At 32.2% G+C, this 143,281-nt stretch overlaps 13 protein-coding genes across 25 annotated transcripts in view; 6 read left to right on the forward strand and 7 right to left on the reverse strand.

The window, feature by feature from the left end:
* Window positions 1-10,249: 10,249 nt before the first annotated feature.
* Window positions 10,250-11,918, forward strand: LOC123226823 (phospholipase A1-II 6-like). The gene is made up of 3 exons (XM_044651337.1): window positions 10,250-10,381; window positions 10,416-10,808; window positions 11,787-11,918. Exons 1-3 carry the CDS (start codon window positions 10,250-10,252, stop codon window positions 11,916-11,918), a joined length of 657 nt encoding a protein of 218 aa, XP_044507272.1.
* Window positions 11,919-16,104: 4,186 nt separating this feature from the next.
* LOC123228215 (C-type lectin receptor-like tyrosine-protein kinase At1g52310) lies at window positions 16,105-19,931 on the forward strand. Of its 2 annotated transcripts, none has more exons than XM_044653526.1 (6): window positions 16,105-16,254; window positions 16,691-16,780; window positions 16,869-16,944; window positions 17,625-18,050; window positions 18,259-18,829; window positions 19,205-19,931. In XM_044653526.1, the coding sequence occupies exons 2-6, from the start codon at window positions 16,700-16,702 to the stop codon at window positions 19,728-19,730; spliced, it is 1,680 nt and encodes a 559-aa protein (XP_044509461.1). In that variant the 5' UTR covers window positions 16,105-16,254; window positions 16,691-16,699; the 3' UTR covers window positions 19,731-19,931. The 2 variants fall into 2 exon arrangements, with proteins under 2 accessions (XP_044509461.1, XP_044509462.1); XM_044653527.1 differs by having other exon boundaries at window positions 16,887-16,944.
* A 6,921-nt stretch (window positions 19,932-26,852) lies between these two features.
* Window positions 26,853-31,849, reverse strand: LOC123228136 (choline-phosphate cytidylyltransferase 2-like). 2 transcript variants are annotated; one of them, XM_044653386.1, is made up of 8 exons: window positions 31,614-31,849; window positions 30,118-30,231; window positions 29,794-29,889; window positions 29,157-29,199; window positions 28,304-28,459; window positions 28,112-28,192; window positions 27,248-27,358; window positions 26,853-27,124 (listed from the first exon to the last, which is right to left on the reverse strand). In XM_044653386.1, the coding sequence occupies exons 1-8, from the start codon at window positions 31,751-31,753 to the stop codon at window positions 26,999-27,001; spliced, it is 867 nt and encodes a 288-aa protein (XP_044509321.1). In that variant the 5' UTR covers window positions 31,754-31,849; the 3' UTR covers window positions 26,853-26,998. The 2 variants fall into 2 exon arrangements, with proteins under 2 accessions (XP_044509321.1, XP_044509322.1); XM_044653387.1 differs by having other exon boundaries at window positions 28,124-28,192; window positions 31,614-31,848.
* A 2,776-nt stretch (window positions 31,850-34,625) lies between these two features.
* On the reverse strand, window positions 34,626-38,341 carry LOC123226984 (RNA-binding protein 3). The gene is made up of 4 exons (XM_044651581.1): window positions 38,065-38,341; window positions 35,738-35,806; window positions 35,506-35,612; window positions 34,626-34,971 (listed from the first exon to the last, which is right to left on the reverse strand). The coding sequence occupies exons 1-4, from the start codon at window positions 38,198-38,200 to the stop codon at window positions 34,834-34,836; spliced, it is 450 nt and encodes a 149-aa protein (XP_044507516.1). The 5' UTR covers window positions 38,201-38,341; the 3' UTR covers window positions 34,626-34,833.
* A 2,203-nt stretch (window positions 38,342-40,544) lies between these two features.
* On the reverse strand, window positions 40,545-46,702 carry LOC123227917 (copper-transporting ATPase RAN1-like). The gene is made up of 9 exons (XM_044653054.1): window positions 46,291-46,702; window positions 44,890-45,504; window positions 43,952-44,381; window positions 43,396-43,721; window positions 43,019-43,077; window positions 42,251-42,593; window positions 41,797-41,997; window positions 41,429-41,686; window positions 40,545-41,243 (listed from the first exon to the last, which is right to left on the reverse strand). Exons 1-9 carry the CDS (start codon window positions 46,579-46,581, stop codon window positions 40,761-40,763), a joined length of 3,006 nt encoding a protein of 1,001 aa, XP_044508989.1. The 5' UTR covers window positions 46,582-46,702; the 3' UTR covers window positions 40,545-40,760.
* A 4,986-nt stretch (window positions 46,703-51,688) lies between these two features.
* LOC123227053 lies at window positions 51,689-64,161 on the forward strand. Of its 5 annotated transcripts, XR_006504431.1 has the most exons (10): window positions 52,931-53,055; window positions 53,175-53,867; window positions 60,553-60,618; window positions 60,719-60,769; window positions 60,929-61,008; window positions 61,360-61,452; window positions 61,590-61,633; window positions 62,163-62,366; window positions 63,179-63,283; window positions 63,856-64,161. XR_006504431.1 is itself a non-coding variant. In XM_044651676.1 (2 exons), exons 1-2 carry the CDS (start codon window positions 51,763-51,765, stop codon window positions 53,356-53,358), a joined length of 420 nt encoding a protein of 139 aa, XP_044507611.1. In that variant the 5' UTR covers window positions 51,705-51,762; the 3' UTR covers window positions 53,359-53,619. The 5 variants fall into 5 exon arrangements, 1 of the variants encoding a protein (XP_044507611.1); XR_006504429.1 differs by lacking the exons at window positions 52,931-53,055; window positions 60,553-60,618; window positions 60,719-60,769; ... (4 more) ...; window positions 63,179-63,283; window positions 63,856-64,161 and adding exons at window positions 51,689-51,998; window positions 54,473-54,538; window positions 54,846-55,549; ... (2 more) ...; window positions 56,973-57,199; window positions 57,784-58,128; XR_006504428.1 differs by lacking the exons at window positions 52,931-53,055; window positions 60,553-60,618; window positions 60,719-60,769; ... (4 more) ...; window positions 63,179-63,283; window positions 63,856-64,161 and adding exons at window positions 51,689-51,998; window positions 54,473-54,538; window positions 54,846-55,549; window positions 56,078-56,281; window positions 56,806-57,303.
* A 6,442-nt stretch (window positions 64,162-70,603) lies between these two features.
* On the reverse strand, window positions 70,604-72,998 carry LOC123227382 (protein RGF1 INDUCIBLE TRANSCRIPTION FACTOR 1-like). Its single transcript, XM_044652161.1, has 4 exons — window positions 72,490-72,998; window positions 71,510-71,584; window positions 71,282-71,422; window positions 70,604-71,179 (listed from the first exon to the last, which is right to left on the reverse strand). The coding sequence occupies exons 1-4, from the start codon at window positions 72,700-72,702 to the stop codon at window positions 70,853-70,855; spliced, it is 756 nt and encodes a 251-aa protein (XP_044508096.1). The 5' UTR covers window positions 72,703-72,998; the 3' UTR covers window positions 70,604-70,852.
* Window positions 72,999-80,888: 7,890 nt separating this feature from the next.
* On the forward strand, window positions 80,889-85,654 carry LOC123227661 (bifunctional purine biosynthesis protein PurH-like). Its single transcript, XM_044652757.1, has 11 exons — window positions 80,889-81,215; window positions 81,455-81,530; window positions 81,920-82,016; window positions 82,306-82,408; window positions 82,542-82,675; window positions 82,828-83,005; window positions 83,302-83,456; window positions 84,028-84,237; window positions 84,494-84,841; window positions 84,930-85,056; window positions 85,253-85,654. Exons 1-11 carry the CDS (start codon window positions 80,975-80,977, stop codon window positions 85,402-85,404), a joined length of 1,821 nt encoding a protein of 606 aa, XP_044508692.1. The 5' UTR covers window positions 80,889-80,974; the 3' UTR covers window positions 85,405-85,654.
* A 357-nt stretch (window positions 85,655-86,011) lies between these two features.
* Window positions 86,012-88,449, reverse strand: LOC123227662 (50S ribosomal protein L7/L12-like). The gene is made up of 2 exons (XM_044652758.1): window positions 88,276-88,449; window positions 86,012-87,192 (listed from the first exon to the last, which is right to left on the reverse strand). The coding sequence occupies exon 2, from the start codon at window positions 87,085-87,087 to the stop codon at window positions 86,437-86,439; it is 651 nt and encodes a 216-aa protein (XP_044508693.1). The 5' UTR covers window positions 87,088-87,192; window positions 88,276-88,449; the 3' UTR covers window positions 86,012-86,436.
* A 6,484-nt stretch (window positions 88,450-94,933) lies between these two features.
* LOC123228068 (protein CHROMATIN REMODELING 4-like) lies at window positions 94,934-111,478 on the reverse strand. 3 transcript variants are annotated; one of them, XM_044653270.1, is made up of 11 exons: window positions 110,722-111,478; window positions 108,927-109,270; window positions 107,392-107,493; window positions 106,463-107,251; window positions 105,852-105,947; window positions 102,508-105,255; window positions 100,246-100,403; window positions 99,629-99,743; window positions 98,701-98,783; window positions 97,303-97,960; window positions 94,934-97,210 (listed from the first exon to the last, which is right to left on the reverse strand). In XM_044653270.1, the coding sequence occupies exons 2-11, from the start codon at window positions 109,140-109,142 to the stop codon at window positions 95,147-95,149; spliced, it is 7,029 nt and encodes a 2,342-aa protein (XP_044509205.1). In that variant the 5' UTR covers window positions 109,143-109,270; window positions 110,722-111,478; the 3' UTR covers window positions 94,934-95,146. The 3 variants fall into 3 exon arrangements, with proteins under 3 accessions (XP_044509205.1, XP_044509203.1, XP_044509204.1); XM_044653268.1 differs by having other exon boundaries at window positions 105,852-105,956; XM_044653269.1 differs by having other exon boundaries at window positions 105,852-105,956; window positions 108,927-109,275.
* A 3,120-nt stretch (window positions 111,479-114,598) lies between these two features.
* On the forward strand, window positions 114,599-122,201 carry LOC123227211. Its single transcript, XM_044651914.1, has 9 exons — window positions 114,599-114,859; window positions 115,451-118,627; window positions 118,721-118,801; window positions 119,685-119,837; window positions 120,118-120,281; window positions 120,640-120,787; window positions 120,935-121,057; window positions 121,465-121,552; window positions 121,750-122,201. The coding sequence occupies exons 2-9, from the start codon at window positions 115,613-115,615 to the stop codon at window positions 121,941-121,943; spliced, it is 3,966 nt and encodes a 1,321-aa protein (XP_044507849.1). The 5' UTR covers window positions 114,599-114,859; window positions 115,451-115,612; the 3' UTR covers window positions 121,944-122,201.
* A 757-nt stretch (window positions 122,202-122,958) lies between these two features.
* Window positions 122,959-129,794, reverse strand: LOC123228011 (potassium transporter 11-like). 5 transcript variants are annotated; one of them, XM_044653195.1, is made up of 10 exons: window positions 129,645-129,790; window positions 129,467-129,560; window positions 128,840-129,383; window positions 128,208-128,433; window positions 126,746-126,991; window positions 125,667-125,717; window positions 125,265-125,525; window positions 124,917-125,084; window positions 124,426-124,680; window positions 122,959-124,051 (listed from the first exon to the last, which is right to left on the reverse strand). In XM_044653195.1, the coding sequence occupies exons 3-10, from the start codon at window positions 128,966-128,968 to the stop codon at window positions 123,003-123,005; spliced, it is 2,385 nt and encodes a 794-aa protein (XP_044509130.1). In that variant the 5' UTR covers window positions 128,969-129,383; window positions 129,467-129,560; window positions 129,645-129,790; the 3' UTR covers window positions 122,959-123,002. The 5 variants fall into 5 exon arrangements, with proteins under 5 accessions (XP_044509130.1, XP_044509128.1, XP_044509129.1 ...); XM_044653193.1 differs by having other exon boundaries at window positions 129,467-129,792; XM_044653194.1 differs by having other exon boundaries at window positions 128,840-129,560.
* A 10,125-nt stretch (window positions 129,795-139,919) lies between these two features.
* Window positions 139,920-143,281, forward strand: part of LOC123226867 (coatomer subunit delta-like) — a 4,469-nt gene continuing 1,107 nt past the window's right edge. The window contains exons 1-8 of the mRNA XM_044651407.1: window positions 139,920-140,090; window positions 140,340-140,380; window positions 140,916-140,955; window positions 141,293-141,516; window positions 141,833-142,075; window positions 142,174-142,354; window positions 142,627-142,931; window positions 143,132-143,281. The exon at window positions 143,132-143,281 is cut by the window's right edge and continues 49 nt beyond it. Coding sequence (XP_044507342.1) covers window positions 140,378-140,380; window positions 140,916-140,955; window positions 141,293-141,516; window positions 141,833-142,075; window positions 142,174-142,354; window positions 142,627-142,931; window positions 143,132-143,281 — 1,146 coding nt within the window. The 5' untranslated portion in view covers window positions 139,920-140,090; window positions 140,340-140,377. The remainder of the gene's footprint in view (window positions 140,091-140,339; window positions 140,381-140,915; window positions 140,956-141,292; window positions 141,517-141,832; window positions 142,076-142,173; window positions 142,355-142,626; window positions 142,932-143,131) is intronic.

The following is a 143,281-nucleotide window of genomic DNA, read 5'->3' on the forward strand; positions in this document are numbered from 1 at the left end:
AATAAAAAATAATATGAGCAATTGCAATTATATGAAAAATGCAACTATATATAATTTATAAAGATTTTAACTGTTGTTGATATTATCTTTCAACATTTCTATAATTTATCCTTAATGAATTATATTAAAGTAACATTTCTTTAAAATCGATTCAAGTCTATCGGGTTATTTTTATGTAAACTCTTATACTATCCAATTTAATCTTGAGTCATATCAAATTGACTCGAAATAAATTTTTTGTCCCAAAAAACTTAACCTTAACACAATTTTTTTCGTGTCAAGTTAACGAGTCGTGTTAAAAATTGTCAGTTCTATATATAATTTTGCAAGTCGGATCATTAAGGGCTCGCAAAGGCACATTCCAAGGAGCTCTAGGTCTTGTCGCAAGCCTTGACATATTAGTGGATTGGCCCAACCGTAGGTACGATACACTGTCATATCTATATAGCAGACTGTACCTCGGCCTTCATGGTCAGACTACAACGAACATGATCTGCACACCTTAAAGGTAGGGTTGGACTCGAGCCGAGCCAGCTCGAGCTCGAGCTCGGCTCAGCTCGGTTCGAGCCCGAAACGAGTAGGGCTCTGCTCGGTTCGATCGAGCTCGAGTTGGCTCGGTAGATTTTTTTTTTAAATTTTTTATACAAAACAATGGCGTTTTGATATGAAAAATGAGTCGAGTCATAAACGAGCCGAGCTGAAAACGAGTCAAACTCGAGCTGAGCCGAGTTTGACTTGAGTCGAGCTCGAGCTGAGCCGAGTTCGGCTTGAGTCGAGCTCAAGCCAAACTCAAACCGGCCATAAATAAACCGAGTCGAGCCTGAGCTGGCTACAAGCCGAGCTCGGCTCGGCTCGAATCCAACCCTACTTAAAGGGTGTGGATTTGTGTCAAATCTGAATAATAATTAACTCAAGTTTAATTTAAATATATAATGGTTAGCTCAAATTTGAATTAAACTCGCTCGAATTAGTCATTTAAATATGTTAGAAAAGGAAAGAAGTCATAAAAAAAAAAAAAAATCATCATGGGAGAACAAAAAGAATTACCCAGAAAGTAGAACAATCGCCGAAAAATCAAGTGAAATTCACTAATACAAGTAATTAATGGATGAGAATTTGATTTGGTAGAACTTCATGGATGAAAGTTTGGGATTACATCAAACCTTGGGTGGGAAATAGTGTTTTGGCATCCTAAACATTTTTATTGGTTGCTGAAAACTTCAAAGTTCGTGGGACACCTTGCATTATGAAGGCTTGACCATAATAAATTGACTTAAATATAGTCTCAAAAATACCCACAAATATTTTCTACCATAAATGAGACACTTTAACGATAACAGCACTTAATATCTTAATTAGACGTAGGCCCTTATGTCATTTCAATCTAATAAGCGAATTTAATGATATTAAGAATGTCAAATTTTATTATAATTAAATTGGACTAGAAAAAAGTAATGAGAGAGTGTAAATGAATAGAAAAGAAAAGGCTATGTATAATTAACATGTGTGTAAGGATGGATTCAATTCATCTAAACTTGATTTAAATCTTAAAAGATTAATTTTAATTTGAGTTTGAACTAGTTAAATAATAATTAAAAAAGAATCATGTTAAAGAAAAGAATTATAAAAAAATATGAGTGATGGTAAAAACATGTCAACTAATTTTTAAGTTCAAACCAATTTGTTAAATTAAAGATTTAGTTTGTGGTCAATTTGACTATAGTAGATTAATCAAATGATGGAAACATTTGAGTGAAGAAATTAATAGCTTTTCAGTATCAGAAATCTAAACTACTCACATGCTCTTTAACTACAAAACCAACCTCTATTATTATAAAAAAAATAAAATAAAAATAAAAAATTAGTTGCTCAGAAATCAAAGTCTACATTTTTTTTTTTTTAGCTCACCTCACATATGAAGCTTCAAAGTGGACAACCAATCTCTAAGGGAAGAATGTAGACATCAATACAAAATTGTTGTCCTTGCTTTTTCCAAGTGAAGGCCTCACTCATCAAGTTGCACTTTAATTCTTGTCCATTGGCTACTCTCACCTTTGTTCCTTCTATGGATTTAAGTCTACGTCCTAGTTTAGAGGTTGTTCTTACACTCAAAATATTGTGAGTGCTCCCAAAGTCAATCAATATAAAGATGGGTTTCCTTCCAAATATCCCTTGCAATCATATGATTCTAGGACTTATTGAACCATTGAGGGCATTTAGCGACAGGTGCAAAAGGTTTAACTTATCCTCCACTACCTCTTTTTCATCATCCATCACTGGATCTCCAACATCCCTTGTATCTACCTGTTGCAATGGTAAATTGTACAATTGCTTTTTCTTACACTTATGCCCAAATGCATATTTCTCATTACACCAAATGAAAGACATGAATACGTGTTTATATCTATGCATAAACATAAATATGCAAGATAGAAACGAATATAAAATTAGAGGAATATAAATATGCTTGAAGCAGTTACCAAGAAGAAGAAATTCACATCCTTCCACTTGGTCTATAACCTATGAATCCACGTACTAAAGTAAAGAAATAAAATACACGAATCATGACGATAAGTCCTCTAAGAATGAGTATTACCTTTCATGTATCACGATGCATCTATTTCTTAGTTACTTAATGAATAAACTTTATGTTTATTCTAGGTCCAAAATTGATTGTTATTCTCAACAAAATTGTGCACATGAAAATGAGAAAAACAAATCAACTGAATATTGAATAAAAATTTTATCATTCATAAAATGTATTTACATCATTCATATGATGGGACCAATTCTTATCACATTTACAAACATGAGACCAACTCTTATCACATTTACAAACATGAGACCAACTCTCATTCGCTCTACATGATCTTTAAATCTTTTTGATGGCATACCTTTTGCTAAAGGATCAGTAATCATCAATTCAGTGCTGACATGTTCAATGATCACTTTATTCTCTTTTACACGCTCCTTAATGGTTAAATACTTAATATCGATGTGTTTACTTCGACTACTACTTTTATTATTTTTAACCAAGAAAATAGTAGATGAATTGTCACAATAAATTTTTGTTGGCTTAGAAATAGAATCCACAATCTTAAACCTAGATTTGAAACTTTTTAGCCATACATCATGTGATGTAGCCTCAAAACAAGAAACGAACTCAGCCTCCATGGTAAACGTGGCAATCAATGATTGTTTGACATTCCTCCAATATATGGTTTCACTAGCAAACATGAAAATATGAATCAAAGTAACCAATCACCTCTAAATTATCAATTTGTCTATATATAAGCATGTACTCTTTGGTCCCTTGAAGATATCGCATCACTTTCTTTATAGCTCTTTAGTGGTCCATACTTGAGTTACTTTGACATCTTCCTAACATCCCAACAATAAATGCAATGTCAGGCCTTATGCAGACCTAAGCATACATCAGGCTTCCAATAGTTGAAGCATAAGGAATATTATGCATTTGTTCCTTTTCATGTTCATTTTTAGGGTATTGGTTCAAATTGAACTTATCACCCTTCACAATGGGTGCTATACTTAGTGAACAATTTTTTATTTGAAATCTCCCTAAAATTTTGTTGAAATAGGTTTCTTGAGACAGACCTAGAATATCAGTGAACAATCTTTCATCTGAAATCTCTCTAAAATTTTATTGATATAGGTTTCTTGAGACAGACCGAGAATACCTTGAGGTCTATTCCTATGAATCTTAATGCCAATGACATAACATGTTTCACCTATATCTTTCATATTAAAATTTTTAGAGAGAAATTGTTTCACCTCATAAAGCAACCCTTTATCATTGGTTGTAAGTAGAATATTATTCACATATAGAACAATGAAACAAATCTTACTCTCGTTAACTTTTTGGTATATGCATCGATTCATGATATTCTCTACAAACCCAAATAAAAAGATGACCTCATGGAATTTCAAATACCATTGACGAAAGGCTTGTTTCATCCATATATGGATTTCTTGAGCTTGCATACCAAATGCTTACCATTACTAGAAGAGAATCCTTTAGGTAGTTTCATATAAACTTCTTCCTCTATATCCTCATTAAGGAATGTCATTTTCACATCCATGTGATATAATTCTGAATCAAAATGGCCACCAATGTCATAATTATTCGGAAATAATCTTTCTTATATATAAGAAAAAAAATCTTTGTGCAATCAATTCTCTCCTTTTGAGTGAAACCCTTAGCAACGAGTCTCGCTTTATATCTCTCAATGTTACCTAATGAGTCTTTTTTTATTTTAAAGACCTATTTACATCCAATGGCCTTAGCGCCATTAGGTAACTCAATAAGATCCCAGACTCTATTACTCTTCATAGATTTCATCTCATCTTTCATGGCATTGTATCATAAAATAGATTTACTGCAATCCATTACTTGTGAAAACGTGATAGGATCATCTTCGGCTTCTAAATTATGGTCAACATCTTGTAAATACACTATATAATCACTAGAAATAACTGATTTTCTTATTCTAGTTGATCTTCTTAATGTTGTAACACTATCCTCTTGTGGAGTAGATTGTACAACTTGTGGTTCAACAGTATCTAAAAATTGTTGAACAATTTGATCTACTAGACTATTATCAGCAATTTGTGGAATTTCAATTATTGGTTGTTCAACATCCATTTGGACTTAAGGGGTGTTATGAATAACAAGCAATCTATTACTTGAAACAAGTAATTGAGCATTTGAACGATCTTTCTTAAAAACGAAGTCTTGAGATTGATCGCTTCCACTAATCAAGTCATTCTCAAGCAATTTTACATTTCGAGATTCTACAATTCTAGTGCTATATGATGGACAGTAAAATCTATAACCTTTAGACTTTTCGGCATATTTAATGAAATACCCACTAATGGTCTTTCGGTCTAATTTCTTCTCATGTGGATTATAAACTCTTACTTCAGACAGACATCCCTAAATGCATATATGTCGCTAACTCGGTTTTTAACCTTTAAATAACTCAAATGGTGTTTTAGAAACAGTTTTGGTTAGAACTCAGTTTAATATATACACTGTCATTTTAAGAGCTTCAGCCTACAATGATTTAGGAAGTTTGGAGCTACTAAGCATACTCTGCACCATGTCTAATAAAGATCAATTTCTTCTTTCTGTTACACCATTTTGGTCTGGAGAACTAGACATAGTGTATTAGGCAACAATCTCATTTTCTTCAAGAAACCTTACAAATGGACCAAGTGTTTATCCATCTTGAGTGTATCTACCATAATATTCTCCACCTCTATCTGATCTCATGATTTTAATTTATTTTCCAAATTGTTTTTATACTTTTGTCTTAAAACTTTAAAGGCATCTAATGCTTTGTTTTTGTTATGAAGCATGTAAAGTTACATGTATAATGAATAATCATCAATAAATGAGATGAAGTATTTTTTACCATAAGCGTCCATATCTAGACAACAAATATCTGTATGTATGATTTCTAATATGTCAAAACTCCTTTTGACATTCTTCTTTGACATTCTTCTTGGGCTTGTTGGTTTGTTTTCCCTTTATACAATCCACACAAATATTAAAGTCAGTAAAATCTAGAGTATTTAGTACCTCATCATTCACTAACTTTTTAATTCTTTCTATGGAGATATAACATAATCTTCGATGCCACAACATAGAAGAATTTTCATTCATAACACTTTTTTAATACCAACATTATTTTGAACATGCATCAAATTAAATGAAACATTGTTTTGTAAGTGAATTCGAAACAAACCTATAGGCATGTTTGAGGTTATTTTTGTCATTTGGCTCATATGCGTGTTTATTGTGTTGAATTATAATATTTTTTTATTTTTCAGGGTTACACAGCCATACGCCTTGTATCTAATGGCAAGGGCAATTTAGTCTTTTCTTGTTTGATATGTGTGTTTTGGCTAAGTCTGGTTGACATACATGCCCATGTATATTGGTATACACATTCATGTATGGTCAATGTGTTTTAATATTAGATATGAATGTGTTTCATGATGATTTTAGAAATTGTCATTAGTGTATAACGATTTACCCATGTATAATGGTATTTCTAGAAAATAAAAAGAATCGTAAACGCATTTGGTTGAGGTCTATTCACACTTTTTAGAGTTCATTTGAGAAAATTGAGAGAGTTGCGTGCCCTTAGAGCTTAAAAGTACAAGGGATCGTTGTTGAAGTCATCTTGCCACAAAAAGATCAATTGCTACACCAGAGGGAAAGTAAGTAGCATGAAAAATCCTTTTGTTTTCTATTTAAATGGTATGATACTTCAAATCACGTGATGATTTATGAATGGTAGTGATATATGGATCGCTATTAGAATTAGTCATATTGCTTTGTTGATGTGTTATGCTTATATGAATGTTTATGCATGGAAAACCCATTGAAGTATGATCTTATGTTGAGAATATGGTCAGTATTAATTTAAATTATTGTTAGATGCACATCACTAGAGTCTGTAAAGTGAGATTGGGTAATATAATTTGATTAGTGATGAACTATTTTCATAGGGTGTTTAGAAAGTTATTGTATAGTTGGAGATCGAGGGATTTGGTATAACCATTATATATAATCTAGTAGTTATACTATTATTAACAAGTCATGGCATGTGATAAAGACAAGAGACTTAGTAGGCATGATCAGATAAGAGTAGGTTGTGGTAGAAAAGCCAGAAAATGATGCAGAAATCAAAAACCGAAATTTTAAAGAAAGATGCTACACACCCATGTATGTCTGCATACATGGTCACGTATATTTAGGGGAAATTCTCCTTGTATTAGGTTTAATCCATGGGAGTGTTGATTTAGGAATGGGTACATGCATAAGCCAAGTAATGTGTATTATTACAGTGTTTAATATGTTCTTTGATCATAGGAGAACCATAAATTGATCTTGAAAAATATGTGTTGTGGGTCTTGTGTGTGTGAATCTATAACAAGTTGTTAGTATTTTAATTGGTGGACCAAATTGAGCTTGCAAATGTATAACATGAATTGGTTCGGCTAGTTGAGGATTATTGGTTTATCAATGAGATAAAGACTGTTTGTTTTACTAATGAAATAGTAAGTATAAAATTGAATGATTTGGGATAAAGTTGGTAGTCGAGATATGTAAATATGGGTTAATCGAAATTCTGGAAATTGAAGCTATACGTACATGTACCTCTCAACAGACGATCGTGAACTTTTATGGAAGAGTAGTCCCCGTGTTAGATGAAGGCCACGAGTGTGTTAAATTGGAATATATACACGCCTATGTGGTATGGGACATATAGTTATGTATCCTACCCAATTTGCATGCTCATGTATGTGTGACATTTATATCGTGTAGGTTTAATAGTACACCCTCATGTGTGAAAGGTATATCCTTGTGTATAATTAAGAACAATGAGAATAAATAGACGTCAGTGAGTAATGTTTTTGTATGATTATGGAAATGTTTAACTTACCCCTATAAGGAATGGATGAGAGAAAATGAAATAAAGCCTTAATAAACACTGGATTAGACGGAAATTAATATTGGGGTGTCCGACTATGTGAATGATGGCACAGACCCGAATCAAAGTGATTTCAAGTCGAAAACACCAATGATGTATTATGTGATTCTCACTACTAGGCTTTGTGCAGTGTGGTTGTTCTATTAGCTTAGTGTAACATGGATTTGTCGCCAAGATATGTGCAATGTGACTTGTCATCGAGTTGTGTGCAATGTGACATATCACCATGTTATGTGCAATGTGATCGTGCCATCAAGCTATGTGCAATATGGTTGTAAAAGCATTAGGGTTTAATCTATGTGACCTCAACCAGAAGTTCGATCGGCATGCATATGGAGTACACCATATAGATGACATCAGGAATGTCGTATACTTTCACTAGACGTCTAAGACAGTGCTATACATCATTTGGTATGAGTTATCAAGGATGACGTTGTATATAGTGATTAGGCACTAGGTATCGAGATAAACATATAGGCATCTGGGATGCTCAGAGAAACATCCAAATATCACAATATGATAGTACACGAACTATTGGAAATTATAATTTATTATTTTGGTATGTGTTTACCTAGTTACTAAGTGTATCTCATTCACCATGTTTCTTTGTGATTTGGCAGGTAGGATTGTTGAGTAGTAAGACGATGGCAGAGGTAACGGGTCAGCTCAAGATGTCATATGAGGTGAGAGGCATTTTTGTCATTTGTACTATGAATTTTTGTTGCTATTTATTTTATGTATTGACTTTTGAGATTTGGTTATTATGTACTTGAGTTTTCTAAAATTGATTTTCAGACACTTGGTTTGAATTGAATTAATTGTTGAGTTTTTATTAATGCACTTTTAAGATATTATGGCTTTTATTTATTATTGTATCATGCATTTAATTTTATTGTTACATGTATTGATGGGATTTGAGGATAACACCTCTTTTTGGTTACATATTTCAAGTATGGGTATGTATCTGGAGAAGGGTGTTACAAGTCATAAAAGCAACAAAGCTAGTCTGTGTGACCATAATACTTTTGGACAATTATGCACTAACATTGGATGCCTTAGCATTTGAGATGTTTGTGCACGCATCGATATTGGATGTCTTAACATCTGGGATGTTTGTGTGATTTTGGGAAAGGCCCAACATCTTGTTCCTTTGCAATATAGTATTCGTAGCCCGAAGCCTTGTCAATATGTGTATAGGTTACACTTCATGATTGATATATGGGATATATCATGCTTTTACCAAGCGTCTGGAATGTAGACATACATCATTTAGCACTAGTCATCCAAAATGACACCGTCATTGAGGAAAAGGTGTTGGGCACCAAGATACTTAGATGGGCATTTAAGATATTGAGAAAATATCCAAAATACCACAACATGATTGGATATGGAACACTTGGAAATTTCTATTTATTATATTGTTATGTATGTACCTACTTATTTAATGTGTTTCACTCATCATGTTCCTTTATGATTTTGCATAAGGGCAAAATCAGCCCGTGGCAATGCATGAGAGCAAGGACATTTTTGTAATTTTACATTATTGGTCATATTTGTGTAATTGGGTTTATTTATTTATGCTCTTGTATGCATGATTTTCATTGTGGTTAGATTTCAAACTTCTACATTTTGATTTATGAAATGAATAAATACACTTTGGAGTGATGAGATTTATCATCAAGCATGGTTGCTTTATATGTTCTATGTAAGGGAATTCTAAGCTAACACGCCTCTTCGGGTGTATATTTCGTGTAAGAGTATATATCTAGAGAAAAGTGTTACAACTTATCTCAAATAGTGGATTTGATATGAGTTGCTCAAGCTTGAATCATTCTTTAGCCTAGTTGAAACCCTTTTGCATTGTCAGCGTGGCCACTCTAGAGTTCACTTTTACACGATTTATTCTTCTGAATTTAATATCATTGATTTTACATGGCTAAGTTTTGTTTTTCTCAAAATCTTGTTGAACAAGTTTTAATTCAATCAATTATGGACGGAGAAGAGTTTGAATATTCTTTCCCACATCTTCATCAATTGGCCCAATTCCAACTTCAACGACTTTTTGTTTAGAAAATTTTGATGACATTTTTTTGGTGGAATTTTTTATATTGGTTTTATTATGTATTATTTGTAATGTCAGTTAGAGATGGATTCAAGGCTCACTTCGGATCGAATCCAAAAAATCTAGTTTGAATTTACAATAAATTTTTCAAACAAATCATGAAGAATAAGAATAGTTAAAAATGAAAAAGAGATAATGTCTGATGATAGATCTATCAACACCTTTGTTGTTAGTTTGGATGAACGAGCTTTATTTGATTCCGCATTTCTTTGAAAACATGCTCCAAGAAATCTCGTGTTTCAATTCAAACATAGCAATTTGGAAAAGCTACAATCTAACAAACCGGTCCCTCTAGTGTTCTCAAACGAATCTCATCAGTCATGGAAGAGAACAATATAGAGATTTTTTTTTTTTCACAAAGAGATTGAATTTTCAACTTTTTATTTTTTTGGGATAGACTAAACTCTTAGTTTTTTTATTAAATATATTAATCAAAATTTGAAACTTTGGTTCATTCAATTAAAAAAAGGTTGATTCCTTCTATTAAAAAAAATAGTTAGATTTTTTTAATAGACTAAATATAATAGTTCAATACTGACACCAAAAGGTTGCCCAAGTCTCTTCCAGGCATCCTTTGTTCTATAAATGGCATGCAGAAGTACGAATGTCTCCCAACAGCAAAATAAAGCAAAACGAAGAGAAGAGTGATGGCGAACTGGTAGAAGCTCAGTGGCGAGAAGAATCGGGAGGGTCTGTTGAAGCCTCTGAACACCAATCTGGGAAACTACTTGAAACTGTACGGTGAAAGAGTTCAAGTTGTTTATGAGTAGGTTAACTCAGAAGATGAAACACGTCCAGCTCATGCTAAGGAAGATTTATTTTCTGAAGCTGCCATGGAAACAGACAGATTTGGGAAATTATACACTGTGATTAACTATATTTTTGCAAACTCAGACGTTGCTTCCTGGATCGACTGGATGGTGGAGGACCACTCTGCCTGGTTTGGGTATGTTGCCGTGGCCACAGATGAAGGAAAGACAGTGTTGGGAAGAAAAGACATTTTGGTTTGCTGGAGAGGAACTCTTTCACTGGCTGAGTGGTTCAAGAATTCTCGATTCCATCAAGTGTCAGCTTCTGAGATTTTTGGGAATAGCCATATGATCCACAAGCGCACAGAGGATTTCTCTCAGTCTACACATCGCCAAATACAGAACCCTCCTCCAGTAAATTGAGTGCCAGAAATCAGGTAAGAACGCAAGACAAATTTGCATGAAAAAAAAAAAAAAGAATCCAATTCGCTGGATATTGGTATAGTTTATAAAAGACCAATGCTATGTGCACCTATTCAGTATCCAGGTGATAGGTCATTATATAATTGAATATTATTTTATTTTTATTTCAAAATCACCTAATGACTATCATTTGGGATCACCTGATCATTTAAATAAGCAGGTGGCATATCATCTTATAATAGAGTATTATTTTATCTTTAATTTAAAATCATCCAATTATATATCTTTGGCTATCTAATAAAGTACTCACGGCTGGATGCACACGGTTTTTGTAGTTTTGTTGGTTATAAAAATATTGAATTTAATTAGTTTAAGGTTACAGGAAAACTTATATGTCATGCTTCTTAATTCGTAGATTTCCTAGACCTAACAGTGACATGTCTTCCTATCTTGAAATTGTGACCTGCTTTCTGAATCGATGATTCACAACAACCTTGTCTTTCTCTCATAAAACCTCCTTGATCTGTCATGTTTTGTGAATCCATAGATATCCTTAAATTCACAGTGGCATGCCTTCCTCTCTTGAAACCTTCATGATGAATTGTGTTTTTCCAAACTCTTAGATTTCCTAAAGTTCTCGGTGACTTGTCTTCCTCCTATAAAACCTTCCTGTCATGCTATCTGAATCTATAGATTTCCTAAAATTCATCATAACATGTCTTACTCTCTTAAAACTTTTATGAATGATGACTTCTAATAGATAAAACTGTTGTATTATGGTTTTGGAAGGGGAATCAAGTTAAAGGTCAAATAAACATGTTGTCTATCAAGATCATAACTTATGAAGTGTACACTAAATCATTTATAAACTTTCATGGAATTGTTCAATTTTCCTGTCAAAATTATATACTGATTTCTTTTATTTCTTTTTTCTCAATAGTTATTTTTATTATGGTTATATTTACGTAGGTTCTGAATGCTATTAAGAAACTGGTGAACAAGCCTGAGTACAGTAAAGAAGAAATCAGTATAACAATAACTGGTCACAGTCTGGGTGCAGCTCTTGCAACATTGAACGCAACTTATATAGTTGTCAATTAATACAATAAGCACACAGATTTGAAGAAAGCATGCATGGTCACGGCCTTTGTCTTCGCCAGCCCCAATGTTGGAAACGAAGGATTCAGGAAAGTGTTCAATGCTCACCAATCTTCATCTACTGCGTATTGAAAACAGATTGGACATTGTTACTGATCTTCCTCCTTTCCCTATTTCCTACAAAAAAGTGGGCATGAAGTTAAAAGTCAAGAGTCATAAGTCGGCATTGTTGAATTTAACAGACGGGCTTCAGCTTCATGACTTAATACCTGAGTCGCACAGTTTGAAGGAGTATCTCCAAGGAGTCACAACCAGGCAGTCACAGTCCGGGAAGCTACAGAGGAAACGGTAAAAAATAAGACGGCTAATTTGCCTTGCTCTTTAGTTGATGCTTTATATATTGATTTGTTTCAGATGGAATAAGTTAACGTATGAAGCAATCTTCATATTTGAATTAGAGTCAATTAAATTGTGTAGGTCTTATTCAGATTCAATTCACGTTGATTCCAGTCTGATGTACGGGTTTGATGTATTTGTAATCCAGTATTATCAATAAAGATGTTTACACTTCACAATTGAAATTACAAAATTTATGTTTATGAGTGAAACAATGAAAAAGAAAAAAGAAAATTGGACAGAAGTGATGTGATTTGTAAAATTAAACTAAACAAATTCCAAATTAACTTTTGCTTCTGTGGCATTAGTCATTAGACATGGCAGGAGCCAAGCTGGCCCGCGGCGTGAACCTGGTCCCTCATTTTCTGCACGGCCCATGGGGCACGACTCACAGGCCTTGCAGGTTGTATTTGGGACTTAGGGTAAAGTCTATGGCCGATATGATATGGCTGGATAAAAATAATAATCATATTTGAAAAAAATTATAAAAACATATTTTTTGGGGTCAGCCCGCTAAAGGCTTGTGAAGGCACGTAATGTTAGTTGTTAGTTGTTTATGGCTGATTTTCCTTGCTGATGAATGTGCCAATGAGGCTGAATTGTCATTGCGATATGCTTGAATGTTGGTAGATTGGTTTAATGGCTTACATGTGCTATGCCATCCATGCATGCGGAATTCCTTGGTTTGTACAGTTTGCATGTGTTGATGTGTTAATGTGATAATGTGTTTTTTTTTTTTTGTAAACTGGAAACCGATTGAGAGAAGGCTGAAATTCTCCAATGTATGTGCTGCGAAACTATGGCATGTATATTGTGATGTTGGTTGGGTGACAAGCCATGTTTTGGCCGGAAAATCCACCTTCCGAGGACCCTGATGAGCTTCTAAAATGTACCCCGTAAAAGTTTCGCACACACTCTTGAATGTGATGTGTTTAGGTTGCGAGTTTGGATTGATTTTTTGATCAAGAAAGTAGGCCGCAAGTTGCCGAGAATCAGCCATAAAGTGAAAATTAGTATACAATTTGTTCATGCAGGTTAGACAACAAGCTATAATTTGGCCAGAAAATCTGCCTTCCGGGGAAGCCAATAAGCTTCCAAAAGGTACCTTGTGAAAGTGCCGCATACACTCTTGAATGTGATATGTTTGGGTTGCAAGTACGAATTGGTTTTCTAGTCGAAAAATTAGGCCGTCATTTGCTCAAGAATCAACTTATAAAGAGAAATTAGTATATTATATGATGATGTTGGCTGGACAACAAGCCATCTTTGGGCTTGAAAATAACCTGCCAAGGATGCTGACAAGCTGTCGAGAAGTTCCCTGTGAAAATGTCGCTCAAGCTTTTGAATGTGATATATTCAAGTTATGAGTTCGGGTTGTATTTCGAGTTGAAAATTAGGTTGCAAGTCACCTTGAGAATCACCCTAAAAATTATTTTTGCAGTCACTAATTTTAATTTCAAGAAATTCTTTTTTTGCTATTACAAATAGATTTTGAAATAAAGTTCTGCATGCAATAAGGAAAAATGCATTGAACTTTAATCAATTTTGGTGATGTGCGCATGGATTACAACTAAGGATAATCATAGGTTAACCTACGATTCATACGCTCGAATATGATTGAAGATATATCATACTTCAAAGGAAAACGAAATATGTTGATATACGTTGATTACGATGGGTTGAACACTATTTAAAAATTATTAAAATTGTAGTATGATTAAGATAGAGGGCCCATTTTGGTGTCGAAAGATACTCAAAGCAAGGATTTAATACGAAAGATTCTTGAGGGGTTAGATACTCAAGGAAAAGATTTAATACGAATATAAAAGATACCTAAGGGAAAGGTTCGATATGAACATGAGATAGATTCTTGAGGGCTAAGATTGATGCTAGGAGTACCCGAGGGGAAGATTTGATGTGAATATGAGAGATTCTCAATGGTTAGTTACCCAAAGAAAAATTTGATATGAATATGAGAAAGATGCCCAAGGGAGAGAAAAGATGTGACTAAAGGGAGAGAAAAGATGTGGTTAAAGAGAGCGAAAATCCCATGTAAAGAATATATTGGACTCGAGATAAGTCCGAAAGTGTTCCAAGAGATTGGGTATCGATTAGGACCGAATACCCCACTAAGATTTGAGATTATTCGATACCTATAAGACATCGAGCTTAAGATTATTAGGCTAGTAAGAGAGTACCCATAACCTAGACATACCCGTAGTTAGGGTAAAGTTTGACAATTTGTATCATTAGATTGAGAGATACATCATTGTCAAGACTATCAATCTATTGAGTGGCTAAGACTTCACAACATGTAGATAGTCCTTTTATTGGGGGTTCGAGACTTACTAAGATGTAGATAGTTGTTGATTAGGGGTCTATCGATTGATTTAGCCAGGATTGTAAGTCTGTCGAATAGCAATAAGTGATTGGACAACTGAGACTAGAGAAAAAGTGGTCACTAGAATGGGTACAGTGATTCCTTAAAATTCAAGTTAGATACCGACAACCTAAGATCGAGATCAAGATAACATGGTAGTAAAGGAAAATGATAAATTGAGGTTTGAGATTGTATGATAAATCATCCTCACTTATTGAGTTTTATACTCATTTCTGTTTTTGGCAATTTGCAAGTGACAAGATTAGAGGTGACGATGGCATTGAGACAACAATTCAAAGATAGAGTGCATGGGAGAGATAAACTTATAGACGTAAATAGCCATGATTAAAATATGATATAAATATGATGAATTTGATTTATATTCTAGTATATGAATTATGATTTTAGAGATATTATTATTATTATAATTCAGGATTATTTCGTACTTATTAGACTAATAGTATTTATTATTCTATTAATAAAGACTTAAGAAATTTTTCAAATTAGATAAGATATCATGCATGTTTGACTTGAGATATATTGATTTTAAATTAAAACATTATTCATGTATAATAGATTTTAGTAACATTTTACCTTGAAAGATAGGATATTCGAGATAGAGCATTACAATAATTCACTATTAAAACTAGATAATGGGTGAGAATTTAAACTTTTGAAGCTTAACGGATGAAAATATCATTTCATCAAACTTGGGTAGAAAAGTCTTTTGGCCTCCTAAATGTATCTGTTGGTTGTTGAAAACTTCAAAGTTTGTGGGACACCATGCCATTACGAAGACTTTACCATAATAAATCGACTTAAAATAGTCTAAAAAATACTCACAAATAATTTCTTCCATTAATGAGACATTTTAGTGATCATAGTACTTAATATCACACTTAATTACTCTTAGAACCTTACATAAAAAAATCAAATTTAATAGTATTAACAATGTCAATTTTTATTGTAATTGAACTAGAAAAAGAGTAACAAGCGATTGTGATTAAATAAAAAAGAAAACATATATATATATATATATATATATATATATTTAAAGGGTGGTTTCTATGTTCGAACTTGACTCATCTATCAAATATTAATTTTAGTTTGAGTTTGAATAAGTTAAATAGTAAAAAAATTAATGTAAAAAAAAGAATTATCAAATAATAAGAGTCTAGAAAAAAAATCATGAACAAACTTTTAAATTTAAACCAAATTCTTTGACATATGAGGAGAAAAAAAATCAATGTCAGAAAAAAAAATTCGATAACTAGTGAAAAATTTTAATTTAAATTTGGTTCCATGGAACATAGATTAATCAAATAATGGAAATAAAAGAGTGAAGAAGAAAAAAAAAAAAAAAGGGAAGAAATGACTTTTCAGGGCTAGAAATCTAAACTACCCACTTTATCTCAACGACAAAACCAGTCACTATTATTTAAAAAAACAAAAATAGAAGATTCACTGCTCAGAAATCAAAGTCTTCATTTTTCTTCGGAAGCTTCAAGGTTGACACTTTCTGCAGAAAAAATGAAACTTGGTTGAAATCCATTTCGTTTTACGGTAATTCAAAATACCACACTAGTTACTTCTTTATTTTCTGCTTACTTTCGGTTTGTTTACTGAGAAACAATGGGAAAAGTAAAGGTGCTTTCTCCCTTTTTTTTATAATTTTTAATGGTCGTGAGAGTTGTAATCTGTTTTTTGTTTCTCTGTTTTCTGAGTATCCAGATGGAGGGTTGAGGTTTCATTTTCATCTTTATTTGTGCTTTATACTTATATTATATTAGCTTTATGTGTTTTCAGGGTTTAGGGTTTGAGTTTGCTTGTAATCACAGCTTATTTATTGTTAGTTTTGTTGAATGGGCATAATTTGACCCGTAATAGAAATATTCCATCGCGAATTGGAGTTTAATTATTGTTTATGGTCTGGTATTTGTAGGGCTTTTACTCATGAATTGTTTTCGTGTTTATCTTGGGTTTTTTTTTTTTTTTAAAGATTGTTTTGATGGAAGGGAAGCTGGTCTCTGTGCGGTTTATTCTGCTTTTGACTGGCTATGTTCTGCTTCAGCTTGTGGCTTCAGATACAGTAAGATTATTGCTTTCCTTCTTTCTTTCTTTCTTTTTTGGAAACTGGAGGGCTTACATTTATTAGCGTGCCAACTTATATTCTGAAGTTTCATTTCGTTTCTCAGATTGCGAATCAGTCAAGTGTTGTAGAATCAGCAGCTTCCAAGAATGGCAATCCTAAAGGTACAATTTTAGTATGAATGTGCTTTGAAAGAACTAAAAATCTTACTGCACCTTTATAATTTTGAATGGTGATGCTATTGGCCCCCTGCTTTTAACTTTTTGCACTTATGTTTTTAGAGTGTGAAGTATGAGAAGCTAAAAGTGGAGAGCCGATTGCATTACCAATTCGAAAAATATAACATATAAAGAATACTCCTAATAAATGGAGGCATAGCAATCACAAACCCTTTTGTCCTATTGTTGTTTATTTGTTGAACCTGTTGTATCTTAGGCCTTTCAGAGCTAGCATGTGATAGCAAACTAAGGTAGAAACATCAAGTCTACTTTCTCTCTCTCTAGGATGTTACCCATGCTAATAATTGGAATAATCTATGATTATTCCAATAGGTCTTTGAGTATAGTGGTGAAAGTGCTGCTATTATTGTTCAGCTCAGCTTTGATGCTATGTTAAGTACTTGCTAAATCTGAAGAGTTTAAATCAAAATGTAAAGGTGCAACAACAATATTTTAACACTCTTGGATTAAGCTAAATGATATTCTTGAATTGCACTGTTCCTCATAGTACTTGTAAATTTCGTCAGTGTTGTTGTGATTATTAAAGAAATATGGCTTTATTGCTCTCAATTCTTTGTATCTGTGCTACCATTTGAGCTAAACTTTTTCATTTTTGTGTTGGACAGCATCATGTCCTTCTGGTTGGGTTATTAGTCCAGATAAGAGCAAGTGCTTTCAACATATAGGAGGCAACCAGTCATGGGATCAGTGGGAGACCCAATGTAAACAACTTGGTGGACACTTGGCTGCTGTGACATCATATGAAGAACTAAACTTCACTCAGAATTTATGTAGTGAAACTATCAATGGCTGCTGGACTGGAGGAAGAGGCATTAACACTACTGTTGGTTTGAATTGGAAGTGGTCTGATAATGTGACACAATGGAATGAATCAATCTCAACAACAAGATCTTTTTACTCCAGTTGCACCAATTTTTCTTGCCATGTTAATGCTTCAGTAGAATTGTGTACATTGGTGACTGATGGATCTACATCCCTTGTGATTGATAGATGCAATGCGTCTCATGCTTCTATTTGCATGATCGATTCTGGTAAGACCTCCCTTACAAGACTGCATTCATCTCAATTTCTTATTCTCTCTCTCTGCATTTCCCATTTCGAATTATAAATAATTTGGTTTTTGTAGATGATATTTTTTTGGTTGTTAGGATGTCAGGATTTTGCCAATTGTTGGTATCATTTTAGCATCTTTTTCAGATTTATTTTTTCTTTTTTGACTTTTTCTTTTCTTGCCCGTAGACAACAAATGTTACTACTTGCACTGCCATCGGGAATACCTTATCATCCTTGGAGTTGTTAGTGGGCTGATCCTTATCACAACATTTGCTGTTGTGATTTGGCTTCTTGCATACAGGCGGAGCAAGAGGCGCAGAAAGTCTCGCAAACAATCAAATCCAGCAGCCTCCGCATTAGTTCCTCCATCCTGGAAGGTGTTCACCAGTGAGGAAATGAGAGCAATTACAAAGAATTTTAGTGAAGGAAATCGCCTTGTGGGAGATGCCAAAACAGGGAGCACATATAGTGGCATTCTACCTGATGGATCAAGGGTGGCGGTTAAGAGGTTAAAAAGGTCTAGTTTTAAAAGGAAGAAAGAGTTCTATTCTGAGATTGGAAGGGTTGCAAGGCTTCATCATCCAAATTTGGTGGCTGTCAAGGGATGTTGTTATGATCACGGGGACCGCTATATTGTTTATGAGTTTATTGTAAATGGCCCCTTAGATAGATGGCTACACCACAAACCAAGGGGAGGGCGAAGTTTGGATTGGGCAATGAGAATGAAAATTGCTACTACTCTTGCTCAAGGAATTGCGTAAGTATTAACCCTTTGCCTCCTACAACATTTAGTTATAGATTTTTATTCTTATATTGTACTTTTAAATGCAAACATTATATTTTGTTATAATTATCCTGTAACAGAATTACAAGGATGGGAAGTTGCATTATTTTTATTGATGTATAGCATGTGCCCTTTAGCCTGTTATGTCAGGTAGTTTTATGTATGTTGCATCAAAACTGATGTAGCTAACTCTTACCATAAGATAAGAGCATATTTCAATATTTTTGAAAATCTACAAGATTGGTCATGTCTGATTGAAGGACCTGTAGTTCATGTTTTATTTGATGCAGTCTTTTGTATTGATTTATTCTGTTGCTGGATGTCTCAATTTGTCACATTTTGAAACAGTTTCTTGCATGACAAGGTTAAGCCCCATGTTGTGCACCGGGATATCCGTGCCAGTAATGTATTGCTTGATGAAGAATTTGGAGCACATTTGATGGGGGTTGGTTTGTCAAAGTTTGTGCCATGGGAAGTGATGCAGGAGAGGACAGTAATGGCTGGTGGCACATATGGATACCTTGCTCCAGAATTCGTTTATAGAAATGAACTTACAACAAAAAGTGATGTGTACAGCTTCGGAGTTCTACTTTTGGAAATTGTAAGTGGGCGCAGGCCTGCTCAGGCGGTTGATTCGGTGGGCTGGCAGAGTTTATTTGAATGGGCCACACCTTTGGTGCAGTCACATCGCTACCTAGAGCTCTTGGACCCTCTCATATCTTCTTCATCGTCTGACATACCAGAAGCCGGAGTCGTCCAGAAGGTGGTGGACCTTGTATACGCTTGTACACAACACGTCCCTTCTATGCGCCCAAGAATGTCCCACATCGTTCATCAGCTGCAGCAGTTGACCCAGCCAACTGTTCCAAAGTAAGTCCTCTCATCTCAACCTCCGGAGGAATTTGCAATACTAAATATAAGAAACATGAAATTGGGATTTCACTAGCTGTTGAGACTTTATGTTAGTTTCTGCAGAAACATAAGTTAAGAAGCAATTGTTTAGAGCTTACTTAGCTTGACTCGCATGCCTTGATGTATTCTTATTTAATGTGACAAGTATGGCAGTCATTTTGTAGATCTTTTTTTTTTTTTTGGGGTAACAAAAAACCTTTGACTTGAGTCAAATCATTTGATCATATCAAATAAGTGAAATTTCAAATCTAATATTAGGTAAGTCAAGAGTATAATCTACACGTAATCAACATGTTTTAAACTCATGTCCTCTTTATTGTTTGGATATTTTCACTTTTTGTCAATCAAACTATTCCTTGTCAAAAATCATTTTCATTTTGCCATAGGAATTGTTCATACCGATATATTGGGTGAAATGCGTGAGCCTGAAAGTTTCAGAAATTGTTAGAAAGTGATTAATTTGGGATTTTAAATCAATAGCCCACAAAATTTGTGTGTGTGTGTGTGTGTGTGTGTGTAGCTTATAAGAAACCTCACCTAAGTTGGATTGCCTCTCTTTGAGGTTGGATCAACCAAACCAAGCAAGGCAAATCTCACAACTGAACTAGGTAAGTCAAAAATATGATCTTCATGTTGTTAAAAAAAATTTGAACTCATACTCCCTTGTACATAGAGCTTCTTTTTTGTTACTTAAGCTATTATTAGGAATAACATTTGTATATATTATTTAGCACAATCCTATTTATATATTTTAGAGAATGTTCCAACTTATCAAGTATTGAGAAATCCTAAACTGCCAAAACAGCGTAAACATGTCTACTGACATGTATGCAACATTCAAACCTTTCAAAATGAATACACGTGCACAAAATTAATGTCTTCAAAGTCAAATGGTACACCCTTAAAGACAAATTTTATATTGATAAAAAACGAGAGATTTGAGTATTTATAGGTATTTCACATTATTTTGGGATGCTCACAAAAGATCGGATAAATAACTCATATAATTTAAAATATGTTGTGAGTTATAAAAATTAAAAATAAAACTATAATAAATAGTGTTTTTAAAATACACAATATTCCAATAATAAATCTGGTTATTAAATCATGGATGTTATATGAACGTCCAACTTATAACATGTTCTATTCATGTTTTTATTATTTCTCAAAACTGTTGTTGTCCAATAACATTTTGTATTCATAGTTCTTTCCTTCTCCAAACTACTGTCATGATAGGTGATTCTTTTCTTATGTCTATGCACAAAGATTTAATAGGTCAACGTACGAATAATATGATTCTTAATACTAGAAAGCATGAATCATGTTGATATCAAAGTACCTGCAATCCTATGACCTCATTCAAAGGAAAAAAAAAAGTATTCTATGGCAAAGTTTATAAATGACTGAGATATGCAATTTTCATCCAACAGTCAACTAAATTATAGGGGAAGAGGCAATTCATGCCATTGAAAAATTATGATATTCAAGAAGAATTAATAATGTGTGAACATTTTCTATGGAGACATGGATTACAAAAACTTGGTGGGAACATTTTCTATGTAGGAATGAAAGAGAGACCAGAACTTAAATAATTGGAATCCAAAACTCACAGGATGTTCTGATCTTATAAGTGATTCTGGACATACAAACTCAAATGCTCTAACTCCTTAACACCATTTTGTAAGGAACCTAAAGAAAATAATGTTGTCAACAAGTGCCAACTCCTCCTGAGGCAAGTAAAGGTATCTTTTACACCTAATAGTTCATCGTGTCATTCGATCATGTTCGTATCATGTTAATTTAAGTTTTACATTGAAGGCCCTAAACCTTAACTAGATCCAAAATAGATACATATCAAAATTTATCAACCCTAAACAGAACTGAAAATTTTAAGATTGACCTGATTCAATCTAAATTAACTCAAACTATATAATAGGTAAAGTCATATCAAAACACAATAAGTAACGATATGATTTTTTCTATGAAAAAACACTTTTTTGTCAAATGTCAAGGAATAACACAATTTGTTATAAAATAACACACACACAAAAATATTTTGACATAAAACAATGTTTTGTCCAAACAAAATTATTATATTTCAAGTTAATACAAATAATTTGTTTATTGTTTATTTATATGATCAATTGTAGAGATAAAAAACATAATATCATAAATCAATTTCAAAATAATAGAATTGATAACCAATAAAATTAAAAACTATTTATCAAATATTTAAGAAATTTAATTTACAATCTATATGATGAATGTAATTGTTATAAATATTAAAATCATTAACAAGTATATAAATATGACACACTAAATATAATAAGTTCGAATCAGTAGTATTTATAACATATAAAAAAACGAACAAACTAAAAATAGTTTTTTACAAGTCTATTAAAAAAAAATTATTAAATTAATATAAATGTTTTTGGGTGATGCAAATGTAGTATTTGGTGATGCAATGTCAATTTTTTTATTGATTCAAATTATGAAATATGAATTTTATGGATTAAAACTCCTTCTGTCAAATGAAAAATAAAATATATTAAAGATTTCTTTCTGTTATGATATTATGCAATATTCTGATTAAAATTTTCTGGTTAGTTCGAATCAATTCAAGTCCACTTCAAGTCAGTTTGAACTCAATTAGATTTTTGAAGATCAATTTTAATCTGATCCGAACTACTTTTTATGTCAAAAATCATAACCCTAACCTAATTTTTTTTTTATTATGTCATATCGGGTTAATGGATTGTATCAAATTTTGTATCAAATTTTGTCAGGTCTAATATTATATTTCCTCCCTATACCAAATGACAACTGCTTCCCTTTTTTTTCCAATTCACACCCTCTTTTTGACCTTCAAATTCCAACCATCCAAACCCTCCATTATAATTTGCGAATGATTCTTGAGGTCTAGCTGAGATAGATTGGCCAATTAGATCGTAAGTCACAATGGTCCATCTACATAAAACTAATGTGATCTTACCCAAAATTAACTGAATAAAACTATATGTACAAATAAATTATACGAATTTATTTATACAAATTGATATGATAATTTGTAATTGAGTGATGTGATTATTACTTCGAAATTACCTTATAAAATATTACCATCTCAATTTATACAATTGGTTTATATATGTAGCATTACTCAATGGTTTCACATATCTATGTCTATTTGCAAACAACAAAATTATGCATACATATGCTTGAGTATACAAATGATGTCTCATCATTGATTAAGAAATTTTGAATTAAAGATAAAGTTATATACAATTATATAATAACACATAATTTATATACATAATTGTACACCCAAAATATATATACATAACATTACTAATTCGCAAAGGGTTTTAGGATTGAGTCCCAAAGCTGAGATAGGTTGGCCTATTTGATCGTTAGTTGAAAGAGAGCTAATTTGGCCTTAGCCAAGGTGAGCTAGCTAGTAAACTCTAGTTAAACCGGTTGAACAGACCAATTTGTTCGATCCAAGTTTCAAAACCATGGTTTTAAGTTCAACAAGTATCTTTGTTACTTCCCACAAATTTGGAAGAATGATTTACAGACAAATTTTGGTTGCTTGGATTAATCTTGTCCTTTATGTTGCACACAAAGTGCAAGTTTATAATATTGAGCCAAGATCGAGCTTGAGCATTGTTGGTTCGGTAAGCCTGCAAGCTCACAACTCAATTAGAGTAAAATATCAATAAACCATCCAATGTTTTAGATCTTATATTTACACCTCTAAAATTTTTTTTTAAAATATTTGGGGGTAATTGATAAATATCCAAATTATACAAATTAAATTAATAATTTAAAAAATTTAGGGTTTGAAACGTTATTTTTTAGCAAAGCTCAAGTTAGACAAACTCATCTCAAACTCAATCTTTCTCACTAGCTCAAAGAGCTTAAGCTCAAGCTACAACATCGGAGCATCATCCAAAAGTTTGATTGCTAGGTCAGGAGGTAACATTGCCCAACTTTGAAAACAATTCCTCAAATGTAACACTATGAACATTACAACAATTAATGCAATTAAACAAGTTGTGTCGCTCGTGCATAATTTATGGCTTGACTTATCTCAAAAGCCAATCACTCAAGCTTGAGTTGGTTGGTTTGATGACATTGTAAACTCATGTCTCGATTCGAGTAAAATATTAATGAATTTTTTATAATTTCAAATTTTACATTCACACTCCTAAAGTCTTGGTTTAAGTATTTGAATAAAAAAGATAATTGATAAATTATAATTAAAGAATATTTTGAAAATTAAAATGAATTAATATAATTTTTTGAATAGACTTGGAACTCTCCCCTAAGCTAATCAAGTTGAGTACTGCTCAACTCAACTCAACTCAACTTAATTATGGCCCTAGCAATGCCAATACAACATAGTTAGGGAACAAAAAGATCCAAAATATGAAGCAAAATGTCATACAAATACAAGCATTTACCATTGAACAACCGTCCATTGTTTTGCACTAAAAAAACAATGATCAGTACCAACATAAACTGATTTTCAAACCTAGTTTTCTATTCTATTCTTTAACATAAAGACACAATCTTAAACATAAAATTGATCAGTACCAACAATTGGCCACCTCATCTTGCTCGGGCACTTGCTGCTTCTTTGGGGTTCCAGAGGTTTTCTTTTTTTGAAGAAATTAAAGATTTTATAAAAAGAGAAGAAATAGTACAAAAATACGAGGGGCATACCCTAAACAGAGTCAATGAAGTCTCAAAACAAAAAACACAAAAAGCACATAGTCTCCCAAGAAAACAAAACAGAAAACCCTAAAAAAGGTAAAAACAATGAGACATGCTCAAATTAAAACAAACTAGCTAGACAAGTGTCAGATAACACGATATAACGGCGAAACCATGAAACTGATGTAGCTTAAAAGATTAGAGCATATTTCATAATTTTTGAAAATCTACTAGATTTGTTGACTGATTAGAAGGTCTGAAGTTGCTGGATGACAATTTGTCACATCTTGAAACAGGCTCTTGCATGACAAGGTGAAGCCCCATGTTGTGCACCGGGATATCCGTGCCAGTAATGTATTGCTTGATGAAGAATTTGGAGCACATTTGGTGGGGGTTGGTTTGTCAAAGTTTGTGCCATGTGAATTGATGCAGGAGAGGACAGTAATGGCTGGTGGCACACATGAATACCTTGCTCCAGAATTCGTGTATAGAAACGAGCTTACAACCAAAAGTGGTGTACAGCTTCGGAGTTCTACTTCTGGAAATTGTAAGTGGGCGCAGGCCTGCTCGGGCGGTCGATGCAGTGGGCTGGCAGAGTATATTGAATGGGCCACACTTTTAGTGCAGTCACATCGCTACCTAGAGCTCTTGGATCCTCTCATATCCTCTTCATCCTCCGATGTACCCGAAGCAATTGTCGTCCAGAAGGTGGTGGACCTTGTATACGCTCTTACACAACATGTCCCTTCTATGAGCCCAAGAATGTCCCACATCGTTCATCAGCTGCGGCAGTTGGCCCAACCAACCGTTCCGAAGTAAGTCGTCTCATCTCAACCTCCAGAGGAATTTGCAATACTAAAAGAAACATGAAATTGGGATTTTCACTAGTTGTTAAGACTTTATTTTAGTTTTTGCAGTATCATAAAGTTAAGAAACAATAGTTTAGAGCTTGCTTCGATTAACAGACTCGGCATGCCTTGATGTATTCTTATCTAATGGCTCAAGTATGGCAGTCATTTTGTAGATTATTATTTTTAACAAAGTATCTTTACTTGAATCAGGCTATTTGACCACATAAAACAGTTAAAACCCGAAACCATCCAACATTAGATAAGTAAAAAATTTGATTTTGATAAACAGTCTATAAATTTAAACTATCCTTTGTGATGGATTGTTTTCATCTTGCCATAGGAATTGTCATAGCATTAACTGAATCTAAACTTTATGCAATGGTACAAGTTAGTCAACCCAAAAGTTTCAGGTGTACTCAGCGGGCGTACATAATTTTTAGAGAATGTTTCAACTTATCCAGTACTGAGAAATCCGAAACTGCCGAACCAGCGCAAACATGTCTGTTTTATGCATTTGATGTGCATATTCGGCATTCTAACCTCTTCAAGTTGATATATATACACAGCATTAGCGTATTAAAAATTAGAATGTATATCCTCAAACAAATCTCACATCAACAAAACATAAAAAAAAATTGTTGGATATATATGAACTCACGTGGCTTAAGGATGCTTACAACAGATTAGTTAAATAGCATGTAAATTTTTAAACTATTAAGATACATTTAGCATTACAAAACCTAAAACATAACTGTGATGAATTATCTATCCAAAATAGATAACATCTTAAAATGAACCTAACATGTTACATGTATGTTCATCATGTTCGTTTAATAACATTTTCTACTCATGTTTTCTTTCTTTCTCCAACATTTTGTGTTCATGTTTCTTTCCTTCTCCAAACTACTATCAAGATACGTGCATGGATAAAATATGATTCCTAATACACGAAAGCTGAATCATTTGATGCAACTTTGAAGTATTTTATAGCATGAACTTTTGAGTCTTTCTTTAATATCAAAGTATCTGAAATTCCATAACCACACTAGAAGGGAAAAAAGAATTTTTAGGCAAAGTTTATAAACCGCTGAGAAATGAAATTGTCATCCAACAAATAACTAAATTATTGAAACATGTGACATAGAAAGTGTCAATTCATGCCATTGAGAAATTTGATATTCAAGAACTTGTAAAAAGAAACGTGACACATGGCATGCAGTAGAGGCCAACTGAGACATAACTTTGCCCAACTTCGTGGAAACAATTTTTATGGAGAAATGAAAGAGGGACCAGAACTGATTCCAAACATACAAATTCAAATGCACTAACTCCTAAATTCCATTCTAACAAAGACAACCTACCTGTGAGGTCATGAATCTATGCCAATCCACACTTCCATCAGCCGGATGCCATGCATCAGTCCTATAGAATGTTTTCATGAGGAACCGAGTAACCACAATTCGGGGAAGAAGGGTATAGGAAGGATATGGAGAGTTAAGGTTTGATGCACACGAGAGTTATGATAAACAAACTAGATTAGCTTACAGCATGTTTTGTTACATTTTCTGTTGAAACATTTTACTTTCTGTATAATACACATTGCTAACAAACCATTAGCACTGCATGTATAAATATTACTAAAGGCTTCACCTTGGTCACCATATTATTCTTCTTCATCATCAGTGTCATCATAGTAGTACGCATCATCTTCATCTTCTCTGTCACATATGAACCCAATTAACTGCTGCCCTCTTAATCGCTCTTGGATCCGATCTCTAATAGCTGTTCCCTAAGTAAAAAGAGCACACCGTATTTAGGCAGTATAAAGGAGAATCATTTATCAATTTTAGATGCAGGCTGAGGTTGAAAAATGGTAAAGATGGTTAAGCCAAGAGGCAAGATAGAGATTAACCATTTTATGGAAACGTTCTTCAAACATCTCAAGAAATCCAGCAACCAATCGATCAGCATTCTCCACCCATTCATTGCGATGCATTCCAGCTATTTTCACCACAACTTGAATCTGCAATAGAAGTCAGACTAAACTACTACTCATACTAGTGATACGCAAGCTGCTCAAAAGAGGAATCACCTTCTGAATGACAATATTTATCATCACAAATAACAAAATTTAGGAGCACTTTTGTTTCTAAGATATTTACGTAAACAACTTTGTCATAATACAGTTTAAAATGTTGCTATCCTAAATAAGTCAGCCTGTGTAATCTAACCTAAGAACTTACCTGCTTGCTTAAAAAAGTAGAATAGTTTTGAGAAAAAGGAAATTTTTCCAATACACAAAACTGAGCCAAAAGGACTGTCAACACTTCAATCAATCCAGGTCACCTCAAAAAGTATATATATTAGCAATGTTCTGCTGCACTCATTCTTTGAAACAACTTCTGCATTTACTTCTTCTTAATTTTTAAATTAATTTGATTATCGGCACTTAATTAAAGGTTATAGGCCAGATTCTTAGAAGGCATGGCCCTCATGGCCTCAAACCTGAACTCCTGTACTCTTCATTTCTTGTCTAACCGAAATTTGATCCCAAGGACATTTATGCAACCAAAGTAGATCTTGTCAACTAAACTAGTTAATAGAATACAATTTCATAATCTGAATATTGCAGATATCTCCTAATAAGAAGAACTAAGCAAGGAAGAACATGTTTAATAGAGGCATTAAAAGTCAATATGTCTCTCAATCTTTCAAGTGTTCACAGTCCTTAATAAACATCAAGCAAGTTTATAATCAAATAGCATAGCTTACACACCTTCTCTCCTACCTTTTCTTGCTGTTTCTTAACTTTCTCATGCAACTTTTTAAGCCCCCTATTCATTCTCAGCCGCTTTTCCTAATTAAAAGGTAGAGGAAGTAAAGAGATCAGCTTCTCTTACACGAGCAGAATGTAATAAGGCAAAACTTCAAAGAAGTAAACCAGTGTAGAATAATAAACAGCTCAAACCTTAACGTAGCTAACACCTAAATCCTTTCTCGTATATCCCCGGTCCAAATTACGCATCACATACTGGTTGTAGTTTTTAACAATCCTCATTATAATGTCTGATGTAGAGATCCCCTCAGTCCGTTTTGTTTCCTTAAATTTCCCAATGGACTTTACCTGTACAGGAAATTATCATGTTACAAAGAGAACTAAATTGAGACCACCCACAAAATTATAGCTATTACAGACTGTTTTGTTGATTAAGTTTATGAGTTGTATAAGAATTTTAGTGTTTTCCTTTTCTATTTCTAGTTTGTTATTGTTAAGATTCCGTTCAGATTCATATGAATCTAAGTTGATATCAGGGTCTTTTGGACTTATTCTTTTGAATTCTAATTTGAAAAGTTACAAATTCAGTTTGTTCTAGAATTCCTATCCACAGCAGGACATATAAGCAACAAATCTAAATGCAGGTCTATATACTTCTCAAGATATTTTACTTGACTAATGAGAATCTGACAATAGTTTGTGACTCGTCAAATGTGATTTGTTCTGTCAGTTCTTTATTGATCTTTCTTTTCTACCATACTATGTTCAAATAAAGTATAAAAAGTTGAGATTCTTCAGAGTTTAATAAGGGAATGATTTAATACAAGGCCCTCTAGGAAAACCCAGTTTCCATTTTCCCTTTTATTTACTTGTTTTTGAAATAATCTGAGCCCATTCAAGAACCAAGGGTTGCAATGACCTAGTAATGTTACCAAAATGATCCCCCAACATCCCCCATAAACCACCACCACCACCATCATCAAAAACAACAATTGCGCATTGTACATAAAAGCAAATGATCACATGATTCATCTCTCAAACTTACAAATTCATAGACATCCTTCCCAGCACCACTTGCATCAGCATACCTACAATTTTTAGGTAAGAGTACCAATTAAAATATAATTGCTCATAATGATCTTAAATAAAAATAATAATAATGATACTGAATACAAAATTACGATAGGAAAGTGGAAAGCCACATAGTAGAGATGAGAAGATAAACGTAAGATGAGTAAATTGCAAAAACAACCAAAAAAAAAAGTAAGATGAGAAGGAAACTTGACATTTCAGAAAGGTTTTAAACAGTTAGTATTAGGAAGGAAACAAATACAAAGAAAAGAGAAGATAAACGTATTGCAGAAAATAGAAGAACAAACTGGATACTTTTTGGATGTCACTAACCAGTGGAGTTTAACATTTCAGCACTATTAACTCAATTTCAACATACCCATTATCAAGAAGAAATTATGATGAAAATGATAGATAAAGCTATGTCAAGAACAAGTTGGATAATTGTTTACTGAGGCTTCCAAAGCAAAGAGTTCACATGTCATCACAATCAACTGAAATTCAACATTTCAAGTATCCATATCAATCATAGAATTGCTTTGAATGTATGGGAACATTTAATATATCATGCTATGACAATTATATACACTACTAGGGCTGAGTAACCTTACGGAAGAGAGTCATGTGCCACATAGTCAATTTGATATTTGTCAAGAAACTCTTGTGTAACCACCCAGGGCGCATCGGGGATAACTTCATCAACCCACCTGCATCATGTACAATAGAAACTAGGCCTTCATGCAACATAATTTCAGATTTTCCCTCTAAGCACAATCATAGACTTTGGGTAGAAATCATATATTAGAAAAGTACATTCCATCTTTGGTGACTGAGTGTTACAAAAGGAAGAGGAAAGAAGGAATTTCATGACAAACTTCAAATGATAATTCAGCTGAGTTAAATTATGTCCCTAAAGCATGTAGGGAAACACCAACCTGCAGTGGCGAAGTGACTCATAGCGCTCCTTATCAGTCATGACAGTTTTCCCCTTGTAATTGTGAGTATCTTTGTCATTGTTGCACCCAACAAGCAAATAAGTATTTGGAAACCTACAGTTTAAGCCACAAACTATTAATGGAATGGATTAACTGACAAGCAGCTTTGATCCGCAACACAATGGATTTGATTCACACTCCAATTTTGTATAATTGCTTTAGTCAGTAACTAAATAAAAGCAAGCAAAAAAAATGATAAAATAAAATAAACACAGAAAACAAAGCAATTTGAACACACAAGTATTGAGGTCAGGCAAACTAGTCACAAGGCACATTAAATTACTATTTACTGAATTGATATCTTACTGTAGGGCAACATTAACCTAGCCTTACATACATTGGATCATAGTCTACGGATTGGTCATGGTCCCTCAACTATGATCCAGGGGCGGACAAAAGTAGGTGGGCACATATGACATAATTTTTGCCGGAGTATCGTATTAAAGCCCTACTTTTCAACTGAAAAAAATAGCCAACAAAATCTAATATCGCAACACAAATTCATATTAATAACACACAACACAGTAAGAAATATGTTTTCTAACACAACTTCACATAAAATAAAACATAGAACAAGATATCAATTTCAGCAATAAACATTGTCAAAATCCAAACCATAAAATGACCCATAATCAAAATCATTACCTCCTTAACTTGAATGACAACAAGAACAGCATTACAGCTTTAAAAAGAATTACACTTAAGCAAAATTACACAACAAAAGGACACACTAAGCTTTCTACATGAAGTAATAAATATAGTAATTTACAAGTTCATACCTGGGTTTTACTAACCACGCCAAAGGGTACAAAAAATAAAAAAATAAAACTTCCAGAAAAAGTATTAGTTTCTCAGGACACAAACATGAAAAAAAAATAATAATAAAAATTATGACAGTTACAGAATGAGTAATTAACAGGTTTTCCATTTGTTGGGCTTACTAACTGCATCAAAGGGTACAACAAAAACTAAAACTTCCCGGAGAAAGTGTAAGTGACCCATGAAACTAAGAAAAAGACATAAAAATTACAGCAATAGAAAGAATAATTTACAAGTTATTTCGATTCTGGATTTCACAAACTGCATCGAACGGAGACAAGAAATACAACTTTCCAGGAAAAGTCTTAAATTTCCCATGAAATAAACCAAAAAATAAGATTTAAAAAAATTACGGCTACACAAAGATAAACTTTCCAGCAATTTCATTTATCGGTTTTAGTAGGTGGATCAAAGTTTACAACAAAAAATAAAACCTGCGCAGAAAAAAGTGCTCATGAAACAAACAAGAAAATAATTTTTCTAAAAAGAATTACAATTTACCATAAATTTAGTTTCTGGGTTTTACTAACAGCACAAAAGGGTAGAGCAAAAACGAAAACTTTCCAGGAAAAAGTGTAAATTTGCTCGTGAACCAAACAAAAAAGAGACAATTTTACAGTTTTTTGGCTTGTTCAAGAGCACGAGCATGACCAAAGTGGAAGAGATCGTAGATGCCATCAGCATAAACTCGAACGGGGCGGTCCTTGGGAGGCTCCGTAGTGCCTGTGCTCAAAGTTACAACCTTTGGCTCCTCCATTGGCTCCCTCTCTGAGCTCAGCCGACTCTGCTACAGAGAAGCGAAGAACGTTCTGCCAAACGAATTTCTTTTAATGAATAATTCAACACTTGTACGGCCAGGTACATGTCTAAGCGGCTAGAGAATCAAAAGAAAAATCAAATAGAAAACAAAAATTAAAAATAGCACATGGTGCATTTACCAAAGTACCCAAATTATGAAATGAACAATATAAAAAATATTACGAACTTGATATTTCAACAAAATTCGCTGAACTCCAACGCAAGTTTGGAAGTAGGACACTAGTGTTGGATTCAACCAAATTAAATTTTAGTAAGGTTCAATTCAAGATTTCTCGACCATGAGATTTTGACTTAATGGTCTAATTGGTTGAAAGGTTTAAAGATTATTTTAATAATTTATTTATTATTATTTTTATTATCTTATTTAATTTATAAAATAATTAAAAAATTCAGTAATATAACAAATAATATAAAAAATAATTTGATTACCATATTTACCTTAAATATTAAAATATTATCATAATAATTTTAATTATTATTATTATTATTATTTTATTCTTATTTATTAAATTTTTAAAACAAAATTAACCTCAATTTTTAATTAAAATAATAAATAATATAAAAAATATTTTTTATTCCTATTAATCTTTCATATAAAAAATAAAATAATATATTAATATACTTTTATTACTTTTAATCAAATATGATAATTGTTTATATATACCAATTTTATCAAATATAACCAAACAAAGTAATAAATTTATATTCAGTAATCCTTACGAGCCGTTTGGTTCCAAGATTTAAATATTATCTTGGTAATCTATCTTTAATTACCTTATTTAGTTTATCAATAATAAAATATTATAATAATCTTCTATTAACAATATTGATGTGGGAAGTAATATAGATAGTAATCTGATTACAACCTTCACCTTAAGTATTAAAAGATTACTAAGGTAATATTAATTTTATTATAATTATATTATTATTTATTAACAAAAATAAATTTATTTTAATTAATATAAAAATATTTAAAAATAATTATATTCAAGGGCATTTAAGTAAAATGATTTATTAGTATTCTTTTATTACTTTTAACTAAACACAAGAACTATTTATACCTACCAAATTTTATCAAACATAGTAATAATTTATATCTCGTAATCTTCTACGTAATCTATGTTTAGGATAATTTTTCTATTTTGGTAACAAAATATTATCTAAACCAAACACCTCTTTAAAATAATCTTTTAATTTTGGTAATAAAATATTTCTCAAATCAAATACAACCTAAAAGCTATCTAAGTCATACATATCAATGTTTTAAAAGTTAAACTAAAATATTGACCAAATGGAAAGGTTAATTCAAGATTTTTTGGTTTAATCGATGAAATATTTAAATAAATATTAAAATAATATTTAAAACAATTTTGTATATTTAATCATTAAATATAAAATCTAAATTACACTTTGACAAAAACTAAATTTTGTTCGGTGATCATATATTTCCATCTAAACTTATGTAAGTATTTAAAATTTGTTGTAATAATTGTTAGTTTTGCAAACGGTATCCTTTGGATCCAATTGTAACAGAAATCAAGAGGTCAGGAGAGGGAGTATATTGCTTATGATAGTGATAAAGGGTATTTTCTTTTACCATCAAAATAATATTTAATTCAATAAAAAATAAATAATATAAACATTCAATAATAATAATATAATATGAAAACAAATTTAAAAAAAAAAAAAGGCAAATATCTTGATACTATCAAAGTTTCTGTTTAATTGATATTATTTTTACTATCATCCATAAAATATTTTTCATGCTAAATAAACGAAATATAATTTAATTATGGGTATTGCAACAAAAGTGTCCACCAAAATATAATATAGTTTTGACCCGTCATTTAAGACTTGGATGGGGTAGTTACCCGGTGAAGGGTTGCTCTAACTTTTTTCATGATCAAGCCGATCAATTATTTAAATAAATATAAAAAAATAATATTTAAATTTTGTTTTTTATTTAATTATTATATATAAAATCTTATTAATCACATATGTTTGTATTAATTTTAAAATAATTTTGAGGTTGAACACCAAAACCAAGACAGGTTGGCTGGTTGGATTGTAGGCCACAATGGTCCAACTTCAGAAAACTAATTTGGCCTAATGGTTAGGCATATCCATGTGCATTTGCAAGTGGTTTCTAGTTTAAGTCCCAGACAGGTTGGCTTGCAAAAAGTTGGTTGGTCTTACCCACAACAACCTGGCCAACAAACCCTAGTTAAATCAATTGAATTGATCGACCAATTCGGTTCAAGTTTCAAAACCACGGCTACATTCTTGCTTGCCATAAATTAGGAAGAATAATTTAAGGACGAATTTTGGTTGCTTTGGTTAATCTTGTCCTTTATGTTGAACGCAAAATTGTCCAAAAGTTCAATTGCTTGGTCAGGAGGTAATATTACCTTACCATGAAAACAGTACCTCGAATGTAACACTATGAGCATTATAACAATTAATGCAATATCAATTAGGGGTTTTTAACAAGCCGCTCATAAGCAACGCGTGGCTTGGCTTCTCTCAAAAGTGAGTCACTCTAACTTAAAGTTGGTTGGCTTAGTAAGATTGTGGGCTCATAACTCGATTCGAGTGAAATATCAATAAATTTTTAATAGGTTCAAATCTTGCTTTAAGTCTTCGAATATAAGAGATAATTAATAAATATATAAATTTAAAGTTTAAAAAATATTTTGAATATTAAGAAGTTTAAATATAATCATTTGAACTAGTTCGAACTCTCCCCCAAGGTAATCAAGACAAGTACTACTCAACTTGATTGTGCCCCAAGCAATACCAACACAATAAGATAAGAGTATGAAAAAAAGATCCAATAAATGAAGCAAAATGTATACAAACCCAGGCATTTACAATTTGGCGACCGTTCATTGCTTTGCACTGAAAAAAAACCTTCACGAGTAATTGTAAGTTGCAGATTCACAGTCATTTGCAAGCCCAGTTTTCTATTCTATTCTTTAACATAAAAATACGATCTTAAACAGAAAGTGAGGAAATTGATCAGTACCAACAATCGGCCACCTCATCTTGCTCAGGAACTTGCTGCTTCTTTGGGGGTCCAGAGGTTTTCGGGTATCCTCGAAATGCTTCTTTCCCAGGTTTTGCAATATCAACGTAAATCAGCCGGCCATCCAAAGACTGGTATCAGGAAAGGTTTTTTTCTTGGTAAATAAATATTTACAATGCACAAAAACACAAGCCTGAGGGTCAAACAACCTAAACTTGCCCTCAGGAAAAGAGTGCAGCAAAGCGTGGTATCGGAAAAGTTTACATGAGCCATTTTGGTTTAATTTAATCAGTCAATTAAGACAAATTCATTAGTGTCCATGCAGTTCGGCTAAATAGAGATAAGTAACACTATTTAGTCTATCTACATGGAAGTTTTTGATAAAATTTATACAGCACTTTTAGGGGAATTTTACGTGACAAGGACTATAGTATTTTTGCCAAACTTTATAGGAGATTGACCTATAGAAAATACAATAAAACTAAGTGTATTTATAATGAATAAAAATTCGGATATCATTAATTATGTGTCACTATGTAATTGGATGATTTTGAATTAAGAAGCAGATCATCATTAGTTTTCAAATTGGTACTCATTATGCATTCACATAGCATCACTCTAGAAAATATAGCCTGAAATGCAAAAGCTAGTTGGGATAAATGAACCTGGCGATCCATATTCTCTAGCGCAATCAAAGCATCATCTTGAGAGGTATATTGAATAAATGCATAGCCTTTGGATTTTTTTGTCAATTCATCCTTGACAAGCTTCACTGCCATACATCATATAAACTGTTAATAGAATCTGAAGCTTCCATTGGAACAAAATCACAAAAGAAGAGACATAAGATAACACTTAAATTCAAAGTTGAAGTGAAATGGACAGAAACAAAATTACCTTCTGCTATTTCTCCGAAGTTAGAGAATTCCTTCTGCAATCTACTTTCATGAGTGCTAAATGACAAATCTGCAATACAGAACACAATTAGAATCTAAAAGTTAAATACATTAAAGTAACATAGTCTTTAGTAAAGGGTCTGCTAAAGCAATTCAATGAATCTTTCCTTTTTCCAGCAATTGTTCAACATCTTTAGGATTTTTTTTTTTCATAAAATAATGATTATAAATGTTCTTGTGTTATACATATACACCATACAAGTAGTGCCATACGATCCAAGTCTATATCCCAAGTTTTGAGTCAAAAGTGATATGTCATTGTCTTAAAGGTATACATTATGAATCAATCAATATAATAGCCCATATGTACCCCTAATAAAATGCCACATTACTTAATATAAGATAGGAACTATGGTGCATTAGAAGAAACATAAGGGCTCAAGCATGAGAATTCTAGCTCATAATGAGGTGGCAAAATCAGGTACTGCAGCAAAAAGGGGCTCTATCTATCTATCTATTTGTCTATATGTGTATGTCTGTATGTATGTATTTGGAGTTGTGGTTATTTCAATCCAATTCTTGTTTAATTGTGTAAAAGTGTGGGAGAATTTGATAGACCTCCCATTTCCAAGGTTGACCAAAGAAGGGGCAACAAAGGAATTCATCACAAACTGAAGTATTGCCTTAAGTAAAGATAATGCGGATAATACCTGAATAAAGTGATAAAGATAAAGATGACAGCAAACAAGATAACAGCAGGGAGTCAAATAAACTCCACAAATAAATGAAGCTGAGAAATAGGAAGAGATTTGTGATTAATCATCAAGGAAAAACATAAAAACAGGGGGGCTTAGGCTTAGGGGAGGTTGAGAGGTTTTAGTCAGCATCCATTTGGTTTCAGTTACATTCTTTTCATTCAGTACAGTTCTTGTTTAGTTCATAATAAAATACAGCAGTATTCAGGAGTTGTAATTCTGCTCGTACTTAATCAATAAAAGCATCCTTTATTCCTTCAGTTCATTTTACAATTACAGTCTCATCCTTTTCCTTCCTACACTGTCACATTAAAACCTACATTCATATTACATAATTACAACCCTGTTCAGAGAAAATCTGTAGGCTTCTTTAAGTGAGACAGCATTTGCTTATTTCCAAACAACTTCATGATGTAAAATAAAAATCTCAAAACAAATGCTCTGGCAGTTTCAAAAACTATTATAAACCTTTCTAATGAAAAGAAGATCTTGAAAATACAAAAGAAGGTTCCTGATGATTTGGAAAACAGGGGTTTAATGAATTTGAAAATAATTTAGAAGAAACTTCTATGGCTTTATAAAACAAACATAGATCCAAATATTTCGAATTTATCTTCATAAAAAAGGTCAATCATATTTATCCTTAAAATTATTTTAAAGATTGAATCCACAACAAAAATAAAATCAAAACAGAAAAGAAAATATTATATGCGTACTACAAAGTCGTAAAGAGATCACAATCCACTACGCTTATATAATATGCGGCCCACTTATATCATGAACAATGTGTTGAACAATCAATGAGCAAACGAACTTTTATTTCACATTATTCCCAACATACAATCATGATGAATTTTCATACAAGCCCCAAGTAAAACCACCATTATAAACGGAAAGTAAACACTTAACATACTGCTTGTTACCCATCTATGAAGAATTCTCACAGGCATTACAAGCACATTCAACAAATTTGTCTATTAATTTATTGACACTATAATTATTTAAAACCCTATAATATGCACCCGAATCAAATAAAAACAATACATTTTGGCAAACAGAAAAAAAAAATGGTTATTGAACAATTCTTTTGTTAGCACAATTGACCCTTTTGACTCATAAATTTGAACCATAATAAATAGTGTAAATTCGAGCAGTTCTTCATTCATTCAACTAATCTTTTCATAAATTTATCTTCAACCATATAGTATAACTAGCATAATCTTAGCCACCACAATCTTAATAAACCAATCATCTACCACTAGCCGCCATGTCTCTACTAACAAACCACCTAATCCTCAATTCTCTGTCCTTCCCAAATCTATTAAACATTAACACCAAAATTACAAAATTTAACATTTTAATAGAATGTAAGCACAAGCACAACAAAAGATGCAATCAAACAAGTAGTTCAATTTATAACTAAACAACTCCATAAAACAACTAAATACCGAACCCAGCTAAACCCAGGTAGGAAAATTCATCAAAACAGAGATTATTGCTCTTAAAAACTGAAACCCAGATGAAAAATATCCAATCAAAACAACAGCTAGAAAAGGAAGAGACTTGACTGTACTTCTAACCATGATTCTGCTTGCAAGTGGATAATCAGAAAGTGATGCTCTCAGTTTCAAAGACGCACAGTGCGTACGATTTGACAGAGGCTTTACGAGGATGGTCTGCGAGGTGCAAGAGAACATTGATGCCCACATCGTTGTTCTTCAATAAAAATCTCTTTGTGAAAACTGAAGCTTTGCGGGCAATTATATTCTTATAGAGTTTGTTTTGTCAACAATCAAAATTGTGCGACACCAATTAATTTCATAAACTTTATCCTTGTGAGTTGTGAGATCAAATTATTTCACAAATGATATATACTGTTGATGCATAGGGTTGGCAACCCGGGGGCGGGGGTTTGGGGAATATCCCTATCCCTGTTACGGGAATAAAAATGATTCTTCATCCTCTCCCCGTAAAGAAAAGAAAAATCTCCCTCTCCTCTTTTCTCCATCCCTTTTTTATCCTTACAAAAAAAATCTCCTCTTCGTAACCACAAAAAAAAATTCTTTTTTTACTTTTTAAATACAATATAAATATATTAAATAATATAATTAAATTAAATTAAAATTAACCCACTATTTCAAATATAATATATTAACTACTTTAATATATACAACAAAAACCTAAATAAATTTAAAAAATATAAATAATTTAAAACTATAAAAAATATATTAGTATTTTAAATAACTATATTAATATAAAATGATGGGATGGGGGCAAGGAGGGGAAGGGGCGGGGTGAGGAGGGGACACATGTATCCCTATCCCCGGCCCGTCTTCGATTGTGGAAAATTTTTTCATCCTCATCCTCTTCTCCATTTCTATCAAAGAATTTTCTTTTCATTAGGGTCAAAGAACGTAAGAATCCCTAAAATTGGACTCAAATTGTTATCCCTATTGATGCAGATCCTAAGTCATCATGGAGACAAGTATTGGGTCCATATAAGTTCTCTATGGTGTGTTTTTTATTCGGATAAGGTTGTCATGTGTCGATTTGGGCTATTATCATCAACAATAGCCCACACATGATAGGCCCAATTGGTGATGTTTTATTCACCAATTTTTTTTTGTAACAAACAATTTTATCAAAATGGGACTGTCATTTAAACTCTGGATTTAATAATCGATCTTATAATTATTAAATCAAATAAATTAAGAATTTAATCTTAAAATATTATCAAAAAAAACTTGAATCAATATCTTCTTATAGAGATTATAAGTGTTTTTGGATAATGATTTTAATTTCTATAAGTGCTTCTGAACCAAAGTGGGAGAAAGGGGTATGTATCAAAATAGTTTATTTTAAATTCTATAAGTGCTTTTATATGGCAAATAACCTAGTAAGCGTTTGTAGTAAAGGTTTAACTTATTTAAAGAGCTTATTGAGAGAATTGTTAAATTCAATTTAAATCGACCTTAAACAAGACTGAGCTTAAAGCCGATAAGTTCATTTCCAAGGCCAAAACTCAAGTTGACAGGCCCCTTTTTGCTTTCAAAAGAAAAGGGTGTAGAGCTCGGAAAGCCTGTGAACCGTTGCACCAGGGACCTGAAATTGTTAGCGTTGGCAATCAGGAGAGTTGTGAGAGTCTTCTTGGAAGCTCTCGATTGTCCCCAAACGTTCATTGCACGCCCTTTTGGGGAGTCAGAAGTTGTTGAGCATAAGTTTTCAGGGCCTAAAATGTTTGTCGGGTGGTTGTGACCAAATTGGCATCACAAAATGGCACGGAATTCCCTTCCAGGTTTTGCTGATAAAAGTCATAAAATTGCAACTACTCACCAGAACTTGCCATGCTTCCGCTAAGTTTTTCCGAGTGATGAGGTTAGTCTTTTACAGTCTTAATTTAAGGATGATTTATGTTGCAGAAAGAATGAGCAAACGTTTGGCGGCTCCATGTCGTAAAAGTAAACATGCATACTATTGACAATTCCTGGTGAAAGTGAAAGATTCCAGGAGGCAACATAATCAAGTTAATTTCAATGGGATGATCATATCAGAGCATACCTCAGCTTTTCAGTCTTAGATGTGTTTATAATTAGGGATAGATTTTATCCAATGGAGACATTTAGGATTTTTATTAAGAATAAGAATCCTGGTAAGATACTAACCCAAAAAAAAGAAAGATCCTAATAAGATTTATCTTAAGAATAAATATTTTAAAAGGGTTTCTCTAAATTCTAATATATAAACACATTATATTTTGATACAACAATTCATTAACAATGTATGGTAAGTGAAGTAAAGATATATTAAAATAATATTGACTTCTTATAATGATATCCTAATTTAGGTGAACCATAACAAATCAAGCAAGTTTTGTTTTGCTTTATTGATTTCACACTCTCTAGTCATTCAGATTTATCATTCTTCATAATGGTTTTGTGCTCCATGTTACCAGTCTTTGTTCTTTTTAAAATAGAAATTTTTTTTTTCTACAATAAAAATGCAAAAATCTCCCAAACTTGCCCTGGACATTTTAGAGAAATGAGAGACATGATCTTAAGTGAGAAAAGGAGAATGATTAAGATACTATACAATTACCAACAATTTACATTTTATGGGGTGGTAAAATTAACCCCATCCCAATGAAAATGTCAAAGTAAAAAGGAAGAGAAAAATACAACAAAATTGAGACATTTAATTTCCAGCACTCCTTTTGACAGATATTAAGTTCATTCTGTGACTAGAGTGTTTTTTTTCCCCCTACTTTGACTTTTACTCTACAGTAATTTCTAGTATTGTTGTAAGTCTTGGTTTTTTGTATCTCCTAAGAAGCAATGAGGAGCATACAACACTTACAGAAGAGAGAGCCATACACGCACCAGCCACCCATGGTGGCAATTTGATTCCTAGAGAAGGAAAGAATGCGCCAGCAGCAACAGGGATTGCAACAACATTGTAGGCCATGGCAAAGACATAATTCAAGCGAATACGCGCAAAAGTTTTTCTGGAAAGGTCAATGGCTGTGATTACATCTTCTAAGTTATTCCGCATCAGTACGTAGTCTGCTGCTTCGATGGCGATATCTGTACCTGCCCCGATTGCCATACCAATGTCAGCAGCAGCTAGAGCAGGCGAATCGTTGATTCCATCCCCAACCATTGCTACTATGCTTCCATCTCTTTGAAATGAACAGACGGCATCAGCTTTTCCTGCTGGCATTACCTCTGCCATCACATGTTGATGTTGAATGCCAACCTGCCGAAAAACAAATAATTTTATTCATGCTTCAAACAAATTATAAGAATTTTGAATACAGGTTAGAAGTTAGATATCAATTCCTACCAATAATCAATTGATTACGACTGGAATGGAATATCATTGCAGTCAAAATTCGGAACATTGCATTTAAAGTTCCAACAAATAGAACAATATGCACAAACCTTTCTGGCAACAGCCATCGCTGTCCTCCAATTATCTCCTGTCACCATGACTGGTATAACACCCATTTTCATAAGGCCCTCAATGACCACAGCAGATTCTCTCTTTAGTGGATCTGAGACACCCAAAACACCAATTAAGTTATCATCCAATGCTACAAGTATGCCTGTCTGTGCACTTTCTTCCAATTCTACAAGAAAACTTTCTACATGGGTTGGAATAGTGATTCCACTTTCAGTCAGCAACTTCCGGTTACCCACCTGTTCAGGATACATATAGCCTTCAATAAGGAACCTCCCAAAAACAACAAATAAATTTTCTCAACCTCAAACTGCAGTGGGGAACAATCTTTTTAGATCCAAAAACTCACCAAAACCTGTTTTCCTTTTATTAAGCACTGTACACCTCTTCCAGGAAGAGCTGAAAAATCAGACACATCAAGAAGCCATCCAGAAACATTGAAAACTCTGCCTTGATTTTGAGTATTCTTGGTTGGCAAGGGATCTTCGAGAAAATGAAAATGGTGTGCGTACTCCAATATTGCTCTTGCCAATGGATGTTCACTGCTAAACTATTAAATGGAAGAAGAAATATTACTTTTTGTTGACACCCTTCTGTTGCCTACTATCTCAAAAAAGGTTTTCCTACTTCAGCACCAAAAAGTAAATTATATGTAAGTAAATATGTTTAATGAAAAACCAAAACAAAGACCTGGATCCCTTTTAGTACCAAATCAAACCATCCAACTTGCATGTTACACTAATTTATAGCAGACATGAGCTCTTTGGGAATGGGGGAGGAGACATGAAGTTAATGGAAGTTACCTCTGCAGAGGCCACAAGTGTAAGAAATTCACCAAGGTCCATTCCGGAGAAAACCTTTGCAGTTGTAACAGTGGCTTTTCCTTGGGTTAGAGTGCCTGTTTTATCAAATATCACATATTTAACCTTCTGAGCTCTTTCCAAAGCATCACCTCCTTTAATAAGTACACCATTGTTAGCCCCAACACCAGTTGCAACCATGACGGCAGTAGGTGTGGCCAAGCCAAGAGCACATGGACATGCAATCACCACTACTGATATAGAAAACATGAGGGCAAAAACAAAATAATTGCCATTTTCAGGCAGCCACGTTTCTGGGTATGCTACAGCAATTCCACCAATATACCTATAAACAATAACAAAAAATTGACAATTACAGGGAGGTATACACCATGGCAGTGATGTAAACATTATAAGTGGCATATCTACCATCAGAGAAGACATAGGAGGTAATGTAACATACAATCCCAAAAGCATACAATCATGTAAAAGGACGCAAACAGCAGTAATTAAATTTCCACTCACTCACTCCTTGTGTATATGCCTAAAATTTAACAGACTTGTCAAGCGAATTAATAAAATGCACATAGGTTCAAAGATATGGCCAAATTGCATTGTCTTACAATTCAGTTGGCTAGAGGAATATAAACACAGGAAATTCTGATCAGTATTACTTTGATACCAACATTGAGAAACTACTGATCCCAAAAGCTTTTCAAGTAAAAAGAAATAGCTCAGAAACATTATTTGAACTCTTTATATCGAACTTACCAGCCAAAAAAAGTCAACAATGACAAAGCTACCACCATAGGAACAAAAATGCTTGCAACCTGAAAGTAAAAAAGAAACCATGATGTAAGAAAAAAATCAAGTTCATTACAATTAGCGATCAATAATTTGACATTAAAAAGAACAAAAATATTTTTGACATATGGTTTCAGACTTCATTTAACATTGCAAGATCAATATTAACTTATCTTTCCAATACATCTACAATATCTAAGATTACATTCAAGACACTTAACCATTGACATTTGCAAACCAAAGATAAAGGGATTTGACGTATAACAATATCCAGATTGTGCCTACATGAAAGGCAAACCACTCCAAAAACTAACAATGTGAATTAGCAGAATAAGTAAACTTACCAAATCAGCAAACTTCTGAATGGGAGCTTTTGACATCTGGGCTGTCTCAACCAAACTAATAATCTGACTTAAAACTGCATCAGATCCTACTTTGGTGGCTTTAATGTGAAGGACACCACGTAAATTTATTGTACCCCCAACAACTGACGAATCAATCTCCTTTGGAACTGGTATAGCCTCACCAGTTACCATGCTCTCGTCAACATAACTTGTACCCCACTCCACAATACCATCAGCAGGAAGCTTTGCACCAGGAAGAACCTTTAATGTGTCACCAGGCTGAATTAGCAAAGCATCTATTTCTCTTTCCTCAATACACTTTCCTCCTAGAAAACCAGCAAATCAAATTACTCAGTTTTAGATTTCAAATTCTGTTTTGTTTTTTTGGCATCATATAGATCAAAATAAATCTATCTTGTGCTTGGATATCTATTTTAAATTCACTTAAAATATGACCATTTCAATATAACATAATGAAAGTCCAACAAAAGTCTAATCAGAGTTTTGAGGGAAGAAAAAAGACACACAAAGACAAAAAGAAATAAAAAGCATTTACCCTTGTCTTTGACAATTAACAGTGCTTTTGCAGGAGTAAGTTCAACTAATTTCTTGATAGCATCCGATGTTTTCCCCTTTGCAAGACTTTCCAAATACTTCCCCAATAATACAAAAGTTATAAGCATGGAGCTAGTTTCAAAGTACGTGGGAGACCAAAACCCTGTAAGTGCCCCATATAGAAGTGCACCAACAGAGTAGAAGTAAGAAGCTGAAGTTCCCAATGCAACCAAAACATCCATGTTAGTTGAACCATTTCTAAGAGCTCTGCCAGCAGCAATGTAGAAGCGCTTTCCAATCACAAATTGAACAATGCTCACCAATACCCATTTCAACCAATCACCCATTAGGAAGGGTCCACATCGCCGGAGCATTAAGGCATCCAACAATGGTATGTGAGGACAAATTACTTGAATTAGAAAGACAGGAATCTGGACCAGATTCAATAAGAGCTCAAAGTTAATATAGAAATAAAAAGTTAAAGATCTATTAAACCAACTACATATTGACAATCTATTTTTACTACAATATAAAGAGATTGTTTCAAAGCTAAATTCCTGCAAAGAATCAATGCCTTCTCTTACTGAACTTAATAAGATGAATGCTAAAATGTGGTTGTACATATGCTCTCCAAAGAAAATTTTTTTATGGGGCCCAGACAATTAAACATGTTTATGGAATACACGCTGCCGTTAATCTGGAGTATTAGATCGTAGGTGCAGTTTTTTATATGGAATATTGTTGTTTGAGTATGGCTAAAAAATTGTAAAAATTCCATTAGAGGGCTTTCCTAGCTCCCCAAAGAATACTAAAATATCAAAAGAAAGTGATTAAGACAAAACATATACTCCTATTAAAAAGGGGAAATGGAAGACAAAATAAAAACTGAGTTGTCTACCTATCCTGTATTTTGGGTCAGAGAAGAAAGAAATCACTCACACTGAGAAACAAGCTCGAAGTGAAAAGCTGAAAAATACTTGAGGCTTCTGAAACATCTCTAGAAGTCATTCTAGCATATGGGTTCATAACATGTAATTTAAACTTCCCAAGGCTTCCTGCCTCAATCCCCTCAACTATAGATCTTGAATTGACAAGTTCGGGATCAAAAAGAACTTCTAATTCTCCTGATATTCTATCAAAACGAAATTGTCGGATTCCTTTAAAATGGCTAAGTATGCCTTCTAAGATATGTACATCCAGCTCAATGAGTACCCCAGTAACCCCAAGTACTATTTTATCCTGTTCACTGCTCTGTACAAATGAACCTTCGAAACCAGCATCTTCAATTGCATTGACTATATCCTCTTTACTAATTACAGCAGGATCATACTCAACCTCCCCTATTGAAGTAGCCAAAGCAACTACTGCCTTTTTCACACCAGGCAGACTCCTTAAAATACCTTCAACAGAGTTCACACAGGCAGCACAAGTCATACCCCCTATCATGAACTGCCCCATCAGCGTTCCATGTGGCTTTTGACCAGATGTACTCGGTTCAGTTAGTATTTCTGCCTCAAATCCTGCATCTTCAATTGCATTCTTTATGTCTTCTTCCTAAAATATGAAGTCAAGAAATACATCAGTAAAGAAACCACGTTCGCCATGTTGGGATAATCGATGGTTAAAACAAAAGGATAGCATAATCAGATAGCCAGAAATTTTGAAACAAGGGAGCGAAAACGGAAACTACGGAAGTGTCTTCTCAAAAAAGTATAACATACGTGATCATTCTCACATCCCTAGCATGCAAGTGGAAATAGAAGATGGTCAGAGCATGTATTTAAATGTATTCAGGTTAGCCAGGCAGAATCTTAAATAGAGTAAGATAAGCCATATGCGGTTGTATGCCTGTAAAGTTTTCAACACTGATCCGAATGTCATGTTTTGAAATTTTGTACAAATCCTTAAAAACAACAACATCAAAACAACATTAACTTATCATCACAAGAAATAAAAATAAAAACTTTAACAACAACATCTAACTCCAATTTTCAAAAACTAGCACCAAGAACAATGAATCAAAACCATCAGTACCTTACTAAAAAAACTCCATTTTTTTCCAAAACACAAAAATATATCCGAATTAAGAAACATGAAAGCAACATAATTTACCATTGCTTAAAAGAAATTTAAAAAAAAAAAAAACCCACGAGCAAGTTTCAGAACCAAAAGTAGCAACTAGCAACCTTTTTACATCAACAACATAACGCCCCAAGTTTCCAAAACTAACCCTGGCCTGTCATCAAAATTCACCGAGCTTAATGAAATCAAACGCTACCAAACAACCTCAAATTTGTCACTTGTTTTTTTAAAACACCCGACCCATTTAAAAGACCTCACCTTAACCAAATCGGGGTTATAAACGACATCAGCTTTGTTCTGCAGCAAAGCAACAGAAGTTTTGACCACTCCATTGACCGCCCTGAGAGCTCCTTCAACGGAGTTCGAGCAGGCGGCACAGGTCATCCCCGTGACTCGAACGAGAATTCGGCTCATACCCTCTTCGATTCTCATCAAATTATCATCACGTTTGTCGCAATAATCCAAAAGCCGCACGTCTTCCATGTCTTCATCGGACGGGGTCGACCCGTTGACCTGTGTGAGCTGCAAGTCCCTGATGCTCGGCGCCATTTCAAAGCACGAAAACAACAACACCAAGCATACGAAGAGAAGGACTTTTAAGGGAGAGGGTTAGAGAGAGAGCAATACATTTAGAGAGATAAAAATGGAGGGATTTTCAGAAGAAATAAAGAGAAAATAATAAGAGAGAGAAGTTCCCGGGGAGCTGGTGAAGACGGCAAATTTTTACTGAAATTACTATTTTGCCCTTAAAATTTCGGTTTCTTCTTATGAGAATTTCCCTTTTTTTTTTAACCAACAAATTAAAAGAAAAAAATAAATTTTATTTATTTATTAATACTAATTAGAGGAATGATCTTATTTTCAGAACAAGCCCAGACTCAAACTAAGTTGGTTTAGGCTTGACTTAATAGTTTAATTCGAATTTATTTTAAACAAACTCAATCAAAATTTGAGTTAAGAACATCAATTCATTTTTTAAACTAAATCTAATTAAAACTAAAAGAAATTTAATTCAATTCAATTCGTGTATTAGGTGAATAGCTAGGTGATAATTGTTAAATGTTGCAACGTGATCGAATAATACTATGGAAGCCTTAGGTTCGAATAATTTATTACCCCAGTAATATTTTTTTTTTATTATTAACATTATCTTATTTAGTTTTATTAAATAATAAAATATTTTAATATTTTTCTATTAACAATAATGATATGTTAAATACTTTGATTACCAATTATGTATTAAAATACTATTAAATTAAATTTTCAATATGTTATTAATATAAAGAATATTTTAAAAAGGATATAAAATAAATATTTTAATATAATACATATAAGTGTAAACGAATACAATACTAATTTATATTGAGTAGTCTTTAAAAAATATTTAAGTAAAATAATATTTTAGAATTTTTTATTTCCATCAATCAAATATAATTATTATTTATATATCATTTTACTAAATATGATAATTTAATCTTAATAATTTTAAAAATAATTTATGTTAAAGTAATATTTTATTTTATAATAAAAAATTAAATGAACCAAATTCACCCTTTTTTATACTAATTAATGAGTAATAATAAATATTAAAAACTATCCTATTATCGTATTGTAAATAATATAAATATTTATTTTATTTTTAATTTAAAATAATATACACATATATTATATGTAAACTCATTGAGATTTAAAAAATTTGGGGTGATGATGTTAAACATAAAGTTTCATAAAAAAATTTTGATTCTATGTAATAAAATTATATTGAGAGGGTATTTTGGGAAAGGCAAAATTTTGTTGCCGGTTTTGAGAAAAAGAATAGCGTGTCGTGTGTCAGTTCTTCTGTTAATACGACAGCGGTTAGAGAATTAAAAACGTTGAAGGCATGCTGACGGGGACCGGCCACACGGCTAAAAGACATGCAAATCCAAATTGGGAAGTTGACTTCTTTATAATCCTTAGGAACCTCTAAAATATACTTAGATTACGCTAAAGGCGGTTTGATTTAGGTTTTTTTAAGATTATTTTGATAATTTATTTTTTATTTTTTTATTTAGTTTATCAATAATAAAATATTATAATAATATTTTATTATTAATACTGATATAACAGATAATATAAATGGTATCACCTTAAGTATTTAAAGATTACTGAGGTAATTTTAATTTTATTATAATTATATTATTATTTATTAATTTATTGAAATAAAAATAAATTTATTTTTAATTAATATGACAAATAATATAAAAAAATTTAAAAATAATTATATTCAAGAGCATTTAAGTAAAATAATTTACTAATAATATTTTATTACCTTTAACCAAATACAATAATTATTTATAGCTATCAAATTTTATCAAACATAATAATTATTTATACCCAGTAATCTTCTAAGTAATCTATCTTTAAAGTAATCTTTCTATTTTGGTAATAAAATATTACCCAAATCGAACACCTCTTAAAAGGGTATCTTCAAGGTTTAAATTCAACTCAAATCAATAAATAATTTGCATGTATAATCTAATTCTTTTTTTTTTTTTTCACTAAAGAGAACAAACAACAAATCAAACTAATTTTGCATCTACAAGCAAAATTTACTAAAAAGAAATCGTATAGTGTAAAGATGACACTTTCTCCACTAACCAATAAAAAACCAATTAATATTTCCACTAAGAAGAACTAGACAACTTATCATCATCTTCATCAATGAAAATGGGTATCCTTCGTGTTCCACCATTTCTGTAGGGAAAATGTGGGGATGATTTGGCACCCATATCTTCATTTTTTGGACCTTTGGACCACCCATGAATTGTAATTTAATCTTTCTTTATTTAGAGAAGGGGGACAATTCTTTATTTAGTCATTTCATAATGTTATTTGAATATGTTAGTTTCAAGTTTGATACAATGATATTAAGGTAAATGCTCAAACTCAAGATCATCAATTTATAAAGTATTTGACTTGAATTTAAGTTTGAAACAAAAATGATTGACTTAAATATAACTTAAAAATTTACGATTAAACTTATAACTTTAAATTTTTTTATTTAAATCTCGTAATTTATATATTTATTAATTACCTTCGTATTTAAAAATATAAAATAACAAGTTAAAGATTTTAATATAATATTGAATCTTTTAAAAGTTTATTAATATTTTACTAAATTTGATGTCGAAAGTTCATAAACTTACTGATCTGACAAAGTAAAATGGATAACGTGGAAAATAAGAATTAGGTGAACTCAAATTAATAAATTGGAAAAACAATAAAAAGAAGTCTCCTTTTTATACACCTAATCCATTATAAAAATGTTACAATCAATTGTTGGTGTTTAGTCATTTGAAGAAGAACGTCAATTTCAACAGTTGGGTTTATTGATTAGTCGTTGGTTAAGTTTTTGGTGCAAGGTAAGCGGTCAAATTATAAGTGTCATTATATGGGATATGTGATTGTTAATGATGGCTAGAATTGGATTCAAACCAAGTTTATTCGAGTTCTAATTTAAGTTTGGCTCAAACAAGTCTAAAATGAGTCAACTTTATACGAGTTTGATCGAGCTCAAGCTCGAGTTCGAGCTATTTGTCAAAATTTTTAATTAAAAATTTTGATACAAAACGATATCGTTTTGATTAATATGTATTAAAACGACGTCGTTTTAATAACGAAAAATGAATCAAACTGAATTCAAACCAAATTTGAACTTAGCTTTCACGAACTCAAACTCAAATTGGAGTTCAACTACATGTAAACTGAGCCGAGCTCGAACTTGGCTCAGTTAGAATCCGACCCTAATGATGGCCCAGATTTAACATACGTTAATCTCGTTCGTGAGGTATTTGTCTATTCATTTTGGTGTAATAAGTCGCACAAAGTTTTGTAATGAAAAGGTGTCTAAATAGAAAGAGGGTGACCAAGGGTTTTTCGGACTCACATAATCATTACGGGTGTGTATAATCTAGTTCAAATTATAAAATCAGAGCAAATTGTTTAAATATTACAGTTTAGTTTTGTTTAATTTAAATTGATACATTTTTTAAAAACAATTTTAAGTTTAGATTATGATTTGTGTGATTTTCAAATTAAATCAACCCATAAACCATTTTTTAAAAACATATCTATAAGGCCAAAAAACTTATTCTCACCCAAGGGTTAGTGTATTCCCAAATACATACCTACAAAATTTCAAAAACTCAAACACCTACCTATGAATCGACATCAGACAAATATTATGATGTCGATCCATCGATTGGATAAAAATGATTCGTCTAATGTCGATCCATCGATCAGACAAGGACAACAAATCATCTTCGTCTCTTTAAAGTTCGTCTTTGTCCAACAAAATTGCTATGGCGGGAAGGTTGACGGCAGTAGGAAAAGATGGTAGGAAAGCTTACTCTCGGTTGGAGCGATTTCAGTTGCCAAAGAAAGAAGAAAAAATTATAAAGGGAAAAGTTAATTTTCAAAACTTAATCATTGAGAAAAATTTGTTATTTTTCAAACTAATGAGAAAAAATAACACAAATTTTCATGATTTAGTAGTAAAATGATAATTGTTAACTAACAATTTTGATTAGGTTTAACAATTCATTGTTAGGTATTTGAGTTTTTTAAAACTTACGAATATGTATTTAGGAATAGGCTAAACCTTGGTTACGAATAAATCTTTTCGCCTATATATAAATATATTTGACAGAATTTCTCTATAAAACATTTGTTATACAATTTTTTTATAATTATTTTGTTATTTTCTTTATATGTATATTTTATATATTTATATTATATTTATAAAATTATAATTTTATTAAATAATATAATTTAGAAGTAAATATTTTTAATAAATTCAAAATTGTAATTCAAACTAAATTAAATTATATTTTTCAATTAATTTAAAATTTAAAATAATTTGATTTAATTTATATATTTTTCAAATATTTTTTAATTTAATTTGAAAACACTTTCAAATTATACCAAATTAAACCATGAGCACCATTACAACCGTCATAAGTAAGGGTTTTGAAGAGAATGAGCCATCTTGTAGAGATGACTTCTAAACTTTTCTATTGACCCTTAAATTTTATTTTTATTTTACCGGTGTTTTATATTTTATTTTTATTTTACTTTTTATAAGTTTTATTTTTAGGACTGTCAATGAGCTAAGTTGAAGTCTCCGACAAGCCCTTTGTGGTGAAGATCAGGTTTACTTGGTGAATTATTAAATTCAATTAACCCGCAAAGTAAGGGGAAATTACTAAACCTCGAGGGTGTGTTGGCGTTAGAAGAAATAAAAATTATTCTAATAATTTATCTTTTTTATTAATCTTATTTTATTTAATTTATAAAAAATAAAATATTTTGATAATATTTTGTTATTAATAATATAACAGATAATATAAGAGATAATTTGATTATTTCTTTTATCTTATATATTAAAATATTATTAAATTAATCTTGATTTTATTATAATATATTATTTTATTTATTATTTTAAAAATAAAAATAATCTTATTTTTAATTAATATAATAAATAATATAAAATTATTTTAAAATAATTATATTTATAAATACATTAAAATTATTTAATTATCTTTAATTAAATATAATAGTTATTTACATTTACTTTTATCTTTTACATTTCATTAAACATAACAATATTTTATACGTCAGCATGAACCCCACTGAAGTGAAGAAGACAAGACAGCATTGATATTGCTTTGCATCGCGGACGACAGAGAAATGATAGGAAATTCAGTTTTCAATGTGTTGCGAAGGTTTCTTCTTCAACGTCAAGTTTCATTTCTACGTTCTTCACAGTCTCAGCTGAAAAATACCCTATTTTTACCCTCAAAATCGTTCTCATCATCAGCATCTGTATTCCCAAATAACCCATTTACAATAATCATATTCCCATCTCCTCCGCTCAGAAGTCCCCATTCTTTCAGCCCGGAGAGGCCTCTGCTCATCCCCAGATGGTACCCGGTTTTTGGTTTTTGTTTTCGTTGTTGCCATTATTGTCAGTTACTTATTTTTCATCTGAAGAATATGCTAGTTTAGATTAGACAAACCAAGAATTTGAAGGGCTACATTACAAGTTTTACCTGTTTGTTTTTTTTTGTTATTGTTGCCATTGTTGTCAGTATTACTCTTTTGTTGGAAAATATGCAATTTTGTAGTAGGAGAAAACCAAGGAATTGAATGGCTGCCATGCGTGCTTTACTTGGTGCTTTATGTGGTATTTTAGTTTTCTGGTTACCATTTTTGCCAGTTAAAACATTTTTAATGGTTACTTTATATTGCCACTTAGGTGCTTTTTGTATATGTTGCGAGCCATTCGTTTCACTTGAATAATATGCAATAATAGTGTAGGAAAACCAAGGAATTGAATTGATGATTGCAATGCCTTTTTACTTGGATACCTTTTATCATCTCAATCAGGTTCTTTCAAAAAAGGCATGGTATTACTGACCCTTTTTCTTTTTAAATTTAGTTAAAATAATGTGGTTATTCAAATTTAAAGTTTTATCATAGAATAGAGATGGCAACAGGGCTAGAAAAAGACCCAATACCTTAATTTTCATCCTCGTCTTTGAAAGAAAAACCTTTCTTTGTCCCCACCTCATCTCTGATATGAGGACGATGGGGAATCCCCATCCCCTCCCCATGGGGAAAATTTCTCTCTACTTCCCTTCCCCATCCACATAGTGAAAATTCCTCACATTTTTCCCCCACCATCCCTACTAAAAAAATAATAAAATATTTACTAGAAATCAAACATATATGTAATAATTCTAAACTTTTACAGGTAATTTAATATGTAGGATTTAAGAAATATGTAGGGTCAGGGATATATTTATCTCTGTCTCTGCCTTGTCGCCAATTGCAAAGGTTTTAACCATTCCCGCCCCCATCTTTATCAGAAAATCCCCTCCTTGAATAGGGAGGGATTGGCCGAAGACACAATTTCGTGAGCCAAATTACCATCTTTATGACCGAACTTCCATACCTTGATTTTAGTAGCTGTTGAATAAAGTATAGTGATCCCATTTTATATGTCGTTGGTGATATTTTTAGATTGCTTTCCAGCGGATTATTTTTGGCATCGAATATATATGTGATGGGAATCTAATTACAAAAGTCTACCATGGCAGGCCCAAAGGGAAGAATCCAGAAGGCAGCCCAGGAGGTGAGGATATTAGCCCAGCTGGGAGCAAAAAGAAAGACCAAATGGGTGAGGGCAGATTGGACAGTTCACCAAAGCAGCTGAAATTAGTTGAAGTTTCCTTTCCAGAATCAAGAGAAGAATCCTTAGTGGTGGGGTCCATTTATGGTTAGAAGGCTGCGCATATATTGAGAAAAACGCATGGAATAGAAAGGCAGAAGATATTGCTCAGAGTATTGCTGCTGGTTGAGAGAAATTGATTGGAGAGGACTGGCTCTGGAAACCCAGCATATTTATTGCTCATTTCTATTGTTCTTGTTGTTGCCTTTTGTGGATTCTTGTTTTCTTTGTTTAACTCATTATTGCAGACTGGGCATATTACTGAAGTTATTGTTACATTATAGCCATGAAATGAAATATTAAATTCTGCTCAATTTAATCTCAATACAAAACTGTTCAAATGTATAATTGATGTCAGGCCAATGAGGGTGAACATATAACTCTGTTTGTTTCCTTTCTTTCCTTACCGTGAATGAAAGTTTGGGGGATGTTGATTGAGTTGTAGTTGGAAAGATACTGGGATATTGAATCTGTAGGAAGAAGCTGTGTCTGGAACCTGCTGGAGGAGCTGTTGAGAGCTGCTGGAACCATCAGCTAGGTGGATAATTGGCCATCCTTACAGGTTTGCAACAATATGATAGTACCCATAAATTGTCATATATTTTTCAGGCAAAGAGAATTCATTTGAGTTGTGTAATTATCTCATCAACTTGATATTGTTTGGGGTAAGAGGGATTAAATTTGAAATCAGTTGATTACATCTTTTTACAGTCATTAGAATTTACAGTTATAATAGATTGTTTGTGATTGATGTATGGACTCAAGGAAAAGAGAGTCAGAAGATACCAATGTTGAGTTTGGTTGATTGAGTAGCCAAAAGTAAATCACAAATCTCAAATGAATTTTTTAGAAAGTCAAGTTGATATTCTTTTAATTGTATCATTTCCAAAATGATTTTGAATTTTTGTTAGCTTGCTATAGTATCCGTGTCATTCCTAATATTCACGAGTTATTCAAATCTCCCTGATATTTTAAGTTGTAGATACCTATACCCCTATATTTTCTCTTTGTTGCGGTTTTCCATCCTCCATTATTTGGTATACACTTGTGCCAATATTTAAGCAATAACTAATAGAAAGTTTGGTGAAATATGAGTAAGTCATTGATATTTTGATGAATGATTATAATTACTGCCATGTCAATCATTTGCATTGGACATTGTTTCAGGTGCCTCCAATATATCCCTCACCAAGTCAGGAGAAGAGTTCAATAGTTCACTTAGCAAAGCTAAAGGTTCATCCCTTTTTCTCTATTTTGAAATTTTTTATTGCTCAACCATTAGAAACATTTGACATGTTGTTGCTCACACTCTCGTTATATTTCATTGTACTAGATAAATCTATACTAGCAATATTTTATTTCACTGCTGTATGGTGTGGGCTATGTAAGTTCTTAGCTTTTTTTTTTTTTAATTTTATTTGGTTGGAGTGATATGCTGTAAACTATGCTTTAACAATAATTTCTTTCAAGTTATTTAACTGTTTTTCAGTGGTCAAAATGGTCTTCTTGAACTTGTGTTAAAGTATATTTATCTGTGCAGGCAGGTTTATATCTCTTTTCGTAGAAGAGTTGAGTGCGAAATACCCTCATGCAAAGACATATAAGATTGACATGGATCAGGTAGGATCCATGTTAGTGCCATGTAATTTTTTATTCATTGGAAGGTACATATTGTATTTGCTGTACATTATATCTATCCAGGATATTTTTCTACTCAATGTTATAATATTTTTCTTCTTCCATTTCCTTTTCCCTTTTGTTGTGGAGATCATGAGTGTGTAGATTATCGAATTAGACATACTGTAAAAATATAGATTTTTTGTCATGTTGCTGCCTTTGAGTTATTTACGTAATCTGCAGCAAAGTATGTGAATCTTTTTTATTCCCCAGTAAAAATAGTTCTGTATAACCACTTACTAAACACAATACATTGATGGAAGTTCTATTGTGATGATTTTTTTAATCTGGCGGGGCTGAAATCTATGCTGCAATCTCCTTACATAAACCACCATTTTGGATAGTGCTGTTATGAATAATGTATGAGATGAAGTCTGGATTTGGAGGTTGGTTATTCTAGTTTCTATCTAGTTATCATTAGATGTAATGCCTGCCTATGAAGGAGATAAATTTATTTTGCTTGATGATAGTGTAACTGTCTTTAAAAAAGGTTGGTTGAACTAACATGGTCATTCTATTGCAGGAAGGCCTTGGAAGCACATTGGGCAAGCTAAATATCACTGCTGTGTTGAGTAACTTGTTTCTTTCTTTAACATTACTGTTTAAAAATTATTATGTCCATTTATAGACTCAGGAAGCAGACTGCTTGAGTATGTATTTACTTTTGTTGTTATCTCAATCTTTATACTGTTGCTACGTTGTATTTGTCCGTTGATTAACATATTTGGCTTAAAGGAGAAATATGCTTCAAGGCTCAGCCTTGTATTAGAGCAATTGAACATGTACATACTTTAAGTACACAAAATTGATACACAGATAATGTATCATTATATAATTGGGTATTATTTTATTCTTAATTTAGAATTACCTAATCACATAATGACATATCATCTATTTACCTCTTTTGTGTAACATTGTTTTATTGTAGGTAATAATATGATATCAACACTAGTGGAGAAAAAATTAACTTCTGAGCTAATTGACAAGAATTTTACAGTTCTACTCAATTTATATTTTTATTTGTATTATATCTTTTGTTTTATGATCATTTGAGTTCTTGATGGACAAAAATTTAATAGTACCTCATAATTACAGGTTTGAAGTAATGTGCATGCTGCTGAATGTTGGTTGGCAATTTCATTTTAGCCTAACTAGTCACACCATTTCTTTGTTGCTACTCTGCAACTTTTCTTTGTGCTGCAGCCAACACTTATTTTTCTTTAATAATGGGGAAAAGGCAGCTGAAATAATTGGTTCTGATGTTGCACACTTGAAGGGCACTATGGGAAAACTTTACAGGTAAAACGATAAAACATTACTTACCCACTTCTCATTCTGGAACCACAAGATTGATACATTTTTCTATTTGTGAATGCAATGCATATGTTCTTTTTCAACCGAGGGAGTAAGCATTAGGATTTTGATGTTGCAATTTGAGTCTTGATAATATATTATTAATGTTTCTAACCTCTAGAGTGAGCTTCAGCATTTTCTCAAAGTGTACATTAAAAAGAATTTATAATTTTATTTGGTTTAGCAAGCCCTTTAAAGGAGATCATTAGTGTTCACAGCAAACTCTAGGGTCCTCAATGGCTTGGTTGTATGTGCATACATTTCACAGAAAAATTTCCCTTGTTGAATAAAACTAATGTTTGCTTTTGTTGAGTCGTTTCTGCTGTTCTGGATTAGATACCAGAACTTATATCTAGGGGTGGATATCTGAGCTGATTTGTCTTAAGTTGGAGCTCTAGATAAAGTCATTTGTCCATTCAATGATATTATTTATCATGTAAGTTTGATGATACTGTTCACTTTGTTGACAGCCCTCTTATGAAACTTTGCATCAGCTCAAACGAACTCGAATTCGAATTAGACATTATGGATATGGTCTGATCTGAAACCAGTCTCAAGTTTGACTTGGTCTGAATTGAGTCCACCCTACTTATATCTTTAAGGCTAACACCTCTCCCTTTTATTGACCCTTATGCAGGACCGATGCATTACAATTTTTGGCTTGAGCGTTGCATCATATCCTAAATTAATCACACAATGTTTTTCTGGATGCTACGTAGAACCTTTCTTTTGAGCATTTCTTCATACTTTTCATTCCAGGAAGGACTAAATGAAGAGAGAAGTTCTGAGGAAGTATTTTTCGCAAGCATTTTCTGAATAGATTAGCTTGTAATGTTCTCTAGGCTGAAAGATTGAGGAAATACGGTAAGATGTTACTTATGTTCAGGCTGGCTTTCCCTTTTGACCATTTAAGTCATTATATACAGAATTGTTCTTAATCATCAATGAATAAATAAGAATTTATTTGAGCTTGGTATTTCTTTCGAAATCGACTCGATAAATATGGTCATATTAAATGAAAACAGAAAGCTTATTCTGTATTTTGTAATCTGAGATTTCAATCAGTATTATTTCTCTGAAATTACGTTTTGCAAATGAAAACAACTAAATGCATCCACTATATAGGTTTATGAGAGTAAAATTTTATGTTTCTGATTGTGCCTCAACTGTCATTTTTTCCTTCTCATTGGTTTATTAATGGAATCTTATTGATTCCTTGCAAAAATAATGACACTACTAAAACATATCAATATAAAATGAAAAATAAGAAATGTGGGTAATTAGGACTGAATTTGATCATATTTTTCATGTTTAAATAAAAAAAAATTAAATTTGAATTGATTTAAATATTTAAGTTTGAATTTCGTTGTATTGAATATAAGTTTAATTGTTTTCTAAGTGTTAATCATTGCATCTCAAACTAATTCTTCTGCATTCTTGGGCCTTAGAAACCATCTCCCTTAAAGCTTAAACTTCAAATTCAAGTGGCATATGCTGCAAGAGAAGGGGCATGGATCTAGTTGAGAGAAGAATGTCAGAATGATGGGAACAGAATAATTGACTGAATAGGGGAACAGCTAGGGCTATAAGTAGAGCTTCAGAAGCAGATGAATAAGGATAAGAGCAGGTAGTCCAGATGAATGGTCAAAAGATTGGGACAAGACAATCATAGAGCCAGTCTGAAAGCATCTGATTTTGTAACAGTTTTTCGGTCCATTTCCATCTCAAATTTATATATTTCCCCAATGACAATATCTACTTCATACATATTCATATTTAGCCATGGCGAAAAAAAAAGATTTTGGGTTGAACTATACATCAATCTGGTTTAATGGCTAAAATTATAGAGTCATCACCTGGAATCGTCACTGCTTGTAGGTTTCAATTAAATCAGCCGGTTTGATCCTAATTTTAAAATTTCTCATCGATCATGATAAGTTCTTGTCTTTTATAAGAATAATATTTTTGTGATATCACTAAATTGATTAAAAATTCAAAATAACATTTGAAGCCACAATGAGTATTAACTAATATTATCATGTCTGAAATTTCATCATTTTTGTGTAATATTATCAATTTTTGAAATAAAATATGTGATTTTCTTCTTTTAACACAAATTTTCTAGGGGCTTTGAGTAAACTTTTTGGAACTTACTACTTTATTTTTAAGTCAGCAAAATTACTGTGACCATTTGGAAGTTTTTTTTCATTGACCAATACAGTTGGGGCCCACATCCTGTTCTTGATTGGGTGAGGTAACCAGCATCATGACTCACGAGCCTGCACGAATCGGCCGTTCAATTTTATTATATATGATTTTTCAGATGGAGACAACGACTCTAATCAAATCAATCACATTATGACTGACTTCAACTTTTGAGATTTCCTCGAACTTCTTCATCCTTGAGATGCACGCAAGTGATCTTGTGCCCATGTTTAGGCCCATGGGCTCTGCATCCCTTTTTGCTTTTCTTTTTTATTAATTTTTTAATTTCTGTGTTAAGGTTACAGTACCAATTTTAGTGATTGGTAACATTTCGTACACTATCAATTAGTACAAATATTTAATGTGGATGTGATCAGAGTTGAATTGAATTTGAAAGTCTATTCAAACTCATTGAATCCATAATGCATAATTTGTTATGCATAATTTGTTTTATTCAAATAGGTGCATTGTATCATCAATCAGATGAATCATATCTTTAAAAAAATAGATAATATTATTAGATAGATAAATAAGTCAATTTTTAATCAATTTAATTAAATCAGAGCACTAATATAAGATCGATTTGTTTGAGCCCAACAAACTTAGATTGGATCTACCTCGACAAAATAAATAAAAATATTAATATTTTATTATGTAATTAGATAATTTTAAATTAAAAATAATATAACACTTAATCATATGATAATACATCAAAATTAAACTTTATTTTAATTTTAAAAAATTAAAAAGTTTACAGATAAATTCAAACGTTTTAAATATGACAATTTAACTTTTAAAATGTTTAAAGACTCACAAATCAATTATGAAATCTTTTAAAAACCTTAGTCATCGGTGTCGCTCCTTTGGAAATTATATTCACTCTTATATTTTGAAAATACTATTATAATCTCAATAATTTGTAATATAATATTTACAACCTTAATTTGTTATATTCTATTCAGTTTTGTAGAGATATATCTGTCATTTTTTAATTTGAATATTTAAATATCATTTTTTACTTGAAATTGAAAAGAGAGAAAGAAGAGGATGAGTGTTAAGTTCTTATATAATTTGAATATTTAAAAAGTTTATTTCAATTTTTTTTAATTTGGTTTATACGATAAATTTGAAAAATAATATATTAGAACAAAATTGTAATTTTATGTCCTAAAACTTGTGTCTAGACTCAAATCGAACATATTTAGTATCAAAAACTAGCTCAATTTGAATTTATTTCGTTCAAATTCAAGATGAAAATATTAGCTTATTTTTTAATCCAAATCAAACTTGAGTTAGAGGAAGTTTAGTTCGGTTTGACTTACAAGCTAGGGATAGTTTAATTCAGTTTACATTTGACTCACGAATCGATTTGTGTTATGTCAAATAATTATTAAAACGATATTGTTTTTTTCATTATTAGGTAAAACAACAAAATTTTGTCAATAAATTGTGAACTTGAATCATAAATCTGAATTATAAATTAAACCTATGAACTCTAACCAAACTTGAACTGGGTAAACTAAACAGTTTTTCATTTAAATCAAAGAAAAGTTATTTTTAATTTTGATTTGATAAATTTGAGTTAAACTCAAATCAATAAGTATTCAAATTTAATTTGATTCGATTTTAATTATTTACTACATCTATCATTGGAAAACTGTTTTAGAGGAAATATTAGGTGAAAAAATATACTTTTCTATTGAATAGTTGAATAGAATGTGACAAGCCATGTGAAAAATCTGACTCAACTTACCTAATAATATCACCTCCATTGCCATAAAGCTCCAAAAATGTACTTCAATTATAAGACTTTGTGGCGTTCCAATGAGGTGCATCACCCTATATTTTCTCTTTGTTGCGGTTTTCCATCCTCCATTATTTGGTATACACTTGTGCTAATATTTAAGCAATAACTAATAGAAAGTTTGGTGAAATATGAGTAAGTCATTGATATTTTGATGAATGATTATAATTACAGCCACGTCAATCATTTGCATTGCACATTGTTTCAGGTGCCTCCAATATAGCCCTCACCAAGTCAGGAGAAGAGTTCAATAGTTCACTTAGCAAAGCTAAAGGTTCATCCCTTTTTCTCTATTTTGAAATTTTTTATTGCTCAACCATTAGAAACATTTGACATGTTGTTGCTCACATTCTCGTTATATTTCATTGTACTAGATAAATCTATACCAGCTATATTTTATTTCACTGCTGTATGGTGTGGGCCATGTAAGTTCTTAGCTTTTTTTTTTTTTTTTAATTTTATTTGGTTGGAGTGATATGCTGTAAACTATGCTTTAACAATAATTTCTTTCAAGTTATTTAACTGTTTTTCAGTGGTAAAAATGGTCTTCTTGAACTTGTGTTAAAGTATATTTATCTGTGCAGGCAGGTTTATATCTCTTTTCGTAGAAGAGTTGAGTGCGAAATACCCTCATGCAAAGACATATAAGATTGACATGGATCAGGTAGGATCCATGTTAGTGCCATGTAATTTTTTATTTCATTGGAAGGTACATGTTGTATTCGCTGTACATTATATCTACCCAGGATATTTTTCTACTCAATGTTATAATATTTTTCTTTTTCCATTTCCTTTTCCCTTTTGTTGTGGAGATCATGAGTGTGTAGATTATCGAATTAGACATACTGTAAAAATATAGATTTTTTGTCATGTTGCTGCCTTTGAGTTATTTACGTAATCTGCAACAAAGTATGTGAATCTTTTTTATTCCCCAGTAAAAATAGTTCTGTATAACCACTTACTAAACACAATACATTGATGGAAGTTTTCTTGTGACGATTTTTTTAATCTGGAGGGGCTGAAATCTATGCTGCAATCTCCTTACGTAAACCACCATTTTGGATAGTGCCGTTATGAATAATGTATGAGATGAAGTCTGCATTTGGAGGTTGGTTATTCTAGTTTCTATCTAGTTATCATTAGATGTAATGCCTGCCTATGAAGGAGATAAATTTATTTTGCTTGATGATAGTGTAACTGTCTTTAAAAAAGGTTGGTTGAACTAACATGGTCATTCTATTGCAGGAAGGCCTTGGAAGCACATTGGGCAAGCTAAATATCACTGCTGTGTTGAGTAACTTGTTTCTTTCTTTAACATTACTGTTTAAATATTATTATGTCCATTTATAGACTCAGGAAGCAGACTGCTTGAGTATGTATTTATTTTTGTTGCTATCTCAATCTTTATACTGTTGTCTACGTTGTATTTGTCCATTGATTAACATATTTGGCTTAAAGGAGAAATATGCTTCAAGGCTCAGCCTTGTATTAGAGCAATGCAACATGTACATACTTTAAGTACACAAAATTGATACACAGATAATGTATCATTATATAATTAGATATTATTTTATTTTTAATTCATAATCACCTAATCATATAATGACACATCATCTATGTACCTCTTTTGTGTAACATTGTTTTATTGTAGGCAATAATATGATATCAACACTAGTGGAGAAAAAATTAACTTCTGAGCTAATTGACAGGAATTTTATAGTTTTACTCATTTTATATTTTTATTTGTATTATGTCTTTTGTTTTATGATCATTTGAGTTCTTGATGGACAAAAATTTAATAGTACCTCATAATTACAGGTTTGAAGTAATGTGCATGCTGCTGAATGTTGGTTGGCAATTTCATTTTAGCCTAACTAGTCACACCATTTCTTTGTTGCTACTCTGCAACTTTTCTTTGTGCTGCAGCCAACACTTATTTTTCTTTAATAATGGCGAAAAGGCAGCTGAAATAATTGGTTCTGATGTTGCACACTTGAAGGGCACTATGGAAAAACTTTACAGGTAAAACGATAAAACATTACTTACCCACTTCTCATTCTGGAACCACAAGATTGATACATTTTTCTATTTGTGAATGCAATGCATATGTTCTTTTTCGACCGAGGGAGTAAGCATTAGGATTTTGATGTTGCAATTTGAGTCTTGATAATATATTATTAATGTTTCTAACCTCTAGATTGAGCTTCAGCATTTTCTCAAAGTGTACATTAAAAAGAATTTATAATTTTATTTGGTTTAGCAAGCCCTTTAAAGGAGATCAGCACAGCAAACTCTAGGGTCCTCAATGGCTTGGTTGTATGTGCATACATTTCACAGAAAAATTTCCCTTGTTGAATAAAACTAATGTTTGCTTTTGTTGAGTCGTTTCTGCTGTTCTGGATTAGATACCAGAACTTATATCTAGGGGTGGATATCTGAGCTGATTTGTCTTAAGTTGGAGCTCTAGATAAACTCATTTGTCCATTCAATGATATTATTTATCATGTAAGTTTGATGATACTGTTCACTTTGTTGACAGCCCTCTTATGAAACTTTGCATCAGCTCAAACGAACTCGAATTCGAATTGGACATTATGGATATGATCTGATCTGAAACCAGTCTCAAGTTTAACTTGGTTTGAATTGAGTCCACCCCTACTTATATCTTTAAGGCTAACACCTCTCCCTTTTATTGACCCTTCTGCAGGACCTATGCATTACAATTGTTGGCTTGAGCGTTGCATCATATCCTAAATTAATCACACAATGTTTTTCTGGATGCTTCATAGGTTTTGACCTTTCTTTTGAGCATTTCTTTGTACTTTTCATTCCAGGAAGGACTAAATGAAGAGAGAAGTTCTGAGGAAGTATTTTTCGCAAGCATTTTCTGAATAGATTAGCTTGTAATGTTTTCTAGGCTGAAAGATTGAGGAAATACGGTAAGATGTTACTTATGTTCAGGCTGGCTTTCCCTTTTGACCATTTAAGTCATTATATACAGAATTGTTCTTAACCATCAATGAATAAATAAGAATTTATTTGAGCTTGGTATTTTTTTCGAAATCGACTCGATAAATATGGTCATATTAAATGAAAACAGAAAGCTTATTCTGTATTTTGTAATCTGAGATTTCAATCAGTATTATTTCTCTGAAATTACGTTTTGCAAATGAAAACAACTAAATGCATCCACTATATAGGTTTATGAGAGTAAAATTTTATGTTTCTGATTGTGCCTCAACTGTCATTTTTCCTTCTCATTGGTTTGATTAATGGAATCTTATTGATTCCTTGCAAAAATAATGACACTACTAAAACATATCAATATAAAATGAAAAATAAGAAATGTGAGTAATTAGGGCTGAATTTGATCCCATTTTTCGTGTTCAAATCAAATAAGTTAAATTTAAATTTATTTAAATATTTGAGTTTGAATTGTCTTAAGTTTAATTGTTTTCTTAGTGTTAATTCTTGGATCTCAAACTAATTCTTCTGCATTCTTGGGCCTTAGAAACCATCTCTCTTAAAGCTTAAACTTCAAATTCAAGTGGCATATGCTGCAAAGGAAGGAGCATGGATCTAGTTGAGAGAAGAATGTCAGAATGATGGGAGCAGAATAATTGACTGAATAGGGGAGCAGCTAGGGCTATAAGTAGAGCTTCAGAAGCAGATGAATAAGGATAAGAGCAGGTAGTCCAGATGAATGGTCAAAAGATTGAGACAAGACAATCATAGAGCCAGTCTGAAAACATCTGATTTTGAAACAGTTTTTGGGTCCATTTCCATCTCAAATTTTTATAAATACCCAATGACAACATCTACTTCATACATATTCATATTTAGGCATGGCAAAAAAAATAAAAAAAGACTTGGGGTTGAACTATAAATTGATGTGGTTTAATGGCTAAAATTATCGAGTCATCACTGCTTGTAGGTTTCAATTAAATCAGCCAGTTTAATCCTAATTTTAAAATTTCTCATCGATCATGATAAGTTCTTGTCTATTATAAGAAAAGTATTTTCGTAATATCCCTAAATCGACTTATTCTTTTATATTGAAAATCCAAAATAACATTTGAAGCCACAATGGGTCCTAACTAATATTATCATGTCTGACATTTCATCATTTTTGTGTAATATTTTCAATTTTTGAAATAAAATATGTGATTTTCTTCTTTTAACACAAATTTTCTAGGGGCTTTGAGTAAACTTTTTGGAACTTACTACTTTATTGGTCATTAAGCAAAATTACTGTGACCACTCGGAAGTTTTTTTCATCGACCAATACAGGTTGGGGCCCACATCCTGTTCTTGATTGGGTAAGGTAACCAGCATCATGACTCACGAGCCTGCACGAATTGGCCGTTCAATTTTATTATATATGATTTTTCAGATGGAGACAACGACTCTAATCAAATCAATCACATTATGACTGACTTCAACTTTTGAGATTTCCTCCAACTTCTTCATCCTTGAGATGCACGCAAGTAATCTTGTGCCCATGTTTAGGCCCATGGGCTCTGCATCCCTTTTTCCTTTTTTTTAATTTTTTAATTTCTGTGTTAAGGTTACAGTACCAATTTTAGTGATGGGTAATATTTCGTACACTATCAATTAGTACAAATATTTAAAGTAGATGTGACCAGAATTGAATCAGGTTGAAGTCTAGTCAAACTCGTTGAATCCATAATGCATAATTTGTAATCTAATTTGTTTAGCAAGATGGACAATGTTTAAAGCAACCCTAAACTATTTTTACATTTCCAAAAACCCTAAAATTTCATTCAAAAAATTTCAATTCATCATTTACACATATAATAATCATATGTTACCGACACTCCTACCTATACTTCTATTAGTATAATTACTATCATTACTTGTCATCATTTTTTACTTGAAATTGAAAAGAGAGAAAGAAGAGGGTGAGTGTTCAGTTTTTATATCATTTGAATATTTAAAAAATTTAATTTAATTTTTTTAATTTGGTTTATACGATAAATTTGAAAAATAATATAATAAAATAAAATTGTAATTTCTTGTCCTATAACTTGTGTTTAGACTCAAATCGAACATATTTAGTATCAAAAACCAGCTCAATTTGAATTTATTTAACTCAAATTCAAGCTGAAAATATTAGTTTATTTTTTAATCCAAATTAAACTTGAATTAAAGAAAGTTTAGCTCAGTTTAATTTATAAGTTGGGGATGATTTAATTCAGTTTGTATTTGACTCGAGAATCGATTTGTGTTATGTCAAACAATTATTAAAACGATATTGTTTTTTCTATTATTAAATAAAACAACAAAATTTTATCAATAAATCATGAATTTGAATCATAAATATGAATTATAAATTAAAGCTATAAACTCTAACCAAACTTAAATTGGACTGAACTAAACGGTTTTTCATTTAAATCAAAGAAAAGTTATTTTTAATTTTGATTCAATAAACTTGAGTTAAACTTAAATTAATAAGTATTTAAATTTGATTCGATTCGATTTTAATTATTTACTACATCTATCTTTGGAAAACTGTTTTAGGGGAAATATTAGGCGAAAAAATATAATTTTCTATTGAATAGTTGAATAGAATGTGACAAGCCATGTGAATAATCTGACTCAACTTACCTAATAATATCACCGCCATTCTCCATTGCCATAAAGCTCCAAAAATGTACTTCAATGATAAGACTTTGTGGCGTTCCAATAAGGTGCATCACCCTTGGGGACTTCACAGGTGTCCTTCCTCTATTCAGACCCCTCCTATTAAGTTTTTTAGCCTTTTTTGGGCAAAATGACTATTTCCCACCCAAGCTTTGATAAAATGACTTTCTACCCAGGTTTTACCCTATATATATATATTTTTTACATTTTCATCTCATCATAAATAAATTTAAAAATAAAAACCAGTTTTTGACTACCCCTAAATAAATTTAAAAATTAATTGTCGTCAATGATTGCACTGATATTTGGTGTAATTGCATCAAAATCACACTAAATTAGTTTAATTTTAGTTTTAAATTGGTTCAAATTTATTATTTAAATTCTTAGTTTAAATTTATGACTAGTTAAAAAAATAATATTAGTTTACTAAATAATAAACAAAATAATGTCTTATAAAAAATTGTTTAATATTATTTAAATTAAGTTACAAGCTAAACTTAAATTGAATTAAGTTATCACTTAGTTTATAAGTTAGATCGATCAAACTTTTTGCAACTCAAATCTTATTTGATTTTTTAATCAAATTGACTTTTTTCACTCCAATTTAACTTAAATGAATTTCAAACAAAATGAACTAATTTTAAAAATCAAATCAGTTTGATTTGAGTCTAACTATATAATAATAATGTCCCTAAAGTTTGTTGACTTGATAAACAGACTCTCTGAAAGGATAATCAAACTTGGTCAAGTGGGATTTCTGGTTAGAAAGAAATAAATTAGGATTATGTGGTGGTGAGTCAAGGCTGAGGGTGAGGGTGAGGCTCCTCAGCCTCGGGTTGATGACCATTGTCATCTCATGAAGCCTACAACACATGACTCTGTGAATTTCTCTGCCAAACCAGTGAGACAGATACAACTTTATTTCTTTCCTCCTCTCTTCATTTTCTCGATAACTAATACAACAAAGCAAGCACAAATTTCTAGGTGAAGAACTGGTGTCGTTGTATGAAGTTGGGGCAAGCAAACCGCTTGAATCTTCAATTTTGGGCACAATAGCGAACAATCAGAGGAACGATCTTAGAGTTCAATTGAACGGAATACCCATTCTATAGCAGGTTTAAATATGTATTATTCATTGATTTTATTGGAACGATTTTATCAAACGAAATACTTGTTCAATCGTGAATATAAATATATCTTTTTTGCTAATTTTATTAAGTTTTAAAAGAGATTTAAAAGGGTTATAAATTTTTATTATGGATATTCAAAAAAAGCTTTTAAGAAATATTTGATTTAGGTAATATTTTATTATCAAAATAGAAAAATTATCTTGAAAGTAGATTACTTAAAATATTATTAGGTATAAATGATTATTATATTTGATAAAATTTGATAAATATAAATAATTATCGTGTTTAATTAAAGGTAATAAAAAAATACTAATAAATTATTTTACTTAAATATTATTGAATATAATTATTTTTATTATTTGTTATATTAATTAAAAATAAATTTATTTTTGTCTCAAAAAATTAATAAATAATAATATAATTATAATAAAATCAAGATTATTTTAGTAATATTTTAATATTTAAAGTAAAAATAGTAATCAGATTATCACATATATTACTTGTCACATCATCATTGTTAATAAAATATTATCGTAATTTTTTATTATTGACAAACTAAACAAGATAATATAAGTAATAAAAGATAGATAAATTATCAAGATAATCTGTAAATTTTTGGAATCAAATGGCCTCTTAGTTTCTACCTGTAACAAGGTTATATTTAATTCAAGTGTATAGATACTATATTTTTATAGGAATCTATATATCCTTACATTTAATTTAGGTTAAGTGCGAGTGTAATTAAACTACCTTTTCCATCCCTCTGAGTAGCGCTAGACTCGAACCGAGCTGGTTTGAGTTCGATTCGAATAAATTTAAAACGAGTAAACCTTATACGAGCTCAAATTCGAGCTCGAGTTATTCGTCAAATTTTTTAATTAAAAATTTTGATATAAAAGGACATTGTTTTGACCAATATATATTAAAATAATATCATTTTAATAACAAAAAATGAGTCAAACTGAATTCAAACTTAGTTTTCATAAGCTTGAGTTTAGCTATAAGTAAGCTAAATCGAGTTTGAACTTAATTTGACTCGAATCTAACTCTATCTCTGAGTAAGTTTGACAAACCTATAAATACATATCTAAAATGGATATAAATTTAAAATTTTAAGAAATATACCTATTTTTAAACAAATCGCCCGTGGGTCTTATGGGTGACCCATTTGTTTTGCCCAGCTAAATCTCTAGATTTTTCTCTAGTTTTTTTTTTTTTTCCTCCATATATAAATATATATATATTAAAAAACGAAAAAAAATCTTCTAATGATTTTAAAGGATGTAAAATTATTTCTGACTATAATTGAATATGGTTATGACTTCAGAAATGGCACATGGGACCGTGAAGCTTCTGATGTAATTTATGGGGGGAAGACGGTGACAAGTAAAACAAAATGTACGGACGATATTTTTGTGCTACCTGTCAAATCTTTTTTCCCTTAACAAACTTTTGTACCAAATTTTACTGTGCTCTCCAAACTCACCACCACCACCACTTCCACCTCCACCATAAGGTTACATTCTATTGGAGATGTTAGAGTTTGGATTTCTAAAATTGAATCAAAGATTATATTTATTTTTATAAATAAATTATTTATAAAAAAATAATATAATTAAATATTATTTTATTAATAATTCAAACTTTCTTAATCATAAAATAACATATTAACATATGTATTTGATCATTATTATATTCATTATTAACATAAGAAGTATTATTAAAACAATAATAATCATGTAAGAACAAAAGATGCGAAAAATTTATTAAAAAAAAGCAACATCTTATGGGGTTTTTTATTTAAACTTCAATTTTCAGTAATTATCAATGATAATATCAATAATAGGGCACCCGAAAGTTTGATCTTTAGCCCCTCCGATAACTTGAGTGAAACATATAATGTATTCAAGTAAGAGAGTATAAATTTGAAATTTATAAAAAATATATTAAAATAAAATTGTCGATTTACATGATATAATAGTTATATATAAATCATTCACTGGATTAGAAAATATTTATATGTTTGATATGATCGATTTAAGTCTAAAAGAGTGGTGTGACTTAAATAGGGATATCTTGTAAGAATGACAATTTAACCTCGAAAATATGATTTTCACTTTGTCCAATTCTCCGAGATTAGTGGTGATAAAGATAATAATCCCCAAAAATGGGGATATTATGAATTTTCCATTTGGTAAAGGAATTTCTTAAATAAGAAAAACATGAAAGTGAAAACTTGCCAACATTGGATTCAATTTATCCCGTGAACCTTCCATCATTAATTTCAAGTTTAGATGATAATTGACCAACTAAGCTAATCTTTGAACAAAACTCTTGAATCATTTTGTTTTTTCTCAAAAGATGAAACCAAATTGGTTCATGTCTTTTCCTTTTTACATTTTTATCACACCCATGCATTCAATTTTAAACCCCAATTTATTTTGTTTAGACTAGCTCAAGATTTAGTAATTTTCTCATATTTTATATGTGGATGGAGTAAATTCATGTTAGGCACAATAAATCTTAAAAAGACTATCCAAAAAACCATTGTTAAGATCTCACATTTCAGTATGAACATATCAAAAGGTGTTAGTATATATACTCAAATTTATTTGTAAGAGTGTAAAGTTAAAATTAGATTTTTTAGCTCTAGGCTTGAGATTTTACAATTTAACTAACTAATCTACTTATCAAGTGCGTGTTTTACATAATTTATTTGTGTAATATATTTATATTTGATCGATTAGAATATCTTCGTTCTCGTTTTGAGATTTGAATGTTATGGAAGTGGAAGTCATTTAAAATGTAAATTGAACAATTTTGGTTTCAATAATGCAAGATTCAATGTTTTGCAAATTTACCTATGAAATATACTTATATCAAATTATACCATATATATAATCAGTGATACTAATATATATAAATAAACTAATACGTCATTAATCAAATAATAATATATCAATTTATTTGTACATATTAACATCAATGGTTTGTACATGAAGTATCATTGATTTATATATTATCATTCAAAATTTGTCGAAATTCGCTTTCAGGATTTAGACACAAAATTTAGCATATTTTACATGGAGAATATGTTTATATTTGATTGATTATTCAGAAATCCTTCAAACTTGCTTTGAGATTCAAACATTGAATCCATGAACCTAATAATTTTTATTTGTTCCTTGTGACGGAGAACCCCACCTTGTATAATACTATTATTAAATCAATAAATCGTGGAGAGACTAAGTTAGCAACCCATCACCAAAAATTTCCATTTCAATAAGTTAAAAAAGTAATATGTATTAGAAGTTGATACAAATATTAACGTATTATTACCTATGTGGGGATGTTGAAATAGATAATAAGTATAAACCACTCAATTATATAATAACACGTCGACTTTTACACTTATATTTATATATATAGTTTGTATATGAAATATTATTAAAACTAAAAATATAGAAATATTAAAATTATTATATATATACCTGCAAGTTCCATTACATGATCAAGTACAAAATTGGTGAAATCAAGAGACTTAGATAACAATTTGGAGCTCTAGACCCTCTAAATTCACCTAAGGTCAGTAATTGGAAATGCTCCGATCAAGTTCTAAAGGTGAAAATAAGAACAGAACATGAAATCCCCGTTCACGCAAAATATTAAATGTGAAGAATATATACTGATAGATAATTTTATTGTTAATCCGATCTAAGAAAGAGGAGCCCTCTGAGGAGCCCCCTTTCTCCTGTTGCTAAGGGAGAGAACGATTCCAGGTAGAAAACCCTTTTTCTTCTTTTTAACCATAACCGGTGCATGTGAAATCTCCGAACTGCCCATGTTGTCATTGGAACACGACGAATTTTTGTACTGCAATTGATCCTCAAGGATGGAGTTTGTAGTAATTTGACTATCATCGTCGATAATTTCTGAACCATCAACTCTCAATCCCTCGAATTGTGAAATTGCAAAATCAGATTCGCGAATCCTGAAGAGAATGCTTGAAAGATCTTGTCCATGGTACACCATGTGATCAACCTGTACACATATGTATGTACCAATGTATCACATTTCCGTGTTAAACTCAAACACATTAATTATATTTAATAATAAATTAAAGTTTTGAAAAAATAATTCAACCTTGCAAGAAAGAGAGCAGAAATGGAAAGAGTCCTGGAGAATCCTCTCACAAGTGAAGCACATATTGGCAGAGCCCTTACAGGACCTGGATTGAGCCCTCTGCTTCAGGAATATAACCTTGGCATGGTTAATTGTGTAGGGCTGTCGTCGCCACCAGACAAATTAGCCTCCGTTAGAATGTTATAATAGAGATGTTTGTACATATAATTTTATTCTGATAATTAATACCTGAATATAGGAGCAATCAATGAGCTTTTCGAGATCACCTAGTCGAACAACATCGTGGTAAACATAACGTCGCACCTGTGACATGACACCAAATTATTTGATGAAGTTAGGGGAAATTGGTATTGAAATTTAGGTGGAAAGTTAGGCAACCAACTGACCCATCTTCATGAGAACAAATAATAGCGAATTGAATTTGCCAGAAAGGGTGATAAGAATAGTAATTGAAGAAAATGAATGATGAAATGTTCAGTCAAAACTTCACTTTCTTTGAAAGCAACAGGTGAGGGAGGGTTTGCAGAGAAAATTGGGTAAAAAAAAAAGTTCCCAAATAGTCAATTTAGTGGTAAACACAGGTATCCAAATGAGTCAGTACGACACCAAAATTAAACTTTTATTTATTATTTAAAATTTTACTTATTTGGTAGAATAAATTTAAATTTTTATTATTTAATTTGGGTTTTTATTATCCAATGTAATTAATTTTTTTATAACGAAAAAAATCTCCTACTTTAAATTACTTCTAAATCATTCATAAAATTAAATTTTGAGGATAATTATTGCCCTATAACCAATATACATAATTTATTCTTTGATATTATGTCGGTGTAGATATTTCATCATAAAAAAATGGATGAAAAAAGAAATCTTCCAAATTTAGGAAAACACCATCTTTAAAAGACCCGAAAATTTAACATCCTTCAGGACTGGAATCAGAAAAATAAATAAATAATACTATAAAAAAGAAATACTGTAGCCAGATTCCTATCCTTTTAGCGTTGTTATTTTAGCATCTAGGACATAGATTTGGATGATTTTTAATGAGGGTACGATTTGATTGCTTTAAAAAGATCAAAAAATTTCTTCTTAAAAAAAAAAAAAATCAATTACAAGAGATTTGACTGAATTCCCACTTGGATTAGGGGGGTGAGATTGAGAAAGAGCAAAACTTTAACGAAGAAGAAGAGAGAGGTGAAGTGAACCTGAAGGAGAGGATGAGAGGAATGAGACGGGAGGCAGTGGGGGCAAATACTGAGACAACAAACAAGGCAAAACACGTTCTTCTCATTCTTCCTGTGGTTTTCATGGAAACCACAACCTCCAAAGAAAGTCTCGGCCATCAGACCTTGAAGCCATGCAGGCTTATTCATCCCACCACCGCCCCCATGACAGTCTGAGTACTCCTCTCCTCCCATTTAATGCAGGTTTCTGGAGCCAAAGAGATAGCCCTTTTAATTTCTCAGGTTTTTCTGATAAATTTACAACCACAAGCTCTAGCCTAAACCCAGGTGATTTTGAAAATCCTACTGGGAGAACAAGAGTTCTCTAAGTGTATATATGGAGAAAGATTTTATATATACATACATATATTGTGCAATTCTACCAAATTTATCCGGTGGATGGGTTTGACAGAATTCTTGTCGTTTCTGTAGAGAAAGACCAGGTTGAAGAGAGAGAGGGAGAGGACACAGGACAATGACTGTGTAATGTAATGTAACGAGTACCAATTTTGTTTTTAAAGCATACCAGAAACCACGCTTTTTGGGTTTTGGTTCTTTTAACGGGGTGTTTTTGTCAGTTTTGAAAGTTATAGGGTTTATCAAACTATTGTGTGTGGGTTTTATGAACGTCTAATGTCATGAGAATCTGGACTTTTCTAGCCCGGACAACATTAAATATGGAGGGCATTTGGGTTTGTAAATTGAGAAATATTATATAAAAAGAAGTATAAATAATTAATATATCAATATATAATTAAATAATATAATTATTTATTTTATTTTTAATTTATTATTAATAAATCGTATAATATTATTTAAGTTTATTCGTATATATTAATATTCAATTATTTAGAAATAGAAACGTAAATTAGTCATCTCTCTTTATATTTTTTAAGAAAAAATTTTTAGTCTTCAAACGATGGCTTGGGTGGTAAAAGGATTAGACTCTCAGATAAAAAGTTTTGATTTAAGTCTCTTGACGATACACTAAGATAATATTCTTGATTGTCTAATTTAATAATTGTAAGATCGGTTATTAGATCTAGAATTTTATCTATTTAATATAATTAGTTTGATTTTAAAAAAATAATCTAACTCAGATAAAGTTTTTCATTATCAAAAAAAATCTTTTATCAATAAATTCATGTGATATTTTGAAAGATTTGCATTCTTTAAAAATTATATCAATTTTTGAATACAATAAAAACTTTACTTATTACAGAGGATCTTTTCATGATATCAGAAGTTTTTTACTAAATATTGTAATTATGAGTCCCATAAGTTTTAAAACATTCTAGAAAATATTTTCAAATTTCATATAGAGGGTGTTTTTTTTATGTTCTAGAGTTCTAGGGCCTTTTTAGTTTAACTATTGAAGTTTACAGGTTATTTCCTTACATTAAGATTCGATTTGAATTGGCCCAATTTAAATCTAGCGAGTTGAATTCAAACTAAAAATTGAGTTTGTTTTTATAAAACGAACAAAATTTAAATTAATTCGAACACTTAAATTTGGGTTGGTCAAAATCAACTAAAAAATTAAATTATTTTCAAACTAAAATCAAATTTATTTTTTGTCGGTTTTAAATGATTTTTTTTAAATTTAAGTTAATTTTAAACTAAAATTTATTTAACGGATAAAACTTAGGAAGTAGAATTTTGGACAGTTCATATGGTAATTTCGTTCTCTACCTTTGGAGCATTATATTCTCTTATTCTTGCATTGAGCACCCGACTCTGTTCTTTCCCCTTGTCTATTTAATCTTTGTGATTAGGCCCCTAATCTCCTCTAATAAATTTGATTCACATCATTAAAAAATTAATGAAATCCAAAGGATTAGACCCTTTTACCCTTCTTTGCTTACTTAATTGAGTCACTAATTACTTTTTGGGCTTGCTTAAAGTTTGAATCAAATGGACCTGTTGATATGATATTTATATCAACGTAGATCTATACGTTAGTTTCTTAAGAAGGTTTACAGGGCAATTTACATGCTTGGATAGAAGGCATTATTACTATTATATCTTTGCACCATCTTAAAACCTTAATCGGACAGGTTTCTTCAACTAGTCTAATTGAAAATTGATGCAAAATTCAATCGAAGTCAAAGTTAAATCTCATTTCAGTTATTGAATCAAACTGATTTAGGGTTAATTTAGGTAAATAGTATCAAAAGTGATTTAACTATTAAGTTAGACTATTCCGGATGTCATGTTAACATTATCAATTAAACTAATCGACCTAAAGGTTAACCCTTTATTGAATCAACACTTAATCCGAATATGAAAACATTATATTATTGACCTATAATGCCTGTAAGATAAATTTATATATCATTCATTTACAAGTACAACTCTAATTAAAACATGTTTAATTTATCAAATTCAATAAAACTATGGTTGGATTCAAAGTGAATTTGTTCAAACTAAAAACGAACCGGAACACCAGTCTGAGTACAAACTAGAAAGTAAAACCAAAAATGAACCCAAACTTAAACCTGAACTAAAGTCATACTCGGCTCGCTTTTAACAAACAACATCGTTTTCAACCCTACCTAAAGATAGAGTTGAATTCAAAGCGAGCTTATTTAGACTTAAAATGAGCTTAGCTCGGACAAGCTTGAAACAACAAACACAACCTCGATCATGAACATGTGATTGAACAAGCTTGGTGAGTCTGAACCAAACCTGAGTCGAGCCCAGTCTAAAATGAGTCGTGCCCTATTCGGGCTATGCACCAATAATTATTATTAATTTGTGTATTAATGATGACATATTATTATATGATTAAATGATCTTGAATTAAAAATAAAATAACACATAATCACATGATAATATATTATCACTAGTACACAAATTAGAAATTATTATTAGTGCACATAACAATTTATTATTACACAAATTATTGTTTCTTACTTTTCAAAGATTGTATTTCAATAAGAGCTCCTCAACTTTGGATTTGCAAGATCGAACAAATTTTGGATTATCAAAGCAATAATATAGTAATTGAAATTTAAGATGAATGTTATTTATTTAACAAAATTTTATTAACTTTATACACATGAAATTACATTCTTGACCCTTATCATTAAGTTTCAAATATGTTTGATTAGGAATTAATATTAAATATACTCCTAAATTTTGATTTATTGTTGAAACTTGCGTTAGTCTTTGAATAAGATTGACTTTAAATTGAATTAGGTTAATAGTATTGAATCATATTTCAACCATTAAACTGGTCTATTTAAAATGTTAATTTTACATAATTAAAATTTATTAAAAAATTTTAATTATATAATATTAATATTACTGATAAGATAAATAGATCAAATCAATTAAATTGACAAACGTGCAAACCAACCCTTTAATTATGATAATCCCTATCTGGAACTAAAAACTTTTATTTTTGTTGCTAGATAGAATTAAACGATCTTTCCCAAAGATGACTCTCATAAGGGCCAAAATTAGGTACAATTTAATTGAAAAAAATGTGCTCTTTTGAATAGAAATAGTGCTATGGGTGTGATTATTTGTCTCCTTTTAAAGTACCTCCTCGATTTCAAAGCTTGCCTTATGAATAAAATGTCCTTTATTTTTTTTAATTAATTTGTAAATAATATTTTTTTTGGCCTGTCTCCCCTTTATTTTTATTTTTTAGTCAGAATATATACGTGGCCTTTCTCTTTTTATTTATTAAATTCCATCGATTTTCTAAATTTATAATTTTCTATTTATTGGATGACTCAAAACACCAAATTGTACCCTTCCTGTCTAAAATTTTGGGAAATGTGTCATTTTATATTTTTATTAATCTAATAACTTTAAAGGGTTAATAAGTAATTAATTAATTTTGTAAATTAAACATAATTAATTTATAATTAAAATCTAAAATATTAACAAGAAAAATTAATTTCTTAAAAAATTTATATTTTAAAACAGATCCGATGCCTAATTTATAATTTATAAAATAAATTAAAAATAATTTATAATTAATTTTGTATAAATATAAAATTAAAAAAAGGGAAATTGTCCTTGATTTATGACAGAATTTAGAGTTGAATTGCACATGGAAGGCCAACCATGTGCAACAAGCTTTCCAAAATATTCTCTTCAAAGTTTCTAATTTTATTATTTTACAATATTAATTTGTAAGCTTTCTAAAAGAATTTTTAATTATTATTATTTTTTGAATATGTAATTGTAGAGTTGGATTTGATCTAGGTTAAGGTCCGATAAATTCCAATTTAGTTTATTCAATCTGATCTCGAATTTCAGTTTGAAAAATTCGTACCAAATTTATCCTTATTTAATTGGGATAAAATTGGTAAGTATAATGAGAAATAGTAACTCTTGCAATTACTTTGGAAGTAGATGTGGCTAGCGCTGGATTCGGTTTATATATAGTTGAGCTCGAGCTCGTGAAAACTAAGCTTGAACTCTGTTTAAATTCGATTCGATTTATTTTTCGTTATTAAAATGACATCGTTTTAATATATATTGATCAAAATGACGTCGCTTTGTATCAAAATTTTTTAATTGAAAAGTTTGACAAGTAGTTTGAGCTCAAGCTCGAGCTCGTATAGGGCTCGAATGGGTTCTATTTGAGTCCAGTCCTAGATATGGCTAGGTTTTTCTTTTTTTTTAACTGGTGAAAGGTTGATATTAGTTATTTTATTGGCTTCTAAAAATTGGATTTATTCATTGAATTTCCAAAAATGTGAATATGAACACGGTTCAAACTATATAAAACAATTTTAATAATAATTACTTAGGAAGGAGATTTATTCATTGGATTTATTCTTTTTTTTTCTGCTATGTATTTTTTTATAATTATTTATATAATAAAACTATATATAACAATTTTAATTATCTAATCAAGTATTTAGATAATATCTTATCAGTAGATTGGGTGATATTAAAATTAATGATAAAATAATATTTTATTACATGATAATATATTATCTAAATATCTAATTAGATATTCAAACTGAATGCTCATAATATTGCTTCTATTTTTTTTTTTTCAAATTAAGAAATTTTCGAAGAGTTATCAAGTTAAATCTAATTTAGTCAAGAATTCTATTACCCAAAATATTCAAAAAAAAAATTGATTTATAATAATTATATTAACTATTACTTATTACACATCCCATTATTTACATAATTATGTTGGCCAATTTTTTATAGGACAAAAAATTATCAAATAATAGAAATAATCCAAACATGAGCTGGTTTAAGCTAGAGTCAAACCGTAATGGTCAATTTAAACTCAATTAAATTAGTCAGAGATGTTGTCTAATGATTGTTAATATAATGAAAAGTGTTATGGATGTAATAAACAGTTTCATTAAAGAAAAATTCAAATTAAATTCAAACCAAACTACCAAATGGAAACTTTAGCTTGAATCTAACTAAACATTAAAATGAGTTGAATTAGTTTAGTTCAAATCTAATCCTAAATAGAAATATATTGTAACCAAAGCGACTAGATGAATAAACTATTGAGAGATATGGGCCAACCACTTGGGCCCAAAAGTTTTTTAATCTTGAAAGCCCTGAAAGGCCCAATTGGCCATCTTGGTAAGGTCTATATTCTACTTCACAAAAACATTAATTCACATGGCAAGATGGACATTCTTTAAGATTTTATATATTTACATATGTATTATATTGGAGACTTATGTTCATAAAATATTTACATTTGAAAATATTATGTTATATTTGTGAATAACTTTAGACTTTTATTACAAATAATATGATATTTCAATTAATTATATTAGTTGTTTTCTATCCTATTTAAGATATTGGAAGAAATTAAATCTTCACTAAAAGTTTCTAATCTAATATTTGCAATTTTAGTAATATTTTTGGGAAAAAAAAAATAGCAAATTTGCAATCCATTGCCACAAAATGATGTTGATCGATCATCGATGTAAAAGAATTAAATTTTTATAAAATATATAAAAGCACCAAATACAATGTCAATTGTTTGTTATGTTGGATTGATCGTTTAACATTGTAAATGAGAAGAAATTGATTTGTTTGCAAAGTAATTTTATTAAATGAGAGTAAATTCAAATTGAGTTTAAACTAATCATTATTTGAGACTCAATTCGAATTCACCTTTACTCAATACCTCACAGGCTAAGACTATTTATCAAAAGCCAAAAGACTTATCCCCTCCCAAGATTTAACCCATTCTCAAATGTATAGCCATATGGTTTAAAAAACTCAAACACCCGCACATGTATTGTAAAACCCAACCAAAATGATTAGTTATAAGAGATAAATTCATCATTTTATTATTAAACTCTAAAAACTTAAAAACTTATATAATTTTTCCCCTTTAGTTTAAAAAACGAACATTTCCCTTTAAATTAAGTTTTAAAAAATTCATATTTTCTTATAGGGTTTTTTCTTCTTTCTCCGGTGACTGGGATGTGTTCTCACCATTTACCGACCTTCCCACAATCTTTCTCCTCCCACTATCAACCTTCCCATTGTTGCAGTTTTGTTAGATGAAGACAAACCGTTTTTTTCTTTGTTTGACAAAACTACAATGATGGGAAAGTTGATCGATGATGGGAACGAATTTAGGTTGTCAGAGAAAAAAAAACCGTAGAGAAAAAAGTAAATTTTTTAAAACTTAATTTTAAGAGAAAATATTAGTTTTTTAAACTATGAGAGAGAATAATATAAGTTTTTAGGGTTTGATGATAAAATAACGATTTTACCCTCTATAATTAACGATTTTTGTTAGGTTTAATAGTCTATATATAAGTGTATAAATTTTTAAAACTCCTTAGATATGTATTTGAGAATAAATTAAACCTTGGGTGAGAGTAAGTCTTTTGGCCTTTATCAAATATATTTGGCCATTTACAAAATTTATTAAACAGATTAAGTATATGTAGTTTTATTATTTAGAAAAACAACCCATATTGAAAGGGACAAAAAAGTTCAAGTTTCTTATTTTTTAACTTGGGAAATCTCATTAAAATAATAATAATAATAATAATTGCATTGCATCCACACTTCTACACTAGTCTAATGTAACTTGCCAAACATGATAATTGTTAAATTCCTTACTAAATTAAAATTTTGCTTAATTATATTAATTTATAGTTATATTCTCCTAATTACCATAATTATATTATTTCCATTTATGAAAAAATAACTAAAATATTTGAGATACATATGCTTAATAAGAGTTACAAGTTATAAATAATACATTTAAAATTATGTTTATGTAAATTTATTCTTTAATTAAATCATCATGAAAAAGTGATGAATTTTGATAATATATTCATTATGAATTTTGATGATATATTCATTTTTACATATTTAGGTTAGATTGGAACCAAATTAAATTTTGAATATGGATTGATTTAGTTTTTGTTTAAATTCTAAATATTAAGTTCGAGTTTGAATTTCAATTAGTTCGAATTGATTAGAGATGTTATTAAAGAGTGTCAACAAAATGAGTAATATTATCAACGAAATAAATAATATTATCATATAATAATTAACGTCAAATTTTAACTAAGTTACTAACTGAAAATTTAGTTTGAATTTTGTTTAAATTAAATCAAACGCTAACTTGGTTCGAACTAATTTAATTTAAATTTATTTTTAATTTAAGTTAGACGCGTCAATTGGGTTGAACCGACCCATGGTCTAGCTTGAAGTTAGAGAAAATGGTTCGGTCCGATACTATAACATATTTGGCTCAATACATGGGCCTTTCGAGCATGACCATAGGCCTAGACGTAAGCTCATGGGTCTGCCCGATACCATCGACATAATATTAAAAAAATAATAATTAAAGTCAAATTTTAGCTAAGTTACTAAATTGAAAATTTAGTTTGAATTTTGTTTAAATTAAATCAAACACTAACTTGATTCGAATTAATTTAATTTAAATTTATTTTTAATTTAAGTTAGAGGCATCAATTGGGTTGAACCAACCGATGGTCTAGCTTGAAGTTAGAGACAATGGTTCGGTCTGATACTATAATATATTTGGCCCAACACATGGGCCTTTCGAGCCTGACCATAGGTCTAGACATAAGCTCGTGGGTCTGCCTGATACCATCGACATAATATTAAAAAAAAATAATTATAATATTAAAATTTAATAGGTGAGCTTGGTCTTATATAAATTGGGTTGGGCTGGGCCAACTCTGACATGGCCCATCGGGCCCATGGCCAACCGACCGAAGACCCCCTTACTGCAGCAGCCTTAGGCCCGCCCGTGGACACCTTTAATTCAGGTTCAAGCCTGGTGAAAATGGACGGGGCTTGGGTTTGACGGTAACGTTACCCAACTAGAAGAGTAATAATCCCCGATATGAAAACGAAAGCTTCGCGTTGACACAGTATCTTACTTAAATCAGAGTCAGATAAACCAAGTGCGAGAAAGGCGCTTTTTAAATTTAGTTGTCCAACGCCGCTCGCTTGAACAGACATGTTTAACTTGTCTGCCGTTTCTTCCGCCTCCACCGCTGTTGTAAAAATTGCCCAACCGTCACTTTCCACCGTGCCCTCTGCTGTTTTCCGAAAACAAATAACATCCGTTTCTTCTACCTTCTGGGTTCAAGTCCAGCCTTCTTCCTCTTCAGTGCGTTTCAGGTTTTGTCCGGTTAAATCCATGTCTCACACTCAAACATTTTCTGTTCCAACCCATGAATCTCAATCTTCTGCTTCCGGTACCACTTTTATTTTGGATTCCCTTTCAAAGTTTTTGTTTTTACTTTTACTTTTATGTTTCATTTTTGTGTGTTTGAGTTGTGGTGTTGATTGAAAGTTCTTACTTCAATTGGTTTCTGACATGGTTTTGTTAATACTTTTTGTAGTTTTGTGGGTGTGAATTTTATTGTTGGTCGAAAGTTTTGATTTTTTTAAAAATTTTTTGTATATGACATGGTTTTGGTAATGTTTGTTGTAGGGAAGAAGCAAGCTTTGATATCTTTGTCAGATAAAAAGGACTTGGCTTTTCTTGGAACTGGGTTACAAGAACTGGGGTAGATTCTTTGATTATACTTTTTATATATATTTATTTATATTTAGATAACTTTAACAATTGTTATGATTTGGGGGGTTTGTTTGTTTTCTAATGCATGTACACAGTCCATTTGTTTTATAGAATGATACCTTTGATAATTTTGTGGGAGGTTTTTGACATTTCTGAATAATTATGAATCCAATAACCCTATTTTTAAGTAAAGGTCGGAGTCATATAGTTGCTTGTTTGCTATCTTTTTCTTGGTGTATGCCAGTAGATGGTTGATAAGATGTTTGAAATTTGTTACTAGGATGAATGTGTGAGATTTTCTTAATCTATTTGTTGTGTTTGGCAAATTTTTGTTTTATGGCTTTATTATGAAGCTGAGGCTTTTATTTTGATATGCAGATACACAATTGTTTCAACTGGAGGAACGGCTACTGCTTTAGAAAAGGCTGGTGTGTCAGTAACTAAAGTGGAACAGCTCACCTCGTTCCCGGAAATGGTAGAATTTTTTTTCTCCGACTGATTTTTATCCAAATCGCATTGTTTTTTCACTAATAAAATAATAATCACATATTAAATGATTGATTAAAAATTGATTTTTTTGAGTTAGATCAGTTATGGATGTACGTCTTTAACTTGTTCATTTAGGCCTTAAGCTTGTTTGCGAACCAGATTCAACTCATTTCTTGTTAAATCCTTCATTTCCATGAAATTTCCTTTTTCAGGGTACTATTTTTTTTTTACTTTTGCTGTAACACTAAAGTATTAATCTTAGTTTTGTATTGCAGCTTGATGGACGTGTAAAAACTTTACACCCCAACATACATGGGGGTATTCTTGCTAGAAGGGACCAAAAACATCATATGGAAGCTCTGAATGAACATGGAATTGGTGGGTATTAATTAATTGCATTTATAATACCTGCCTGATCATTGGCTTTTCATTTTCTTAATTTCATTTTTCCTTCTGACATTTTAAGGACATTGGGACATGGTTCCTACTTTTTGAAACCATCTATGTACAGGTACATTTGATATAGTTGTTGTGAACTTGTACCCATTTTATGATAAAGTTACTTCTGTTGGAGGGATTGCTTTTGAGGATGGAATTGAGAACATTGATATTGGTGGCCCTACCATGATCAGAGCTGCTGCAAAGGTTAATTCCGAATGACTACAAAAACTTTGAAGTTGATAATGTTCATTTTCTTGGCCTGAAGCCAGTTAAAAAAATGTCATATACAATATCCAAAACCAAATTTAACATTCTTTTATTATCTCGTAATCCATCTAATATTACATTATGAACAGAATCACAAGGATGTCTTGGTTGTAGTTGATTCTGAAGACTATCCTGCACTCTTAGAATTTCTGAAGGGAAACCAGGATGAAGAACAGTTTCGCAAAAAGCTTGCTTGGAAGGCTTTTCAGCATGTTGCTTCTTATGATTCTGCTGTGTCAGAGTGGCTGTGGAAACAGACTTCAGCGGGTATTGTTTTGTTCCCTGTATGTGTAGTTATTTGGAACACTGTTACTAATGGTTTGCTATGAGAAAGTGGTTCTATGTCATGTAATTTCAGTAACACAAAATTGTTTCATGGATTGAGATTAAATATATTGAATAGACTGATGATTTTGGATGTGCTTTTGAAATGCCATTCTCTGATAAACCAAAAGTTTAAAACATTTTAAAAGTTTCCTTAGGAAGTAAATTTCAGTGAATTGTTTGCTTTTGTTCCCTCTCATGGGGAAGCTTGTTGATTGAATTGTTTTTCTGTTGTTTAGATAAATTCCCTCCCAGCTTAACAGTGCCCCTCAGACTTAAAAGTTCTCTTCGTTATGGTGAAAATCCTCACCAGAAGGCTGCATTTTATGTTGACAAGAGTCTTTCGGAGTTTAATGCTGGTGGGATTGCGACAGCTATTCAGCATCATGGGAAAGTGAGTATATATCAGAGCTATTTGCCTTTTTTCAAACATGAGCATACTTTATCTCCATCAATAATGTCTGAAAAGTTTTTCATATGCTAAATTTGTTAGGGAAACCTGTACTTTTGTTTTATTTAATGATGTTGGAATTCATTGAATAGCTAAAGAAAATTGTAAAAAAGAAACCTACACTCATTTTCTGGTGCCTTACATTATTCTAGTAGGGTTATTAATCATATTGTAATGAAAACTTGGTTTTACAGTGGAAAGGTAGACCAATCTTTGTGTTTTAGGAATATCAGGAACTGGAAGCAATATAGATTAAGAACTTGAGTTATTATTAGTATATGTAGTGCAGGAGTCAATGATATCACGTTGTTCAGAATGGAAGTGGGTAGAATGGTGATATAAACACTTGTATGGGTCTTGTTTTTACTCATTTTGGTTTAGTGTGGCTTTTGTACTGTAGTTTGAGGATTTCGCAGGATATGTTGATTAGCAAAATTCATCATATTAGTTGATTTTTCTTGGCTTCTGAAATTATACAGTTTTTGTATTGCTTTTTGGTTTTTTCTTGGTGCAGGAGATGTCATATAATAATTATTTAGATGCTGATGCAGCTTGGAATTGTGTATCGGAATTTAAGAATCCTACTTGTGTAGTTGTAAAGCATACAAATCCCTGTGGAGTAGCATCACGTGATGACATCCTTGAAGCATATAGATTAGCTGTGAAAGCAGATCCGGTCAGTGCATTTGGTGGCATTGTGGCCTTCAACATTGAAGTTGATGAGGTAATTCAGTACTTACAGCTATTAGGTCCAGTGTTGAATTGATTCTTAGGACTATCACTTCAGGTATCAAATTGAATTTTGTCAAGTTATACAGTGGTTCTGCTGGTGTATATCTAAAACAGTGTGATTTCCTTGAAATCACTGTATTTTCACTGAGAATTAAACCTTAGCTGAGCTTTAATTCTTGATGATTGGGTTCCTGACTGGCGATATATATTGTTGAACCTTTACTTCATAATTCTGAGTATGTGTTTAGGCCCTTGCTAAGGAAATCCGGGAGTTTAGAAGTCCAACAGATGGAGAAACTCGAATGTTTTATGAGATTGTGGTTGCTCCCAAGTATACCAAGAAGGGTCTTGAGATTCTCCGGGGAAAATCAAAGACTCTTAGGATCCTAGAAGCAAACAAGAATGAGAAGGGAAAGCTTTCGCTCAGACAAGTTGGTGGTGGCTGGTTAGTACAGGAATCAGATGACTTGACTCCCCAAGATATCCAATTCAACGTTGTTTCTGATAAGACACCAACAGGAAATGAACTTAAGGATGCTGAATTTGCATGGCTTTGTGTCAAGCATGTCAAGAGCAACGCCATTGTAATAGCAAAGGTTGGTGCTTTTCTATTGCTTGCTCTATAATATTCTCCAGAAAATGTCTGGTGGACTCAGAAGAATCTGATCCTTTTTATTTTGGCAGAACAACTGTATGTTGGGTATGGGAAGTGGGCAGCCAAATCGTGTAGAGAGTTTGAGAATAGCAATGAGGAAGGCAGGAGATGAGGTTAAAGGAGCTGCTCTGGCTAGCGATGCATTCTTCCCATTTGGTAATCACTATATCTTAAATTGACTTGCTCTAGCTTTATCTGAATAATTACCCTAAAACAAAATGCACCTGTTAAATAGTTACTGCACAAATTCTTGTGAGATGGCTACCATCTATTCTTGAGTGTGTGCTCATGAAGTGGTCACATGAAGTTTAATACCGTGTATTAATCTGGATGCTGCTTGTTCTATAAACAGCCTGGAATGATGCCGTGGAAGAGGCATGTGAGAGCAGAATTGGCGTGATTGCAGAGCCTGGTGGCAGCATTAGGGATAAGGATGCCATTGACTGCTGTAACAAATATGGGGTTTCACTGCTCTTTACCAATGTGAGGCACTTCAGGCATTGAAGCTGACTGGCCTTTTCTTTTCCATTTTTGGACCAAGCCATGTGCTTGAATCTTAGCACAATGTGGGAGTGGTTTTTCCCTTAGATATTTAGGTTGCATAAGCTGGCAATCATGATCTGTCATAATAAATATTCAGGGAACCACAGATTTTGTTTTCTTAGTGAGTCTTTGAACCTGACCTTGACAATTGTCACAATGGAGCGTCTTTCTTCTCCTAGAAAAAAGAATAAAGAGAAAACTTGCATTGCCATATTGTGAATCAAGTACTATGAACCCTAGATACCAACTCCAACCCATTATACATACCTTTTCTGATATATAAAATGTTAATATCAAACTGAAGTGCACAAAAAGCAGTTGGCAGGCTAAGAATTTGTAGATAAAGTATGTTGTAATTATTTGCCATTGTATATTCTTCATATATTCATTATAACACACGTTAATTGAACTCTTATAAATGATAAATTCAATTTTAATAATAACTCAAGTGGTATGACCTTGTAGAGATGCCGTGTTTTTTTCCACCTGCCTATAAAATAGAACAAAGAGATGTACCAGCCACAGGGATATACCAGCCAAAAAAATTTATTGGGGCAAATATAAATAATTTAATAATAAAAAACCCTATAATTTCTTAAAGAAAATTCCATAACAAAGATTATAGTATTATAGAAACATTAAAATGTGTGGGCATTAGGCAACATAACCAGGCCTCAATCTAATTATTTTCCTTTTTTCTGTCCTATCATGTAAACTACATTAGAATGGAAGCAAAAGAAACCAAAGGATGCCATGAATAATTTCACATAACTTAGGGACTTTCCTCCCACTGAAATGTTGGCACTACTTGTGCCCTTTGCTGATCAAAATTACCGCCCAATAAAGCTCAAAAATCAGCACAGTGAAAGTGATATAGCATCCACCAGTAAAAATCCTCACCCTAAACTTGATGAAGATTCAAAAGTGTCTAAGAAAACAGTAACTAGATAAAAAAATTCCAATGGAAATAATTTACCCAGTATCAGCTCCCATTCATTCCATAACAACTTTTGCTCCAAGAGCTTTCATCTTCTCAATTATTTGCTCACCTTCTTCTTTCGACACACCTTTCTTCAATATTGATGGTGCCTTCTCTACCAAATCCTTTGCTTCCTTGAGACCTAAATCAGTAAAACTCCTGACCTCCTTTATAATTTTAATCTTTGCAGAAGCTTCATATGATTCCAGTTTCACCTCAAAAACAGTCTTCTCAGGTTTCTTCTCTTCCTTACTTGCGGCAGCTGTTGCCTTCATTGCCATTCCAGCCAAACCAGCAGCACCAGGCTTCATAACCCCCACAACTGGTGGTTCCTTCATTCCCCGTTTCTTCATTATAATGGAACCCAGTTCTGCAACTTCAGCTAGAGTGAGTCCAGCAATTTCATCTACAAGCCTGAAAACACGCTCAGTTGGAGGACTACGATGCTCAGTGGGATCAAATGTAGCTGGATCATAATCAGCTGGGAGTCTTCTTTGATCAATCTCTACTTCCTCCTCTTCCTCGTCCTCCATAGCAGTTTGACTAAAGCCCCGAGATACCATCCCATTGAAAGTAAAAAAATTTAGTGCCGCTAGAGGACAAACGTTGGGATTTTGGTAAAACCTGTTTGGTACATTACATCTTAACCTTGCTATGAAGCTCATTTCCAGTTGTCTTTTTTTTTAACCAGCTTCTCCAAAAGCTAGGGATGTATTAACTAATAAATACTCAATATCAAGCACTTTCAAGTTACAAGAAAATTTTCATTCCTGAAATAAAACAAAAAGAAATAGTACAATATAATTAGAGACGTAGACTTCAGATAATAGCAATTTCAGAAATTGTTTTAAATTTTATCAACAATATGATCTTCACCTCAAATCACCCTTCATTTCAGGGTCTATAACAAACTACAACAAGATTCAGGAACTAAAGCCATGCAATTTAGAACAAAAGATTTACACAATCTTTAGATTTTGTCTTCAGGTCACTGGAATTAAAGCAGCAAAGAAGGTAACTCGACCATCAAACACAGAAAAATTTAAAAGAAACAAAACAGCCTATGACTGATTGAAGTAGATAACAGAAACCAGTACATCTTATTGAGACTAAAAAATGAAACTGCTTCAGATTCAAAACCAATGATATAAAGTAACACACATTACGTAACTATATATACATTGTTATTTGTTAAGAAACTGTCTCTGAAATTCAAAGCTTAACATTTTACCAAGAAACAATTTGTCAACGAGATTTCTCATCATCAACTGAAGCATGTCATTCAAAGTCTTGTACAATATAGGTTATGGTAGTGGCACTGAGGATCCAATAATGGATCCTGATATTTTGCAACATAAGTGCAGAGATAAGTTGGACACGCTAATTCTTAACATGGTGGTTCGGCCTGTTGCTTGGGAGCCTCAGTCCACAGTTATAATATTCACCACTTCTTGAGAAGACCTCTGCAGGTAGGGAACTAGCGTACAACACAATCCAATGCTATAGAGTTGTTTTCATTTAGAGTTAATTTCTTTGCAGTAATTTGAAGCATAAAAAGAAGGTGAATCAACTATTAAACACGAAAAAAGGAATTAAAAAAAAAAAAAACTTGACTCACTGAAGCAAGTCAACAGAAACTAATCTCATAGTTTCGATATAAAGATTGCATTTTTAATCAGAATAACAAGCTATCCAAGACAAAAAAAAGTAACCCATTTCAGATTCAACCAGAATGATTTAAACAAACAAACGCAGACTTCATTAACTCTACTTTGACTCTCAGTGATGCGTCCACTTCCGAGTATGAAATCAATTTCAATAAGCACTTGAAAGAATGGAAAGAAAAAACCCACTTGTTTAACGCTGCTTCCCGGCTTAAATGATGGCCAGTTCCGGCTCCGATGGCCGACTTCGCGGCGGCTGCTTTGCGATGGTGGACCTGCTGTGGAGTGGGGGGCCAAAATGAGAAAGCAATTGCGCCTGCTTAGGCTTAGTCGAGGTTTGGGATCAATGTTTTTAAGCCCCCCTAATTGTTTGATCTTAAGACATAAGCGGGGTTAAAAAATATTGAGGCCAAAGACTTATTCCCACCTAGGGTATAGTGAACTTCCAAATTCCCACCCACCAACTTTTAAAAACTCAAACACCCACCCATAATCAAATTTCTGTTAAAAATTTCAATTAACGTTAGGGGTAAAATCGTTAATTAGCACAAAATTAAAGTTTTATCACATTTTCTCTCCCATATTTAAAAACTTACATTTTCCCCCAAACCCAAGGTTTGAAAAGTGACAAAAACCCCCCTAGGGTTTGTTTCTCTTCCTTCGGTGTCGATCTCTCCTTCCCTGGCCATCGGCTGTCCTCCCTTCCCCTCTTATCTCTCCTTCGGTCTCTCTCTATAACCTCTCTAGCCGTCTTTAACAGTTTAATTTTTTTGTTAACTAACGATTTTGCCCCTAACGTTGATTGAAATTTTTAACGGAAATTTGATTGTGGGTGGGTGTTTAGGTTTTTGAAAGTTGGTAGGTGGAAATTTGGGAATTCACCATACCTTGGGTGGGAATAAGTCTTTTGGCCAAATATTAAAGGTAAACTACATCTTCATTATACAACCAGTAAAACTATGCATATGCAATTTTAATACATAATTTAGATATATAGATAATATATTATTATATGATTGAATAATTTTAAATTAAATATAAAATATTATTCAATTATGTAATTACATATAATTTGTATACTTAAATTGTGTATAAAAGATATGTACATATTTATTACTCTTATACAACATGTGATGCTATAGGAGCAGCTTGGCTCATGTCAAGCCAAATTCGATTTTCAAGTCAAACTCCAATTTGAGGATGGTCGGTTTTAGTGAGCTCATGTTTCGATTAGAGTAAAATATTGATAAGTTTTTAAAAATTTTATATCATATGTCTACACATTTATTTATTTTTCATTGAAATATAAAGAGATAATTGATAAAGTTATAACTTATTGGGTTTAAAGAATAATTTAAAAATTAAGAATAAAACATGTTTTTTCAATTAAACTTAAGTTATACTAAGGTTAACCAATTGTGTCTTGAGCTTCAGTTCAAGCTAATAATGTCAGACCTATACATAAAATTAAAAAAATTTGAAGTTAAATAGAAGTAAAATACATAAATGCCGATGAAAAAACAATAAAATCTAAGGTTAAAAGATCCTATAAATAAATAGAAGTATAATCGTTCATTCTAAATATATATTATTTAATAAAAATAATTGAATTATAGTTTTTAAGAGGATAATATAAGCATGTAAAGGCTAAAGGACTTATTCCCACCAAATTTTTTTTTTTCTTAAATACTTATTCATTAACTTTAAAATTTTGTTTAAAAAGAATAATTTTTCCTCAGTTTTCCCTTTAATTTTAAAAAATAATAATTTATCCCCTAACTTAACTTTATAAAATTACATTTTCACCACCACCATCCAGAGTTTATAGGATTTCCATATTTTAGGGTTAACAATCACCGCCTCAAAGTTCAACACATTACACTTATACCTCTAAAAATTTATTTCCTCTTTTCAATGACCGTTCTTTTTGGTGAGTTACTTTGGCACGTTGTCCGACATCTTCTCTTCTTTCTCGGTGGTTTTTCAGAGTGAAAACCATAAAAAATATGACTAAAATGGTTGGATTTTTGTGTATGAATTTGTGCATCAACTAATGCACAGATTGACCTAAAGCCATCCATGTCTATGTGACACCATCTGACTAATTTGTGCATTGGCCAATGCACAGATTCGTGTGTGAAAATTTGATCATTTCAACCAAATTTTTGGTGTTTTTCATGTTGGAAAACCACTAAGAAATGAGATGAGATATTAAATGATGCTTTGGAGTGACTCACCAGAAAGAACAATCGTCAGAAGGAGGGAATAAATTTTTGGGGGTGTAAGTGTAATGTTTTGAAGTTTGAGGAGGTAGTTGTTAACTCTAAAATATGAAAACCCTACAAACCCTAGATGGTGGGGGTAAAAAGTAATTTTTTTAAAGTTAAGTTAGGAAAAAAAATTGTTAGTTTTTATAATTAAGGAGAAAATGAGGATAAATTATTCTTTCTTTAAATAAAATTTCAAAATGATGATTTTATCCTTAACAATAAGAACAAAAATTAACAGATAGGTGAATATTTGAGTTTTTTAAAGTTAATGGATGATAATTTAAGAAGAGAGTAATCTTTATGTAAGAATAAGTCTTTTGGCCACATACAAAATAAATATGAAATATATATAATATACTTGTAAAGAAAATGACAAAATAAATATAAAAAAAAAAAGTGATATACCTTATTGTTTATTAAAAAATTATATCAAATATAGTTATATATATGTATTTTAAAAAAATACAATTTACGATTTAATTTGATTTGAAAATCGCTTAAACTAAAACCTAAAATTTATCAACTCATATCAAACTATTTTATAAATTAAACTATAATTTTTAAACAGTTTAATTTAATTTTATACTATGAACTATATTATACACCCCTTTGAAAGAGAAAAAAAAAAAAAAACCCATGACAAATTTTCAGTAATATGCATGTACAATGTAAAACAACTTATCAGGAGAAAAGGCCCCCTTGATTCCCCGGAAAGGGAAAAGGAGCTCTAGGATAAGGTGGTGAAAAGTAGAGGGAAATTTGTTGGTAGGTATGGGTAAGTTTGACTGGGTATACTTGAAAAAATAATAATAGAGGCAGGGAGGGACAAGTAGTGAACCATTCTTGGCTAATGTGCTTGATAGATAGTGTGTCATTACAAGTACATTCTTCAGATTTTATAGCATTTTTTGTCCTCTTAACTTTCATTTTACTTCTACCCCATATTTCTTTCTATATCTTGAAGATAATGTTTAGGCTGGTTTGATTTTTATAAGACCAAGAATTGAGTGTTTTTTGAATGTCATAAGTTAACCAAAAGATCCCATCAAAACTTACAGATGACAGTGAATTATTTGAGGATGGATCTCATGAAAATGGCAGATTTTTTCAGAGATTTTTTTGCAGACCAGACTTGAAAGATAAAGAATAAATTTTCTTGTTTAAACAGATTGTAGATTTCGTGTCTTCATCTGAATGTCTCTTTGCCCTGAATCAAACTATTCCATCTGCTTCCTCATCCTCCATTATTTCTTATATTCAGGTTGGAATCAAGTGGGGTTATTTATCTTCTTGACTTGATGTTTTGACTTAAATAAATTGAATTTAAATTAAAAAAAAAGGATTAATTCAATAAGTTTTGTTTAAATAAATTAAACTTAAATTATTTATTCTAAATTTAAATTAAGTTTAAATTAACTTTTTTTATAAATTTGGTTCCAATCGACCCTTTGGTCCAATACCCATGTGATCTCTCTCTGTTCAGACCTTTTTACTCTGTTTTTACCCATTGACTTGGGGCCCCTGTCTATCCCTCACATTGAAATATAATCTCCTTTAGTTGGACTTTAGTACAGACGTATGGATAATAATAATAATACAAGTGACAGACTAAAAATAATACTTAGAGAATTAATAAGATATAATAAAATTTAAAAGGATTTATGTAAAATTTTAGGTATTACATATGCTAAACTAATTTTTTTTTTAAATAGTGCCAATTGACCCCTAAGTTTTCCATTGATGGTATGTTTATAAGTTAGTTATTTCATAAGTGTGATTGTCTCGTATTGGTTTATGATTCAATGTTCGTTGAGAGTCTCTGTAAAATGTAACCCTACGATTAGAGTTTAACCAACAATTAAAAGGACATGGACGAAGACATTATTTGAGTTTGTTTAGACAAATGTATTATTTTATGATGATCTCAACTATGGTTATTATACCCAAATTGAACATTAATTGAATGAAGGGGTTGGTTTGAGTCAATTGGTGATTCAATTGGTAAATTATTTAGGAGTGATTTTATCTTTTTTTATTTTACTTAGAGGTCCTATTGATATATACTTAAAAATTTTATTGTTTTAATTTATTTTGTGTATGACCAAAATGATTTTTTTTTAGAGAATATAAAAAGAAAATGAGAGTTCGCAATTAATTTTAATTGCAAACCGGATAAACCCTAGCTATTAATCTTCTCTCTGATAACTCTTTTTAACATTGATCTTATTAATTTTTTTGTTCCATTCTGCACTAATCTCCTCTCTTATGACAACTCATCTCAACATAAATCTCATTATTTCTAATATTTTAATTCTTTTTAATATTGATCTCATCATTTTTAACTCTATTCTATATCGATCTCCTGTCTAAAAGTTTCTCTCAATGTTGATTTCATCATTTTCAAATCTTCTTGACATTGAACTTGTCACTCATTCTCATGATTGATCCGATGGTTTATTCGTGACTCAATGCAACTTTCCTAATTAAATCGTGATTCAAAGTGATTTAACGACTAAAACCATTGAATTTTCAGCCAAAACTACAGCTACATATGTGTCCCGGTTGAACTACTTAAACCGGCTAGTCCGACCTAGGTTTTAAAACCATTCTCCCAGCTTTTTTTTTTAAAATTTTTTAAATGAAATTAACAAAAAGAGATCCACACTCTCTATCAGCCGTGCAAACCACGCCCTCAATTCTGTATAAATAAGCCGGCGTTGATCATCCTTTCGACCCTCCCACAAAGAATAAATCAACCGAGAGAGAAGAAGAACAAGATGGTCCAAATGCGGCTTCTCTGGTGGTCCAAAACGACCGCCACCGCAACCTCCTCCATCACCTACGCCTCACAAAAACATACAAAATGCTATTGCATGAGCAAGAAAACCCTATCAAAACTCTTCAAAAACCTCAAGAAACATGGCGCCAAAATGTTGCAGCATCATTCAAGCCTCATCTCCGGAACAAAACCTCATCCTTCTTCTTCTTCATTCCAATGCCGCTACGACCCTTTGAGCTACTCTCTCAACTTCGACGCCGGTACACTTGTTGACGACGAAGACTATTTCTACAAATTCTACTCCTTTTCTTCCAGGTTTGTTGCCACCTCAAAACCCTCTTCCTCTCCAACCTTGCAGGCTTAGCCACAACCACAATCTCTTTCAGGGTCCGGGTTACAATTCCAAGAGCCAAATCCATGTTCAACGTGAAACACCGAAACTTATGGCATTCAAAACTACGTCAATGTTATAAGAATTTATATCATGAACACAAAAGAAATCATCACAAAAGTGTCCTGGATATTGTAATCACCACCATTTTTCTTAATTTTTTTCCGGTAGGATAGCAGCTTAGGTTTTCCTTTTACTATTGTTGAAGTATTTTAATAAATTTTAGTGGTATTTATAAATGTTTTCATTACGTAAATAAGTATTATTGAATTTCATATCGTAATAATGGAAATACTAATCCCGCTAGTAATTATATAAATCACATAAGTTTTTGTGGAAGATTGAAATGATCCATCTTCTTGTTTTGGCTACTAATTAAGAGATTACATATAACTGAGAAATGTTTGATTTAATTTATTAATACAAATTTGTGCATTTATTAATCCACATTATATTATAAATATGATATTTCATGTTATCACTAATAAATGAATAAATAATAAAGTGTATAGAATCAATAAAACAAATAATCACGCTAAAACAGAAAAATATATAATTTATTTTTATTCAATCAAAACAGAATTACATGTAATAGAGTTGATATTATTTTAATTTTTTTTCATATTTCTTATTAATGAGTTATTATTTTACTTACATAAGAAAATAATAATATATTTAAATTTTAGGTAAATGTTGTGTAGTAATGATTCTAATTTTATAAGGGGGTATTCAAATTTAAAAAATACGAATTAAGTAAACTATTGTTGACATTCGATATGTAAATATAAAATTCAAATATCTACTTATTAGGGTTTGTATATAAATATTGTATCGAATTATATATAGAAGTGAGACGTAAGTGAGTTTGCCAGACAATTATCTCTTTTTCATTTTATAAAAATTTTCATTATTTGCTTATAATTTGTTGGTAGTGAAAAATATAAATAATTTATTTTTTAAAAAAAAAAAGAAAATTAAAACAAACAAATCTATAGAGTCATAAGTACTAGCCATTTGGCTCATTCCCAACCGGCTGCAAGACCACAAAATGAAATGATCCAATAGCCCATGTTGGGGTTATTTTATTACAGGTTATGATCCCAAAATGTTTGACTTTATAATTATGGAATCATATATTATATCATAAATCATATTTTAAAACAAGTCTGGATATCACATAAAATGAGCATATATCACAAAACATTAGTAAGATAAATGTATCACTGCTTAGAAATTAGTTTGAACATAAGATGAACACTTTTCACAAATATCCATACAACATTAGTTGTACATGTAACGGTTGTTCTCAATAATAACAAGCCGTTAAGACCAAAAATTGTTGAAATCTGTGTGAATAGAGCCATTAAGAAGCTGTGGGGCTCATTTGGAGGGATGAAAAGAAAATGATAGTAGCAAATATCAACCAGGCAGGCAACACTATATTTCATTTTCTGTTACAGAGACTTTACATGAGATGAGTCCTAAATGATCCTATAAATGCTAATTCATCACTCTGCACCATGCCTACAAAAATTTGAGCACATCATTGAAAAGCCTGGAAACTCCTGTGGCAGCATGAAAGAATAGAAATGTCTTATTGTTTCACTCATGTATTAAGGGCTAGGGTTCATGATCACTCACAGGATGATCTGACAGAGTACCCTCTGAGGACATTTCCTTGACATCAGGCTGTTCAGTTTGACAAGGGTCTGATTGCGTCTTCCTGGAATCACCACTATCTAGCTGTTCTTGTTGTTCTGGTGGAAACTGACCTTCCTTAATGGGTGAGCTCTGTTGAGCCTTCATCATTTCGGGAGAACCTTCTTGTCCTTCTTGTGGGTCTGGTAGGTCAATTTGATCTGAAGATTTCAGCATTGGGAGCTTGCTCTCGAGGAAGCTTGAGCTTGACATGCCTGAAACTGATGGCAGATGTGGGCCCGGAGCAACACAAGATGCCACCAGTTGAAGCACTTCTGGAGAGGGAGATAGTCCTGAGCTCAATTTCTTTGAAGGGATTAAGCATGCCGAGGAAGATGGCGGGTTCATCATACTTAAATTGAGAGGATGCAAATTAAGATCAGGTTCTGCTGAAGGAAGCCCTGAAGTTCCAGTTATATGTTGCGAGAGCATGTGAAATGGTGGAACTGGAAGAATAGAGCTTGAAGCATCATTGTTATTAGAGAGGTTACTTTGAAGCATATGGCTGCACCCAGCTCTGTCCGACTGCACATGCGACTTCCTCTTCTTCTTCTTCTTTAGACTATGTCTTGGATCCTTTGGTTGAGGAGGCAGTGGTCCTGGTATCTCAAATGGAGGAATGGTTGGCTTATCTTCCCCATATAGTAAGCGAACAGATTGAGCAATTGCTGAAACAGTAGGTGGCAGTTCAGGATCTGGTGGTTTAGCAGCAGAACCTACAGCTTCCCGGAGCCAATGGGGTAGTTGATTCTTTGAAGAACTACTTCCAACAACTTCTTTGCCCTTTGAATGGGAAATATTAAGCCCTTTATTTGATTCAGGGAGAAGTACTGAACTAGTGGATTCACCACTTCCCACCTCATTGTTAGAGCCACGCAACATATTCAAAGATCTGTCCAGAAGACTGGGCAACTTCCCAATATTTGCAGAAATGTCCTCATCCCCCCTTCTCAGTAAATCGGAGCTACCGAAGTTCATACCCATTGAACCCAAATTGCTCACTCCCAAAGAATTGAGCATAAATGGCTTCTCCAATGATACACTTGAAGAAGTCCCAGGTCTACCAGAGGGTCCAGCACAAGAATCTCCAGCAAAACTAGCTCGAAAATTTTCAGGATTCCAATTTGGAACAGGTAGAAAATGCTCATTTTGCAAACTAACTTGATCTGATGGGTTAAAACTTGGCAGGCCAGAGGTGAGATCAGAAAAGCCCAATGTCATGTCCGTTAAGTGAGGTTGAAATTTTGATGGGAAGACAAATTTGCTTCCTTGTAGTGCCCTTGACATCATTCCATCAGGAATGCTTGGAAACAAGGAAGATTTGGCAGGTTTTGATGGCTTGGAAGATTTTTGCACTGGGAAAGCAGGACTGTCCAAGATCTTAAGCTGTTCCTCCTCCCACCTAGCTGCCAAATCTTCTGGAGTTTTATGCTTGGAGAATTTCAATCTGGGGTCTCTAAGCATAGCAATCCAATTGCCCCGACCATGTCTGCGAACTCCGATCCAGAGAAAATCAAGTTCATCTTCAGACCAGCTATCTACTTTTAGTTTCTTTTTATACATGTTGGAAGCAGGCCCAGTCCTCATCATTATGTTTTCAAGCACTCTCCGGTGATTTTCAGGAATTGAAGGAAATATGGATGGTGTCTGACCTAAACCCAATGTCGGAGGAACTTCCCTCTCTTGCTGATTATATCTGGGTACATCTTGTGGGAAGAATTTCAAATTTGGTAACAGTGGCATCGCCAGAAGGTCTTTCATCCCACCATTTACAGCTTCAAGTCTGCTCCCCAGAGACAAGCTTGGTAACAGGTCATGTTGTGGGGCTCCTATGCTTGTTGCAGGGAAAGGAAATCTGGACAGCAATTTCTCATCAAAAGGTAAATTTGGCACCATATATTTCTCCTGAAATTCAGAAAATGCGGAAGCAGAAGCAGAAGTTTCAAGGCGTTCAGAAACTTTTCCATGTGAGGAAGGCAGAAGATACTGCACAGAAAAAGAAATCAACATATGCATAAATGGAGCAGCATATTTTTATAAACAAAAAAATTCAAAATTTTTAGAGAGAGAGAGGGTACCGGATTGAATGGGAGTTGACTATCTGACATGCTACTTCTAATACGATGGTGTAAAGCTTCAGCTGAAGCATCATGCAAATTTGGTTTCTCTGGAGTATCCTCCCGACCTTTTACTTCTGTCTCAATAGAAGTTCCAGAATTAGGAGCTAGACTAAATGGAAATTCTGGTCCAGTAGCTGACTTCCTATGTCTACCATGTGACCTTGAAAAGTTTCTATGTGCTTCTATTTGACTAGCATTGGGAGCACATAACCCCAGAACTGGTAGCAAATTGTTGGAAGTAAGTGTGCTTGTATAGGCTGTGCCCTGATAATGGTGACTTGGAGGGATATTGTCAGGAGATTGCTGTCCAAGAGAATTGACAGAAAGATCTAAGTGACTGGCCATTCTGTATTTTGAATGCCTACCCAGCCTTAGAGCTGAGTCGCTCTTGCTCTTTGGTGCCTCCAAGGACCCAGTGACTTTCTCGTCCTCCAAATCAATTGCTGAGGACTTCTCTCTGACTTCTTGAACTGATTCAGTCACTTGATCCCCATCTTTCTCAGTAACAGCACAATGTGGGGCTAGCTCAGGTCCAGGTTTTGTCTCACAAGGATGCAATTCTTCAACTGCATTCCTTTGTGCTAGCCGTTCTTTTTGTCTAGCACGAAGCTTAGAACTGTTGAATAACAATTAAAAAATAATTAATGAAACTCTGATGTTAAAACAGTTACTGCATCTATTCAGTAAATCATCACCTTGGATTTTTTTCCATGCATATATTCAAGGGCCTATAGGCTGTAAATATCCAAATACCCTAAATAAGCAATTACTTACCGTCAGCAAACCTACCAAATTGTTCTAAGAGTTTGACAATTGGAGCACAACTTTTAAATTATAAGCTGAGTTCCAATGGTTTAGCCCATGAAGTTCATTAACAATTTTACCAACTGATTCACTAATTTCCCTTTTTTTTTTTTATAACCAGGGAACCCCGCCTGACGTCGCTGTACAGATAAACCCCAACGTATGTCTGACTCCGCCGTACAGATAAACCTCAAGGTATGTCTGACTCCGCCATACAGATAAACCTCAAGGTATGTCTGACTCCGCTGTACAGATAAACCTCAAAATATAGTGATTAAACCTACAATCATTACACTAGATAATTCAGGGTTTCGTTTTGTTATTGCACCTCACTATTCAATCCAAGTTTTTCACAGATGAGGGAGATAATGTTAGTCGAACCCTGGCCTTCATGAGGGATTCTTTCGTCTAACCACTTAAGCTAACTCCTGAAGTCAACATATACTTTCCTCTTTAATTATAAATAAGAAGTAAAGAAAGCCGTTAACAACTTCAAACTTATCATATGTTAACATCTTGGTCACTTGAAAACTTCAAATTAACTTTACTTACTACTTCGCTTTCAGAGCTCGACCTGCCGGTGTATATTCCCGTTCAGGCTCTGGTTCAGGTTCTTTTTCCTCTTCACCACCACTCTGCTTAGACACATTAAAGATTGAAACCAACTTGAAAAAAGAGCAAAAAATAAATAGATTTAAACTAGTAATACAATTAATGAACATATACTTCTGAGAGAGCTCACAACATTATCCAGGGTTATGCAGTCAATTAAAGGGTAATATGAGTTTCAGCTTTGACATAAATAAATTGCATCATTAGAGGTATCCAAGTATTAAGGCATGTACTACCAGGTTTTTTTTAAACACAATATAGTTTTTGAAAAAACATTAAAATAACAACACAATAATGCAAACTAGAAGTATTCAAAACACATAAATTGATTCCATCTAAAGGGCTAACAAAGTCATTAATGATTGAACTTTTCCAAAACACTGATACGCGTGAGACATAAGATATTGAGAGTGAACCAAGACAGGAGAATTTGCCAAGCTGAAATACATACTAACATAAAGGATAGACAAATTTGAATAAATCAATATGTTAATACAAATCTTATTAATTTATTTGTACAAACTGAGGTGAGAGTACTTGGTTGGATATGTAACTGTTTACTTTTTCTCTCACCTCAAAATCACCCAATTACATGTTACTCCATCAGGTTGCATAATAAGTTAATAAGATTGTTTGTACATATAATATTACTCAACATATTTTGGAAGGTTTGATATGTATTTCTCAGCTATCGAAGGGGTTGTGGACAAACTGCGAGAGAACAATATGATAAAGATAAAAGGAAAAACAAAGAAAGCCAAATATATCCTGCTTGTCATCAAATAACCATTTTATCACATCTTCATCAGCAATATAAAAGAGTGGATAAGATATATTTATAGCAATATAATTTAGACATGTTTAATACCTCACTCAATGTCTCACTAGGGTGTGCCGCATATGCTTCCCTGTAGGAAACAACTTTTCTCTGGCGCTTTCCTCGACCAAGTGCCGCTTCCTCCTCACTTTGATATTTCTCCCATCTACATTACATAGTGAATCATATAAGAACAATTAAAGTTCACCATTTGTATGGTTGTAATACAATATTTGCAGTGTGCATTATAAATTTATAACCTCAAATTCTTATTTGGCCTTGCTATAACATACCTCCAAACAATGCATATTCTCTAATTTTGTTCTTCTCATCAATTATCAACAGTCATAATTTAAAAAAAGAAAAAAAATCTTATAGTACCACAATTTATGGCTTGTTACCAAGTAAAATAATGGCGTGATTCCCATCACTAAATTTAGTTTGCTCAACCAAGACTGACCAAACTAGTTCAGCTTCCTAATACGGAAAAAATCTTGAATATAATATTTCTCAAACTTGGTAAAAGTGCTTTCAATCAGATTATTCCTTAGCTGCAATTCCATAGATTATTAGATTTAGATCTAATTAGCAATATATCACACAAGCAGTGCTAACGGAGATATAAACTGCAGACAAACTATAATAATTGAATAAAAGGAGCTCCTGACCTCACACGCAAAAGTCTGTCCCACTCATTTTCCTCTGGACCAATTGCAGCATTATCTTCCTTCTTTTCAGAACTTTGGGCACTAATATCGTCGGTCGCGACTGCAGGTGATTCAGCTCCCCCCTGTACCTCAATTGTTTCTTCATTCCATTCCAAGGACTGCTTGACAAAATTCCAGGAAATTTTTCAATTATAAATGTGCGCGGTACAAATTATTTTAATTAAGCCCTAGAAAGGTAACATCATAAAGCTGTCTGCCAAAAGAAAATCTAAAATATAAAAGGAATTCATCATTAATTATTTTTTATTCCTGTTTTATATTCTTGATGTAGATCAATGTTGGGTGCTGTTCACGCATACCTTTCATATTTTTTAGTTACAATCAAGGTAATTTTTTCATTTTCTATGTCCAGTAACATCAACTCTGCCAGGGAAACTGCAACCCTATCTCATGTACTAATTTTAATCGTAACCAAAATAATCCCGGACAAGTTAGTTTCCCATTTCCTAAAAAACAAAGAAAAACCTGAACTTCAAAACAAGCTTTCAAACTTGAGCTGCAGTGAGACTTTGAATATCCACATTCTTCAAAAGTAGCATAGTTGTCAAAAGTGAAAAGCGTTAAAAGGCAATAGGGCACTATTGCCTAAGCGAAAAAGATGAGCCGAAGGTGTCGCTTTTTCATTTAAAGCTATTAAAAAATTTCCCATTTTCATCATATTTAAAATTTTTTTTCCTTCATTGACAATAAAAAATTAATTGACAACTTCATTAGCAGTCTCAGATGAGACCGACAACATGTTATTATGCCTAGATGTCTCTAGTGATAGACAACCTATTTAACGGCCTTAAATCTTTCTAACAACCTTAGAACTCATTGACAACCTCTTCGGAGGCCTTAGAGCTGACTGTCGACTTTTTGACAACCTTAGAACACATTGGTGATCTCTCCGACGACCTTAAACCTTATCAGAGACCTCAAAATTGCAAATTACCCTCATATCCAACTGAAAATTACTCAAAACCGATCATAAGCCTAATACGAAGACTAAAATTGTCCAAATTCTAGTAACTCTCAAATCTAGTCGAAGATAGCCTCGGTGATAATAAAGGTTCTTTTCCAATGCCAAAAGCGTCAAAAAAGCACTAAATCACTTTTGAGACATTAGTCGCCTTGACCATACTGAAGGCAATGGCCACATTGCCTTGAGTATAATGTCACCTTTAATAACCATGCAAAATGGCACTACACTTTTCATGATTTCACATCATACTCATTTAGGATCAACTAGTAATGGGAGCATTTAAAATATCGTAAGTGAATGGGAGGACTTAAAATAACGTAAGCAAAACGGAAATTACAATTATTATGACCGCAAGTTGCAGTAATAACCGATTTCCCATCAGTATGGTATAGCCTTCGTTTTCTTGTAGATGCCTGTTTATGTTATTCATGTCACCATTTCCTCTCTTAGAACTTAACCGGATTTTGGTAAAGAAATTCTCACAAGAGCTTTCTAATGAATAGACATCTACAAGAAAAAGAGAATTTCTTATAGACGTTTGTTTATGTTGTTATTTGTGTCACCATTTCCTCTTATAGAAAGAAATTCTCACAAGAGCTTTCTAATAAACAGACATCTACAAGAAAAAGAGAATTTCTTGAAGATGTCTATTTATTCTTAGAACTAAACAGGATTTTGGTAAAGAAATTCTCATAAGAGCTTTCTAAGCCAAGTATTTCATTTTTGGGTGAATGATGAATATTAAACTTAAGGTGCGAAGGGCTGAAGTCAACGAACAAGCTCGTGAAGAAGAAATGACAGTTTGAAGGTAGAAGGAAAAAAGCAAAGATAGTAAACTTATGGGAGGAAAGATAGAAACCCATCACATATTGATGTACAACTAGAAATTCTTGGTATATTTAGAAATTATTATTTCGAATGTCACTTGTTTAATCGGTCGGTTACTTGTTGAAGTTGGATTGTTTATTCACCATGTTAGATTCAGTTTTCCAAATTTGATTTTCTGTTTTGAGTACAATTTTAATGATTTGCTCAGAGTAAAGTTTTACTTTCCCACATCACAAATGATATGGCCAGGCATTAAGTTATGTTTCGGACAACCAATGATAAAAAGGTAACACAATGGGTTGTTTCACAATACTAAGTAAAGAAACTAAATTCATAATCTCTATCAGCAGCTGATGAAAAATTTTCCATATAAATGTATTGAATGTATTAAGACAAGCATAATACCTCACCTTTACTGAACCAAGCATATCATTGTCCAAATCTCCTTCTGCAGCATCAGTTGAAACAGACTGAAGATTTGAACGGTCAAGCAATTTTAGTATTGCACTTTCATCCCACACAATTTTGGTGCTGCCTTCTGTGCATTTGTCCTTGTACACATCCCCCAGACCACCACCCCTCTTCCTGTGCTTCTGTTCAAGATCTCTCACAGCCTCTTCTATGTTGCAATTATTTTCACCTGTATCTTTGCCATTCATACCAGTAGAGTCATTAAATAGCTCTTCTGTTCCCCATCGCAGAATATCTTCCACTTCCTTTTGAGATCCAGATTTATTTACGAAAAGCTGATCCAGCATCAGTTTCTTTTTTGCAAGCTGCAAGATGCGCTCTTCCACACTAGCACGAACTACAAGCCTATACACCAGAAGTCTGTTTGATTGTCCAATTCGATGTGCTCGATTCATGGCTTGGATATCAGCATGTGGGTTAAAATCAGAATCATAAATAATGACAGTGTCCGCCGTTGCCAAATTGATACCAAGGCCACAAGAACGCGTTGATAACAAGAAGACAAATCGACTTTTATCTTGGTTAAACCGCGTTATAGCTGCCTGGCGATCTGCCACTGCAACAGAACCATCCACTCTTTCATATGTTTTGGGTCCAAATTCTATAGTCAAATAATCCTCAAGAATATCAAGAAGCTTGGTCATCTGTGAGAAAATAAGAACCCTATGACCTTCCTTATATAACAGCTTAAGCATGGAATGCAACAAAGTCAACTTGGCAGAAGCTTTTATCCGCATTTCATGGAGAAATTCTACTGACCCAGATTCAGGCTCGGTACCTGGAATGAGATATGGATGATTGCAAACCTTTCGTAACTGCATCACAATATTTAGCATTGATTGTTGGGCCACCCCTTTCCCAATATTCCGCAATATCTGATAGTTCTTGGTCAGCATTGCACGGTAATATTCAGCTTGGATGGATGACAACTCAACAGGAACCATTCGTTCAGTCTTAGGAGGGATATTTTGCATGGCATCCTTTTTAAGCCTTCGAAGCATATGTGGGGCAACAAGTTTCTTCAATTCCTCCACTTTTTGGGTAGTTGTCAGATCAATAAACTTCTCCTCAAAAGAAGATAATGAAGGAAATGAAGCAGGCTGTAAGAAATTAAGCAAGTTATACATCTCACCAATGTTATTCTGAAGAGGGGTACCAGTCAGCAGAACACGATGTTGGAAAGAGAATGAATTGAGCAAGCTGAACAGCTTACTTCCTGAATTCTTCAGACGATGACCCTCATCAACCACCAGAACTTCCCAAGGCACTCCTCGTAAGTGAGAGGAATCAGCAAGAATCATTTCATAAGTAGTCAACATAACATTAAATTTATAGGAAGATGTCTTTTTATTTGGCTTATTGGCATTACTAGCATGCCATTCATATTGGCGAATTATGGCTCTTGCTTTGGCACATCCATGGTACTCAACAACGTTTATGTTGGGAGCCCATAAGGCAAACTCAGAAAGCCAATTGGGCATAGTAGAAAGTGGAACCAAGACCAAACAAGGTAGTTTAGCTTTAAACTCAAAATACAATGAAGAAATAAAAGCACAAGCAGACACTGTCTTTCCTAGACCCATTTCATCAGCAAGGATTACATTTTTGGATTTATGCCAGCATTTCCGCAACCAATTTAGTGCTTCAAGCTGATGAGGAAACAATGAACCTCCTTTCAATTCCTCAGGTTGCTCTGAGAGAGCAACAATCTCACTTTGCTGACAATCACCTTTCCCCCCTGGTAAATTATCCTTGGAAGCATCTTTTTCCACTGTTTGGCGTTCAAACTGATTAAACAAATCAATTAGATGTGATGAGTTTTGAAGAGCAGGTTCACTTAAACTTTCCCAAGTGCATTCATCATAAGGAAGACCAGTCCATTTTACAAATGCTTCATGCATCCCATCTTTGGAAGTGCGGAGGGCAATTATCCTTTGGGGTTGCTTCCACCTTTCATCACAGATATTTATCACCGAAGTTCCATACTTTGCCTTGTAATTGTCAAGTTTTCTCTTAGCCAACACTTTAAGTTGGGCTTCAGAAATCCAACTATTATGAATGTGGGACTTCCCAACCCACTTAACTAAAAATTCATATGATATTGGCCCTCCATTAACATGTAAAAATTCGGTCATGGCAAAATCCTGAATTTTGTTTTCAGCATTGTCCTTTGTTCTCATTTCTGTATCCACTTCTTTCATGTCTATGGCTTCACAGGAGATAGGTGTCTCACAAACTGCAGGGCCTTCATCATTTCTCAAACTAATACCTGCAGTCTCCTCCACCATCTTTTCATTTCTTTCTCCTGAAGCTTCTGTGTTCACTGCAAATTCATCTTGCTCTTTACCATTTACAACCACAGAACTTGAATCTTTGTCATCCTTTCCAGATAAATCCATGGCATTCTCTTCTCTGCATTCTCTGTTTACAGATCTTCTGTCTACATGTACTTCCTCCCTGACTTCATTCTTCATCCTTTCTTCCTCATCAGGACTTCTGCTGACATTAGGAGAATCCTCAGAAAGATTTTCCACAACTCTAGCATCTAGATCTAAATCCTCTACTTTGTTTCGATTTTCTGACATCACCAAATCATCAGAATGCAAGTCATCTCCATCTGTCATTGATAAGTGGTGTGAAGAGCTTGCAAAACCACCTTGTATTCGACATGCCAAAACCCGATCAACCTGCGAAATAGATCATACGAAACAATACAATATTTATGTTATGTTTGATAGTTTAAGCCTAAATGGTAGGAAAACAGTAATTTCAACCACTCAAAGAGGAAAGTAAAAGAAAAGGAAAGATCGCTACTCATCATCTCTTCATTTATAGGAAAGTGAAGGTAAACATAATTAGTTTGAATAAAAGAAGCAAGATATAAGAGTGGACAAGAAACCAAATAGTAAAAAGAGTGGATAATAAAACCAAATAGTAAAAAGATATAGAAACCTCTCCATTTACAAATTTTCAATATTACATGGTTGACTATTCAAAGTGAAAGAAACTGTTTCTAATAATTTTAACATTGCACCCAATCAATGTAGCATAAAATATGAAATTATGTCATTTCAGTATGATGGGTTAAGCAGTCATGGGCGGTCAAAAAGTTTAGAAACTGCTCCCATGATTTCCACATTCCATAATTTATTATCAGGAATCTAAATGCGGACATTTATAATTTAAATACCTTTATTCAACAAAGTATTAATATCATCACAAAAAACTAATAAGAAAGTGTATTTCACATATTTCGGAGGTTGGCAAAAGGAGATTCATTTACCTGCTGAAGTTCAAAGGAAACAGTATCTTCACACATCAGTGTTTCAGCCACAGGAACAGCTACTTTCTCTGACTCTTCTAATGACTGAGCTGCTTCCTGGGTAAGCTTATGATTGGACAGGAAAAGTTAATAAGTTTAACAAGAACAATCATAATGTAAAATGACAAAGACTTTTAGTCAAATAACAGTCCACGATAATATAAAGGCCTAATTCAAACATGAAGGCTACGATGATAACTACAATGCATAAAGTTGAGATGTAATGTAAGGTATTTATCTGTTGAGCTTTACTGTGTTAGCATTACATATTCCAGAATCTTTGCATCTGTTGTAGACATAACTGATCAAAACTCCTGAATCCATACCATTTGATAACTTATTGACAAAAAAAATTTTGAGAATAAGTTTCAATATGGAGAACTAAATTTAGAAGATAGAGAAAAGAAATTGAATTTAACAATTAAGGTGGACACAAGAGCTAAGGAGCTCAACAGCAAAAAAAGAAACCAAACATGACCAAAATATTTGTTCTCCACAACATTTCAAGCATGGAAAGGAAACACTCTACATGGCCTGGCAAATCATAATAACAAAATAAGAAGAGAAGTTACCTCGTCTCTTCTCCCACTATCTGAACTCTTTGTTTTGACATTCTCCTCAGACACAGGCGAAGAAGCCCCATTACTAACTGTTTGGCACTTCTCTTGAACCTTGCTAGTCCCAGGACTCAAAGTGTTTGTTTTGGACCTACGTTTCTTAGGAGCAGCAGCAGACCGTTTTTTCTTATCAGTCCTATGCTTCTTTTGACTATCTTCATCATTGACCTCATGTTTTCTCTTTTTAGCTTTGTCAGATGAAGCACCAACTGGAAGTACAAATTTAATTCCTGTAGATCCATTAGCATGAGGTAAGTCAAGCTTCTTCTCAGGAACTTCATCATTTGGCTCCAATCTTGTAACTTCAGAGAGAGCAAGAACTTCCTCGGCAGGCAAGGGCTTCCTGTCTATAGCTGAATCTGTAGGAGAAACGTTATGTTCTTTTTCATCATCAACATTCACACATGATGGACTCCCCTCCACAGGATTATCAACAGATGTATTTGTTGGCTTGGTACAATCAGAAACATCTACTTGAGAGGAATCTGATCTCTTTTCCAAGGATTTGTTTCCCAGCGTTAAAACAGATTTCCCCTTGCTTGAGGATCTTTTTTTAGAAAGAACAGAGCCTCCAAAAATCTGGGATACTTTGTCAGTGCCAGATGACTTAGTCCCACTTTGAGATTTTATGGTGATTATTTTAGATCTAGCCCGCTTTGAAACGGAACCCAGATTGCTGATGGGCTTGAGATGATCAGTTTTCTGGCAGCACTTTGGGCATTGCCATTTTCCATTTGGAATGCGCTTCAGGTAATATTCAACACCAAAAAAAAAAAAAAAATTAAAAACAGAATTAAAAGCAATGTCAACTACTCAATACAACTAACAAAAGAAAAAGGGATCATGACCCAAACTGCAGGCATGTAACAGATTAAGTAGCATACCTTAAGTGGTGGATCAAGACACTGAATATGATAGGTCCGGGGACAGGTATCACAACACAACAAGTTACCGCGAAGATCGCAGATCACACATTCATAGTAATACTGAAAGACAGAAACAAAAAAATTGCATAGACCAGAAGTCCACCATTTAGTTAAGACTTAGAAAACAGTCAAGTTTACAGTGGATAAAAAATAGAAGATCACTCTTCAGAAATGATATCCTTAATATTTTAGACACTGCACAATCCTTAATTCATACAATAATTATGATTAACTTACTCAAATAATAATACTGCAGATATGTGCAAAATTAATTACAAAAGTAAAAGCAAAACTCAATCACAATAGTATGGATATACATGCGGCAGACAGCCAAAAAGAACTTAGATGAAGGAGACTTTTGGGAGTTAAACAAAACTAGAAAATGCAAAAAGATCAAACTCCCATAAAGCACAAGGTTAGGGAAAACACAGAACCTGATACAGAGAGTGAGAGGGGATAAAACAGAACATTTTGTTTTACAAAAGAATTGAGGGTTTATGGCCTTATCGATACACACATTGTATCAAGCACATGTTTAATTTCAGCACAAAAGCTGTGAACCTGAATACTGAAATCAGCAATTATCAGGCCTTTCCTTAACAATCTGACTGAACAGAGAAGTTCCCACAGAGCATAATGGAAAAACATAATCAAGGACCTATTCCATAGATTATAATGCTTTCATCATTCACCACTTCCATACTATACAGTAGCTCCTTTTAGCTAATCTATCAAACTGCTGATACCCCCTACTTACTATCAATCTTAAAGACAAAAATCAGTAGCAATGTTCTACTTTTGTGCTATAGTTAGCATATTCTAAACAATAGATATGCTTATGGATCAAGCCACCTTGTTCTTCATATAAAACAACTCAATGTGAGTAGCAAATACATTATGCGAAGTTATAATACTCAAATTATTACAGCACAGCTGGAGGATAAAGCCAACAAGAAGGGTAATGAAAACAATATTTACAATGGAGTATGCAAAGGCCAAACAGAAAATAAGAAGGTCTACAACCACACAAAACTCAAGCATCAAGATAAGCACAAAGCTAAATATAATGAAGCAGAAATTAGGTCTAACAACGGTAGCTAAAAAGAAAGTAACGTATGCAAAATCATTTCCTCTAAATTCTTTCTTCTTTTTCCTTGTTCATTCTTGATTGTGAAGTAACTCAAACTGTCTATATGCTGTCAAAGAATTTACTGGTGGATTCATCAAATGCAATTTAATGATAATCTTCTAGAGTAAGAATTGAACTGGTAAAACTTAGCAAAGCTAGATTCCAGCACTTGGTCAAATTTGGTGATTGAGTTAGCCTTAGAAACAAAGAGCAAAATCTTTCTAGATAATCCATTTCAAGCAAGATATTCATGACATGGACAATGACACTCCATGGCAACAAATATATAAAATGGTAAAAAAAAAAAAAAATCAATATAGGAACAAATAAGAGCTATAGCTAAAGTAAAGAAATGACTACTCACTCCATCATTTCCTTTCTTTTTGGATGAAGGCCGATCAGAATTCATTTCAATCTTCAGCTTGCGTTTAGAAGAGGTATTCCTCGGAGTTTCTGAGCCTCCTAAGTTTTCTTCTTTACCATTTGATAGATCGGGTCCACATGGAAGTTTTCTTCTTTTTCGCTTTAAGACCCAGTTTCTATTAATCATTTTACTAGACGATGAACTGCTATCCTTCATCTTCCACTGGCAGGTCCAAAATTGTCTCTAAGAGTGAAAGTAGGCATGTAATATGTCAAAGAAAAAACAAAGTTATCATATCTTTCTCATAGCATTCCTATCTGCCACAGAGTCTAGGGAAGGTGATCCTACACTTAAGACAACAGACAAGGGGTTAGACAGGGAAGCAAACTGCAGGAGTATAAAACAAAATTGGAATTCAACACTTTGGTCAGTGACCTTTCATGTCACCTGCAACAAACTTGAGCCAGTTAGGGGGAAAAACTCATTTGCAGTACAATATGAAAATAAAATTTCTAGCATTATGTCTTTGGATTCATTGGCACCAAAAAAATCAACCGAAAAGAGTACAAGAGATTTTCCAAAGTCATAGCATATATTCACCAAAGTTCAAATTCAGTAAATGATGTTAATCAGCAGATTTGAAGACATTAGAGATTCATGTTTATAGACAAGGACTACTCAAAATAACAGTTAAACCAGAAGCAAAACAGAAGATATTAGCTAAACTGTCAAAGATCCATCAAATATGCTAAAGAAAGACAAAGATAAAAACTACGTCCAAATAAAATTCTTTGCTTAGATACAAATCCAAGAGACGAATTCTAAACTTCAACTTTAGAATAAACACCACAGTTAAAGATAAATCCAGCTGAGTGCTAGTAAACTCAATTTCTAATTCTTCCTAGTGTTTAAATGCAATACCTACAGAGGTTAAATAGGCATGGAAGACCAATAAATGAGCTAAAATGAAGATTATAATATTGATCCAACTGAATGATGCATCACAGCAGTAAAGACTGGTGTAGCACCGTAAGGAGACTGTAGTATTTATCTAAATGTTGAAATGCAACAACATGGAATTATTATGAAATTAGTCAACATAATTAAACAATAACTCACATTTCACACAAAGGCTTTATACCATAGTTACCAGAGATATGAATGAATATCAATGTAAGATGCATGACAACTGAACAAAACTTACTAAACCCATTTCAGATCTAGCAAGCTGATATATAACTCTAACAACCTAATACAACATAAAATCAGTACATTCCTAGCTACCCAATTCAAATAATCATCATAAGAACACTAAAAGAAGCAACAACCAAACCACAACCATGTGACTAGACTAACACATTACTGCCCAATCCAGCGACCACAAAGTATCTTAAGCCTAGTTCAACACATATATCAACCAATTAATCATCAAATGTCCAACAATATATCACAGAAAAAAAAAAAAAAAAACTTCCATAATTTAACAATCAAGCCCAACAACTTAACCAAGACACATTCAAACTGAAGCTAAACCCTGAACCCCATTCCATTACCCACAAAAACGCACAAAAACCAATTACAAAATCACCTCAAAACCAAAATACTCAACACTAGCCACAAACAGCACCTCGCCATTTTCAACAATCAAACACCCACCAACATTACAAAACCACAAAAGCAGCACAAAAATCAGCTCAAAATGCCAAAATTAATCACACCCTGATAAAAACCCACCAAAGGAAAACCATAAACCAAAAAACAAACAACCATTAACCACAAAAATTCAGAAGCTCACCAATCTCCCCCTCTTGTCTGTGAATCAAAACAATGAACACAATAGCTGCTCACAACAAGACCCAATTGGGAGATAACAGAAAGAGAAAGTCAAGATTGTGCACGATGCCCAGATAAAACCCACACAACGATTAGGGCACAATATCTCTCTGTTAGACGGATGAGAGAGAGATACGAGAAAGCGAAAGACGGAAGAGAGAGGAAGACACAAAATTTAATAAATAAAAAATTGATAGATTTACAACAAGTGTGTATTTATAGAGAGAGAAAGTGTGGGCTTTTATAGAAAGAGAGCATGAGATACGGATTCACCGGGAGGGTCATAGGGACTCTCTGACATGGCAGTTCTCATTGAGAGACACAACCAAAACTCCCCTCCCAACACATCTACCTAACCACTCACATCCCGCCACGTGGATATCAACTCCTTATTATTCTCAAATAGCACATAGCCCCACCACCACCACCACCTCCAGCAGCCAGAACAAGAACAACAACTACAACAACGACAGCTTGGATTCAAATATTGAGTCGAGAGAAAGAATCGAACAAAGTTACTTCTGTTTCTGTGTTTTCAGTTTTCACTAGTTGTTCTCACAAGAAGAATTGCTAATTGTGGTAATGTTGAAGAATGCCTTTCACATTTCTCAAATCTTTGAGATTTCTTTTACATGATTTTGTTGAAAGGAGAGAAAGTTTAGAAATTTGGAAAAATTTTGGAGTAGATTTTGGTTTCCATTAGTAGCAGCAGCAGGGGATCTAGTTGAAAGATTAATGTGTTATTAGATAACACTAGATTAGATTAGCAAACTAATTATGTTAGTGATGATAGAAATTTTTTTATGTAATTAGAATTCGAATAATTAAATAATAACAGAACCGATTCAAGGTGATCAATAAAAATAAATTAATAAATTTAATATATTATAATTTATAAGGATGAATATTTTAATTTTTTTGATAAAAACTTTGATATAATAATTTTATCTATTAAAAATTAAATAAATTTTAAGAGTTTTATAAATTTAAAAAATATAACTTGATAAATATTTATATTACAGTACGGGGTATACATGTATTTACCTTTTTACGTAGTTTTATGATTTAAAATACATATAACATTTAAGGTCTCATTCCCATTCTTACATTTAGATGGGGGTTTTGACCTAACATGAATATTTTTCCCTATGATAGTATTGATGTCCCAATTTGAGTATCGATATGATCAAATTAAAACATAAATATTGTTAATATATAAATTAGAATAATGTATAACTAAAATAACATTTGTGGTTTGGTGTATGTATCATTACCTAACGTTAACCATGTAGTTGTAAATACTTTTATGTGCGATTGGACATGTTATTGACAACATACATTGTTACCATTGTTGGCTATATAACATTGGGTTGATTAGATTGTTGCACCCATAAAATGTAATCTCTAATGGCTTGTATTGTTGCATTGTCATAATCTTATTGAATACAATAGTTTAACCATTATACACTTTAGGGACCATTTTGTTTAGGGCAATCTTTTGATTATGTTGGTGTTTATCTTTTATTATTTAAAGAGCCTTATTTAATTTATTTTATAATAAAATATTCAATTATGATGTAAAAGGTAATATAAATATTTGGTTAGGAGAAATAAAAAATTACTTTGATAATTTATCTTTACTAATATTATTTTATTTGATGTTAGGTAATAAAAAAATTTTAATAGTATTTTATTACCAATAATGGTGTGACAAATAATATAAGAGTTACCAACTTCACTTTAAATATTAAAATATTATCAATGTAATATTGATTTTGTTACAATTTGATCCTTAATTATTGATTTTTTAAGACAAAATACCCTCATTTTCAATTAATATAATAAGTAAAATGAAGAATTTTTTGAAATAATTATACCAAAAAACATTTGAGTAAAATAATATTTTTGTATTCTTTTATTAGATTAAAATAAACACAATAATTACTTATACTTACAATTTTTATCAAATATAATAATAATTTATAATTAGTAATATTTTAAGTAATTTATGTTTATGGTAATTTTTTATTTTTGGTAACAAAAAATTACCAAAATCAGATGCATGTATTAAAAGATTACCAAAATAATCTTAATTTTATTCTTATTTACTAAAATTTTAAAATAAAAATACTCTCATTTTGAATTTAAAAAACAAGTAATATAAGAAATAGTTTAGAAAAAGTATATTAACAATATGGTAACAATTTTAAAAAAATGATTTACCAAACTTCACAAAACGTAGTAATAATTCAAAACTTAACAAAAATAATTTACTAAATCCTAACAAATATAGTAATAATTTATAATTAGTAATCTTTTATGTAATTTATCTTTATAGGAATTTTTCTATTTTTATAATAAAAATTATCAAAATCAAACATACCATTCATGGATTATGTGGTGGACTTACCAAATTTTTAAGTAGCATACTCTCAAATATGATCATATTGAGGCATGAATCAATTTACTATTTGGGGATGATATTATCTTAAAATGAATTTGGAAACAAAATTGGATTGGTTGAACGGATCGGTTCGATTGAAAACCATTAGTCAGTTTAATCTAGTTTACAAATTAACCACCAATTTACCCTTAGTTTAAAGTTTATGACGTGATATTAGTCAAATGTTGGAACTCGAATCATTTGCAATGCATGCACAACATGATTGGATTAGATATTTCAATTGTGAAATATTACAAATATATATTTATTTAAAGAAAGATTTTCCCAATTTGATTGTCAATCCAATTCATTAGACCAAGTCTTCGATTGGGAGGTTTGATTTGGTAATTAAGGCATTGTTTAGTAGCCAATAAAGACCCAACTATGTCAATCATTTTTTTAACAAAAGGATCAATAACAATTCGTGTATTAATGATTAAACAAGAATAAAATTATGTGTATAAATAATACGTATAAATTTGTGACACAAATAATGACATATTATCATATGTGACTGTTTACTTTATCTTAATTTAAAATTATTTAATTACATAATGATATATCATTATTTGTCCCCAAATTTGTGTTTATTATTTATGTATATAATTTTATTAATTAAATAAATACAATTATAAATATTGACATATTATCATACATTTAAGTTATTTTGAATTATAGATAAATATGTTTAATCACAAATACACGTTAATGACTATAATTATTATATGTTTATACCTAAAATAATGTCAACTTTTTTTTCCCCAATATTATAATAATAGGCAAAATTTAAATTAAAGCAGAGACAAACTATTATTATAATTATTTTTATTTTATTTGAGTAATGTTCAATTACTAAAAATAAAATATTATCATAAAAATAAATCATTTAAAAAAATATTTCATAAGATATATTACTAAAAATAAATTATTTAAAATATTATTAAATATAAATTATTAGAAAAATTAGTAAAAATAAATAATTATTTTGTTTAGTTAAATATAATAAAATAATATTTAAATATTTTACATATAATTAATTTAAAAATATTTTTTATATTTGTTATTTAATTAAAAATAAAAAATTTTTAACTTAAAAATAATAAATAAAGATAAAATTATAATAAAATTAAAATTATTTTAATAAATTTTTAATATTATATTATTTAATAATTAAAATTTTTTATTAATAAATTAAAAAATAAAGTTACACTAATAATAAAAAATAAAATATCAAAATAATTTAATATACTAGCACCAAAACAAATTATTGACTCTTATGCCGTGAATTGCCTTCCTTCTTAGCCTAAATAAAATAAATGTTCATGTTAACCCCCTGACGAAAGTCCTAAAAACAATAATATATATTTTATAATTTATTAACATGTATTTATTTTAAATTAAAAAAAATTTGAGTCTGGATTTTGAAGTGAGAGGTACCCCACGCCTGCTATATCAGAATCTCAACATCATGATGATTAGCGTGCGAAAAAAGTCGCAAAATTTGTTGCTTTAAGTGGTAGATCTAGACTGAGAACGCTCTAGAACCAAAATCTAATTTAGCATACAAAATTACAGAGACTTTAGTGGTTGTTTTGAACTAAAGTTCTGTGCTTTTGGTGAGAGAGAGAAAAGCCTGTGTCTTTGGTGCTTGGTCCAGGTACTTTCGATCAATTTCTTTTTTTAAGCTTCTGATTGTAGTTTCTATGTGGATGCTGGTTTTGTTGGTGATTTGATGCCGAAGTTTTGACATTTGAATGTGAATTTTGTGTTTTCTGATGAATGGTTTTTAGGGTTTTTGTTTGTTTCCTTAAAGATTAGTTTTTGAAGTTGAAGTTAATTTTTGAGCTGGGGTGCTGGAATTATAGGTAAATTTGTTTTGATTGAAGTGGGTTTTGGTTAATTTGAGGTGATGTTAATAGTGTGGCATTTTTAGTCTTTGCTGTGTGTTTGGCTGCTGAGATAAGTGGAAGAAAGTAAAAAAGAGAGTGGAGGGGTACTCAATCTTAGTGCTTTTCATTACTTGAGTTTGCTTAATTTGGTTTATATTAAAGATTTCGCGTAAAGGTAAAATTCTTCAATATAAAATTAGCCAACTGTGTGATGTTGCCATGTTAAATTGATCTTATTATTATTATTAATATTTTTTAATGTAGGATTTGTATTTTGAGGTTTTCTTGAAACACAAGGTTTTCAGATTTATTTCTTTATTTGTATAAGATACTTGATTGAAGGTCTATTTTCTGTTCAGGTTCCTGGTTAAAGGCTGAAATTCTCGCATAAGAAGATCTTGTTTTTTAAAGCTACCGAACTTCATAATTGGATATGGAAGAATACTGGTCTTGAGATGGTATTGGTATGATTTCCATGGCATCTTGCTTGGGTGTGTTTGACCCAGGTGAAATTGAATGAAATGGAGAGAAATTTTGGAAAAAGTACGATGGATCAGCCAAAGAGTTATGAGCAGGTTCGATACACTAACACCGAAACTAGAAATGAGGGACCCGGTTCAGCAAATCAAAGGTTCCTCCATGACCCTTCTAGTAATATCAATGCTAACATCCGACCTCCAGACTATACCATGTCTGTGGGAGCTAGACCACCTGTGCTGAACTACTCCATTCAGACTGGTGAGGAGTTTTCTCTAGAATTTATGCGGGAAAGAGTGATTCCCAGGCAGCACATTGTCCCTAATGCTTATGGTGAATTTAACAATCCACCTGTTTATTGGGGTCTACCAGGAATGTTAGGAATTCCCCATACTGCTCCAGAGAGTGGGTCTGATATCAAAATGCTAAACACAACAGAGACAGGCCGTGCCCAGGAGTTTGAAATAAAGGGATCTTCTGTGCATAATGACAAAAGTTATTATGATTCTGTGCATTCAGTGCCATGTACCTCATCAAGAAATGAAGTGAGTCAAGAGGTTCATGCTTCTTCAGGAGCTCCTGACAGCTCATCAACCAAGGTGAAGTTTCTTTGCAGCTTTGGTGGAAAAATTTTGCCCCGTCCTATTGATGGAAAACTGCGATATGTGGGAGGAGAAACACGCATCATCCGCCTAAGTAAAGATATCTCATGGCAGGAGCTTATGCAGAAAGCTTTGGCAATTTATAGTGAAACACATACAATTAAATATCAACTTCCTGGTGAGGATCTTGATGCATTGGTTTCTGTATCTTGTGAAGAAGATCTGCAGAACATGATGGAAGAATGTAATGTATTAGAAGATAGGGGACAGCAAAAACCTCGCATGTTCTTATTTTCTAGTAGAGATCTAGAGGATGCTCAGTTTGGTCTAGAGAACATGGACATTGATTCTGAGATTCAATATGTTGTTGCTGTGAATGGCATGGACCTAGGTTCACGAAAAAACTCAATTGCTTTGGCAAGCACTTCACAAAATAATTTGGATGAGTTACTCAGTCTAAATGTTGAAAGAGACATTGGTCGAGCTGCAGCTGAATTTGCTGGTACTAGCACCACAACTTTGACATTTAGTGCACCTATGTCTACCATCCAATCTTCTCAATTGGGGCTGGTAAGTTCCTCTAGTGCTTCTCAGTCGAATTCTCAGCCTTACCAGGGATTGAAAATGAACCATGGAGGAGCTAGCCAGCATTTGCCATCTGCTTTGCACTCTACAGAGGGCTTCCCCCAGATAGATGTGAAGGGCGCTACTCTTTTCTCTGCTCCACCGCAGTATGACTATGGTTCAAACTTAGCAAAACATGGAGAAACTGTGGTCTCCATGCCACTCTATGAACATCTGAATCAACCTTTGCCTGAAGAGCAGCTCTATGGTGGCTTCCATGCTGAAGATCAAGAAGTATTTCTTAACGAGGTGAAATTCAAAAAAGCTGGATCAGCTCCCAAAATAAATGAATCTGAGAAGATTTGGCCCCTGGATAAGGAAACATCTATAAAGGATCCGAAAATGAAAAGAGATAGCTCGCTGCCAAAGATTAATGAAACCGAAAAAATTGGAATTTCTGAAAAAGAGCATGCTGTTTCTTTACAACTGTATACTACTGTTTCAAACCATATTCTTAGGGAAGAGGTGTCAATTGATTCATCCCCAGACATAGGTTCACCATTATTGCCCTCAAAAAGTAATAAAAAGGCGCAGGAAGCTGTACAGAACATGCCTCCTGAGGCTGTGAATGAGGAGAGGAAGGACAATGATGATAACCGTTTTTATGCAACCAATGGAGTTGGTACCTTCTGTGATGTGGAGGCTGGGCCAAGTGATTTTAGCTACCTTGAACCTTCTGTGATTCCTCAAAGAGTTTATCATTCCGAGCGAATTCCGAGAGAGCAGGCCGAAATGAACCGATTGTCAAAATCTAATGATTCCTTTGGCTCTCAGTATTTGATTACTCAAGCACAGGGTGATTGTTCTCAACCTATCACAGAATCAGTTGATAAATTGCATGATAGCAATATGGCTTCTCAAACTGAGCAGTCCACCACATCTGCAAAAAAATCGTATACAAATCCGCAGTCAGTTGAAGGTGAACTTGCTCAAATAAGAAAGCCTAAAGAGTTTGCTGATAAAATGAACAAAACAAGTTCCAACTTTTCTGAAGAGCGGCTTGAACCAAATTTAGAGAAATCTGAACCAAGGCAGGTGGTTCCAAATTCTGTGGTTGATCAGGAAGTAACTGGAATCAAAGACACATATAAAGAGCACTCTACCAGTGACAAAGGAGCAGTTGGTATGCATCATCATACAACAAGGCATGGAACTCATAGTAAGCATCTGGAAGATTCCGTTTTGAAATCATCAGAATATGAACAGAGTGATACTGCCGAAAAAATTAACAATGGGAATGAACCTAAGGGGCATGCACAGCCTTTTGCACAGGTAGAAAATCCAGTTAGAACTGCTCCTATAAGGGATTCCAGTGTTGGCATTGGCAATAGTGAGCAGGGAGACATACTTATTGACATCAATGACCGATTTCCTCGTGATCTCCTAACTGATATATTCTCAAAAGCAAGAATATCTGAAAACCTTGCTGGTATAAATCCAATGCATGGAGATGGAGCAGTTGTGAGCTGGAATGTGGAGAATCATGATCTTAAGCGGTGGTCATACTTCCGGAACCTGGCTCAAGATGAGTTTTCTAGAAAAGATGTTTCCCTTATGGACCAAGATCACTTGGACTTTGCTTCTCCGCTTGCAAATATTGAGGAGGCCACTCCTGCTGATTACAGCTATCCCCCTTTAAAACATGATGGGGCTGCAATGACCCAAAGTGACCTGCATGTGAATTTTGATGAGGACATTCAGCGAGAATCATCTGGTACTGTTGGATCCAATACTATGAACATGCGTCAAGATGACATGCATTCTCATCTCAAGGGTGATCAAAGTGTGCATTTCCAGGGCATGAACTCTAGAATACCAGAATCAGATTATGAGGTAGTTATCTGCTACATTTATGTTTGATAATTAGTGCTCTCAACCATATCACTGATCTAAGTCTACCTTTTTTAATTTTTCTTTTTACTTCAGGAGGCGAGGTGGGATCTCCTGAGTACTAGTGCATCTTTTGTTGATTTTGCTTTGGGAGATTTTGATATCAGTGCGTTGCAGGTATTGTGGTGGCCTAGTCTGTTACTTTTCTGTGAATTGGCGATATAAAAATAAATGATAACTTGTGACACGCATAATGACTTGAGGTCTGTTTGGTACAACTTTTCCACTAGACTTATGGAAGTAGTTTTATAGAAGTACTGTTTATGAATATGGAGCTTTTAGAAAAGAAGTTGTTGGTTGTTTGATCATGCAATAGACAATCACTTTAGTAATAAATTATTAAACAAGGTTTTATAATAGAGAAAGACAAAGTGAAACTTTTAAAATAACAGGGGGGGGTATCTTTGCCTTTTGAATCATTAAATAAGCTCAAAAGGAGATTAATGGAAAAGCCAACATTTGTTTTTTGTTTTTTGTTTTTTTTCAATTTTTTTTTCTTGATTGTTTTGAGATGGTAGAGAATTTGTTTTTGAATTGGTATTTCTGAGTGTATGGCTTGCTTAGTAGGTAAAATCATTTATTGTTGCATCATTGACCTTGGAATCAAATTCCCATGAAACTCAAGAAAGGGGGCAAAAGTGGAAGGAGGAGGATATATGGGAGGGGTACCTCCCACTATTTACCTCACAGATCTAGTTCTCACCTAAAATAGGCTGGCGATTATGAAACCATGATATGTAGTAACTAAAAATCTAGTTTATCTTTTTCCCAACCACTCTATTTGTCAATTTTAGATTGTTTTCTACTTATGATTGTGGATAATTGAGCTATAAGAGGAACATCTGGTGATGCATGGCACTAATTTTGTGCAAGCCGTGCCTTTTCAATGGACTAATTTTATGCTTCTTTCCTTAATTTTGTTTGGAGACTTCTCATTTAATGTCTAAACTTTTGGAGTTTCTATATAAAATCTTTATTCTGTCTCTGAATTTTGTGGCAGATAATAAAAAATGAAGATCTGGAAGAGCTTAGAGAACTTGGTTCTGGCACATTTGGGACTGTTTACCATGGGAAATGGAGGGGAACAGATGTTGCCATTAAGCGAATAAAAAAGAGCTGTTTCACTGGTCGTTCATCAGAGCAAGAACGATTGGTGAGCTTTTTTCGTCCAAGTGATTTTGGTTAACAATTATTAAGTAAATGGAGTTGGTTTTTTTTTTTTTTTTTTGGGGCCTAAACTTTGAATAGATATGAAATCAAAATGATGTTTCATCATGGGATTATGGCAGTGAGTATTTTTCACCACATGCATGTGGCACCATGATGTACTACTATTTGATCAGTGATGCTGTCTGAGTGGCTCGTGCTCATTAATGAGATGCTATTTGCTGTATGTCTCTCATTTATTAATTATTAATGTTCTTATTTTACAGACTGTGGAATTCTGGCGTGAAGCTGAAATTCTTTCAAAGCTCCACCATCCAAATGTCGTGGCCTTCTATGGTGTGGTGCAGGATGGACCGGGTGGAACACTAGCCACTGTAACTGAATTCATGGTGAATGGGTCTCTTAGACATGTTTTACTTAGCAAGGACAGGTATTTTCTTTATATAATTTTTCCTTGATAGTACAGAATAGAGGCTTCAAACTTGTGCTCAAAACAAAGCATAGAATGAAAATTGTGTATTATTTTACGAGATAATAATCGAGTATAGTTAAAGCATACAACAGATTAATATCTACATTGAGCTACCAAGCTGAACTTTAAATATTTAGTTCAATTTTGATTGATGAACTATCAAACTGAGCTCAAGTTCTTTCAGTTAAGAATTGAATTTTGCTAAACAAAGCTTTGTTATTCAGTCAGGTTCACTCGGTTAATAAAAGCTTAGTTCATTGCCACCCAAACTTCAGTGGCTTTCCTATTTTATCTCATTTTTTCAGTCGATGTCCAGGCATCTTGATCGCCGTAGGAAGCTCATCATTGCAATGGATGCAGCATTTGGAATGGAATATTTGCATTCAAAGAATATCGTGCATTTTGATTTGAAATGTGACAATTTGCTTGTCAACTTGAAAGATCCTTTACGGCCCATTTGCAAGGTAATGTTTGCCATCCCGTAAAAATTTGTAACTTTTGATGTGTGTTGCTAATGTTATGGCCCAATATCTTTTGTCCTTTCACAAACAGCATATATTTAGTTCCAGGCTCAATAATTATTTTAAGATTAATGTTATTCTTTTATGCAGGTTGGTGATTTTGGCCTGTCAAAGATTAAAAGAAATACCTTGGTCACTGGTGGTGTGAGGGGAACTCTTCCTTGGATGGCTCCAGAGCTCTTGAATGGTAGCAGTAGTAAGGTTTCTGAGAAGGTACTGTCCTAATATTCAGTTTTTACATATAATGGTGAAAGAACAAGCTTGGGCCTTGGCTGAAATTTTAAAAGATAAAGGTTGTGGTTGTGATTTGCTGTTGTCAAAATCTTGGTTAAAAAGAAAATAAGAAAAGAAAGATTAATATTAAACATGGTTGATTCCAATTGTTGGCTGATATATCTGATGACATGATGCTGTTTACATCGGCTGCTACGTAAAATGGAGGACAATTCTTCCCTAAATCTGGTTGTATTATTGGTTTAGGATGGACCTTTGTCATATACTAATTTGTTTTTAGTATTGGTTGTCTGTTGATTTCTCGGAATATGCTTCTCTTATCTTCTTGGTCAATCATGGACAACTTAATTGTGAAAAGTTTTACTAAACCTCGCATGGATTGGCAGGTTGATGTGTTCTCTTTTGGTATTGTCCTTTGGGAGATTCTCACTGGTGAGGAGCCTTATGCTAACATGCATTATGGAGCCATTATAGGTTTGTGTCTTGCTGTCAGTCCCCACATCTTGATTTCTTTTATTTGCAATTACTTATGGGTTTGAAATTGGCATTTGGTTGGTGTGACATTTTGTGAACTTCAACGAGCTACAAACCTGCCGTATGGTTGGGGGAAAATTAGTATGCTTGTAGAAAGTAGTACTCAGTAGTTTGATTACCTCTTGATTCCCCTACAGGAGGTATCGTCAATAACACATTGAGGCCTCTGGTTCCAAGCTCTTGTGACTATGATTGGAGATTGCTTATGGAGCAATGTTGGGCTCCAGATCCTGTGGCACGCCCATCGTTCACAGAGATCGCCAGACGTTTACGTGTGATGTCTGCAGCAAGCCAGACTAAATCACATCCACAGAACCAGGTAGCTAAGTAACCATGAACGATTCTCTTATTGCTGTTAAGGCCTTACAATGAGATAAAATAATGCCAGTTATACATATGTGTATGTATTCATATATTTTCTCCATAAAAGGTTGTTTGTATTATTTATACAAATAGCAAGATGTTGCTCACTGTTGAGAGAGAGCGTAAGATAGGGTTGTGGTTTGTGCAAAACCTGAAGGAATTGTTTATATGTAAATCTACTATATGTGTCAATAGTAAAAATGTAAACTTTGATCTGGTTTTTGTACCTATTGCTCTCCACATCTCTCTAGTTGCAATGCAAGCGAAAAATCAATTAAGGTGAGCATGGTTATTAGTATCTTATGGATATGTGTTCTAGGATGTATTAAAAATTAATATGATATGATATATATAATTGATATATTTAAGATACTTTAGAAGGCTTAAAATGTTTCAATATTTTATTATTATAATTTTTATAAATGCGTGTCCTATGGTATGTAACATACAATATAAAAAAAATTAAATTTTTGATATACAACATATGGTATGATGGGATTACCATGAAGGTAAATCTTGTTAAGTGTTGTACCATTTCTATGGTTTATCACTATGTCTTTTTAAGGTCTCAAAACATGTGTTGACAGAAAATTTGAAATTGGATGAGGTTTATAATTATTGAATAATTTTAAATTAATAATAAAAATAAATAATTAAATTATCTAATTAAATGACCAAATATTAATCCATTAGTACCAATTCAAATGTAGTATTACATATACACACACATATTTATAAATGGAAAAAAGTGTAAAACATCTTTCAAAATATTTTACAAAATTAAGAATATAGTTTTATTGGAATATATATTACATAGCACACTCTTCCTGATGGCAATTCTTTAAGTCATCAACTTTGATCTACATAACTTCATGTGACCTTGAAAATGAACTTCAAAGTTTCTGAGATTTTTTGTTTCATAGCTTTAGAAAAACATTTTGATACTTATTGGATAGCAAAATTATGTAGAAAGATCAAACAGATAAAAAAAAAAAAACAATACAAATTATTCTTATTGTTCAAAAAGTTAAACATATAAAATTTGTCCAACATTCAACAGAGTTTCATGAGGAACATTAAATAGTACACTATTTTGTCTGCAAATCTTCCTAAGAAATGCATATATATAATTAATTGCAATCTTTTTACAGAACTTCGATTCCCTCCGAGCTCTAACCACAGTGTTCCCCAGTATGTACACAACTCCAGCATCTCTACAACCATTCAAGTACTCTAACTCTTCTGTCTCAGTTTGGCTGCTCATTTGACTGGATGACCTTACTGTATTATTTGCATGCAGGGGCGATTTCATCGCTGGCATGATTGAATCTACTGATGATATGGTTAGGCCTGTCATGGAACAGGTTGTGTTTCCATTGTCATTATTCAGCAGGCCCTCTCTTGACTGCTCAGTTTGCTGCTCATATAAGCTATATATATCTGAATCTGAACAACCTTCCATCATGGCCTCGAGCCGGACAAACAAGAAGAGATTGTCGAAGAGTTTTTTCTCAAAATCCTCATCTTTTTTATGGAGGTCTCTGTAGCCATACCTTGCAACGCAGCGAAACATGTGGAAACTTTTGGGTCCGATTCGCTTTACAAGGAACCTTTCTTCTTCTGGGACAGTGTAGACTGGAAGGTACTTAACACAAATGAAAACAACAACAGAATGGATGGCGGGGAGATTTGTGATGAAGTGGGAGAATATGTGGGGCACTCCGCTTGCCAGTTCTGTGTATACAAGTCCAATTCCAGGGACCCTAACCAGTCCTAAACTGGGGCCAAGACCAAGAATCCAAGCCATTGACACCTTGCTGTGCATCTCGAACTCATACCGTTTCATGGTACCGTAATGCCAAACATACATGATGAGAAGAAAGGCGGCTGCAATTACAAGGGGAACCCAGCCACCTTGATTGACCTTAAAGAGTACGGCAGAAAAATATGTGCACTCCACAACCAATGATAATCCAGTGAAGATCAGCACGATAACCCAATGACAGTGCCACACAAGTATCATAATAAGAACCATCAGCAGTGTAGTTACCAGCATGACTATGACAACCGCAGTCCCTGTTTCAAAATAAATTATCAAATAATTAAGCCAAAAAAGCACTAACGATCACAGAAATAAAACTTGAATGTACCACAAGTCACAAACAATAAGTGCATAAAGCTGTGTCTGAATTATAAATCAATGGAGAAACTACCAGAAATTTATACAAGGAGAATGAGTATGAATTACAAATGTATTCACATATCGTTTATATTTTCACATAAGACAATTCCCTCGACATCTAGCATGTACAACTTAGCATCTAAACCCCAACATTCACATTTAGGTTTAATGCAGTTTGTTTATTGAGAGATTTTCCTACAGCACAAATTTTATCATGGCAAAAGAAAAAATAGACAACTTTGTATCGCTCATCAGAGGATAAAGTTACCATATGCATTTCCAATTTGGCTTTGATTTTTGAATCCAGCAGTCACTGCAATGCAAAGAATCATAAGGATCCAGTTGATATCTGGAATATATATCTGTCCAAGGAATTTCTTTGATGTATGTATAACTTTAACTCTTGGGAAACAGTCAAGTGCAAGGGCCTGCTTGATTATTGAAAAAGTTGCAGATATGGTAGCCTGACTTGCTACTATAGCAGCTGCAGTTGCAACAATAAAAACTGGCCAATATATACTGTCTGCATAACAAGAAACTATCAGCATCCATGATAAAACTACTACTCATAGAGAATGGGTCATTGATACTAGAAAAAGAAATTATCGACAATATTCTTTAAACTCATTCACCCCCTTTTAAATTGGCACGGTCACCAATATTTAATTCACAGAATGGTTTTTTATATCATTGTGACTTTGTCAAAGGGTCTTGTGAATGACAAAGAAACAAGTACTGCAGACAAAGATTAGAACAAACCTGGAATAGAACGATAGAAGGCATCAGCCACATGATCTGGGTGCCTCACAAGGTAGGCAGCTTGTCCAGAATAAGCTAAGAGAAGGCAAGGAAACACAACTACTGTAAAGGCAATCTGTACAGCTGAAACTGGAAAATGGGCTAGATCAGCAAAAAGTGCCTCAGCCCCTGTAAGAGTCCATAGGCAAGTCATCAAAATTTTTGCCAATTTTTAGCATAATTCTACAAAGTGGATTATATTAATAGTAAAATTTAGATAGAGAGCAGATCAATCGTACATTTGTTGACAACATTGGCAAAATTTTATTTATAATAAATTCAGACCAACCAACAAGATGGTAAATTTACCTGTTATACTAAGCATGATACCTCCAAGGGAGGTCCAACCATCTCGTCCCCCCCTTTTAAAATATCGGTATATGTACAAAGGTGAAAAGGCTTTTAAAACACTGCTATCATATTTCCAGACATTGAAAAGGCCAATTCCTCCAATCATGAGAAACCAGAGCAGCACTATTGGTGCAAAGAGCCAGCCAACCTTATCCGTACCATAATGTTGCATGCTAAACAAACCTACTAATAGTACAACAGCAACGACCACAACTACACCTGAACCAAGGAAACAAACTAACTGTTAAAAGCTTGAAAATCTAGAATTAGTGAAAATTCCACGTAAAGAACTACAGCATCTTTTGCAGACATGTAGATAGAAAGATACAAGCTATTTACTGATAAGAGGTAAGGAGATACCATTACTCATACGGGGGTGGTCTACCTTGATCCCTCCCGCAGCTGAAAGAACTGCCAAAGGTAATAATGTCCAAGCATTAGATTGTATTTTTAGATACAATATAAACAATTAAAATTTCAACACATCGTAAATGTGATATTAGAATAGAAACAGCAAGTAGATGACTAAAAATACAAACATCACAAAAAAGCAAATATTACACTGAAATTGGCATATATAATCAGCAATTCTATATTGACTTGAGATTAAATTGAAAAAAATTGGAATGGTCTGTTCTAAGGAAATAATGTATATGCTTCAGGACAGTTAAACACACTACTGAAACACTAGTCCATTGAGGAGCAATCAAGCATGAGTGTGGCATACTATACTATTTAAAGTTCCTTAAAATGCACATGATATGATTCTGTAGGAATGCTTAATAAGGCATACTATCAGGATCCATGGATAAATAATTTGTATGAGGATCAATTAAGAATAACTGATGAAGAATGGTGAATAATAATTAATCACTTGATGATGATATTATAGATCATAAAGCATTCACTGTTTTCATGCACCTACATGCATAATTATCCAGAACAAGAACACATATTTCCAGTACATTAATGAATATTACCATGCCACAAAGATGTTGTAGTAAAAATAATAGAATAATTGTAGCATGACAGTAGTGGATGACTACATAAGCCTTATCAATCTAGCAAGGTATCTGATTCAATTCATATAGTTGGCAGAACATTGGGGTACTTCAAGACACATTATCTAGCCAGATGTGCAATATTAACAACATGTGCCAACAGAATGTTACATGGAAAACATAAAAAATTCAGTCAGAATAAATGTATACTGGGGCAATTTGAACTGAAAACAGCAGCAAATCTGTAATTGCTTTTCAAGACTGCGTGGAAAACAAAGAAGCAAGACATCTAGCCACTTCTTACTAGAACTACATTATTATTATAGTTTTGTAACATTGTTAGCTTTCAAGTAATTATTAACAATCAGATTCAACCTCCTGGATAAATAGTTTGACAGAGAATACATGAAAGGCTTTAAGAGCTCAAACATGACATACCTGATATAGCTGGAGTGAGAATCCCATCACCAATCACCATGCAAGTGCCAACAAGCACAAGAATAAGAAGTGAATTCTTCCTCAATGTATGCCTCTCCAACCATCTCTTGGTTTTTGCAGCAAATGATTGTTCATGGAAAGTAGAACGGATGTAAGTTGTCAGGTCCTCATCAGTTCGGTGTTGATTAGGAATGATTTTTACTTTTGCATGTCGACAAAGCAATGAATATAGAGCAAAAGTTCCACCTAAACCATGAAGAGAAAAAGGTTAGGAGATAATAGTGCCTCATTATAAAAATGAAAAAGAGAGAAAAATATTCCTATCAGCATCTCGAAGGCTAGTACTACCATGTTCTGGCACTGCTAAAAATTTGAGATATTGTCTATATAAAAAGTAAAATATACACAATATCAAGTTTAGAGATATTCCCTCACACTACATTCATTTTAATTGGAAGTGGCAATTCCATAACCCTCTAGTGTTCTTTTGTTGTGGATATTGCTGATTGGGGCTGCTTTTGTCATAGTTTTTAAGCCTTTAGTTAGGCCTTTGAACCTAAATTCTTACATATAGGTTACTGGTTTTCTATTTTATTCCTTCATGGACAGCTAGCTCACTTACACGCATACTTTTCAATCTCTTTTGTTAAAAATATGTCTTCATTCAAATGAAAAAGAAAAAACAAGAGAGAAGGAAACGTTAATACATACTATCCTCAGCACCTGTCATATTCTACTCTACAATTAGTGGCAAGTTGTCAATTGTGACACAAAACCTTTCATTTTGTGTATCTGTACAGCTTTTCACCAATTCTGTGATTGGTCTGATGCTTTGCAAAAGGAAACAAATTTACTAAATCAATAAAGACCACAGACATTTGGTACAAAAATGGTAATTAGAAGCAATTTGGTAACTGAGACTAAATAACAAAAGAAGTTTTAAGAAAAGGACAGAAAACAAAAAATACATCCTGAGTACGTTAGAAGGTAGTTTTTTTTTTTTTTAAGAAATGATTTGGAAATTACAATATATTCTTTATAATCATTAGACCGGCTGAGCATTCAATGTGCATGATTGAGGCACACAATAAGTTACTGATATCCTTCATTTTTCATGGCAGCTCTAATTTGTATGCCAGTATATGCCAACCATTAATGATATTCAATAAACGCAGGTCTCTTTCAAGGAACACACCTTTAAACTGTCTTTATGATTTTGGGACAGAATGATTAGAAATGAAAATTTTCCCACAGGCAACAAGATATATTGAAAACCAATTATATTTTACTCCAACCATAAAAACAGTATCATGGGAAGAAAAAGTGTACATCATTGAAAAAAAATGTTTTTTTTTAAATGTTTATAATACCTTGAGTAAATGCAATATAAGGCATATTGTTTTGTGAAAAAATTTCAGAACATCACAATATCAGTGAAGTCCATAATCAATTATCAAATTACCTTGACCATTGTCATTTGCTCTGCACACAACAAAAACATACTTGAGGAGCGGGATAAGAGTAAGAGAGTATATAATCAGCGAAAGAGCTCCAATCACATCCTCTGGATCTTTGATACCATGAGGAAATGTATTGTAGAAAACATACAAGGGAGACGTCCCCAAGTCTCCATATACAACTCCAAGACTCTGGAATGCTAGCCGAAGAAGTAACAAGGCAGAAAATTTCTGTGGGAGTCAAAACTATATCAGCAAAGAGTAAAAAATATGATTATGAACCAAGTATAACAACTTCCACAGAACACACAAATTTAATCAATACAGTTCTCTACCCTGTCATGCACAAATCTTATTTAATGCAATTCAGTCTATGGTAATGAAAGTCCAAACCCAACAAAACTACAGACAAACTCCACAAAATCATCTCTAATATCAATAGATGGAATAACATGATAAATGATTTTCCAAGCCTATGAAAAAAAAAAAAAGGAAAAAGATTTGGTTGGATTCACAAATAGGCCAACGAAATTTAGTTCATCCCAAAAAGTTAATTGGACACAAGAAGAAGTAAGTTCTGATTCTATCTATTTGAAGTAGAGATAGCAAAAATATCAAAAAGGCAATTGCATCAAACCTTTTCTCTGTACATGTTTTTCAGCCTTCCAGCTTCTTCATCCATGGGCTGATCTAGTTTCTGATCCAAAACCCACATGCTTCCTCTGTTATTTTCAGTGTCTTCATCAATCTCAACTTCAGCAGCCATTTCCAAACCCAACTCAAAACGATTATTCAGCTTCCACCAAACTCTTTTAATAGCACTCTCTAGATTAACTCTAACACAAAACCACAACCTTGTTGCTTCCCAAATCCTAAACCAAAACAAGGACTAATTCAAATACACCATTTTGAATCTAAACTTCACTTGAAATCCATCAGCAATCCAACCAAAAATTCAAACCCCTCTACAAAATCTTGTAAAGAACCAAAATTTAACCCAATGCCAAAAAACCGAATCAATCCAACCCAAAAAGAGAGAGTAAAGGCTTATTCTTTAGTTGAGCTCAAAAGTCAGAACTTAACAAAAGTGGAAACTTTGCTACTCCAATCTCAATTCCCAGCAAGCTAGTAAACACAAAAAATCAAAAGATGATGAACTAGCCAAAGCACACCTTGTATCTCTGCACATAAACAAAAACACTAATGAATAAAACAGCCGAATGGGAATATGTATTTCAGCTTCACAAGCTTTTCTCGTTGTTACCCAAAAACTTTAAGTGGGGTCGGTTCAATATCCACCACAAGATCAAAAACCCAGTAAAAATCTTCCAAAAGCACACCATAAAACCATAAACCCTCTGCACAAAACACAGAAAGTTGCAAAAGCCATGTCGGTTTCTGCAAAATATAAGCAGAAAAAAGAAGGAAACAACAGTGTCGACCTGGATTTGGCTCGTTCTATAATTACGAATATGAAACAGAGAATTAATTGTCTCTGATTATAGTTAACGCCAAAAAGTCTCTCTGACAACTTCTTTACAGAGAGAGAGAGAGAGAGAGAAAGCGAGAGTCGCAAAGTTTGTTTGTTGTTGAATGATTCACCGTGTGTCAAAAACTCTTACCGTTGAACTTATAAAAGAGGAGGGAGAAATTGACCTCTGTCATTAATGGAAATTCTTCCCAAGTAACTAGATGATTGGCAGAACATAAGTCAATATTAACCGAATTTATTATTCAGCTTATAGATTCTCACCATATTATCTGATATATTTTCACCTTCCTTTTGGTAACAAATTAATGAAATATATATATATCTCGCTATATTATCTGATACATTTTCACCTTCCTCTTGGTAACAAATTAATTAAATATATATATATACACACATACAAAAACGTGTATAAATAAATATTATTAAATTATTTATATAAATTAAAGTTACATGATTATTTATTTATTTTTTATTTTTATAATAAGGAATTTGAGGCAAACCATTACTTTTGTCTCTAGTAAGATTTACCGTTTGTACATATAAAATTACACGATGATTATTTATATGGGTAATTATTACTAATTAATTTGTATTTATCAATTTTCTAAAATTTTATTTAACTCTTTTAAATTTAATTATTATTTTAAACTCTTTTATATTTTTTTTATTATTATTCAATTTAACCCCAAAACTTTTATATGGTTGCTTCGCCACCAAATCATTGGCAATGGATTGACGTAGTTCTCAGGATTTTCTCTTATTTTGGCAAATCTTGAAACTCTATAGGGGAGACGACAAAATATCGAAATAATTGATATATGGATATGACAAAATTCTTCCCCATGTGCCTTTTTTTTAATTTTGTGCAAGAATTCTTATATTTTTTTTTATTGTGGATTTATAGATATAAGGTTTAATAATGTATATTAAAAAAAACATTTTTCATTAAAAAAATTATAAGTTGTTTGGTTTAAGAAATGTAAAAATGTTTTCAGATGCATATTATCACACTAAAATTCATATTTATGTTAAAATTATTTAAATTATATATTTAATAATTAATTATATAAAATTATTTTAAATATTATATTTAAACAATTAAATAATTAAACGGTTCGACGAATAGCTCCCTTCACTGGGTTGATATTTAATTTAATTTAAAAAATGTTGGTTCAATCAAAATTTGGACCAATGTTTTGAAATCCAAACCAACTTATCTGGTTCAACCCGCCTGGTGAGACTCTTATAATTAGCCTAATATGGGTAAGGAAAAAGTCTTGTTTTAACCGTTGAATTGAGGTGATTCAAACGGGCTAACTTGTTTTGATTCACAGTTCAACCTGATGTCACATCGGTCAAATCATAACCTGGATGTCAACATACAATAATGCATTGCATTACCCCACCACACCACATTTTCCATTTAGTTAATTTTAATCCAATATAATTTGTTTTTATTTTTAATAATTAATTATTTCAAATATTATATATATATATATATTAAAATACTCATCAGTTTTATCATTGATTTAATCAATTAATTACAAAAAAAAAACTTAAAGATTGATTTTTTTATCAAATAATGATTGATTCGAATCTAAAAATAGATTATGAAAATGAGATATTTGTTTGAATATTCAATCTTAGCATTATTGAATAACCAAGCAATCTTAAATACTTATTAATGGTTAGTAATTAAGTTCACGTGGAAGAAAATGAGAACTCAGTTGCTTCCTAAAATTAGTTGATTATAATTAGAGCATTAATTAGTTAATTAATTATGATCAGACATAAATCTCAATAATTCCACAAGTTATTAAATGCTTGATAACAAAAATTACATGTGGGGTATTTTAATTGTAATTAGACATATCTAAAAAGGTACAATCTACACTCTACGAAGTACAACTTATATTTATACGGGTTGTGCTCATAAAAAAGATACAGGAATAATCCATATTTATGTGAGCCGTGTTGAAACTTTTTAAGTGTGTTTTATGAGTTAATCTAACATGATTTTAACAAAATATAAAATTATATATTTAATTAAAACTATTTAAATTACTTATCATATATATATAAATTATAATATGTGAAGATGTATTATTATATAATTATGATATCAGCAAAGTTAAGAAAGTTAATTAATAATTAATTATAAAGGTTTAAATTCATAAAATAGAGAGTTGGAGATTATTATGGCACCTTGTTTTAAGTTCTTTAATTTAATTTAATTTATAAATGTTTAATTGATAAATGCGTCAATTTATTAAATATTAATGTTCATGCATCTACCCATCTTACTACGATTAATTATATTAAAATTTAAAATCATCTTTGACGTAAGAAAGTTTTGTCAAACTTTATTTCTATTTTTTCTACTTCATATTTTGATAATAATTAATTGTAAGGTTCTCAATTAAAAAAAAAAAAAATTTATACTGTATTTTGTAGACTGTGGATTTCTTTACGAAAAAAGGAATTTAAGCGAATGCTACAAACAATTAAAGAGGTAATTGGTTGAAGATTCATAAAAATCATTCTAGTAATTTATTATTTATTATTTATATTATTTATTTAATTTATTAATAATAATATATTATAATAATTTTTTATTATTAATATTGATATAATAGATAACATATACGATAATTTGATTATCACTTTTACCTTAAAAGATTACTCAGATATTATTGATTTTATTATAATTATATTTTTAGTTATTAATTTTTTTTGGATAAAAATACTTTTTTTAATTAATATAACAAATAACATAAAAATATTTTAGAATGATTATATTCAATGGTATTTAAGTAAAATAATATACAAATATTCTTTTATTATCTCTAACCAAACACAATAATTATTTATATATATCAATTTTATCAAATATAATAATAATTTATATCCAATAATTTTTAAGACAGTCTGTTAATTTTTATACAAACTAAATATCTCCTAAGTGTTAGGTTAATTTCTTCCTATCCAACAACCAACAAAGAATACATTTAGAATTTTCGGTTTGAGATAGTGAGAAGACTTTGGTTTAGCAAATAATTTATTTAAAATCTTTTATAAGGATTTTTCAATTTCTCATTTGTAAGCTATCTTCATGCTCCAAATCAAAATATTTTTAATATTTTATATATATATATATATATATATATATATATATATATATATATATTATTTTTTAATTCAGCTAGAATAAAATTAAATTATCAGACACTTATTTGTATTAAGAATTTTTAATTATTTTAATTTAAATATATATATTTTTATATTTCTATAAATATAAATAATCATAAAAAGAGAGGGATCAGGAAAAATTAATATCACACACTGTGAAGTTAAGTATAAAACCTTTAAAATCGCTCAAATCAAATCTATATATTCTCACCATCGATCAATCATGTTAGAAACTTGTGTCTTATTTTTTAGTATTTATTTTATTTTCTTGCATTAATATTACATAATAATAGACATACAAATTTTATTTTATTGGATTTTAATACATGGACATTAGTCCAATGCGGTGTGCCAATGTGGGTGGAATACCATTCATACATGCACTGACATCTCAACAGTATTAAGTATTGTATTTGTATATATACCGTTGAAGTCAAGAAAGATGACATCACCATAACCTTTTTCATATTTATAAAATCTTATTTATATAAATTCAAATGTATTTATTTAACAAATACAATTGAATAAAAAAGGCATCACAAAGTGCAAGCAGAATTTTTAAACATTATCAATTAAAGTCGTACAATAAAATTAATATATGAAATTTAGGAAAATTCATATTATGTGTAATAAAGACCCATCATTAGAATTGTTATAGACCGTTGTATTTTTTTTTAAATAAAAAGATAATGGAAATATAAGCAATATAAAAAAGATTTGATATCATCAGTTAGATAAATAAATTGTTATTGAGTCAAGTGAATTAACTCGTTTGAGTTAAATAATAAATTTGAATTAAATTCATTTTTACAATCAATTTCAGTTTTATGAGTTAAACTTTAGAATCAATCAAAATTAAATAAAATTAAATATTTAAATCAATTTATTTATAAAAACAAACATAATTCTTAGTTTAAATTCAAATTATTCGATGGAATCTTAAATTTAGAATGGTGACTCAAATTGAATGCAACCACGGATGGTAGCCAAATTTTCTCATTTTGTAATTTTGTGAGTGGGCAACAAGCGGCTTTTAAAACATGAAAATGAACAATCAATTAATTATTAAGTGGATGGGCGTTTTAAAAGGACAAGAACCGGATCCACGTTATCTTAATATTATTTATACATAAAGCCTTGAGGGTTAATTAGGTAAAGTCTTAATCATCCAATCGTTCATTTGAAGTCTTTATGTCTACCCGGCCCTACTCAACTTTATCACGGACACGCAAACCACGTTTATTAAAATTTATAATATGTACTTACCATAAAATTTGATGGATTTAAAAAAAAAAAAAAAAAGTAAAGGAATATATTACCACTATATTATTTCAAGTCAAACATTCCGGTTTTAAAAAATCCCAACCAAACGTCCCAAAAAAGGGTTTAGAATTTTGGCTATTTTATTCTTTCATATATATATATATATATAAAATATAATATAATATAATATCTCCTATTTGGCTTTTCTCTAGTCACTTATAGAATAATTTGTGTTTTCCAAGTGGCAATTTAAAGAACATCAACACCAGAACAATATCACTTTTTAGAACCAAATCTTTCTTTCCCCAGTTCCTCACTTTCAGTAATATCAACACTCCAATGATGTTTGGTACGGACTTTTCACATTGTTTATGAACGGTAAGAGGACACTAATTAAAGATTATGGTAGACTCAATCAAGCCACATCAACTTGATTAGAATTTGGTATAATGCGAATTGAAGACTCAATTCGATAGCTTGATTTAAGTTTAACTAAATCCTCTTTTAATTATATATTTAATTGATAATATTATTCACCTCACTGATGATACAATTCATCCTGTTATTGATGACTTTTATATAACATTTTTAGCATATTCAAATTCAATTTGAATTTTATTTAAATTAGTCATAATAAATTTGTGGTCAAACTCTCCCTTAGTTAAATTGATGAAAACAACATCAAAGAGATGATTAACCCGCATATAATGGCTAACGCAAATAGAAGACTTTCCATCTAAACTGTAGGAAGATGAATTCTTGTTAGTTATGACCTTTTCCCATGATCTCCTCAAATATGTCTTTCATCATTTGTTAATTGTTATTAGGAGATATAAGTCACTTTCTTTCAAATCGAAAACACATGATCACCCACTTTTTATGCTAGGTTTGTTTAGATTTATTGTATTAAGATTCTAATACTCATTTATGTAATGGTACATTTAACTTTTCTTGTTTGTCTTATAAATATGATGACTCCATCAACATTTCAAAGATCATTACAAATGCTCAGTATAATAAAGGATCCCAGTTGGGTATTTCAATTTCAAGCATCAATAAATTGAGAGAAGAGACAGAAAAAAGTTAGGTGTTTACATATATAGAAGTAAAAGCCAATTCCGCCAAGTTCACATGGTCAATTATTGAGAGAAGACAGGGATAGCCACCACTCCATGCATGCGCATTCATATTTTGCTTTCTCTTCGCAACCTTCCAGTTTTGGGCAAGCCAGAAGGCCAGTCGGTGGTCCTGTGTTGATTTCAGCCACAGCTTTGATTCCACTTTGATAAACATTCAATCAGAAAAAAAGTCGTTTCTTCTCATGTTAGGGTTTGGTAATATATGTATTGACATTTAAAACAACATAATCCATATATCTATAAAACTGGAGCAATACTATTCGTATCAATTTTAGGTACACAATTATATACACACATATATATATGTGTCATTATATAATTAGGTGTTATTTTCTTCCTAATTCAAAATTACCTAATCATGTGATAATACGTATAAGTGTATACATATTTGTATAATTAAAGTCAGTATACATAATTTTATTGAAAAAGCTGTATATTCAAACTGATTACCGACAAGTCCAATATAATTCAAGATAGATCAATTAACCTGCAAATGGACCCTTTAATTAGATCTTTGCTTTTGATTATAACCTACATTTAACGGAGAACTTAAATCCAATATAATATAAAAACAAACAGCAATGCTATGGCAACCCAGTTAGTAATTAAATTATTTAGATATCTAATTAAATACTTAAAATTAAATATATATACTTTATTACTTTTATTTAAAAACAAAACCACACATGTTTGATTATTGGGTGAACTCTTTGTAGATTAATAAGTTTGATTCTCATTTTTTCATAATTAATTCAAATCAGGAATTTAGATGGATTATTGGAAATTGGTAAACAATGATTTCTAGTTAGGGTTTTGAAACTTGGACTAAACCGACTGGTCAAACAAAGAACCAATGAGAAATTGGGTTTGTGTGAACCAAATTAAAGTAAGATTGAATTAGGTAAATCACATCGATTTGCAATTCAACCCATTTTATAGTTTTAATTATATCATACTAATGTCACCGATTTCTCTAGTTAATCAGATCGATTAACTTGTAGACTAACACTTAATCGGGTATTTGCTTTTAATTATACATCTACACCTATAGGAGAACTTAAATCCTAGATTTTATAAAAACAAAGGGCAATGCTATTTGTATATTTAATTAATTTTGAGTATTTAGATGATGTATTATCATGTGATTGAGTGTTTATTTATAATTAATTCAAATTAAACTAATCATATGATAATATATAATCTAAATATTTAATTAGATACTGAAAATTGAATATACATAATTTTATTAAAAAACAAAACTGACACATGATTGATTGTTGGGGTGAACTCCATATAGATAAATAATTTTGATTCTCATTTTTTACAATTCAGCTTCCGTTCATAATTAATTCGCATCAGTCTCATACATATTATAGCAAAACAAATACCAATTTTGTATATATTCTTGAATACAATACTACTTATATGGTGAATTAGGTCCTTCTTCCCAGAAATATGATGGATTTGCATGTGATTCTGGTGAACATATCTTAACCATAATATTCGGTTCAACAAATTTCTGAAACATTTTAGAACAAAATTCTGTGAGTTCATCATTTGGGGTTATCTTGTTTGGATTTTCTCAGCACATAAGATAAGACATTGTGCAAAGTTAGTTCAACTCGAATCCGAAAAGATTAGCTCAAGAACAGGAAAACTAGAAAACTGGGACCAAACGCCCACAGTATCCTCTTGTATTCTTCTATAAATCCAATGACTAGCATTCCAAATTTTAGACATGTGGCATTCTCCAAATCTAAGTCTCTTTACCAATTAATTCTTTCAGGAATCTTTTCTTAACACAGTTGGGAAATAACAATGGATGTATAGTCTTTCCCGAAGATTATGTTACGCGACGGAGAAGTGAGAAACAGGCTGCTGCCATTGTCCGGAAGAGTTCGGACAAGTTGTCAGAATCAAGTAAAAGAATGTTAGACAAGGAGAAGCCTCACTCACCGGCATCCTGCTGGCCGGAAAATGATGTTTTCGTTTCTAGTTGCCTTAGTGAAACTGTACGTACTATTTAGGTGCTTGTCAGCCCGATATAACATGAGCTCTAGTTGTTCTTAGCTTAGAAATGAATGTGTTATAAGCCCAAATCACGTATCTGTATCATATATCGAATATCATATTATAAAGTTAATCTTTTTAATAAAATAATAAAAATTTTGTAGTGCAAACTAATGGTTTTAACTTAATGTAATATTTTTAGTTTGCCTCTCGGTCTCTCTCTTTATTCAGATTTCTATTGAAGAAAAATCTCTTCAAATCTATTGAATGGTTGTCTCTCTCATCTGTCAAATGCACCTTTCTTAAAAGGAGCTGGTGATCACATGGATGCTTTCACACATTTTTTAGGCTAAATTAACGAACTCTACATCTGTTTTTAAGTGTATTCGACACAATGTTTGGCTCATAGACAAATTGTATTGGCTACATCTCAACCAGTGATGTTAATTAGTACTCGACCTTTATACATGTAGTATTATTATATATTCTTACGATCAATAGATATTGAGACATGCTTGGTTTGATCAATATACAAAACCTTGATCCTGAAATCACTTGCACTGCTATTTCTCTTTGTTTTTATGTTCTCTCCATTATTTTACGTTAGAATTTCAACCCTAGCTGTTCCTTTGTCGCCAAACTCTAAATTTCTTGAGTGAAGTTATTAGTGCGGACCGAATTTTAAATTTCTAGCTGAAAATTCTCATTGAACTGCCTGCAGAAAGACCTGTAAATTGTCAAATATATGATTATGGAAAATAGGTTGGAATTGACGTGAAACTGCCTCCATTTTTAGGCATATTTAAACTGACACATATGAAGGTTCTGGGGATACATTACATATATATCATGGCTTCTCCCTGGTGTCATGTATGTGACTACTTGAAGCTTTATAATGCTTTCTTATCTTATATGTATTGCTTCCGGGAATGGTAATGGGGTTAGCGTTTTGATTGAAGGTTTAGAAATATCATTTTCAGCTTTATTCTTTTTGTTATGAGGCAATATCTTTGAAGGAGATAAGGTTGAGATGCTGACTAATTAGGGTTTATTATGATGAATTTGCGGAATTGAGACAATTTTTATTATTTACTAAACGTATTATTTTTCTGTTTCTATTATTGGTCACTGAAATTATTATTTTGCTTCTTGTTTCCATTTTTCTTCTTCAACATTTACTATTTGTGCCATGAATGTGCAGATTTTACTCTTTAAAGCAGTGCAAATTAATGGGACGTTCGGGGAAAGATGATAGCCAACGAACCGGCAAGTTACTTTGTGGAAAAAATTCCAAGAGGCTCAAACAATTCCTGTTTGCAGCCTCGCGGTGTTCTTGAGCTACCCATTAATTCCAGATTGTCAGCCTTATCGACTTCTTCAAGCCTTGAGCATTTGGATTATCAGGAAGAAGAATTTGGGATGTTGTATATGTGTGAATACACACACACACACACACACACACACAGGAATACACTATTCAAACCAAGAAATCAAAAGTCGGATAGAATAAGTTGAGTTCAAATCTGTTTAGATTTAATCCAAAATTAAATTATTATTGAGTTAAGTTTGAATCTTAATTTATCGATTTTAATATGAGTTTTATTTAGATTTGGTCTAAACTCCAGATTAAATCTAACTTTGATCTTCGTTTTGGATAAATTTAAAGATAGTTATACCACAAAAATTGAGATGATACATTTTGATTGATTAAACATTTTGCCTTATGAAATACGAAAATAATGCCTGTATAATATCAATAAAACTATGTGTATCTATTTTTGGTATACAATTTATATACACAGATGAGGTGTTATCATGTGATTAAATGTTTCTTTATCATATGATGATATAAGTTTTAAAATCACCTAATTACATGATGACACATCATTGTATACATGAATTGTGTATAAAAAATGGATACACATAACATTACTCGTATAACATATAGTTGGGTTTGAGACTCTTTTAATGAATGAATATACACATACATAGTTCATCGATATTGATTTGCAATTGATGTTTAAGGTTGGAATTAGTCATGTCAAGGATCAGACTTATTTTATAAACGAGTCAATTTAAATAGTCTTAAGCATTCAAATTTGAATCAAAATTGAATCTAAAGTTAAATTAGTTTTGAACCGAGTTTGAATCTTATTTCCTTTATTTCAAACTAAATCTTTTAGATTCGAATTGATTTTAAAATTAAACCTTGTTTGGACTTGACTCATTCAAAAATTATAAAGTTAAACAAATTCTTATTCACACAAAATAGGACTAGATTTGATCAAGGACAAGTTTGAACAAACCCAATTTAAAATTGATTTGAAAAAAATTCAGTTTGAGATTAATAAGATCCAAACTTAGCTCTTAAATCAATTTTATTTTAGATTTAATTCAAATATTTAGATTGACTTAAATTTGACTTATTTTATAAACATGAGCATGATCCTTAACTCGAACTTGACTCATTCTATTTGTATTTGTGCCACTTTGGTTAGAACCCAAACCTACCACCAAAAACAAGGCGGGTACCCAACTGAAAAAATCCGGGCCGCGGCCCAAAACAGAACAGGCCTGTCTCGTTGACATCCAAATTATGTAAGTTGAAACTGCGAGCCGAAAATTCTCTCGCTTACGTTTTTTCTGGTACTGAGGAAGAGTTTCACGCACAATTGCCGAGTAGATCGAATTTCAGGTGACTCCCTCTCTGATCTCAGCCGTTTATTTTCTCCGCGACAAAATATCCGCCGTTGATTTACCCTTCTCTTTCACTCAGACCTTTGTTGCAATTCAAGGTATTCTTTTTTCATCGTAGTTTAGTTTTTTGGTTTTGGTATTAGATCTCGGATCCGAGAATTCTTAATTTTTATAATTTCCTCTCCATTGAATGCATTTTCTCGGAAACCAAACAGACGAGTTAGTTTTGATTTGTATTGTGTGGATTAGCAAGATCTTAGTGGAAATTGATCGGATCTTGAGTCGTGAAATTGAATTATTGAAATGTTAGATATGATTGTTTCACTTTGTTTAGTTTCTTGTTTCAGGTTCTCCTATTGTAGTGTTTGGTTCTGCGTAAGCCAAAATGGTAAGTTTTCTCGTCATTTTCAATGAAATGATGTGATTTTATGAAATTTAAATTCATTTTGGTATTCCTTGGATCTGTATATGTGAAGTATAATTGTTAAGGGAATCTAGCTTGTGTGGTGTAGCTTGCTGACCTTTAACTGGTAGTGGATTCAAATTATCCAAGATTGAGTGAGGGTAGGCTACACTTGAAAATGTGCTTAAATTAGCTTGTCATTTGAACCAATGCTGCTTACGGATAGCAGAAAGATTAGAATTTATAAGTAAGCTTATAAGAGTATTATATTATCTTCTTCACATGTAAGGCAGTTCGGTGTGCAAGTGAGTAACCTGAACAATGAATCCCCTCATCACATTGAGTTAGAGAGTCACACTCTTGTGACTATTTTAGCTTTCTTCAAACCTTTTTTTTTTTTTTCTTTTTTTGGTGGAGACACTTGTTCATAATTTTTCTTTAGTGGAGAGGGAAGAATGATGTATTGATTAATTTTTTTGAATAAAAATTTACTTCTTATTGTCTTTTATTCATTATACAGGTTGTTCTTGCAGCTTCTATTGTGACCAAATCTGGGAAAGGTGAGTTATTTCTTTATTTATAAAAGCAAATTGTATATTTTGTTTCTTGCTTATTGCCTGTCATAGTATGTGGAAAGTTTTCTAGAGCCTCAAGGAAAAAAAAAAATCAATTTTAAATATCATTACTGTAATAGTCTTGTAAAATTTATGTACTGAATTTGCTATAAGATCTTTAAGTTGATTCATGAACTTTATTTTACATAAAAATGAGGCACTTGAATAACTTGCTTATATATTGTTTGCATCTAGGTCATGTACTGTTGTTTTGCTTGTTTATGATAATATTTTACAGTGAGTACTTTTCGTTGCTCTTCTTGACATTCTTTATTCCCTTCAGTGCTTGTTTCCAGGCAGTTTGTGGATATGTCTCGTATACGAATTGAGGGTCTTCTTGCAGCTTTTCCGAAGTTGGTAGGCACAGGAAAACAACATACTTATGTTGAGACTGAAAATGTCCGCTATGTTTACCAGCCAATAGAAGCTTTGTACTTGCTACTTGTTACAAATAAGCAGAGCAACATTCTTGAAGATCTGGAAACTCTGAGGCTGCTCTCCAAACTTGTATCCTTTCAGGGCTGCTTTTTGTTCACTTTTCATCTTCTTAAATCAAGGTTGATACATTTCTTTTGCCAATTGTCCATTTAAATAGGAAAGATTGATTCTGTTTGTTGTAAAGGATTTAGCAAAGTGTATATGGAACCTGCTTTTCTTGTGTGTATTTTCATTATGTGATGATTCCTTTGTCCATTATTGATGCATGCCACTATTATTTTTACATCTTTTTATTAAAAATTTCAGACATGTGCATGTCTTTCCATGATTGTTAATCCCATTTATGCAGAAAAAAGGTGTGTTGTGTACGCCTTAATATATTTAGGTACCTGAATATTCCTACTCTCTAGATGAGGAGGGTATTTGCAGGACAGGATTTGAGCTGATTTTTGCTTTTGATGAAGTCATCTCTCTTGGGCACAAGGAAAATGTGACTGTTGCACAGGTCAAGCAGTATTGTGAGATGGAGAGTCATGAAGAGAAGTTGCACAAGCTGGTATTGCAAAGCAAGATCAATGAGACCAAGGATGCCATGAGGCGTAAAGCCAGTGAGATTGACAAAAGCAAGGTACTCTTTCACAATTCTGTAGTGGTTACTTTTCTAATTAGTTCCTTCTGCAGTTTTTTCTGTCTTACTGCAATCTGAAACTGTTATATATTCTGCAGATTGAGAAGAATAGAGGTGAAAAAGGGGGCTTCATGTCCTTGCAGTCAATGGGATCTGGAAGAATTGAGAGTGGCTTTAGTGATATGAGCATTTCTAGTGGTGGTGGTGGCAGTGGTTTCGGTAGTGGTTCTGGATTTGGTTTGAGCACTGATGTTGAGCCCTTTTCCAGCAAGTCTAAAGGTCTGTGTACTTTAAGTGGAATGAATTCTGTGAGTATGCTACTAATTTTGGATGGGTTGGGGTTTTTGTTGAGATACATGCTGTATGTTAGCAAATAAACATGCAGTTTTGGCTAAATAATTTGATAAAACCTTCTGAGTGGCTAGGCAGATAGGATATACTGTTTCTGTTCTTAAGATATCTGTAGAATTTTTATGGAATGTTTCTGGATTACTTGATGATTTGTTTTGAACTGAGGAGAATTATTATCTCTTATATGTTTGCATCATCAGGTCGTCCACCTTCATCTGTCACAGCTCCTCCTAAGGGTTTTGGCATGCAGCTTGGTAAATCCCAAAGGACAAATCAATTCTTGGAATCTCTGAAAGCAGAAGGTGAAGTGATTCTTGAAGATGTGAAGCCAAAAGCAGGCCAGTCAAGATCAGCTGCTCCACCACCAACTGATCCTATCACCCTGACAGTTGAGGAGAAACTCAATGTGACATTGAAACGAGATGGTGGAATGAGTAATTTTGATGTCCAAGGAACTTTGTCTCTTCAAATTCTTAATCAAGAAGATGGTCTAATCCAAGTTCAGGTACTTTCCTTTGCTCTATTATGATCATATGTGTCCAAGTGATGCTGCCATTTCATTTTCCTGCTGCATCATTTCTTTCAATTATAGATGCTTGACTGCACTGTAATTGCCACAGGTTTGGCATTGATTTCTAGATTTGCAGTTTATGCTGGAATCATTTGTTATGTTGTTTCATGACAATATATCTTGTGGTTTTACAGATTGAGACTGGGGGGAATCCAGCCATTCTTTTCAAAACCCACCCTAATATGAACAAAGAACTCTTCACCAATGAAAATATACTGGGCTTGAAGGACCCTAATAGGCCTTTCCCAACAGGGCAAGCTGGTGATGCAGGAGGTGTTGGTCTT

This window comes from Mangifera indica, chromosome 10 (assembly GCF_011075055.1).
Source record: "Mangifera indica cultivar Alphonso chromosome 10, CATAS_Mindica_2.1, whole genome shotgun sequence".
NCBI classification, from domain to species: domain Eukaryota; kingdom Viridiplantae; phylum Streptophyta; class Magnoliopsida; order Sapindales; family Anacardiaceae; genus Mangifera; species Mangifera indica.

Coding starts and splice junctions, on each gene's coding strand:
- LOC123226823 (XM_044651337.1), top strand. CDS start 10,250: ATGTCTCCCAACAGCAAAATAAAGCAAAACGAAGAGAAGAGTGATGGC. Junction 10,382..10,415: donor CTGGGAAACTACTTGAAACT/GTACGGTGAAAG, acceptor GTTTATGAGTAG/GTTAACTCAGAAGATGAAAC. Junction 10,809..11,786: donor AAATACAGAACCCTCCTCCA/GTAAATTGAGTG, acceptor ATATTTACGTAG/GTTCTGAATGCTATTAAGAA.
- LOC123228215 (XM_044653526.1), top strand. CDS start 16,700: ATGGAAGGGAAGCTGGTCTCTGTGCGGTTTATTCTGCTTTTGACTGGC. Junction 16,945..17,624: donor CAAGAATGGCAATCCTAAAG/GTACAATTTTAG, acceptor TGTGTTGGACAG/CATCATGTCCTTCTGGTTGG. Junction 18,051..18,258: donor TATTTGCATGATCGATTCTG/GTAAGACCTCCC, acceptor TCTTGCCCGTAG/ACAACAAATGTTACTACTTG.
- LOC123228136 (XM_044653386.1), bottom strand. CDS start 31,753: ATGGAGGAGCCAAAGGTTGTAACTTTGAGCACAGGCACTACGGAGCCT. Junction 28,460..29,156: donor GGAAGGATGTCTATGAATTT/GTAAGTTTGAGA, acceptor TTTCCTGTACAG/GTAAAGTCCATTGGGAAATT. Junction 27,125..27,247: donor AAGAACGTTTCCATAAAATG/GTTAATCTCTAT, acceptor CTTTTTACTTAG/GGAACAGCTATTAGAGATCG.
- LOC123226984 (XM_044651581.1), bottom strand. CDS start 38,200: ATGTGGGCATCAATGTTCTCTTGCACCTCGCAGACCATCCTCGTAAAG. Junction 35,807..38,064: donor AAGCAGAATCATGGTTAGAA/GTACAGTCAAGT, acceptor TCTGTATTGCAG/ATTTGTCATTTAGCACTCAT. Junction 34,972..35,505: donor TAGAGAATATGGATCGCCAG/GTTCATTTATCC, acceptor TCCTGATACCAG/TCTTTGGATGGCCGGCTGAT.
- LOC123227917 (XM_044653054.1), bottom strand. CDS start 46,581: ATGGCGCCGAGCATCAGGGACTTGCAGCTCACACAGGTCAACGGGTCG. Junction 41,998..42,250: donor CACTTGTGGCCTCTGCAGAG/GTAACTTCCATT, acceptor TCCATTTAATAG/TTTAGCAGTGAACATCCATT. Junction 41,244..41,428: donor CGATGGCTGTTGCCAGAAAG/GTTTGTGCATAT, acceptor GTTTTTCGGCAG/GTTGGCATTCAACATCAACA.
- LOC123227053 (XM_044651676.1), top strand. CDS start 51,763: ATGATAGGAAATTCAGTTTTCAATGTGTTGCGAAGGTTTCTTCTTCAA. Junction 51,999..53,174: donor CCTCTGCTCATCCCCAGATG/GTACCCGGTTTT, acceptor CTACCATGGCAG/GCCCAAAGGGAAGAATCCAG.
- LOC123227382 (XM_044652161.1), bottom strand. CDS start 72,702: ATGGGAGGAGAGGAGTACTCAGACTGTCATGGGGGCGGTGGTGGGATG. Junction 71,423..71,509: donor TTGATTGCTCCTATATTCAG/GTATTAATTATC, acceptor TGGCGACGACAG/CCCTACACAATTAACCATGC. Junction 71,180..71,281: donor TCTGCTCTCTTTCTTGCAAG/GTTGAATTATTT, acceptor ATATGTGTACAG/GTTGATCACATGGTGTACCA.
- LOC123227661 (XM_044652757.1), top strand. CDS start 80,975: ATGTTTAACTTGTCTGCCGTTTCTTCCGCCTCCACCGCTGTTGTAAAA. Junction 82,017..82,305: donor TCACCTCGTTCCCGGAAATG/GTAGAATTTTTT, acceptor TTTGTATTGCAG/CTTGATGGACGTGTAAAAAC. Junction 84,842..84,929: donor ACGCCATTGTAATAGCAAAG/GTTGGTGCTTTT, acceptor TTATTTTGGCAG/AACAACTGTATGTTGGGTAT.
- LOC123227662 (XM_044652758.1), bottom strand. CDS start 87,087: ATGAGCTTCATAGCAAGGTTAAGATGTAATGTACCAAACAGGTTTTAC.
- LOC123228068 (XM_044653268.1), bottom strand. CDS start 109,142: ATGAAGGATAGCAGTTCATCGTCTAGTAAAATGATTAATAGAAACTGG. Junction 107,252..107,391: donor GTCTTGATCCACCACTTAAG/GTATGCTACTTA, acceptor TATTACCTGAAG/CGCATTCCAAATGGAAAATG. Junction 100,404..102,507: donor ATATGCTTGGTTCAGTAAAG/GTGAGGTATTAT, acceptor TTTGTCAAGCAG/TCCTTGGAATGGAATGAAGA.
- LOC123227211 (XM_044651914.1), top strand. CDS start 115,613: ATGGAGAGAAATTTTGGAAAAAGTACGATGGATCAGCCAAAGAGTTAT. Junction 118,802..119,684: donor TTGATATCAGTGCGTTGCAG/GTATTGTGGTGG, acceptor ATTTTGTGGCAG/ATAATAAAAAATGAAGATCT. Junction 120,282..120,639: donor GTTTTACTTAGCAAGGACAG/GTATTTTCTTTA, acceptor GTCGATGTCCAG/GCATCTTGATCGCCGTAGGA.
- LOC123228011 (XM_044653193.1), bottom strand. CDS start 128,968: ATGGCTGCTGAAGTTGAGATTGATGAAGACACTGAAAATAACAGAGGA. Junction 125,718..126,745: donor TCTCACTCCAGCTATATCAG/GTATGTCATGTT, acceptor TACCTTTGGCAG/TTCTTTCAGCTGCGGGAGGG. Junction 124,681..124,916: donor CTTCTATCGTTCTATTCCAG/GTTTGTTCTAAT, acceptor CTTGTTATGCAG/ACAGTATATATTGGCCAGTT.